Source organism: Motacilla alba, chromosome 1 (genome assembly GCF_015832195.1).
Source record: "Motacilla alba alba isolate MOTALB_02 chromosome 1, Motacilla_alba_V1.0_pri, whole genome shotgun sequence".
In the NCBI taxonomy this organism is placed as follows: domain Eukaryota; kingdom Metazoa; phylum Chordata; class Aves; order Passeriformes; family Motacillidae; genus Motacilla; species Motacilla alba.
The window spans coordinates 68,823,714-68,967,892 of record NC_052016.1 but is presented as its reverse complement, the minus strand read 5'-3'; the positions used below and the strand labels follow the sequence as shown (position 1 = coordinate 68,967,892).

The 144,179-nt window shown below is 37.4% G+C and overlaps 1 protein-coding gene across 2 annotated transcripts; it reads right to left on the bottom strand.

Moving 5' to 3' along the window:
* Positions 1-38,571: 38,571 nt before the first annotated feature.
* On the bottom strand, positions 38,572-132,386 carry TDRD3 (tudor domain containing 3). Of its 2 annotated transcripts, none has more exons than XM_038129775.1 (14): positions 132,163-132,386; positions 90,812-90,896; positions 86,999-87,064; positions 83,570-83,730; positions 81,359-81,500; positions 76,128-76,199; positions 75,494-75,643; positions 74,663-74,803; positions 73,582-73,738; positions 72,837-72,962; positions 64,885-65,723; positions 62,811-62,936; positions 43,596-43,732; positions 38,572-40,147 (listed from the first exon to the last, which is right to left on the bottom strand). In XM_038129775.1, the coding sequence occupies exons 1-13, from the start codon at positions 132,201-132,203 to the stop codon at positions 43,613-43,615; spliced, it is 2,226 nt and encodes a 741-aa protein (XP_037985703.1). In that variant the 5' UTR covers positions 132,204-132,386; the 3' UTR covers positions 38,572-40,147; positions 43,596-43,612. The 2 variants fall into 2 exon arrangements, with proteins under 2 accessions (XP_037985703.1, XP_037985778.1); XM_038129850.1 differs by having other exon boundaries at positions 86,999-87,060; positions 132,163-132,208.
* Between the last annotated feature and the right edge of the window lie 11,793 nt (positions 132,387-144,179).

Sequence of the window (144,179 nt, the reverse complement as noted above, 5' to 3'; positions counted from 1 at the left end):
CACCATTGCTAGAACAAATTTGATTCTATTGTGTAACACAGGCCACAGATATCAAATCCTTCTTTGAATCCAATAACTGTGGATGAGCCAGTGCATATCAAAAGGTTTTAGCAAAAAGAGAATTAAAAAAGAAATGGGGCCAAAATACTAAACTTTCCCAAGCTGCTGAGAAATTATAGTTCTTAGAGACATAGATGACAATATATCTCAACAAAGTAGTCTAGAACATTAGAGAGAGAGCCAAACTGGGGAGTTGTAAAGATAATTCAGTCTAATATGTTTAATCAGACAGAAAGCAATAAAGTACACTAACTATGAGAGACCTAGATATTTCATTTTAAATTATAAACCTAAATTGGAAATGTTGGTTTCCTTACAAAGGAAACCAGAATACCCAAAGCATTTTTCTGCTTTAAATAATGTATGAAGAGGGAAAAAATTATTTTAACTTCTTTAAAAAAAACAAGCAGAATTTTTGTTGGAACTTTAAATTTACATTTTTGTTTCAAAAAAAAAAAGCCTTGAGAGACATAAAACATTCTTTGGCTAAAGCAATACATATTAATTAAACAATTCATTTTGGCGTTATTCAGAAATTATTGATATAACATATTTAACTAAGACAAAATATGAACACCTGTTCATCAAAGCATTAAGAGACTTAGAAGCTGATATTATGACAACATTTTTACTTTTAATCAAGATTCATTTCAATGAAAGCCTGATATCACAAGTAGTTCTTATGCTACTTCTTAGACTACTACTCTTAGTAGTCCCATCTGCTCCAATAGGAATACTCACAAAGAACAAAAACAAGCAGATATGTAAGTCTCTCTGCACAATTAGATTTTAATACATGTGGGAAAAATAATTTAACTATTAGCCTCTGGGTGAGAAGAACCTGAAATGCACTGATCCCAAAAGAGCCCCTGAATCCTTGAATTGGGGATAAATTAGATTAGTATGTAATATGACAAGGAAACAAAAGGAAAAAAAGGCAATGCAATTCTGATTGAGGCATCACATCACAGAAATAAGGAGAAAATAATCCTCTCTGGTTTAGTCAGATAAGAAAAATAGTAGCTATAATTAGAAAAAAAAAGCCATATAATTATGCTATCGATAATGAAAACATTGAATGATTATTAGAAAAAATATCCTGATAAGGGCAAATATTACGCTGTGGCATAATAGTTTAGAGGAGAGAATAAAAAAGCAGAGCTGTGCATAGGATTTTAAATGCCACCAGACATAATGTTGGGTAAACTACCCCCAGGACAAACCTTCATAGAAAGCAAGGTACATAGCTTCCTTTTAGTGTTTCCATCACTTGTCATTCCATGAGCTTCCCAGTTGTGTGACTAGCACCAGAGACTCTGTGCCAGATTTGGATGCAGTGGCTCACCCAAGATGTAGACAACACTTTGTGTGAGTGTATTCCCTCTCTGCGGGCCAGACACCAAACACATCTTATGGCTGAGTCTAACTGTGCTGAATTATGTCATAGCTAAATAACTATAATTACTTGCATTAACCATAATTTAATGTAATTACCTAAATGATCACAGTAAGCTTGTGTCTCAAATTAGCAACTTTTTCCCCCATTCAAAGACAGATGTCCTTTGCAGCAACTGTCAGTGATTTGGATTTGTTTTGGTTTTGTTTTTTTCCTATTTGTTACAACGTGTCTTTCTTGACAATTTAATCCAGTAACAGTCACCTGCCCCTCAGAGAACTTACTTCATTCAAGAGTTTTGAATCCAGCTGAGAACTAAACAAATATGGAATTACAGCTCCTGCAAGACTGTTATAGATCAGAAGACTCAGTTTTGCACACTTTCTATTACAAAAATGTGGGATTTAGCTTTTTATTACTTCAACAAATAGAACACTTCCAGCTAAAATTCTATGAGCTCTGATTTCAATTTGAATGTTTAAAACCATGAAGCACTCTATAAGCACTGATAAAGCTTTAAGAGAGTTTCTAAGACCAAATAGACTTTACATTTTCCATCCACATGGAAACCTTGACCCTTTCCACTTAGAAGCTGCTGAACGGATGCTTTATGGAATTACCTGGGTGAGAAAAAAAAAACAATAAGACCAAAGAATCTGGTCCAGAGGAGATCCTAATCCTCTAGTATCAAAGGCAACCAGTTTACCCTCAACGCAGAAAAGTGTAATGGTCTAGGAAACCATCTGATTTGTCTGCAAAAATAAGAAAACTAGAAAAGGCAGTGGAGGAAAAAGAATTAGACCACTGCCAAAAATTTTAAAAAGAAAAATCTTCTGAGCCTGGTAGAAACTGAGAGATTAATGAAAAGATCACAACTTCTTAGTTAATAATTTTATGGGCAGGAAGGTATTAGGCAAGAAAGCTGTGACTAGACAAATGCAAGGCTGAAGGAAGAGGAAACACACCTCTCAGCAGAGGTGGTTAAGTACACAGACTGTGAAGCCCAGAGCACGGTCTCATATTTGCCAGCCTAACCAGCTTTCAGCAAGTGGTGGGCTGTGTTGGCCCAGAGCCTGTCACATTTATAGGAATCATTATAAAAATTTCTGCTCTTTGAGGAGGTAGGAGCCAGTGTGCTGCAGGAATGAGAAAGTGGGAAACTGTTTTAGACTTCATGTGCAAGGTAATTAGTCCTACAAAGGGAGATTTCATTTGGAAAGTATGTTGCCTTCAGACCTGTGCTTGTGCAAAAGGGAAAAGGCCTATTCCTCTGGGTGCCCCAAAGAATCAACAGAAAGGAAAAACCAAGGCATGCAACAATGGCATTCTGCAGGGGACCAATGTGAGGCATTTGAGAGGGTTGGGCACAGCAGTGCTGAAAGGAGAGCAGGATCAGGAGCTCCAGGCCATACTAAGGCTGTTCTCCTTTGGCTCTGCACAATCTAGCAAAGCTTTCTTTTACACCATACTTCTCCTGGTTCATATATTTTTTTTTGCTTAGTAAACTAGATCAGTTTGTTGGAACACCCAGAGAGCACCACACAGACAGTAGACACAGTGAGTAGAAGCATTGCAGATAAGATTTAGAAGAGCTTTAAAATTATACAAGTTCATACTACCTGCAGTGAATTTCTATAGCACCACACTAAATAAAAAGACACAGCTAATAGAATCCTCTGCATTGTGAACACAGCAAGTTTCTTTCACCTTTCTACAAGAGCCAGACTAATCTGCCTACTAAGCTGGGAAGAGGCTTGATCCAGCAGTCCTTGGATAAGATGCCTTCTCTCTGTGCCCAGTAATGTTGGAGTCTAGGGGAAGGTAGAGGAAGAGAAGTACAACTGCACTTCAAAAGGAAAGCAATTTAACTTCTTTTTCATTTCCTGGGAACATGAACTGCCTCTAGTCCCAGGAAACATGTAAACTAGATCCTGTAGTTTAGCATGCAGCCTCTCATACCACCCCCAAACCCTCCCAAAAATGAACCTATGCTAGTAATTTCCCCAGCTGCAGTAATAATTTTTAATAGCAAAGTGATCACTGCTATAATATCAAACATAAAGAAGCAGAAGTGTTGCTTTTTCTACTGTTTTTTTTAAAAGGCAGCTTAAAGTGAGTCCCCCTATTCTTTATGCTTTATGACTTGCAATTCTTCTGCTTGTCAGCTGTTTTCAAAGTCTGCTTATTCTATGAAAATAGCTTGTGAGGCAGTCTTAAGTAAAGTCTCTAAGGATTACAGAGAAATGTTAGTGGATATATGAACAAACCACCATCTACAAGCAGGAGGTTTAAACTTGTTTGGCAGTAATAGATCCTAGCACATAAGCTCTTTCTTTTCTTAATTAAAAAGGGGTTTTGCTAGCTCAGAGCAGAGTTCTCTCTTAGAAGCTGCCAAACCCCACAGCCTGATAGCTGCAAGCTTGCTGCACTCTATGTGCCCATCTCCAGCCAGCAGCGAGGTTCAGCAGTCATTCCCAGTAACCATAAAAGTGTCTTGAGCAGGGAACAGATAGAGATATATCCGTGCTCTCACACACCACGCAGAGCAGCACAGGCACGGAACACACAGCACTCACACAAACAGGCAGCCTGCACCCTGTTCCTCTCTCCAGCTGATCAAGGTTGAAGGCTGCAAGTAGAACACCACAGGTGACCATAGATGCAGTTAAAAACATGCACATCTGTTATATGTGCATGGGCAATACTGATCCCTCCTGTTGCTGGCCTAGAAACTCAATCCATCCTGTAGCTGGTCCCTGATCCTCTGGTTTACCCAGCTGTGGACACATAAACCTGAGAGCCCTTGGACGTTCATGGTTTCAGTCCAGCTGGTGGCACTAAGATCTCTTTTCCTACTCACTGGCTAGTCCAGGTTTAATTTCATTCATATTCACACACAGACACTCTTAGGATGGAGAGTTTATTCACACAGACAGTAAAAATAGGGCTTTCTAGGAGGATATGGCAAACAGTGAATTAAGCACAAGGTTCTGTCAGACAACTCCATTGATGAGTAAATTGAATAAACTCACTGAGGTCCTTTAAACTCTTCTTCTAGTTCCCCCCAATCCATGTGTAAACCTCACACATTGTAAAAATTCCCTTTAAATATCCATAATAAGTTTTACATAAAAACCAAAATGCTCTTCCACCTGCATTCCATGATGAGTCCTATTAGCCCTGTGGACAGTTGCACAAAATTATAAAGGACAATATTTCCTAATCCTTAAATAAATACCCTTGGTGCAAGTGACATATATTCAATTATTTTTTTTTAAAATTCTGAAGCCTAACATAATATAGTAACCAGTATTAGCAAGTTTAAAAAAGTTTTGATTTGTCTACACACATAATAAATTAATGTTACCAGTTCTTCTGAGATGGATGAGACAGTGGTTCCAATGCGTGTATTAAAATATCTAATGCAGAGGCAAACAATTTACCCACTGAGGGCTAAGTACAGATGCTTCACCCCACAACCATGAGGTTTAAATATTTGCATTAGCCACAGAAAAATTGGCAGAGAAACTGTCTGCAGTAGGTCGTAATCTTCCCACCTTTTTGTATAATTTGTCTTGAAAATCTGGAATAATCATTACACATTCTCTTATGAACATCATGTTAACTAAAATAAACTAAACTAAAAACTAAACTGAACTAAACAGTTTAGTAAAACTAAACTGAAGCAAATGAGTAATTGATTATTTTACCTGGAACTACTTCTTTACATCCAAATGGTGGAGTGGACAAGAACAGGATTTTCTCCCAGAAAGAGTATGCTTGCCTTCCCAAATAGAACTTAATTTGCCTTAAAACACAAGACTAGTCTGAACCTGTGGGCAGGAAATAAAGATTACTGCAGTCTGGTTTAACTGAATTCACTGCCTAGGAGTTCTGCTTTCCAATTGATTTCTCAGTAAAGCCTGCTGGATTTCGATGTAAGATTTTTACTTTAATCTTTGAGACTCTAAGTGATTACCTTCGTCATGATATGAAAGATAGCTGACAGCCACAACAAAGGGTAACAAAAGGTCTTTATCTGGATTCCCTTTGATATAATCAGGACTTTCTCTGGCAAACAGCCCTGGGTTTTGAACCCGTTCACCTTTAATCTCAGCACACAGATTTGTTTCTGTTTTCAGACATGTAGCAGAGCTCCTACTTTTCAGGCTATTTCTCTGGAGGAGATTGCAGTGATTAACTCTATAGCCCCTGTCCTTCTGTCTCCTTAACCCATGAGATTGAATGCATTAGACAGATAATAACCCAACTTCATGATGCAAAGCAACCAGGCAGAATGGGATTTCATAGCCACATCCTGCTAAACCATTCATGCTGGATACTCAAGAAAATGAGGCCATTTAGCTTTGAATGAAAAGTGGGAGATGCACCATGAGCAGAAATTACTAGTGCTCAATCTCTAGTTCTCTTTTTCTTTTTTTTTTTCTCTTCCTAAAAAATTACTTTTCTGAGCGTGTGTCATAATGCATAGTATTAAAGAGGAAAGAGAGATAAAGGTTCCTTATTCCATCATCTGAGCCCTCCTAGGAACCTATTCTTCAAGTACATCACATGAAATTCATCAAATATGCACTAGGCTCTTGATCCTGAATAGCCTACAATTCCTAAAGATCTTTCACAACCCACTATAGGTAGAAAATGCAGTAATAGAGAATAAGAGATTTTTTTACCTACTAAAATTCAGCATTAAGGAAAATGATTTCATAACAGAATTTTAAGAATAAATCAAAACAATTCACATACAGTCCTCAAATATAACTTACTAAATGCTGTATTGCTATTATGTACAGTAAATGTTAAAATATCTCTTTATTTTGATGTGAAAAAGTCGTCTCTTGAGCATTATCAAAGCAATGCCATTTCTCAGATAGTAAATAAATTCTCATTTTTGTTTTAATTTTTTACAGCTTCAATTTCAGCAGATTTAAATTTATCTCAGTAAAATATTTGGAAAATATTTTTTCAGCACAACTCTGACCATAATATGAAAGGGGAAAACACACATTTGTATATGTAAGAGTGTGTGTGCATGAATATATGTATATATACAGACACATAGAGAGATATTTCTAAAAGAGACAATTCTCTGTGTGTGTATCGATGTATACACACACGTATATGCACACTTACATATTTCTCTGTGTGTGTGGATGTGTGTGTGTATGCACACAATGTTCTCTGTGCTTCATATAATTTGTAATTTCATCTTCCCTTACTGAAAGAATCTATCAAGAATTCCACGAAGCTCAGTTATGAGCAAACTCCTCAAAGTTAAAAGTGAACCCTTAACTATTGAAACAATAAAACCCTAAGTGTTTCCCAGGAAAAAAAATGCTAAATCACTTTCATTGCCACAAAGGAAGTGTTAATATAGTGTAGTTTTCTATGAATTTGCAATATACCTGTACATTGCACTGCCATTTCCATAGACAGTTAACAAAATTTATCGGGAGCATTCTTTTTTTTCCTACTCTTTTCCAGATATTGTGGGTAGCCTATGACAACCATGGAGGAGCTGCATTCTTTGTTAGGCCACATATGATAGCTTCTGGCAATGTACATCACAGCCCTGTAACTCCAGAAAAAGAGGCATAAGGGAACACAGCTTTTATTTCAGCCCAGCAAATCTGCCAACATTTCATTCTACAGACATCTTAATCAGAGAAAATCATAGAGTTCCTTCCTAGCACCCTCAGTCACTATTTTTTATTCTTTTCCAATTCTTAAGACATCTTGTTCACATAAGTTCAGAAAAGCCTTTAGAGACCTTCGATACTCCCAGAATTACAGCTTGAGAATCATTGCTTCCAGCCGTGGTTCTTTCCTTGGCACTCTGCTCACATAATGCTCTGCAGTGCACAGTGTCATTTGGAGGGTAGAGCACAAAATCGAGTGACAAAAAGCATTAGAAGGAAAAAGAAGAGACGTGATTTGAGGTGGGAGGTTGAAGTAAGAGGAACAGACAGATAGATTAGAAGAGCCCTGATGTTTTTTCCTACACATCAGCAAGCCTTCAACAGCAGGAGAGGAAATATTGTCTGTTCAGATGGACTATTGCCTAATAGCTAAGGCAATTTGTGGGAGATGCAAATATGATTCCCATCAAACTGAATAAGGATTTTCAGGTTAACTGTGAAGGCTCTCACATCATTAAAAGCTCCAGATTCTGTTCTGCAACATTTTGAAAAAGGAAACATAAACAGAAAGTTAAGTGCCTGGAATCTACTCCTCTTTGGCAAGTGGCAGGCACCATCATAAAAACCAAGAATAAGATGCTTCAGGGCATTTTTGAAATTTAGGCACTGGCCAAAAAGCCACACTCTCATATCACACAGAAGATGAGTGGATTACAAGCTTGCACTTCAATGCTGAAATTTCACTCCATCTTTAGCATAAAGAATTGAGGTTTTTCATTGCTTCTCAACCTTTGGGACTCTCCCAACACAAGCAAATCACGATATTCATCAGAACTCTTCAATAAAATGCACAGCTTCAAGACAGGGCACCAGTATAGAGAAAAGCTAACCATAGTGTCAACGAGTTTAAGTGGTAATAAGGTTGTTACCTTTCAGAGGTATCAAAAATAACTCAGCAACCACTGAAACTGCCTTTAGTTTCTACACAGCTCTGCAATACATCACATGGCAACCCACCTGCTCTGTGGCAGCTGACTGGTGTCTTGCCCTTCTGCTGCCATGACAGTGCTAGCATTAAAATGTAATCAATACAATTCTGTGTGTGATCCTGACCTAGCTTCAGAAAGGCATATAATTGGATTATCTATTGAATTGTAACCTCACAACAACTGCAGATGGGGCTTTTTTGTATCTTACTCGGTCAAGGACAGGTGAAGTATGAGAGCATGTTATTGAAAACAGGAAATTCTGTTAATAAATCTACATTTAATATATTTCAGTATGACCTGAATCTCCTCAAGTCTGGAATCTTAATCTTTCCAATTTACTAGCACAGTAACTTTGAGAACATGAATAAAGGAAAGAATTAATGGAGATAATCCAGTCTAGGAATAGTCTTTTTTTCCTTCTCTCCCATCCCCATCTCCAGGGATCTGAGGTTTTCCCTGTGCACATCACACAAAGGACTGAAGAGCTCATTAATTATCAGATAACAAAATGCAGTCACTTAGCCTGTGGCATACAAACAAAAATTAGGAATTATGTTAGCACTATAGGCTTCAAACTGGCTTCTGTGGCTATGTTGCAGCAGTAGCACAAAGCACCAGAAGCATTTACCTGAAGTTTACCCTACTAGCTTGTCAGTCAAATTATCTCTGAATTATTCCCGGATCTTTGGCTGGGTACAGTGCCTAAAGTGGGGCCCATGACTAAAACCTTGTATCTTTATTCCGCATTGCTATCCTTATTTAGGGCTGGGGCAAAACAGAGATCTACTTTCTTTTGAAGGGCAATAGGAACATCCATGCTAGTCCATAGGGACACTGATCTTAATAGTCATGATAATTATATGGGATTTGGCTTCTCCTGAATGCTTTAATTAACACATTTCCAACTAGGAGAAAGGCAATAGACATGGAACTACTGCAAATATTCAAAAAGAAAAGCCACAATCAAAGCACTGTTCTTCCAATCTCAAGCAGCTGAGACCAAAAAAAAAATAAATTCAGAGACCTTGGTCTAGAGAGAAAAAATTAGAAAAGTAAGGAGTAGCTTTTCATAGACCAGAAGTTGGCAGCTAAATACAAAACAACTTCCGTCTTTTCTGCATCTTTGTTTCCTTCTGTAAAGCTTCTTAGGGGTGTTGGTTGCCCAACAGGTTGTACAGGTGTATTTGGTCTGGCTGAGATGGAGTTCATTTTCCCCACAGCAGCCCTCCCTCACAGCACTGTGCTCTGCACTGGTAGCTGGAAAGGTGCTGATAACACACCACTGTTTTGGCTGCTGCTGAGTAGGGCTGGCACAGCATCAGTGCTGCCTGCACAACATTGCATCCTCACCATGAGGTTAAGGGTGGGCAAGATCTTGGGAGGGGATGCATGGCAGCTGAGCCCAACTGAATAAAGGATATTTCATAAAATATGGTGTCTGCTCAGCTATAAAAGCTAAGAGAAAAGAGGAGGATGAAGCAGGGGGCATTCATCATTTGTTATTCATTTGTGATGATATTTATGATATTTGCCCTCTGGAGTAACCATTACACAGGCCAAAGTCCTGCTTCCTGGGAAGTGGCCAGATATCACCTGCTGATGGGAAGTAGAGAATAAAATCTTTTGGGCATTTTGTTTGCCCGTATGGGCATGACATTTGCTTTCGCTTTGGTAAACTGCCTTATCCTAACCCACAATGTTTGTTTCAATCGTATTTTCTGCTCCTCTCCTACTGAGGAGAGGAATGGCAGAATGACTTGGGGGGTGTCTGGCGTTCAGTCAAGGTCAACCCACCACAACAGAGAAGCTCAGATACCTGTTTGGGGACTAAGACTGTCTTTGAGTTTTACCACAGACATCTCATCCAGCATCTTTTCATTTCATATAAGACATGGAGTTGAAGAGAAGAGAAAAGGGATTGTGTTTTTCTTTAAGCTTCACACTGTAACTCGTTAGCATATGGCTAGGCATTCTCACAGCCCCCCATGCTGACAAGCCCCAATATTCCAGCACATCACAGAGATCTAGTTGTTTAGGTTTGATTTAACTCCTACTTTATCCCACAGCCAGCTTGGTTTTTCTATATTTACTCTTTTTTAGAGGAAACAACAGTTTCCATCCCAATGTACATTTTATTGCTGGGTTATGGCAGGAGCCTGTCAATGAATTACTATAGCTTTTGGAATATGCCAGGAAGTATTGCTGTGAAATAGCCATGCAGGCAATTGGACAAGAAATGCAACAAAAGAGTGGAATTCCAGGATGACAATCAAATCCACTCTGTTATTATGTTGTTTATACCAAAGCCCATGGCTCTGCTATTGTTAAGGGTCTTGTCAGCTTTGCCATTATATGTTCTTATTTTCAAGGATTTATTTGTCACAGTGACTCACTCCAGGCAAAGTGAAAACATTAGGAGACTAAAATTTGGCCAAAGGCAAAGAGCATTGTTTACAGCTGATAGAGTCACAGTTGGACCAACTGTGTCAAAAAATAAATGGAGATGTAACCATGTCTTCCTATTAAATGAAACTCTGATAAGATTTTTTTTTTTTTACAGTATCGGAATCTATTAAGAGCTAAAATGTTGGTGAACAAGACAAAATCTAGTCAGAGAAACATGATCAATCATCCGTCAGAGTAATTTTAATTCATTCCCAGTTCAGAATTATAGGGTAGGAGCAAGAGTACTTTGACATCTGCATCCACATGGTCAGATTCTGCCTGCACACATAGGCTGAATTCAGTACACTTTGAACTAATTTAAGTATCTATTTCTATGTCCTCTGAAGAAGCAACAACCTTCTTAGTTAAAATTGACAGTCCTAAGATGTAAATGGAGATCCAAATACCCACAAGCTTTGGATAGGGTCACACTTCAGTTCCCATATCACAGCTCATATGAATGAAACCAGAAGGACTCATGAAGCAACTCCATAAATAAGAGGTATGATTCAAGCATTCCCTCTAGGTAGATCTTAAAATAATAATTCTCTACTATTTTTAATTAACAAACTATGGTTAAACACAGATGTATGTTTTGCTTAATTTTTAATAATCTTTGAAGAAAAATTTCAAAGAAAACTCATATTTTCACTTTTGCAGAGAAACTCTTCAAGTAGTCTCATCATCTGCTTCATAACTAAAAAAATGCAGAAATGTTTCTTGACATAATCAACATTTGAATCAAGTTTATTCAAAAATAAAAAAGGATAAACTTAGACATAAAGAACAAAGAGCTTTATAAAATAATGCACATTTCTGAATACCTTCTTAATTTCAAAGAAATATATGTAAGCTTAAAAGTCACAGATAATTGGATTTAAATAGCTTACCAGGATTTCTTTACTTATGTATATACAAGGTACTCTTGCCAGCAGGGAAAAGAATATAACATAGGGCTGGGGGCAAGGAATGTTCTGTTTACAGCTGTGTGTTCACTGCCTGTGTGATCCCAAAGAAGATGTCCTACTGTCTCTCTAAAGAATGGTATCATGGGTTGTTCAAAGACAACAGGTAAAAAAATTAAGCCTTTTAGAGAAAACAAAAGATGATGCAAGGATAGCTTCTAACACTGAAAGACTTATTCCCCACTTTGCTCTGTAAATTAAGTGACACCATCAACTCTTGGGGGGATACACAGAATAGTTTAAGCTCTGAAAAGTACATGTCTTTAGTCAGCAAGCACATTAAGAAGCATTCACCTGAATATTTTGACTACAGAACATTCCTACACTACTCACAAAGACAAGCCATCCCAAAACTTTGATAGAGAGTGATAAATGCTCCTGGACAAGGGCAGCAGTATTCAAGCACCAGAGTTATCCTGTTAGATCTGAAACCTGTGCAGTTATTTACAGCATCCTTTCCCCACACCTCCAAGTTCTAAACCTTAAATCTCTGGTTACTGCAAACACTGGGAGGTCTCATGTATGATGCTAATAACTTTGGCAGAACAGCAGGAGACACTATAATTGCCTGAGCAAAATTCCTTCATTTTATGTGTCTACATCACTGAAGAATTTGCCATTATTTTTAAATATTTGCTGGTGTATCTTTTGAAATATATTTATAGACCTAACAGTTTGTGCAGCTTAGAAACTGTAAACTGCACAGTCTATTCATTATTGTTTTGTATGTTACACTTTAGTGACACCACAATGTCTCTAATGGAAAAGAATCCTGGTACATTTATTGCAATGTGAATTTTAACAGAGCTCCCAGACAACACAGGTACTCTTCTCCAGCTGCAGAGTCAACATGAGCCGTTGCATTTCTAGTGGACTACTAGGATAAAATAGAAATTGCAAAGCATATAGGATATAGAAACAGAAAAAAGTGCTCCAACATCCTTGTATGATACTCATCATTGTGCTAAAATTGCCTTCTATTTAATACACAATCTTAATATCTCCATGCTCAGAGTAATTAGGAATGGTTCTCTAGGCTGCTCTCTCTTTAAGTGAAAAACATTAAACATTTTGATAACTTTACTGTGCGTATTTTCCTTCATCAGGACAAATTGGAAGTAAATAATATCAGTAGAGCATTAAGAAGGATGAAGAAAAATTCATTTAAATGAACTCACACAATATCCCTTGGTTAAGAACTTGGCTGAATAGGGAAATTTCACCAATAATAATTTTTCTCATGGCTGAACAATTCTTTGTACAAGTGGAGATTTTTTAAATTATGATTTGAAGCCACTCTCAAGTAATACACAAATACCTTAAAAAGGGTAATTCTTTCTAAATCCCAGAATAAGCCCCAACATTTGTAGTGGTCTGGGGAAAGGAAAAGGCTACACAAAGTTGCTTTATGGAGTAAGAAGCAAGATGCAGCAGCAAGATGGCTTAGAAGAAATTGTCACTGTGATTAAAAAGATGCCTTTGAAAGTTGATTTCTGAATACCTACAGGCCTATTTCTGAATACCTACAGTTCATGGTAGTGAACTTCTACAGGATAGAATCATGACTTAGAGTCAACAGCCCCAGAAGTCCTTGTCCATCATCTAACAGTCAGTAAGACAGGCTCAGGTGATCTCTAAAAGACCAAAGATGACTTAAGGACTTTCTTGAAGTGAATATTTGCATCCAACTTAAAATTTGAGACTTTTGAAACACTGTGCAACTGATGCAGAAAAAAGACAATCATGAATCCAAAAGTAACTGGGCACATTAGCTAAATTTCAAGGTAAGCTAGTATAAAGCCCAGTCTGAAAATAATGTATTTGTAAAGAAATTAAATTGCCAGTAATTAACACTTTTAAGAGCAGCTGTAACAATAATCACTAAAGTTCACTTATAATTACTGATTTTTTCCCAACACATCCTGCCTCATCTAACTAATTTCAGACAAAATGGAGAACTGTAGAAAGCTATTGCATTGCTACACACAAAACAGATCACTAACTCACCTTCACACACTTTTCTGTGAGATCACTGAAGCTTTCTAGTTAGAGCATCTTTCTAAAGCACTTGACCCCTCAAGACTCGACAACTACCAGAAATCTCAACAAAAAATTAAAAACTGTTCACAAATTAAATTTAACAATGATTTTATTTTAACTTTAAATGAAATTAAAGCAAGACGCCTGAGAAAGAGCAAAGCAGTCAACTTCAAGTGTAGCTGTGTAGCCGTTTTCCCTTTAGAGTACTTCCAAGTAGTTGGATTGTACTGAAGACTTCTATTGAAAACTGAAGTACAATAAAGGGAACAATTCCAGGATAACTGCCATTCTAAAGTTGTAATCAGTTAAGAAGCAGTGAAGATATTTAGCCAGCCTCACTGAGGAATCAACACAAAATTCAAAATACGAGTAATACTAAATTCTGAGGTGATTTAGCACATCAGTTTCTTGATAGCAATAGTGAGGGTAGTGATTAAAAATACCCACAGAGTGCAGAAGTGAGTCTTGAATGCACACAAACCCATCTCTAAACCCATTTCTTCTGCTGCAGGGGAGCAGCTCTGCAATGCACTGCACTGCAGAGAAGAGACAGCCCTAGAACTGAGATAGCCATTAAAGAGGAGGATAACTGCAAGTGCAGGAGAGCCCTCCAGTGGGACACAGTTATCATAGCCATTTCTGTTTCTCCATTGCCGCTGGCTCAAACTTTGAGGAAAGTGCATTGATATTTGCCATTCAGATCACAGAATCACAGAATGGGCTGAGTTGGAAGGGACCCACAAAGATCATCGAGTCCAGCTCCCTACCCTGCTCAGCACTATCCCCAAGTGTCACACCACATGCCTGAGAGCATTGTCCAAATGCTTCTTGTCTCTGTCAAGGCTTGGTGCTGTGACCAATCCATGGGGAGCCTGTTCTGGTGCCCAAACACCATCTCAATGAAGAACCTTTTACTAATATCCAACATAAACCTCCCCTGACACAACTTCAGGCCACCAGTCCCTTGGGTCCAGAGACTGGGTCACTCTTCTCACAGAGCAGAGATCAGTGCCTGCCACTCCTCTTCCCCTCACGAGGAGGCTGCTGACTGTGATGTCTCCTCTCAGTCTCCTCTTCTCCAGGCTGGAGGAGCTCAAGCTCAAGTCCAAGTCCTTGGTCTGCCATGGGTTAAGCCTACCACTGTGTGATCTGCTGCAGAGTGAGGCCAGAACACCTGCTCTGTGCTGAAGGACAGAGAAGCAGCTGCATAGGAAAGTTTTTAAAAATAAATTCACTCAGAGTAGATGAAGACGGGCTGCATACGTGTGTAACTACGTAAATACTACAGGAGTTTCAAAGCACAGCCAGCCAGCTCTCCTCTGGTTCATTTCTGAGCCCTCACCTCATTTCTTAATAACCACTGCTGCATTTCTCAGGAAAGGCCATTAACTGTAATGAGTCAGAGCAGCATCAGAGAAAATAGAACTTTTTTGTTAGAAGTGCATGTGGATTAATGCCAACATTGATCAGCATTGATCAAAGCATGGATCAGCTCTTATCCTTCTTGTGTCAGGGCACTTAATGAAGCCTAAATTGAGATCCTAAGCCACAAGAGAGATCTCCAGCAACAAGGGAAGCCTCCACAAGAAATACCAAGGGACCGTTTCAGTCAGCTGGCATTACCAGGTGAATTTACAGTGTCCATAGCCCAAGGGAGGAGCACTCCTAAGAGGATACTTTATCTCAGAGCAAATTTCATACTTCAGACTGCTCAATCTGTTCCCACTCAATTTCATTTTGCCTCATGCCGACTTTGGGAAGGAGGGTTTGTGTCTAAGTATCCAAGGACCAGCTAGGTCAAAGAAACAGGACATGAGATGGTTTGCTTTTCAGGTGTTTGGAGGCATGCAGTTTTCCTAAGATTTTCTCCTATAATTCCACAGATTTCAGTTTGATCTCCAGGTTCTTTAGTCACTCCAGAATATAAACCTTTCCACTAGCATACATCACAAAACTTTTAGTGCTCAGCCCTCATGCAGACATCCTCCTGATTTCAACATAAAGTACAAGTATATTCAAGTGTCAACAGAAGAAAACCTCTGTTGTAGTTTAAATTGCATGGTTTACAAAGGAGAAAAACTTCTTAAATTATTCCTTAATGCTATATTTCTAAAATGCAAAAACTATGAAGAAACTAGGCCTGCCTCATTTTGCAATTTTTTGTAAAGCACTGAAAATGTTGTTAAATTCTAAGAGCAAAGAGGCAGAACACTGGTGTTTCAAAAAGAAGGCAAAGACTAATTACTAGAAAGTCAGAGGAAAAATATGTTTTTGTTCTGCACTTTCATTATTTTCCATTAAGCAAGAACTAAAACTGATTGTACTTAAATATTTCATTAAGGCTTGAATTTTCAAAGGTTGAAACAAGCTGTTCGGTGCGTAAACGTTCACAATTGAGGAAAAATAAAATAGTGTGATCACTTTATTTACAGAGAAAGAATAAAGAAGCTTTTCTTTCACTGATGTCAATAAAACTAACTTGTGAAAAATGAATGGTTACATCAGCATTGTATCAATTTATTAATATTAAACTAGAATACATTAAAAATCATATTTCTACAATTATCTGTTTTAAACTAAACCAAACACCAAGGAAATTTTAAAAAATCAATTTATAGAGGAAAAAAAGCCTTACTTCACTGTATAACATGAAGTTTCTATTTCTTATAATATTCTTACCACATGCCCACAACATTCCTGCCTATAGGTTTAGTTTACAGAGTAATTAATAGCTCTTATTGGATGGCTATAGTGCATAGCTTCTCGCTTTAATAGAAGAATACTTTAATATAGAAAGTAAACACTTCTAATAAAATATTATATTCTAATAGAAGATTATTTAAAACAGAAATTAAGGTAAATAAATGCATTTTCTAAAAAGGAGATCCCACTGAATAGTTAATTCTTACATTAATCTCACAATAAAAACTGTCGGATTCATTTTACAGAGTAACATCTCTGCTTGAGCAGGAAGGGAACTAAGCCCTGTTCTGCTATCAGACCCAGCAGGAAATGAGCATGTACACACACACAGACTCTGTGTCCCTGGGGCAAAACCCACCATTGAACTGAGGCTAAAAATTAAAAACATTTACCTGCATTACACTACTGAACACACCTGTCACGTGTATGGGACCAAGGAAGGGAGATGAGGCACAGAGGGGTTTGGGCCTTTAAGGACCATCCTGGAATTTCAACATCTTTCCTCCCAAAATTCAGCAGGACCTGGTGAAATCACGTTGTCACATGAATGATATTTTGGCTTTACCTGTTGTGGCGTGTGTACACAGAGCTGCCCTGCTCCTACAAAATGCAATTGCCAGAAGGAAGCAGCTCACCACACACTTGAGGTTCAGACTGCTCTGCTGCAGAGAACTACGCTCACTGAAACATTTCTCACACCAAGTAAAGAAACAGAGTACCAAGTCAGGTATGTATTTAAGTTTTACAAACTATATACATGAAAAAACATTACAGTATGAACTTACTTTTTAAAAAAAAATGTTTCTAGAAGCTAATTTAATTTAACCAAAAGTCACCATTTTTTGGCAAATAGAACAGTTTTGTCAGAATCCATGTAATTAAGACTTCAATTTGAGCAGTTTGCAGCATCATTTTTAAAATGTTTTCCAACAAAGACAAAAATAATTATGTTTGGTTTGTTGGTTTCTCCTTTATGAAAAAAAAATCCCCATCTTTATGTTTTAAACATAGCAAGGTATGCCACAAACCCCACAATGCCATGTTGAATAAGGAGAAGGCAGTCATCTGACAAAGCACAGCATTGCTTCATCATCAGGAAATCTGATCAGGACTCTTAGAAGGAGTTAACTCACTTGCAGACTGCACAGTTACAGCATATGTTCCTTTAATACTTCACTGCTTTATTAATATTAAGATGCAGTCCTGTTTGTAGGAGCATTTGGGAGATGCTGGTGCTTTCACTGGATGAACTGCTGGCTCTCACACAGTGCTCTGTGGTAGACCAGATTATTCCCAGGCTTGAATATGCCAAGTTTCCAACTTTTATTTGATATACACAGTAATACAACATATGCTACAGTGATTCTGATAACAATTTAATTCCAGATCAGGGTCAGGCAGAAGCAGGAGAAAGGCTGCAGGGAATCAAATTCTGAGAATGCATGAACCCATGATTAGGGTATAACTCATGTGGAAAAAGCTTGGATTTGATCTGTACTCTTATTTTATCTGTGACCTGCTCCAACCTCAACAGAATAATTTGGTCCAAAGGTTCACTTGGAGTCCTCTCATTTCAAAATCAGCAGCAAAGCCAGAAAGAAATGCATACCTGAGGGACTGTCGGTTGGTTAAAGTGCTTTTGCTATACCCACTTCAGTGGAGTGATAGTAATTTACACCAGCTGAGAATCTGCCCTGGTGTGTTTCATTTACTCTTGAAGTCATTTAAAAAACATACCAAGTTCACCTACTAATTTTCTACAAACTTTTGAGGTCACCCCTACCTACTTCCGAGCCAGATTCTCTCTGAATCAGAATGGGAATGGTACAATTTCTCTGCATGGAAAGGGATCAATTTCTCCTAATTTACAAAGATTTCAGTGAACAAAGTGATGATTCCATGTATTGTGATGTCTCATAAATAAATATAACAGCAGAATCAGTGCTGCTGCTGGCTATTCGACAGAAGGCTATCATCCCTACTAACAATATGTCAATATGCTTAATTAAGGATAAGAAAGCAGAAGAAAGATCAAGTTCGTGACAGGTTTTCATCACAAAGTTCACAAATGCATATTTGCATCCCAGAAGATAAAGAAATTAATCAAAAGGTAGCAAGCTGCATGCCAGGAAAAGCAACTGCAAGATAAACAGTGATATGACCACATTCATCAATTCAAAATCAGCTTACAAGTAAAAAAGTCATTCTAATAGTACATCCATGGTACATACAATAGTACATATTTTCCTATTGAAAGGCCAGAAGGCAAGAAGGAAAAGAGGATAACAAAAATTACAAACTCAGAAACTTACACAAGCCCAGTCTCAGTGAGACTGACAAATAGAATTCTCTCTATATTGTTAAAATATTTTTAAAGTAATTTGGAATTTTCAGGAAAAAAATAGAAAATTATTTTAGGTCTAGAGGCAATGACTGATTTAGTCAAATGAACCTCCCAAAAAGCTTTCTGTCAAAACAAAATACAATTTTGCATTTTGTATCACCTGTGAATGGCATTTTACATCTTAAATCACATTCCCCACAGAACGAACAACCATCCATGTATCAAAGGCAAGAAAAATCTCTCATAGTGACTGAAACTTCTTTAAACTGCAAAAGATTCAGGAGAGAGGTAAGAAAAGTCACACATGGCTCCATACCCTTCTGTAATTCTCCTGGATATGGATTAGCAGGACCTCCTGAATCAAGGTCAGTGTCTTCTAATGGAGTCAACAAGGCTATTTCACCTTCAGCAAATTCATCAGCAAATTCATCCCAAGACTATGCCCTCCTGAAGGCCAGGAACCCTCTTCTAGAGTCTAATCTAGTTTTACCCATGGAAAAATTAATATATGTGACTCACCTTTTACCATTCTTTTCTAACTCTCGATTCCCAGGTTCTACCCTGGATATATTTCTACTATGCAGTCAGACTTTCTCTTGCTGCCTGAACAAACAAGATTCTTTTAACTTGTTCCGAAAGAGTGATTCTCCATTCCCTGGTCACCTAGCACCACTTTCCTGCAAGTTTTTGGATTTTAAAAGAATTTGAACTCACAGAGTTTATATGAGAGTACATCTGCAGTAGAAAGGAATTGGCTGTGGTCTAAGGGATAAACTTAATGGTACCTGTGTGCTCTAGACTATAATTGTTGCTTATAAGGGCGAAATAACACTGGGTTAATAACTTGGCCTCCCCAGTCTCATTGCTTTCCCTTGTTTCCTCTCAAAATGCTTTATTATTAATTGGAAAGAGCATATCACAACAAAATTGGAATACAGAAACTTGTCTGTGCCAAGGAAAAAAACCCCTCTTCCTAACCTCAAGGACATTTTGCCATTAGTTAATGCCTCATATAAAACTAAAAATAAATGCGTGGACTCAGCTTACAAGATTTTCGCTCTACAGCTTCTCCCCACTGCCAAACCACAAAACCCAGACAAGGGCAAGAAAGCCTTGGGTGCCCTATTTCTTTTCCCCAAAGGTTATGGTTGCTTAAATATTAGGCTACGCTTCAAGAATTTACAGCATAGAGTGATCAACTCATTACTATTTTATTTCCGCCTAGCTTCATTTTCTAAAATTATTCCTTGTTTTAAATGGAAATGTATACCAATGCACATAATTTTATATTTTTTCAGACTGATCCCTGAACTTATAATTTCATTTCTGCAAACATGTATGTGAAATGGCCTCAACTGCTACAGTCAAAGTCTCCAGTCTCTTTTTTTTTGTCTTTTAGAAGATTGAACTAAACTTTGCAGAAAATGCCCAGAAGACATGAATCATCCCTGTTGCTAACCTGGGTTCCACTGCTAGATCAAAATTTGCCATGTGAAAAAGGCAATTTCAAAAGCAGTGTGAAACTGTGGCAAGGAGGCTTTACTGAATTCTTTTATATTTTCATAAGGTGAAGGGCTGAGATTTTCACTAGTCTCAGGCTGAATCTCCCCTGTGTATTCCTACAAATATGTGACAGAACAGCCTAGATTCATCCAGCTGAAAACAAAAATTACCATCCCTATCAGTTCCCTCCCCAGTGAGTTACAAAAAACAGATGTGGTAGGATAAAGACACTAATTGGCACATTATTGGCAATGACTAAGGAGATACAGACCACTTACATCAACTTTGACAACCTTACGATACTACAGGTTCTAGACTTAGAAAATGCTGCACTTTTTATCAGGTAAAGTAATTTGCTGACTGAAATAGGGGCAATACTGCCTGATAAGGTCAGTTCTTAGTCAGCACAGGCATCTTGATTACTTCTTGGTGAGTATCACACACTAATTTAACTTGAAAGGGACCTAAGGAGGTCATCTGGTCTGACCAAGCAAAAGGGGAATCTTTGCCAGTTCATAAAGTAGATCAGGGCCTTATCCAATTGAGTTCAGTGTTTTCAAACATCTTCCACATTTTCTTGAGGCAACATCTTCCAACATCTCATTGCCTACGGGCTTTTTTTTCCTAATGTCAATCAAGATTTTCCTTGATGCAGCTTGTGTCTATTGCTGCCCATCCCTTACCTGTGTACTACTTGAAGGACACTGGGTCTACCTTGACTATAGAAGGAAAAAATCCTTCTCCCATTGGAAAAAACATCCATTCATGCACAGAAAACAAATGAGGATAAAGCCAAACATCACTATTTCAACAGTTGTGTAATTCAGAATACTGAGAGATTCTCTTGCACAAAACTGAAAAAGACTGGTTCAAACCATGAAAAAAGCATGTGTTGGTGATTGCTAAATTAACATTAGTAAGATTGACCTTCTCAAGAACGGGAAAATTACCTGTTTAGATAGGATACCCTGTAAAAAGTGTTTTATAAATGGGTTTTCTGGTTTAGTCCTGCTACCTTGCTCTCTGTCAACTCCAAAATGATATTTCCATTGCATAAGAGGTGGAAAATAATGTAAAATATTTAAATGATTCATTAAACTTTATCATGCACATTACTGAGATAAAACCCATACTCTTCTTTCAGGCAAGCCTTAATGAATTGCTATTTTTTCCCCTGAAGCAACAGTGATTGGATATTGATTTAGAAAAGGTAAAGGGATGTGATTAAAAAACAAACTACATCAGAATGAAATTATTAACAATGTGAAATCTCATTGTATGATGAAATGTAATCATACTATAGACACTACACAGCATGGGAAGAAAAAAAATGCACAGTTCTTTCAGAGGAAGCAAAGCAAAGGTAGAAAAGTCACCACTCATTGTAGAACAGGCAAAATCCATCCCTGGAGTGAGCTACCTGAGATTTTTCTCAGTCTCCACATGGATTTTATTAAGCCTTCTATTTCATTTTTTCAAACTTCTCTTTGTTTTTCTCTTGCATAATGGATGCAGAAAAAACTCAATTACTTTTTTTTTTTCAAAACAAGCATTATTCTAAAGCTTCTGCCAACCAAGAGTGTAGAGATTCAGTGTGTTTCGTGTGGCTTGCATAAGCCCTCTGCATCCATTTACAGATGGTTGGTTAAGTGCACAAGGACTGTTAATTGGAAAATACCCTTAACTTATGGTGGCAATTTACTTTTAAGGAAATGCGTAAATTAAGCTGAAGTGACATATGGAAATCTGAAAGAATTTCATTTCATTTTCCTATCTGATTTCAGCTCACCTCTCTTTAATGTCCCTCAGGACACCTTGGTATTTCAGCAGACATGAGATTTTATGCCATGTTGTTCCCATCCCAAACATAACCCTCACCTTATAACAACATCCCAGAGGTAACTCTGCCTTACCAGCACACACTGAAAAACTTGTAAAATCCACCAATAAATCAATTCTTTCAGAACCTGGTATCCCTAAACTTAACCCAAATCCTGACTGTTAAACAATTACAATTGTTGTCCATCCCAGGTATAACAAGAGAGGTTGTATGCCCCCTATTCTGAGTAGATCAAACTTCCAGCCCACCATGGTCCCAATTGAGAGTGAGTTCCTCATTAGGATAAGTCCTTTCCTACTCTTCATGAAATAGGAAAAAAAAGAAGCGTACACATACATCTATATTCTGAAGAAGCTGGAAGTTGTGTGCACATCTAAACATACATACAAAGGTGAAGCCAACATTGCTGTGAAGAAAGAAGGTCTGGAGACTGAACTGAAACTCTTAAGTCCAAAGTCTCACACATTCTTTGCAGCCAGAGAAACCCATGTACATTTTCCTTCTCCCTGCTCCATTCCTGGACGTGTTCAAGGCCAGGCTGGATCAGGCTTTCAGCAACCTGGTCTAGTGGAAGGTCCCCACTCATGGCAGGGGGTTTGGATCTACAGGATCTTTAAGGTCCTTTCCACCCAAACCATTGTATGATTCTATACCTTCATGGTTATAACAACCTCATAATTCTAACTCTAGCCTTACACAGAAACTCTTGGGGCTTGGGATAGGAGAAACTGGACATCTGTTCTGGACTGGTAAGATATACACATCAGAGAGAATAGAGAATACCTGATTTTTGATAATAACAGTTTTAACCTTGATTCTTGCCAAGAAAACATGAAATTGTTTGTCTGAGAGCTTAGGTTTTTATAAGGCTGGAATGGAAGAAATCCATTTCCTAGTCAATCATCTACAGTACACAGAGCTAAAATGACTTACAGCACCAACAGGAGCAAGTAACTCTGTGACAGAACACTCTCTCCAGTCACAGTAATTGTACTCAAAGAACCAACTTACAAAATCAGGATATTCAGGTTATGGTCAGAGTTGTGACTAGGATTTGTGTTTGGAACAACAAGGGGAAAGCTAAACTTCTGACACATTGTTAATCTGGGCCAGGGAGCAGTCAAGGGTCTGTGTAATAGGAGAGGTGATCCAGCCAGTAGTCTACCTAGAATTAAATAAAAACGGAGTTAGGAATTGGACACCTGGGGAATACAAAAATGTTAGGTCCTCCAAGACCAACATGGCTAAGATGAAAGAAGGTGCTGGCAGAAACAAGGCTATGGTTACTATGTCCTCATCTTACATCCAGAGATTCAGCTGAATCAAGGCAAGGGATGGAGACCGAGTAGCTATCAGGGGTTATACTGAATTGTGCAGGCCTTGAAGCTGAAAGCCACTGCCAGGGAGAGTGGCTAGAAGACTCCTGAGATAAGAACAGCACAACAGACTGTAGTGTTAAGCTGTAGAATCAAGATTAAGTGTGTCCATAACCTTCAAGACATTTGGAGGTCTGTGGTAGTCCTTGGAAAATTTTGTAGGGTTCAGAATGAACTGGAGAAGAGTATTTCACTGGGCTGTTTCAAAGATAATTTAGGTAACTCCTAATTTTCTGCCTCCATATTCATAACCAATTTATATTAATTTGTTGTTGCATTCAGTTAATGATCCAATGACACAGGAATCACTATGTCCATGTTCAAATTATTGGTCAATTAAAATCAGCTTCTCACAAAAACCCTGCTGAACTCTTTAAATTAGATGGAGAGTCTGCGTGGCCCTTACTTGCAGCCTGGGAAGGTTATTTTGTTGAGCCAGAGAGCCCTGCACAAGAGAACAGCTCACTGGTCACTGCCAAGGGCTGCAGGCAGCAGCCCACAGCCAGCAGCACAGCTTCTGCTTTGCCTTCTCTGGTTGTCTTCATTCCATAGGTAACAATGACAGAAGATGGAAAGACCTGCCTGTAGAGACAGGCAAAGAGTAATGAATTGCCCTTCACTTTCAGATCAACAGCAAAGAGGAAAGAGAGCTCAGATTCAGTGACTGTGTATTTCTCCTAGCCCATAAGTCCTTAGGCATCATTCAGCTGAGTGGATCTTTCTTAAAAACAAACAAAACAAAACAAAACAAACCCACAAAAAGCAGTTCTTCATTTCTTCTAAATTCCAACACAAGAAATAAAAAATTTAGGGGTGAGTACCCACAAGCAAGAACAGCTTCATGGATAGTTCAAGGAGAATGAAGCCCTCTCTGAGAAATGGAATACCAAATAAAGACCAGAATAGCTGGAAGATAAACACAGTTTTTGCCCAAACATGAGAGGCTGAATATGAGACTGATTCCTTGTTAAAAACTCTTTTTTTTCTTTCCTAAATGGATGATTGAAATTTGTCAAATAAGTATTTAGACATCTATACTCTCAATCTATTGTCAATTAAGCCTTTTTATGTCATTCAGCAATTCCAGACATTTTCCTCAATATTTAAAGGATTTCTATGATTCTGTCTCAAATGTGTAAAAATTTCCCTTCCTAGAAGTGAAATGCCTTAGAGTCTGGAGACTTCTGGTGGTCTGTTTTGTAGGTACAGTTTCAGCTGAATTTCTACCACTACTGCTGCCATCCTTAGGCCCAGCATCCAACTGCAACAATCTCATTTCCAGATTCCCTTTGGGAACACCCAGAGGGATTTTCTAAGGTCAGTTGTTCTAAGGTCACTTGCATCTCTTTCAGAGAAAATTCACCTCTATCTTCAGATACAGGGTTCAGGAGCTCTCCTTAGTAACTCCTTAGTCACTCCTGCAGGGCTAAAATCCAAGACATAGTTACCTTGTACTTAATCACCTCCAGCTTTCACAAAGGCTTCTTATCTTAATTCAAACCAAACTAGAATAGTTATATAGTCTTAGGAATCTCATGCTTCTTATTAGTCAATGATGATCATCCCTAAATGGATAATCCACTTCAGGGCTAGTTACAGATATCACAGCAGGAAGATTTTAATTTATCCACTGCTGTGAACACTCTCCCATATATTGCAGTGTCCTTGCACCCACTTAAGGACTCCCTTTCCCAGGAGCTGTTGGGCAGAACAAGAACTGTTGCTATAATTGTAACATAGAACAAGAGCTGCTGCTATTCCTGTCATCACACACTCATTATTCATTACTCTGGCCACTTTGATTGCATTTTAGTCTGTATAAACCGGTTCTATTTCCTATTAACTACCAGAGTGAGAAAAGTTTCAAGTTTGGGGTTTTTATTTCCCCTCTCTAACAAAAGGCTGGGGTAGAGATGGGGGGGGGGGGGGGGGGGGGGGGACACGGGGAGAAGAAGAAGAAGAAGGGGGAAAAAGGGCATTTCTACCAAGTACATCTTCAAAGAAAATAACTCGCTTATCACAAGATCACAGAATTACAGAGTAGTTGAGGTTGAAAGGGACATCTCTCTTTAAATTGTAAAGGTATCATCTCCCAGTTCTGGAGGCCTTTTTGTTCACAGGAATTCCTGGGAATATTACTCGTATCTGATGAAATTCTTTGTACATTAATGTATTTTACTTTCTGTCAAATTAAACTCTGAATTTATTAATAATGTGATCTCTGTGTGTGTCACATTAGGAATTGGATCTTGACCTGCACATCTGCCACCCTAAACCCTACAGATACCAATTTTTATGGACCATCCAAACTAAGTTCCACAATCAGCATCCTTTTTTCATTGTCTCTGTGTACACGTGACCCTTAGACACCAAAGCCCTACAATAATTTGCTGCTGAAGCCACCAGCACAGGATGAATCCAGGTAGTTTCCAACTGGCATTGCTGCATGGAGGAAGCACAATGGTACATTTGGCAGCAGGGTGATCCAAATGAAACTGTACATCTTAATTTTCTGTTCTAACACAGAATTCTGTATACTGTGCTCCCCAGACTAACAAGCATTGCCATGTGCAGATTTATATACCTGCTGGTTGCCCTGCTCCCCAAAGAGTTGTGTTTCCAAAAAGAAAACAAATTATCTGCAAAGGCAGAACCCTGGTGAGAAAGAGAGGAGCTGGAGTTCAACTTCATCTCTTAAGCACTGAAGTCGCTACGGGTATTTTGAAGAGCAGAAAATGATACCTAAATCTGAAAAGAGTATGCTGCCAGAGGTACTAATTAAATGTCTGGAAACTCACAGCAACTTGGATAGTCACATTAATACAATCGACTTAGCAAATCTTCTCTCAGGATTACTTAATTCCATTTGCATGACTTGATTCTAACTCCAAAATTTATTAAATTATCTCCCTTCAAATGCAGACAAGAAAAGGCATATTAAACAAAAGGCAAGGTTTTCCCTGCAATATAAAAGAAAATTGGAACAGAGGAACAATTTTTATATGAAAACAAGAGAGACAATGGGAAAAGCAGTCCTTTGTAGTTGAATTTCACTCTATTTCATAAACCAGTAAAAACACAGATTAATAGATTCCTTGTGCAATAAAAATGGAAATAGGACAAATATATTTCATCCTTGCAATCCATTTAACCAGAAACTTCTGCAATGTTCTGCAAGAAGTACCTTCTAAGAACAGAAAGAGAAGGAATATAGAGAAAGGCAAAATTCTGTGTAACAGAAAACTTGCAAATTATCCAAATTATATCTGGTTCCTGAAACTAATAATACCAAAGCACAGTAAACACACTCACAGTAAGACTTACTGCTCTATTACTAGAAAAGAGAACAATCTTAAATACAGGATTGAAAAAGCAACTAGCAATTACATTTGATTAAACTTTCTTTAAATCACTTCAAAAATAGAATCAGTGTTCAAAAAAAAAAAAAAGGCAAGAAAAAAAATGTCCTATGAAAACATTGACCACTCAAACTGACACCCCAACATAGTATACACCTCAGCTGGAAAGACATTCTATTACTTGTATTTATTCATGTGCTGCCATTTTGTCCATTACTGCCCCCTGCTCCAGTCTTGCCTTTCACAGTAAGGTATGTCACTTTAGGAAGGTAAACCACTCAGCAAAGCCACTCAGCCTCCACTGCTTCCTCTGAGCTTTCAGAGGAAAAACAAGTCCAGTAACACAAACATGGAGAGTGCAAAGCAGGAAATACCCAGAAATCTCTTCTAAGAGCTGCCTTGTGGCCATCCACCAGGACCTTCTGCCCTGCAAGAGGAACAGGCAGGGAATGTGCAGCCTCCAAACACAACCCACTGTGGAGTTCCCATGGTAAGGGCTGTACCAACACCAGGAGTCCTAAACCACCATGCACTTACATGGTCCCTGGCTGGGCAGCCAATGCCAACCACATTGCCAGAGTTGCTTCCACCTGGCAATTCACAGAACTCTGTTTAGAGCTCAAGTTGAAGCACTTCTCTCAGTCAGTAACAACTTATGCTAAAACTTCCCTGTGAAAAGTCAAGGTCTTCTCCACAAAAGTGCACATCCTAAAACAAATAAGCTCTGTGTGGATGTTTTGAGGATTGTTTCTTTGTTGTCAGAATATCCAAAATGCTGGCTTGCACTATTAATTTTGTATCCCTGGGATAGGAGGCAGGGAGGAAGAAGGGATGGCCCTCGAGACAGCCTTGTAGTTATGCTCTGTAGACCAATGCTTCCAACTCACATTTCCAAAGAAACTGTTAAATTTGCTACCTAAATCCAGGTCTCTTAATCAACAACAATCTGCTTATTAATGATGGCAAAGGACACAAAATATCCTTGAAATATAAGCCAATTAAAAAAGGCAACTACTGTATTTTAACTGATGCAATGATGACAATGACTACTTTTAGATGAGCCATAAACCACAGAATAAACAAGGATTTGGGAGGAGCTTTCTAATACAGCAATAGACACAAACACACCAAGGCTACAGACTGAATCATGGGCACCTCTGGTTGAAACATAATGCAATGCAATTTTAGCCAGTATGGACAGAGGCATAATATATGGCATTTATTAAAATGGCAAATGTAACTGAAATTGGAAATAAATCCAATTGAATTTTTTCATGTTTTTGTACCTTTCATTTCAAAGAAGTTTTTTCCAGAAGTGAGATGCCTTTACAAAGCCATTACAGAAACAAATCATCTGAGGCAAAAAGGAAATTGCAGCTGCCAGACATATTCCTCTCCAACGCTGTAAGCAGCATCTGCTTGGAATTATCCCTAATGAACAAGCTGTATTCCTAAATTTCTGTACAATCTGAGAAACTTTGATTTAGACATTTTTCATTTAGAACTGAAGGAATTCAGCTTGAAAGATTGCCTGGATGTTTCTCAAAGTAATTACCAGAGAATAACAAAACTGTGAAGTGGTGCTGAAAATCCAAGTAATCAACATAAGCACTTTGAAGAACACACATCAGAGACAGCAGCTTAGATATTCTCAACACAAATACTACTGAAGAATTAGGATTGAATTTTTACTGACTTTAGAAAGTCCATTAATTCCCCTTCCCTCAAAGATGGAAATGTGAAGCACACTGTTGAGAAGTTTGAGGCAAAACCTATGTATTTTCCTGACTCTAATGCTTTCTGTCCAAATGAACATGACTACCCCTTTCTTCTACCCCTCAAAACATGGACTAGAATGAGGAACATTTTGTCAATTTTCCATGTATCTTGGGGGAAAAAGAAAGGAGTTTTGTAGGTTTAGATTAAGCACTTCCTAATTAAACATTTAAAAATAAATTTTCATACAGTGCTCCTCATATGGGCAGTTGCTTTGTAAGTCATAGATCAGAGGTAAAATATTTCTGGTTTTATAAGCTCATATAGTGAACCTATCAACATTCATAATCAGTGACACCTTTTTACTATGTTTTGAGCACAGCACAAACAGAAAGGTAACTTCAAATGTTTTATTAGAACATATATTTTAAGTAAAAAAAGCATGGAGAAGCCACAAAAGGACATTGCAGAAAATTGGTGTGGTTTCATTCTGGGTTTTTGGGGGCTGATTTGTTTCTTTGCTTGCTTTAGGAAAAAAATTATCTATCTTATCTGCTTATCTATCATGCACCATAGAAATGTGAGTTTTGCTCTAATCAAGATCAACATATAAATTCCATGAGCTTCCTGTCATTCAAGTTGACCTCTCTTAAGTTGAGGAGTACAAAAGCCATTCAGATCTCCTTCAGAATTTTTTACTACATAGATAAGAAAATTTCTAATCCATATTTCTGTATATCCTGGACAACCCCAAATTTCAACTATCTTTAACAGATATAAGTCTGAAATTTAAGGACATCAGCAGGAAGAGAAATCTCCAACCCTAGGAAGAAGAAAATTATCATATAAATCATAGTGAACATCAGAATTACCCAAACAGAATATCAGAGAAGCCACAATTCAAAACCAAAGGTATGAAAACAGAGCATAATCAGTGTTAAAACTGATGCTAGAACCCATGATCCCAAGTAAATGTTATTTCTGAAAGCAAAAGTTTTATTGTCATGTAAGAAGTGATGATTTCAACAAAGTATTTGCAGAGTTCATAAACCATTTTTGAGACATGTTTATTTGCAATTGTGACATTCTTTTTTGGTATGTTTTTTTCTATCACACCATATAGCCTAATACTAGGGCATTTTTCCTGCACTATGAAAAAAAAAGTCTTTAGGACTTCCAGGTATTCAAAAGGAATTGTCTGTGTTGCAGAGTAGCACAAAGCCTTGTCTTCCCACAGGGCACAGGCACCCACCACTGAGGACTGGGTATCTCCTAATGCTCCCTGAAGCTGGTGAGCCAGTCTGTTTCAAACATCACCCACCACACTCTCAAGAGCAGACCCAGGTGCTGATATGACAGAGGACACAAGACACATGTCACAAGGACAAAAATAAAAATCACTCTGCTTTGGTTGTGCTGGTACAGTCACAGTGTTTATACTACTGTAATCCGTTTCCATAAGGGAAAGGGAATGACTCTTGAAATTATGGTAAGACTTTGCAGCAGCAGGATTTCTACCAATATAACTACTCAGGAAGGAAAAGGTCATTAGGCAGAGAAGGTATTTCAATGTTGTCCAGGCTCATGTTTACCTGTGCTAATATATTCATAGGGAACTATGTTCTGGAAATAGCTCTTCTTTTGAAAGGTAAGCAACACTAGGCTCCAAGTTGTGCATTTCTCCAACACTATAAGTATTAAATGACAGCTCTTAGGTGAATGAACAATGATCTTAATCAAATGCGCCAAATGAACCGTAGCATTATAATTTGATCTTGTTCATTTCATATTACGTGGCATTAGATAAACTGGAAGTAATTTTTGAACTTGCCAAGCACAGCTGAGGTCTCTCCTTCATAATTCCTTCAATAAAACACATATAGATGTTGACTTTCAGACAGTATTTTGGGTTATTTCTCTTCACAGCATATCATAGCTCACAATAAATGAACACACAGTATAAACCTCCATGCAAAGTAAAGTTTTAAATATGATAACAACTTTCATATTTAGAACACTCAAATAAGGAGCTGGAGGAACTGGACTAAAAAAGGTTCAATAAATGTAGGCTCTTAAAAGTTTATTCTCACATAAATCCTCAGGTAATGCTTCAATTCTGCAGGCCACAGGCAAATAGAGAGTAAGAGATGCACTTAAAGTGATGTGGTAAACTAATAAAAAAAATATATATTCCAATCTTTGAGATTACCCTATGACCAGCACATTCTAATACAAGTTTTACGATAAACAGATATATATGTTACAGTGCCTGCTAGTAACTGTTGGCAATAAAACATACCCATCAGAGCAAATCCTGGAGGAAACAAGCATTTATTTTTCATTAAATGGGTACTTCAGGATATGCCTACTCTCATGATTTGTACAGTTTCAACTTTCTTTGGAGGCAGTTTGGAGCTTCCTTGTTCCTCAGGTCCCACTGCTGGGAATAGACAAATTAGCCCAGCTTCTCAGCTGCCAAGTCAAGGCTCATCAGACTTTGTTAAACTTGTGCCCAAGGCTGCCCCTGGTCCTGACACTGTCCAAGACACTCAATTCCATTCCACATTGGAAACAAAAGTAGCTATCTGAGAGATTTTATTCTGACAGCACTAGAGTACTTTGCTTCTGGCTCCTACCATATCACATTACATATCCCCAGCAGTGGATGTATTCCCTGCCCTACTTCAAACCATTCCAAAGAGTATATTTAGGATTTAAAAAGTTGCTTCATACTGACAACAACAACAACAGAATAAATAACCTCTTCTACCCTAGGCTCAGTTGCTACTGTCCAAGTTTGTGTATCAGGTGTGCTCACTCTTTCAAGGTGGAGTTTAACCACCTTTCAGGTGTGTTTAATCACACCTCATCAAGAAACCTCAGCAGATTGACACAGAACTCCAATATTTGCCAGCAGAGCACCGTTTTGTTCTGTTGAGTGACAGTCAGTAACCTGGCATACATGCAGTATGAGTCAAAATACTTTAGAAACATGTCAGAGCAAATTCACAGTAGCAGCCAGATCAGCCAGGCTTAGAGACTGAACAATGCAAGTAATTCTTTCCATTCACAATTACACTGTTATCTTTCCTTACTTTGAATAATTTTTAAAATAGCTGGGTTTGGATACTCCTAATATGTTACAAGAAGATGAGACATTTTAAGATAGGAAAAAAAGACTCACAGAACCTGTAATTAGAATAGAAAATAGCACATACTGTATGCTGTAGTAACAGGTAGTTCCTGCCACAGTCTTACTGCAGATCTGCCACACTGAGCAAAAGGTTATTACAGACTGAGCTCCAACTACTTGATTAGCTCTTGTTAGAACATCAGCCAAGCTTTGTCCTACCAATATTCCTTTGTGATCTCTGGTCACTGAGTGCCAATATGTTATGTGTCTGCAGAAGGACAACAAACCTACTGGCCTGGATGCCAATAACAACAGCAGTACCACAGGGGACTGCCCTGGAATCTGTCCCATTCAACATCTTTATCAGTGACGTGAAAGAGGCAGTGGAGTGGTTGCTGTCAAAGTTTGCTGGAGGCAACCAAACAGCAGGCAGGCTGAGAGAACAAAATAATATGCTCAAAGACAGGGCTACCATTTGGATGGACCTAGACAGGCTGGAGGAATGGGCTGACAGGAATCTCACTAAACAAAGGACAAATAAAAGGTGCAATACCTGGCAAGGAGGAACACCTTTCAATTGTACAGGCTGGGGGAGGATTCTGTGAAAAAAAGACCTGTGGATATCGGTAAACACTAAGTTGGACATGAGCCAGTGGTATCTCTGGCAGCAAGGGAGGCCAACAGTATTCTGAGCTGCTGTATCAAGAGGAGAACAGACAGTAAATAAAGGACACCATCCTCCTTTACTCAGGTCTCATTAGAGCCTATTAGAATATCACATACAATTTTGGGCTTGAAAATACAAAGAAGAAAACAATAACTTGGAAAGAGTTTAGTGGAGGGCTACTGCAGTGGTCAGAGGAGGGGCCTGTTCAGCCTGGAGAAGACAGCTGTTGGGGGACCTGCTTCCCATAGGGAGATTTATCAGGATAAAGCCAGGCTTTCCAGAGCAGAGCACAGCAGGGGGACAAAAGACAACCACCACACCCTGAAGTAAGACAGACTCATGTATGCAAAGGAAAGACTCTTTCCCCTGAGGACAGTGAGTCCAACATTGGAGAAGGTTGCACAGAAAGTTGTGCCTCCACATGCCTGAATGTTTCCGAGGCCTGACTGGATGAAGCGCTGAGCAATGAGCAGTGAGCCCTATTTGATCTTCTAGCTGGCATGGTTCTGAGTAGGAGGGTGGCCTAGACATGCACTTCCTGAGGTCCCAGCTAATCTGCTGTAACACCATAGAGTCTTTTTCCCTGCTCACTAGAAGAAGGGCACACAAGACTATAAGTTTAAAGAATTAATCAATTCAGTGAAGATATATACAAGTGAATAGAAATTACTGCATGCATTATAAGCATGAAGGACCATGTGAATCACAGAACCTGCCTTGACAGTGTGCTACCACACTGCAAATGGCTATTGAGCATGATTCACAGAATATTCTTCTTCCCACACCATCATTTAGCACAGTCCAGAAAAACACCTCAAGGGTCAGATAAGAGCTCTCATCATGTGAAGGTCAACAGTGACACAAGCACAAGTGTGTATAATTGAATATTTTTAGGCTGCAATTAGAAGATTTTTAGCCTTCTGGGGAATTAAATTCTGGAACAATCTAGTAATAGAAGTAATAGGGAATTAGAGCTAAGTGCTTTCAAGAGCTAAGGAACTTTATCAAAGGGATAAGTTAATCAGTGTCCAAAAAAAAATGAATTAGTAAAGACCTCATATGCAAAGGACTCAGGGGAGTGCTATTTGCTATGCTGAAAATATATCTGAATAAGAGTCTACATCCTATGTGATCAAAGTGAAAATTGCCTTAAAAATATGATCTTAAAATGCTAAGTAGCAGTGATAAGCAGCCTTTGATGAAAGGATCTGAGACAAAAATACATAGTAGTATTACTCCTGTCCAGTCCATCCCAAAGCAGAATATTTTCCCTGTGAAACAGTAGATTTTTTTCATGAAAAAAAAAAAACAACATACAAAATCTAAACTAAGTATCATTAGTATTCTGTACTACCTTAGGCCAAAGTTGTAGTTGTTATGTTACTTAGAGAAAAGTCAAAAAAATGCAGTGGTTAACAGCTTACAGACTGAAGAGTAGAAATGGCCCAAATTAACATTGTGGCCCAAACACTTCAGACACACATTTTCTTGAGAGATACATGGACTCCATGGGAACTTGTTGCCTAAACAGACCATAATTGCACATAACAAAGAAACAGTGTGATTCATCATTCACTAATGTTTTCTCCACTGCAGGTGGTAGAAAAATTACAGGAGGAGACGTCAAGGCTTTGGTCAGACGAGCACATAAATTCAGTTACACAGATTGGCTGGCCTTCAGCATAAGACCCACACTTTGTCCAAGACACTACATGGTCTGCCCTTACTAAAAGAGTGGTCTCCAATTGTATCAAGGGAACAATAATATATAGCTTCTGCTATCTCTTACCACCACTGAAAACAGAAAATAAATAATCTAGTGGCAGACTGGTTTTATTGGCCTACTAGAAAGCAACAGCATCTCACCTGCACTTCAGGTAAAGTGTTAAAGACCTTCTCAACACCTGCCTCAAAAGAATCACATTACTGCAAAACAGAGAAGTCAAAATGGTGGTGATACAGATGACAAATTCAAAGCATCTTAAACCTGAGGTTCTTTCTATAAATACTGTACAATCTGCCCATTAGTATCTGCATTTCAAGATGCTAAGTACTTTTCAGCCCATAGCAAACTCTATTTGGAAAAAATTGTTACCAGATCATCATTTAAAGTTATTTTTTCCACTTGTCTTGTCCTTGTTCCAGTGTGCCCAACTGCACTTTGCAACACATTAATGATGCATTAATGATACAACATTCACTTTTTTCAGCTATTTAACTACAGTGTCACAGATTCTTTCACATCTTCCAGGGTACAACTTCTCACATTAAGTTTTGAGGAACTCACACACCAATATCAGTATCTTAACTTCCCTATCAATATTCATCTGATACTCCCAATCATTGCCTGGCTTCTTGCAAAGAGCTGTGAGAAAGCTAAAGTGCCAGAGGCAATGAAAGCCAGGTTCCTCACAAGATACAGAGACTGAAATACAGGAATAAATTGTTTTCAAATACAATTATTCTATATAAGAATTGTTCAATCTTCATTATCTTGGAAAAAAATTGCCCAATTCCACATACACAGAGCATAAAGGTTCTTGGCTGATATGCGTGGCAAGTTTTCACATTTCACAACTCTTGCAATTTTCTGTTTCTTTCTAAAGATGTAATTGGCATCAGCTTCTTGTTTTAAACTCAGCCCATTTCATTGGTTTATGTACAACTGTAAGAATTTATTTTCTTTTTGAAAATGAGAGATCAAAGTTAATGCAACTAAGCAAAACGGAGCAGCACAACTAAATTCTATTGTCATTTCTGCAGCTGGAGTACACTGAAACTGACTTGTAGCTCCTTGTGATGAAAGTCAATATAGCATGTCTCATCTTTGCCATGTACAAAGTTAATTCAAAATTCAAGTTTTGATAAACATTTTAATGCAATAAATTGAAATGAAAACCACACTTAGTACCTGGCCATCAAGAATATCTATTATTGGGAGCATTTGATCATAACGCTGATACAGCAAAAGCAGTAAAAGCTCAGAGTAGATCACCTGTCTTATCCCATGAATTACACTGGGCTAAAATATTTTTTAGTTAGCACACTGAGGAAAAAAAAATTCAATTTTGAAGAAAGCTACTTTGTATTCAAATAGTGCATGGAACATGGGCTTTGTATATGCTGTTCTAGTCCCTCAGTGAACAAAACCCCACGGTTTCCTTCATGGCCTATCAAAATGATAAGCATTCCTTCTTTATTCTGCTTTTCATTTTTATTATTATTGTAAACAAGTTCCTTTGCAAAATAGCTACAGAAAAATATTCAGCACAAATACAGTTAGATTGAGACTTAAATCTGTGCATAGTCAATTTAGATTATAGCTGTTTTAGCAGAGGCACAGCCATTCATCAAATGACTAACAAAATATGCCTGGGATTATTTTGACTATAAAACAAATATAAAATATCGTTTATTTTCTTTAACCTTTTCAGTTTAGAAACACATGGTATAAATGCAAAGCATTCAAGATCCCATGACAAACTAAACTGTCTGAAAATTACATTAATATCTTCTGCACAAAACTTACCTATGCATTCATTTTATGATATAGTCAAGTTGCAAGAAAAATTGCAAGGCACTATGAAATGACTATAAATATTTTCCATAGAAGCAACTCCCAAATTTTTTTTTACACAATCTATACTTCCCTGTTGGTCTTATACACCTAATAATTTTCATTCCCACAGTTCCTGTTTACTTGAATACATGTAAGATTTTTTTTTCAATATATACTACATTTCGGTTTCACTCATAAAATCATAATTTCCAGGACATAATTATGTCCATCAACAGCCCATGTGCTTGCATGGAAACTGACTTTTTATGGCCTCTCAATCTTGTGGGAAAATTAGGTATTGATATAATTTTTTCAATCATTCCCAGAAAAAATTTGCAATTTAAAGCTAGAAAGGCCAACCTGAAGCAAGTTATATGAAGTAAATACTGAAAATAAGAGTAATTATGAGTCTTTACCATTGTTTTTAAGGATAGCACCACAAAGCTTTTCATGTGCATACCATGCTATGAGAAGGTCAGTGCCCACAAGTTTGGAGTACCTTCCATGGTTTAGCTGCTCTCTGAGGGTAAGTCACTCAAAAACATTCCATAAAGAAAAAAAACCAAGAGAATACACCAGTAGTTGTATAGCAAGCAGAAAGCTAAACTGAACTTAACTGTGCAATTGGTCATTCATTATTCAGGCTTACACTACTCTCAAGAAAGTTACAGCATTTTACTAGAGTTGGATCAAGTCATGTGATGAAAAGACAGCTGAAATAGAATTGTTCTTCAAGAACATATCTATAGAGAATCACTCCAAATGATATATTTCTGTGTCTGCATAAAAGCACTGGAGATTTTTCTGTGTGAAACTCCTTCCAACTATAATGCTAAAAAGGGACTGTACAGCCCACACTACCAGATTATTTCAGCTACCAACATTCATTAGATACTTTGGCTGTTAGGGAGTTTTCTTGCAAATATCCCCTCAGATTTACCTCAAACTAACTCTTCATGTATCTAATGCCAAGTACATCTAACGGATAAGATTTGTCTTTCCTGTGATATCAACATTTTGCATCCCAATGAAAATATGTGTTTTTAATACTGCCTTGGAAAGCCATATTCCCAATAAGTTTCATCTGCATAAAGCTCAAGCCAAGCGATTCTGTAGAGAAAACACCAGCAGTGTTTCTTGGAAAAGTGAACTTGACAAGCAATCCTCAAAATGCTTTGCACAGCTGTCGCCAAAGACTTAAAAAGAAAGTACCTGCTAGTGATGAAAAGCTATATTGAAATATACCTGTGAGTATGTATCAGAAGATGTTAGACCAAGAAAGAATTTTAAATGCAAACATGACAATTTCAATCAGATTTTAATACAAAATTCTGAAAACCTGTAAGATAAAACCACATCATTTCCACTTTTTGTTTCAAAATTATTTTATATTTCAAGAATATAAAGGAGAAAAAAATATCCTAGTCAATGATATTATTACTAACTTGGCATATAACTTTTAGAATAATTTAAACAAGAAATTCTGATTTTTTTTTTTCATTTGGTAAAGATGTTATACACCTTTATATGTTATATATGTTTATATGTTTATATGTTATACACGTCGAAGGCAAGAAGAAACATCTCATTTGAATTGCACTCCTAATTTCAACACAGAAATTCTCAAAAGCCCTATCTATAATCCTAGCAAAGCAAAGCCATGAACCAGGGACCTACTGGTTCATAGGTCAAAAAGCACAAGTGGGCTCTTTTCCACCTTACAAAGGGCAAACTTCCTCTGCGGCAGGTTTGTCTTAGCAACAGCTAGCCAAGAACACTCCAATACAGAGCCACAAATCAAGCTAGTAAATAAATAGTGTGCATGACCAGGATCTAGTTCCCCTTATCACCTTTTTCCCTTTAACCACACAGATGTGGCCACACCAAGTTCAGGAGCTTCCTTTTGCAGTTGCTTTTGATGAAGTGGAAGTTGACTTTCACATCAGTTTGAAGACCAATCTAGACACGGTAATTTCTTCTGAACACAAAAGCTAAATAAATTAATGTTGTTCTTGTGCATGCAAACTTTACTACAGTATGACTGGCAAATTATTGTATTTTTTGTTTTGTTGGACTATGGAAATCAAGAACATAATTTATATACCTACCTAGTTTATTGTCATGTTGTTTCCAGATACAGAAATCAATAAGCATGAATATATGAATTCTTGCTTTTCAAAACAGGTTGATGCAATAAATTTTTAACTATACAAACAACAGTTCTTCAGATCCTGAAAGGCAGAACTTTCAGCATATATTATTTAAATTTAAGCCAAAGCAGAAAATAATCATAAAATATAGAAAGACTACATTACTTTTCAAGAAGACTCTGCAGCTGTTTGCTTACTCTGGCTTCTTAGATTCACAGCCCCAGTACAAAGATCAGGAAATAGTCTTTACTGTTTCACAAAGAAAAACAACATTTTTAAGAATATTTCATTTGCCTACAGCTGCACATACATGTCATAATCTCAAAATGCCATGCCACTAGAGAGAAATGCTGCTTTGTATTTGGAGAGTCTTAAAATTTCATAACTAGGCATTATTTTTTAAAGTTCTCTAAATCAGGCTGTAGTTTTCTTTATTTTATCTTTTAGTTCACAGCAAGAATGAAAGCTCAAAAGAACATAAAAGTTATTTTAATTTCAGTTGCTTTAGTGCACTGACTGTAGGGTTTGTTTAATGTACATCCTATTGGCAAAGGAAAGTCAAAACTGGTTTTTAAAACAATGCTATGGCTGCATTTCTCAGCGAAGCTGAATAGCTGCTGTCAGTGGTCTTAGCAATAATTCTGGAAGTAAAGTATCCAACATGCAATGTATTAGATCTACAGTTTATTTATTTGCTGGTACAATTTAGCAGAACTGCCTCAGATGTTTCGTACTATTTGGAAAGTGGTTTCTAATGTAAATCTAACAAACTTCATAAAACTGGTTGTGCATTAGTTGATAGTGAGGAACTTTAACATTGTACAGCTCATGTTTAAAACTTCCAAAATTCTTTAGGATGATTAGTAAGGTTCATCGCAATTATGAAGAAGCTCCTTAGGATCCATTAAGACAGCAAAACATTTGGTTGCTTACTATTCTGCAAAAATTTATGTGATTGGTAAGATTTGAGTGCATTCAGACAATAATCCACATTTGGTACTGCAGATACATTCAATTACATCCTCAATATAAAACTTCTTATCTTCCAAATAAACAAAGTTCTAGTCAAACACTTTTGTATGAGCACTCGGAGAGAAATTCAGCAGAATTAACTGTACAATTTATACCATCAATACATCTCTCAGGAATAATTCTATCTTTACAAAACTACCTCAAAACACATGTGCTATTTCAGTCTTAAATGATCAGCATAAAGCTTAGAAGGGATTTCCAGGCTACCTAGATTTTGAGAGCTTCTCAGCTAAAGAAATAGTGAAATTTCAACTGTTTGTCATTATCACATAAGATTCAAAGATACAACTTCGAATGAAAAGTAGTTTGACATAAGATTCTTTCAAACATCAATGACAATTGAAAAAATTCTAGTAATATGAAGCAATGAAAGCATAGTTTAAAATGACAAGAAAGTTAGTACCTACTATCCAACAGCTCACACGTGTGCATTTATACACATATTTATGCTTAAAATACCAATGTGCATCTTTCACTATTTTTTGTTTAAATTTTCTGTACCTTTTAGAAATGTCCCTATTTCTTTAATATAAATATCCCTATAAAGAAAATATTTACCTCAAATTATTTAGAAAATTACTATTGAAACTGATTATTTTCTTTCTTTCTCCCATTTGACCCTCTGGTCACAGATCATGAAAAACACAATAAGCAAATCTATAATTTGTCTTTCAGCAACTTTGGAAAATAAACGCAAAAAACATAGTCAAAAGCCTATTGAGAATTTTACTGTACAATTAGCTGAAATTTTTTAACATGTTTCACTAATACTAATCAAAAATCTAAATTAAATGCCCAACCCTGTCAGCTTTTGAGAAAATATGTTTTAATTTTACTTTACTAGAAGCAATATTAGAAGTAAAATCAGTTCAAAATTAAGAAAAAATCATTATACATAATTATGTTAACTAACAATGGAGGCTCAGTAAAAAGAATACAAGGCAAAGAATAGAATAGTGCACTGTGGTTTTATTGATGATAGCAATGACAATTTGCCTCTTTCATATGTAAAAAGTATTCAGCTTCATTTAACTAAGAACTTTAAAAAAGTCTTTTGTGGTGTCAGGTCCAAATTCCTTCTGCTCACATGAGCTTTCTTGTTCCATCCTGCTGCTTGGAAAACCCCAGAATTTCTTCTAGAAGAAGTGCTCAGCAAGCTGGGAGCTGCCAGTGAATTCCCCCCGACTCCAAGAAGGTTTCTAAATGAAAAAAACTAAAATACAACAGATAAGGACAAAAAGTATTGGCACTCAAGAAACTACAAGTACCCCCCATCCCTGGGATCTGTGCAACACAGGCTTCACTTCATTTTCTTCCTCCAAAAGAGTGAATATCTGCTTTTCAGTACTTACAGAGACACAATTCTTTAAAAGAATAAATCAGAAGGCTGCACTTCAATGCAATAAATATGATCAGTCTAATAAAAAGAACACTTTCTGTTTAAGACTTCTTTCTCACAAAACCACAATTTCTCCATTGTTAAGGACTTCAATATAGATTTTATAGCAAAGGTGGCAAGGTGTTGATTAGCTTTGTCATAGAGTAAAAGAAGATCTAAAAAGCATATAACAACCAAGCACTTACAGTACACACTCATAGATTCTTTCAATCTCCTCCAAAAGGTCTGACCCTTCAAAACACTCATTTCTGATTATTTGCTCTGCTTCAATTTCAGACTATTGAGACATTCTACATAGAAAATGGAACCTCAGGATGTTTTTTTATTATTGTTAGATTCTAATTCTTGTATCTTGACTCTCTAGGAAGAGTATCTTTTTTACAGACCTGTTAAACCTAATATTTGACTCATACCCACATCAAATTACCTCTGACTGACTTAAAATGCTGCCTTAGTGCTCTCCACCTCACACTGCTGGATATTAATAAATGATAATGTCTAGGTCAACTGCAACCACAGTGAGGTACTGACTATCCCATACTTCTACTTTATCTATCTGTCTTCATAAAAATCACCAGGTCAAGACTTCCTGCAGATCTGCAGTGTTTGTGCCGCTCCATCTTTTTTATAAGTCCCCTTTTCAAATACTGAAATACAGCAATAAGATCCCTTTAGACACTTCTCTTCCCTAGACTGAACAGCTCCATTGATCCAAATTCCACTTTTAAAAAACAACTCAGAATTTTAAAATCTTGAACCTTCTTCCACTTAATACCCCTTGCAGTACAGACAAAGATTTTGAACTGATTATTTAGTAATACTAATTCCAGATGTGCATGCCCAAATTCAACACCTGAATGAGTGTACTGAACACTCATCCAGAAAGCAGTACAGCCTCATCTCTGCATTGCTGCACCACTGCATTATTAAGTCCTCCTTGTCAAGTAGATCTAAAAGGTCTTGGGTATGAATTGATACTTTGAGTGTACAGACCTCATGCTTCATCTTTGATACAACCCTACCATACCCAATACAAATATAGCCAGCAAACTCCAGTTTTAGTATTGTTTAAGTTGCCTTTGAGAACAAGATATGTTGGAATTTTAAATATTACAAACTACAACATTAAATTCTATGGAATTTTCCAATTTATAACATAAAATAATCATCACCAATGGTTTTCCATCTCTTTAGGAAAAAGGCATTAAGTTACTCAACATAATAGAGCGATACTCCCTTTCAGTAAGTAAAGGTGTCACTAATAAAAGATCTGTTGAAGAGGTAAAGCATCCTGCAGTGGAAAGTTGTGCTAAAATTATGTCTCACCCTTAAAACTTCCCCAATAAATCTTATTTTCATTTAACAGGTTATTAAAAACTTGAAATAAGAACAGTATGCCATGCTCTCAAAAGACCTAAGAAATGAAAAGGAGGCAGAATCCAAATAAAAATCCACATATAGGATAAATATTAAATATTACTTAAATATTTAAATATTTAAATATTTAAATATTTTGTTTAATCTCTAGTTAAATATTAAATATTTAATATTCCTGAACTTTTACATGTCAAGACATTAAAGCTACATTGTTGTACAAGTCCAGGTAAGCTGAAAACAATTTAGAAAAGGACTGTGTTAGATTTTCTGCCTCCATTGAAAACCAGTGAAGAATTGATTACACCAACCACTTATTTTTGGGAAAGCCCAATAGAAAGAAAAAGCTGTGAAGGCTTATTTTCTGTGCCAGGTAAGTTTTGATACCACATCTGCTGTCTATTTAAATCAGAACCCCATTATAATCTTTAAAATAAAGTATAGGAACACCTGCAAGGAAAAAAAATAATCTGTGCCTTAGAAAGGTTGTTCCTTATCTGCCAACAAGTAACTTGTTCTTGAGATACAGGAGTTACTACCACTCTCCCTGATGCCTCATAGCTGACCAAAGCTAAGTAGAGTTTTCCAGATTTATGCTGTAAAATTAGAGAAATACCAAAAATATTGCCTAAGAAACAAAAAAAATCCCTGGCTTTGACTGCTGTGTACACTTCGCATCTCTCATTCAACTGATCACCCTGACACTGCTCAGGGCCAATTGTGCTGGCTAAAACTCCACTCAGTGCATATTCCAGAATAATTTCTGCATTAACTGTCTCAGGACATATTTACTAATAATGATTTATACAAGTACTTAAAATAGAAATTCAAGTTATACTAGCAAAAATAGAACAATTATCACCTCTCTTACATTGCCAGTACTGCCATAAATGAAAAATACATTTTAACGTACACTCTAAAAAGTAGAATCATACGTTGCATGTTAGAAATACCAAAAGGTACAGAGATCAGCTGCATGTGCTTAGCCAACAAAATGTGGAAGACTAGTGTAATGAAAAGAACAGAAAAAAGATTGGTAAAAACAAACTGGCTAGTAAAAAAAAATAGATTAAAGATAAAGACACACTATGGGTGTACATCAAATATTATGTGACTTATCAAAGCTTTCTTTAGTCAGGATAGACTTTTGACCGTCTTTTGTCAATTAGGGATTTAGAAGATCAACCAGTGAAATTAAAGCAGCACAGCTTATGAGATTTGTTCAGTGAAATTACTGTAACTGTTCAATCTGGCTGACCTTTTTAAATGTATTAATGTATGTAGCAGGTGTCTTTTCTAAGGAAGATATATAATCCTTTAATTTCTGGTAATTAATAAAGTATAGGTGCAAGTATATCCACAAGATTCAGAGTATCATAAATATTCTTTGTCTGTGCACCTCCTTATTTAATGGTGAACTCACAGATTTTATATTTCTCTTTCTCATGCAAACAAAACAACAGAAAGGATGTTTATTCACATAAATGGCTTATAAAAAGTAGCATATGGGACCTTGGACAGAGCTAGACAGTCCTGAGTTCAGCAGGGACTGCAGCTGCTTGTTTCAAATAAGCTTGCTTCAAAATATATGTGAATCAGAGAATCTTGCTGCTGCTCTCAGGTGAAAAAGCATCAGGAAAAAGCTTGCTGAGATGATATGAGTCTTGACATAAAGCAAAAGCCAAAAGCTATTTGTTGAAGTGTTTTTATTGCTTTCCCTCTTCCCACAGATATATTAAGTCCTCCTAAGACACAAAATTCAGGGAAACAGAGATATCCAACTTCTATCATAAATATACCAATATCCCTAAGAAAAATATAGAACAATCTAGATTTGTTTATCTTGAAATCTAAACCAATATACAAAGCACTGGTACCTTATATTTACCTTTCTTTTCTTATTAATCAGTTTCTAGCTCGGGGGGGTTGATAAAATTGTTGAGTGGGTCGTGTGGACCGCCGTGGCTGACCATCACCTCCTCTGCGGAATTCTAGAGTTTGCTCATACGTTTCTTCCTCCTCCTCCTGTGGGTAAATAGCATTGTTTTAAACAAAAGAGGTGGAAAATGCATTATACATGAGTTGGTATTTGCACACATACATACACACACCACATACAGCCATATACATGGAAGGGTGAATCCATGCACACAGCAACTGCTGCTTCTGTGCTGATGACCACTTACTAAAAAAAAAGTGAGGGATGGGAGTGGGCTTTCCAAACCTAGGAAAGTTAACAACATCAAGCTGACAAATCTCAAAACTCAATCTCCAGGGCAACAGAAGTTATTAAATATTTGCAGGGAAGCAAAAAAACCATATTTATTAAATAAAAATTATTTTCCAAGAGTCATACAGGCAACAAACTCAAGAAGCAAAATAACCTCAATAACCTGCCAGATCAAGAGAAATATCAACTTGCAGGAGTTCACAAATGTGTGTGGAATGAAATAAAAGAATTAGGAAATAGAATTACATGGAATGGCATCTGGAAATATGCATGCTTAATACACACATCTGAAACACTAGATAAAAATCTATGATGCAGTAATAATGAAAAAAGCCTACAAGTAGAGTGAACAATTTAGAGATGCATTTTCTATGTGCAGCAATAATAAATATATGTTCTGAATAATGAGAGGGGAGGTAAATGTCTTTGCAATATTCAGTTACTCCTAGGCATCTTCATACCAGAAAGATATTCACAAGGTATTCAGAGGTGAAAAAATAATAAATTTTAAAATAATCAAGATACTGGAGAATGACTTACAAAGATTAAAATAACTATGTATTTATTTTGGTCAAGAAATATCAAATGGAAAAACATTCATCTAGTGGAGTATCTGAATATGGTACACATTGAAGAGAGAGAAAAAAATTTAAGAGTGTACGAGTTTATATCAAAGAAAAAAATATAGGCTGAAAAAATAAAAAAGCTCCCAAAAATGAGTATGATTGTCAAATTCTGTCTCAGAAAAACAGGTTTGATTTCAATTCTTTAATATCTTTATACTGTAGCAGACACCAGGTCTAGTGGGAGCTTGCTGGAAGAAATTAGCTTTTGGGAAAAAGTACTGGATATGTAACTCTCAATCCTTTTTATTCACAACATAGGAACATAAAGCAACACAAAGCAAGAGCATTGAATGATTCATTAGAAGTTTATCAACAATTCCAGCACCCAGGAACTGTCAGACTGCAGCATGCACATAACAGATTAAGCAAGTCAAAGCAGTGAAATATTTCACTTTAAGCAACAGAAAGGAAAACCTACAGCTTTACTTTCTTTCTGTTGTGAAAAGTGAGATCTTACTCAAGAAACTTCTCTTTCTGAATTAGAATGAATTTGAATAAACATGTATTTTTAAAGTAACAGCTACAAACAACCACATTCCTCATGGTAAGGTCTCCTATTTAGAGGAGACCACATCTGTGGTCACAGCTATATTTCCAGATTAAGCATTACTACAGAGAGCCTGAAACAACTGTGGAATAAAAAAGATTTTCAGCACTAAATACAGCATAACTGATTTATATCTCTTAGTTTCACTGTAACTGAAGGCCAAGAAACAGAGTTCTGCCATAAAACCTTTTGCAGTGCACTTCTTTTACCACCTGTAGTACTATAAATTCCCTCATATAAAGAGGTTCAGAGACAATGATTATCCAAAAACAACCAAAAAAACAATTAGATGTCTAACACAAAAGTGCGCACCGTTTGCAATACTGCTAGCCCCAGTTCAAACACTCAGCTTAGTATATGAGATCATCTCCCATCACTGACAATGCAAGCTGCACTAGCAGCAAATATTAAAAAATTAGGCTAAATGCCTGAAGTGATCTAAATACATTTCAGTATACCTTTTCAGAGTATACCTTTCAGTGTACTCTGAGAAACATGAATAGCTGAAAATAGCATAGAATTTAAATAGCTCACCATCTCAACTGTAACAGCCAACCTCTTTCTGAAGGTAAGCACATCAGGTAAATTTCTACAGCAGCAAATCTTCATCAAATCTCAAAATTAATGTTGTTGATCCTTTGAACTCAGCAAAGCCAAATTAAAACCAGTATTTGTCTTATCCACTTCTATTTTGGTGTAATTGTCTTTACACAGTGAATGAAAAGCTTCACATGCATGCATTCCAAATTAAGAAATTATACTGCAATAGGCAAGAGTGAAATGCGAAATCACATTTACTGTCTTGAGGCTCTAAATAATGTGGATGTGAGCAGTGCAGCAAACTCTAATAAAAAACGCGTAACAGAACACCTTTCAAGTGTTCCCTGATTCCTTTCTATGCACAGTGGCTCCACACAGTTACTGACTGTCCTGTTGAATTCTGCCATCTTCTTGTCAGATGACACATTGTCATTTCTTGGATCTTACCTATTCACATTTGATCCTAAATGGATGCAATGTTCTCCAAAATAACAATTTGCCAAGTCATATTTTATTCAAAATTTCTTACTTTACAAGTAACTGAATTTCTTTTCTGTCATAATTTCTTAATCATTGACCCTCAATTCACTACTGCTGATCTTTCATAATTTATTGCCATTTTATTTCCACAGAATTAAAGAGCAGGTAAAGGTTAGAAGGGATCACTGGGGGTCAACTGGTCCAGCCTCCTGTTCAGGCAGGGTCATCCCAGAGCACACGGCACAGGATTGTGTCCAGACAGTTCTTGAATAGCTCCAGTGAGGGAGAGTCCACAACCTCTCTGGACAATCTGTTCCTGTGTGCAGTCACCTGCACAATAATGAAGTTTTTCCTCATATTTAGGTGGACCTTCCTGTGTATCAGTTTCTGCCCACTGCCTCTTGTTCTATTGGCACAAAGAAGAGCCTGGCTCCCTCCTCTGGACACCCTCCCTACATTGTCAAGATTTCACTCTCAGTCTTGCTCAAGCAAAACAGGCACAGCCTATTTATTTTTATTTCTGTTTTAAGGAAATTTCTTACTACCTTAAAGAAACAATGAATTCCATTTTATGGACTTTTATCCCACTTTATTTTAAAATTTCTCCACCCTACTAAAAACTGCCATTTTCTGGAACAGCATGCACTTTTTGTAGGCAAAACTATGTGTATCTTATGTTCACTTCCTTGTTTTTTCTGTTCTTCAACAAAAAAATTTTATCTGTATATACGTCTTCCATTATAACTGCAGTTAGGTCACACATCTTACTATCAACTCTACTTTTCCAATCTTTCTCACTGCTTGCTTTCAATTTGTCAGTTGCTTGTGACTTATTCTAAATTATTCTTATTCACACAAGACCTATATTACATTTTATAAAGCAAAGGTGACCACAAATCTCTCTTAGAGCATCTTCATTCCCCTTCTATTATCAGTAGAGGCTTTATGTCAGTACACTGCTCTAAAAAACATGTATTTTATTATCTCCACATTTCAGCTTATTTTTCATTATTTATATAAAATTCCAGGATCCAGACTTACATAATGCCCGCCTCAGACTATGAACACTGAGATTGAATGATAGCACTAAGCACAACTGCTCAAGACAGGCGAAACTGGCAGACCCACAGGAAAAATCAAGGAAAGGTTCACAATACAAACAATGAAATGCACAAAGAATTATTTCTGCACTAACACTTAGAATGAAGAGAGAGAGGATGGAACATGCCAGCATTCTTTAGGTATTTAAAAAAAGAGGACAAACAGGAAAGGATAAGTAATTTGAAATTCATCTTCCATTCAAAGTTTTGCTGTAAAAATCTGCTGTTACTTTTCATGGGCTTTTTCCATCTCATAAGAAGAGCAACAACTAAAGAAGGGTAAAATGGGAATATATGCACAGCTAGTGCTTATAGTTTGGACCCATATACTCTGAGAAGAGTTGAAGAGAAGCTGAAGAGCTTGTACCATCACCATATTTGACCAGCTGAGCTTAGTGAATCAGCAAGTAACTTCCGTCCAGACAAGTGACTACCAGCCTGCTTTTACACAGAAAAGTCAATGGATTTCATAGTTGCAGAATACAGTTATAAATCCAGCATTTAACATACTTCACCAACCAATTTATTCTTCAAATGAACAATATTAGAGCAAATTTATACTTCATCAAAAGCTTTCTCTCTGAGTTTCAACTGCAAGACTTCTTTCATTGAATTCAAAAGAACTGTTTACAGATTTATTTTTAAAACACAATCATTTGATGTGAATATTTCATACATATATAACTTCTGAGAATGAACAGACGGATTACAGTAAAGAACCAGACAGAACTTATGCATTGACACAAAAGCTGTGCTGAATGCTGTGCTCACATATAATTAGGAAGCAGTTGCAAGTCACGGCTGATCAGCTCCTGCACTTTTGCCACTTACAAAGTAGTTACCTCTGTCTATTACTGCTTACAGATAGAAAATTCTGCTCCATTCACTGAGGCCTTCTGCTGAAGCTTTTCAATTATAGCTCTCTGTGGGCTATTAAGGGATGAACACCCAAGCCTGTGCAGGGAGGCATGAAGAAGCAGCATGTGGAAGCAGCGTGGGGCCAGGGACTGAGGGACAAAGAGGAGACAGAAGGCAAAGAAAGCAGAAGGTATTTTCCATTTAGGTAGTGTCAAACCTCTGTTGCAGTTAAGCTGTAGTTTTAACTTCACCCACACACTGAATGCATGGGGAACTTGCTGGTTCAGTACAAAGAGAGTGTTGGCTTCCTTGCAAAATGACTTTTTCTTTCATGTGCATTTCAAATTCCATTTTCTGATCCAGATTTAATGCCTCTTTGCACTGCCCACTCTTCAGGCAACAGCTGTCTCCTGCTGTTAAAACACCAAGTGATCTCTTTTTTCTTGGTTAAATTCCTTTCTCAGATTTTGCTTCTTTTGCCAAATCATCCAGTGTTGAGCTACTTGAATACTTGTTTTGGTTTTTGCATTTTCTACTTACCAGTGCTTGGATCAATCAAAAACAGACTGCAAGATTATCCAGATGAATCAAAAAAAGAAAGCAGAGAAAATTCATACTATGGCCTCATTGAAAAATTCACAAGTATTCTAGAAATAGCTAAATGTCATTAATTTTTACTTATTTTATATGCAATATATTATATATCCTATATTTGCAAGGAAAAAATAATTTGCTGAAGTGTTCACAGTATTCTCTGGAACTTCTACTTTATCTGAATACTTAAATGGATTCTTTGAATTCCATAATAACTAAGAATAAAGCAGGATTTTGGGGGGGGGGGCAGGTTTGTTATACAACTTTAGAGTAGCTTTAGGCAATAATTTCAAAAATTACTATCAAATGAGGTGTAAAAATTTTAAGTAAAAAAGGAAGTATGACTAATGTAGATTTTCAAGGGTCTTAACCAAGTACTGACTTTTTTTGAAGTGTCTATTACAGAATAATTCAACATATTTGTTCTTCATCAATTTTCTTTGCAAGATAGGCTTCTTACCTAAAATATCAGTTCCTTTCACAGAGTAATCTCCCAGAGTAATTTTGTAAGCCTGCAGATGCTCACTTTTTTTTCCCACAATGCACAACACATCTATATTAGACTGAGCCTATGGGCATTCAAATTCCTGAGTTAAATTATGATGAGAAGAGCAAGTGGGGTTCGAGATCTGCATACAACTGACCCCTCCCTGACATCCGATCATTAATATAAACTCTTGGCCCTATTACTGCCTTATCTTCTGTGTGTAAAGAACAGGCAGGATAAGCAATTGTAAAGGATCTAAAGAGTATACAAGTTCTTCTCCTACTTGAACCTCATGACCCAATAAGCACCTCACTGCATATAGGACTTTGCAAGCCTTAGGTAATTAGTAAAGATACACAAGTATAATCGCATATATGCTGCATGTACAGTCCTCCATAGGTAATTCTGGTCTGACTTTTGTGTCTCAGCCATCAATAGCTTTGTTGAAGTTTTTAGCCCTAGCTTCACTTCAGTAAAATTATGTATTAGGTAAAACAGTAGTGGCAGAAATGGAAATGTCAAATGTATCATGGCAACAATTAAGGAAATTAAATTGTCCTCAAATGCATAAAATTGAGCTGCTGTGTGGTACTGTGTGATTTACTAAAAACACCCTGTTATTCTGAACTGCAACTACACAATTACTGTTTGTTGCCATTCCATATGCAGCCAGAATAATCCCTACCCATTTACAAAATGTTTTATTCTACTATACTAGTGATGTCTTTCTCCTTCACTGCTTCTCAAATTCTATGAAATTTTGATGTACCACACAAATAAGCTCTGTACAAAGCCTTTTATCCAAGGGAGAAAACCAGTTAATATTTCCCTAATGCAAGAGCAGTCAATTTCAACAGCTACTGACCTTACAACAAACTTGCTGTAATGGCATTTGAAAAATAAATAGAAAACCAATAAAACATATACCTATTGTTACCCTTATTTACAGTTAGAAAAAGGAAATTATCCTTATGAGGATATGTCTGTTTCTTCACTGAACACAGAAGGGCCACAAGCAAATATGCTCCTAACTATGGTATGTAAAACTAAGTGGCATGGAACTATCCCATAATAACTGTTGCTTTCCTGTGTTCCCAATAATAACTTCAAGATGACCCTTCCCTTCTCTTTAGCATCTGAAATAAATAAATTATAATAAATATTTTCTGTTGACTTTCATTAACCAAACCTCAGAAAATTTTGTATTTTCTTGGCCAGTTTTTGTAAAATTCTATAAATACTATAAGTACTATAAATCCTAGAAATACTATAAATATTATATATATTCTATATATTCTATAAGTACTCTCAGAACCAGCAATTTTTCAACTAATGCCTTATTACACATCAATTAAAGATACTAGATTTATAATAACATGATTTGGTAATCCTGAAACATTTAATATACACTTAATTTTAATTAGAATTATCTCATGTTTCCTCTGTTGAAAATATAAAGAACCTGAGTTTCAAAACCAGCTAATTTTTAAATGATTCTGCTAAAACCATACACATCCTGAGTTTCAAGTGAAGCAATAAACATTCGAAAGAAATCAGCAGAAAATTAGTAGATTTTTTTGAAAAAAAATCAAGAAATGGAAAATAAATGGATGGGCATGGAAAAGAATTACATACTTAATCTGAGACAACTAAAAGCAACACTAAAGTCAACTTGGAATCAGACATTTCTTTGTACTTCATTGTTTCAACTGTGGAAACAAAGCACTTATTCGTGTTCTAAATAGACAATTTTTTGAATGCATTTCCATAAAACTACGATAATGTAAGCCTGGGGCATGATTATCCCATAGACATATTGTTGCCCTATTGGTTCCCCTTAAGGGTATTGCACAGTTTATTCATACTTGCAGTCATTCCCTCTGGCACACATGGAAATAAACACGCAACTCTTACTGTGCAGTTTCTGTGGAAACGGACAAACTTTCCTGCAAATTTGTCACTGTGTTCTCAATACAGGAAAAAGCAATGGATCTTAAAAAATCCTTACAAGTACATATTTAAGCCATTCAGACCATATCCCTTTCACCAGTGAAAAGCTTCTTCACTGAGCAATATCAATATCAAACTATAAATATTTAATGGTTTACTTTCAATTTCTAAAAGAAAAGTTGATACACTAAAGTGAGACATTCTATACATATTAACACAGAACCAATGGACACATCAAGTTTTCTCCATTCATCCAGAAAAAAGCCACAAACTGGAAGTGTTTTTGCCAGGCTGATAATACAGACAGTGCTAAACTATAGCAAAAAAGAATACTTGCATAGACGGGGAGAAAAAATCAGCACTGATTTTCTCTGCAAAAAGTGCACTTGTGAGAAAAAACATACAGTCCATAGAAGGGTGGAAGGGAGGGGGAGTACTGCTGAACCTGTTTTAGCATGTAAACAGAAAGTCCTGCCAACATAAATTTCAGAAAGAAAGCACTCAGTGATGCCATGAGAAATTATCTAATGCTTTCCTGTTAGGACACAAAATCACTATCAAAATTTTAACAGGGAATAAGAGAGTTTTTGTCACATTTCACATGAAAAAGAAGGCCATGTGCACAACCTCACCCATGACAGAATTTGACATACAAATCCCCCAAGTCCACACAGAGACAGAGGTATATATTTAGTAAACAAACACCTATGTGAACTGATTTGTGAATGACTGACTGCAAACAAAAAAATTAAAAAGTTAAACATGGCAAAATTTATTTCCATAAATATATAGAAAAATTCAAAAGAAATATATATAAAACAACACCTAATTAAAAACTAAAACAAAACTGCATTAAGTAGTGCAGGGACGCAGCAATTTAAAAGAATCTTGAAACAGAATCTGCCCATGAGACAACACAGAACAGACCCATAAAAAAGAGAGTATCTTAACTTGAAAGTCAGGACCTCTACATTTCTTATACCTTGTACGATTTATATTTTAAAATAAAATTTGCTGAATTTCACCTCTGTTTTAGCTAATAACCATGACTTTAAAAGAACAGACTATATAATCCTGCAAGTTCTACAACAGGTTCAAAAGACGATGATGGGCAAAATATGCTTAAAAACATTAGGAACTTTTCATACTGCTACAGGACAGAACAGTTGGTGGCTGGTCACAAATGGTGCTCGCCAGGGCTCAGTACTGGGACCAGTTCTGCTTTATATATTTATCAGTGATCTGGACGAGGGGATCAAGTGCACCCTCAGCCAGCCTGCAGGTGACCCCAAGTTGAGTGGGAGTGTTGATCCGCTGGAGGGTAGGAGGACTCTACAAAGGATCTGGATGGGCTGGATCAATGGCCTGAGGGAAATTTGAAGAGGTTCAACAAGTCCAAGAGCCAGGTCCTGCACCCCGGTCACAACAGCCCCAGGCAGCTCCACAGGCTGGAGGCAGAGTGGCTGGAAAGCTGCTCAGTGGGCAAGGCCCTGGGGGTGCTGGCTGATAATGGATGACAGGATCCAACTGAGCCCAGGGGGAAAACAGGACCAATGGCATCCTGGCCTGTGTGAGCGATAGTGAGGCCAGCAGGACCACCACAGCGATTGTCCCCCGTTACTGGGCACTGGTGGGGCCACACCTTGAGTGCTTTGTCCAGTTCTGGCCCCTGCATTCCAAGAAAGACATTGAGGTGCTGGAGCATGTGCAGAGAAGGGCAACAGGGCTGGTGAAAGGCTTGGAGCACAAGTCCTGTGAGGAGCAGCCTAAGCAGCTGGGGTTAGGCTGTCTTAGGCTGGAAAAAATAAGGCTGAGGGGAGACCTTATCACTCTCCACAGTTACTTTGAAGGAGGTTGTAGCAAGGTGGGGGTCACACTCCTCTCCCAAGTAACAAAACAAGAGGAAATCACCTCAAGTTGTGCTAAGGGAGGTTTAGGTGGGATATACGGAAAAATATCTTCACAAGATGGTGGTGGTCAGGCCTTGGAGCAGGCTGTCCAGGGAACTGGCTGAGTCACCATCTCTAGAAGTGTTTAGAAGACTTGTAGATGTGGAATTTAGGGATATGGTTTAGTGACGGACTTGACAGTGCTAGACTAATGATTTTACTTGATGATCTTCAACGCCTTTTCCAACCTAAGCAATTCTATTATCCTAAAACTGTAAAATCTTTAATAATTTTTACATCTACACAATAAGTTAGGAACAAAGTAAAAAAAAACCAAAAAAACCAAAAAAAACTTTCCATGTGTAAAAGTAAAACTACTGCATAATAACCCCATAGCACCAATTTACTCACATGCACAAGTATTTCCCTTCCCAATTTGATATGGAAGGAAGTCCATTTCCAGGTTGAGTGATGAACTTTTACTAAGTAGCTCTCTCCTTCAACTGGCCTGAACTTGTGGAAGATTCAGCTCTCCCAGTGGGGACTCAGGTTCACTCCTCTCCCCAGACACTGATGAAACTCTGTGACTTATGATGTGATTTCCATCAGCTGGGCCTCAAAATGCCCAGCTGTGAGGATTGCTGATATAACCTAACCTGTGTCTGACATCATCAAAAAGAGGCTGATTATCCGTACAGGGAAAAGAATTGAGACTGGAATAGGCCAGGAAGGAATGCAAGCAAGAAAAGAAACCCCACAAGCTTGCATCCACTATCTTTTAAAATTTTGCTGTCAGTTGTAGAACATTCAAGAACATTCTTCAGCAGTGTCCTATGTTGAAACAGGACACAGGGGGAGCTCTGTCAAGAAAGGAACAAAGAGTATGGCAATAACTAAACACCACTGGTTTCATTTGCTCCTATAGGCCTTGTGACCCACAGTGGATGTCCGATATGAGAATGTATAGTCTAGAGGAGGAACAAAAATGGCCACATCAGAAAAGAGATGAAGGAATAAATTCAAATAGGAAATTATTACATAACTGTGCAAGCATTTTCTGCAAAAGATTTTATCAACTTGAGCCTGCATGAAATAAGCTCTCAAGATTTTCACTAAGAAGTCAGAAGCAACACTTCCAATTAGGTACCAAAGGAAGAAAAAACAAACAAAACACCAAAACCAAAAAAGTCCCACAAAAAGAAAAGACCAATTATAAATAGGCTTCATAAGCATAGGAGAATCTGAACTGAGCAATGAGATAGTCTCTGATATCTGCCTGTATAACTAAATGTTCTAAGTTGGAAAGTTAGAAGGTCCTATCATGTTTGATGTTCAATATGTGTGACATACACATTAAATACACAAAACGTGGATAAAAAAATCCCTCTGTATAGTCATCATATATTTATTGCTTTTTTATTAACCAACTCACTCTCATTAGAGAAACATGTGTTCCCCTGTGGCAAAGATCTCTTCAACACTAAAAAATAGAGCCCACAAAAACATACAACTCAACTCCCCCAACCTCCCTCCTCCCCTCATCCCCTCAAAAAAACAGCCTAAAAGAGTAATTTTCTATGTTCTAGCATTAATGAAGAAAACCAAATCACCTGGCTGAAAAAACTGCCTTCACGGTAAACTTCTTTTTTTAGTTCTTATATTATTAAATACATGTTTTTCTAGATATTATTACTGATAACACCTTCAGGTTATCAAACAAGAAAGAAAAACGCTTAAGCATTCTAGATATTAACCATCCCTGTATAAGGAAACTTCAGTACATTAAGTAACATATCTATTGAACATGTGCTGTATATATACGTATGAGTAAGATCTGGAATCGCACACACATACCCCACATACTCCACAGATTATACTCATCATCACTTCTATTCTGCAATACCAAACCAACAGTATCATGTCTCCCTTCCTTAGAAAGCAACCAGTCAGGAATACTACACCAATTCCTCTCATTTCCTCTTTAATTAAAATCTTCTGAATTAATCTATGAAATGTGGACAAACTCAGAACATGGGAAAGTGAAGAAGACAGGGAAATCAGGAAAGAGTGATCACATGAACAGTCCACATATTTTTACACAACTAACTTCTTTCACTCAACATATTCAATCTCAACACAGGCAATACAGAGCAATCCAAGCAAAATCTTTCAGAATTCTCAAAATGAGATTCTGAAGAACTTTAATCCTACTAGAGCAGGATCAAAACCAATACTTTAACCAGGTAAAGCTATGCTATCTCAAAACAAAATTGCAACTCAGATAAAAGAAGATATTTAGTGAGGAACAGTGTCAAAATAACCCAAGGAAGGAGCCCATATGCGGTCTCCAAATAATGAACTGTCATTATATGCAATTACAATTAATAACAAGAGGAGAAGTAGAACAACAGTGTACTGTTCCAAGAATCCTCCTTTAACTGTCACAACTATTTTCAATAATTGTAAATCCCAAGAAGAATATGTCCTTAATCTGAATTGTAGAGCTGGTAATAATTAATAACAATATTTCCTAGTCTGATGAATATGAAATGCTCAAGGTGAAGACTCAAATATATTTTACAATGCCTAATGATAACAACCATGAAATTGAAAGCCCCTGGTTTATGCCCACTTGGTAAAAATTACCTCCTCGATTGAAATTTGCTGCCTTTTAGTTCATTAAAAAGTAAAATGCTGTTCTTTAACCACCTTTCAATGTCAGTTACCATGTTTCACCTAAGGGCTAGTAACTTTCAGAGGAATAAATTGTGAACATCTATCTCTATTCCAACATGCATACAAGTTAAAGTCTGAAAAACTATGTAGCTTCTCAGAGGATAAGGTGCTAAAGAAAAACATTTACTAGCAGTTGATCAGGGTAAGTGGTTTACAAAAAGTTTGTCTCAAAATAATTCCCCTTAAAGGAAGGCTGGGGAAATAAAAAATTACATAAAGAATTATCCTGAGAGAACCTGATGGTTAACTGTAGGGGCATGTATGATGGTGTACTGTAAAAGATGCAATGGAATTTAAGGCAGTATTTCCAGTGAGTACAAAAAGTCTCAGGTAAGAAAAAAAAAGTTCAAGGTAGACTATGAAAAGCAATTTTTCAGCCTAGGAGGACAGGAAAAATCACAATATTTTGACAAGATAAAAAGTAAGGCACATCCCAACAAAATTACTGCCTACACCTCAAGTGCTTTCTTAAAGCCAAAAGACAGCCTTTTGTGGAAACTCAAGTCACACTAGTAATGTTTTAGATTGATTTCAACAAATGTCCAGCATCACTCAGGAAGCTGAGTAGTCCAAAACACTCATCCTTAATTTAATTAATTGAGTCGCTGAATTATTTTGAACTGTAAAATTATTCTAGAGATTTTCCTAACAGTACAGAAGCCAAAGGATTAAAGACATCAAAGTCTTGTCTGATGCAATACTCAGGGATATTTTTCTACAGGAATCTTAGAACTAATTAAGTAGACTATACCATTCTCTTTTACCAGCCTTGGTTTTTGTGTAGTCAATGAGGACAGAAGCTATATAAGAGATCCAACCAGGACACATTTATCTACTGCACCTACTTAATTATTCAGTGGGAAAGATTTCCTGCTTTACATACAACACAAAAAGACCACAGTGTGATGCCAAGGGCATGCAGGCCTAAGAGCCATAAAGAAACAGCACCCAATCCTTCAAGCAGTTATTAGCCTGTCATAAAGACATTTGAGTGGGTTTAACACCTCCATGAAACAAGTAGGCAAAAGTCTTCTCCAGCTTAAAGAAGCAGCTGTAAACCTTTACCATTTAGTGGTTTTCAGCACTGTTCTTTACACTGCTGGGGGGAGGTTCAAACACCTTCAGAAAACTAAGAGGAGTTTACCTCTTCACTTACCTGAAATGGAAAGCTATGATGGAGCCCTGAATTACAGTTCAAGTAATTCAACAGACACAGAAGCTCTTAAACCTCTGTGACAAGACACAATGTTATCAAACTTGAACTCTGAACTGTCTGCCAGCAAGAATTAACTGCAATCCAAGATCCTGTTATTTTCCTTCCTCAGCTCATACCTTATTGGAGGAATGAGGTGAGAAAACCTGCAAAGTGGATTTTCAGTCTCCACAGAACAAAAGAAACTCTAGAAAAACCAGGAATATGTATAATATTTATGCCTTAATAATATTTTTTGCATTCTTTTATCTTTATGCAGAAATGCAGTGCAAGATACTGCAGGAAGAGGAAACTAAGCTAAACTATAGGCTTCACTTCATAATTGGAATTCTTAAGGAATTAGAAAAATTGTAAGCACAGAATCTGTAAGAATTCCAGCTTGTTTAGAGAACAAGCAGTTAAGGCCATAACATATATAAGTAAAATTACATACATACATAGGGAACACTACGATCTTTATTTCCTTTATACAGCAGTAGAAAACAAAAAAGGTAATTGTAGTGTAAATAGGGTGGAAAAAAGACTATGACACTACTAAGGAAATAGAGAATGGAAAACAAAGCAAAGACTTACTTGGCTTTGGGGAAAAATGTCACAAGAGAAACAGACTGTACATTTTCATAATTTATTAAGGGAAAAATATCCTACAAAATAGAGAATAAAATTAAGACTTAGAGTTTAAAGTATTATCTTGACTTTATTTTTTTTTCCACAGAACAAATTATTAAATGATTCAGGAAGGTCCTTTCAATGCTTTTCAGTTGTTAGTATAATTTTACATCATTTACAAGAAAAAACAAGCAGTTCTTACTTCTACAATAGCATTTCAGTGACTTTTTTTTATTTGGATTAAAATACTTTAAGTGACCCCTGCTACATTGAGGGAACTAGTGGAATACAGTATTGTAGTGTTACATACAGGACACTTATAAGAACTCTAGAATAGTGGAACCCAAAAGCAGTTTTATTGTTAAAAATATCTATGAATTACATACCTAGGACATATTTTTCAGGCACTAAGAATAGCAATTAGCAGTTCTAAAGTTCTTAAATTTATTTATATTAGTATTGTATGTGATTATTGAAAAAAAATCCCCACTACGTTTTTGGTTTACCTAATGTAAAACTCAGCTTTATCTTCTACTTCTAGCCATCAGAAAGATAAATAGCTGCATGTAAGGTGTAAGACAGATTGAAAACTTACAAGAACTCTGAGCAAACTGGATAATGGACAGTACACAATCAATTTTACTTTTTTCATTAAGGTGGTAAGCACAATGTATTCTGAGAATATGAGGCAGAATTGATCTACAGTTAAAAAGAGAAAACAAAACAAAGCAAAAAACCTACCAAAAAACCCAAACAAACCAAAAATCACTTATAAAGGTTGCCAAAAGCAGACCAGAAGCTGAGGTGCTTAAGTAATATGTAATGTCATCAAAATAAGGTCACTGTGGTACTTTGGCTGTTCTTTCAAGTGACTATCCAAGCAACATTTTGCTTTTCTTTTTTTTCTTCCTCCCAGTGGTATACTTTCATCCATTTGTATTTGTTGAACAAAAAATTAAATTCAACATGAATACTAAATAAACAGTACTGAAACAAACAATAAAGAATTATCATTTCTAAGACATAGGCTAAATTTATGCCTTGATAGAGTTCACTAAATCTCCTCTCATTATCAGCAACTCTTTCAAAAAGGAGTCTGAATTAGAACTCACATGTAGTGTATTTCTACAAGTTTTCAGTACAGACAGCTAAGACCAAGAATTGCGTAATCACAGAATATGCTGAATGGAAGGGACTGACAATGATTATCGAGTCCAACTCCTGGCCCTGCACAGGACATCCCAAGAATCACACCATGTGTATGAGTGCATTGTGCAAATGCTTCTGAACTCTGTCAGACTTGCTGCTGTGACCACTTCCCTGGGGGGGACCTGTTCTAGTGTTCTCTGGGTGTAAAACCTTTTCCTGATATCCTCCCCTGAATCATGCCATTTCACGCCACTTCCTTGGGTCCTGGTCATAAGAGTGAAGGGATAGGTACCTTCTCCTCATAAAGATGTTGAAGAGCCCAGCGAGGTCTGCCCTCAGTCTCATCCAGGCTAAACAAACCAAATTACCTCAGCTGCTCCCCACAAGGCTTCTCCTCAATGCCCTTCCCATGCTTGCTGCCCTCCTCTGGATGCTCTCGAAAAGCTAAATGTCTTTCCCACATTGTGGTGTCCAAAACTGCACACAGCACTCAAGGTGAGGCCACACCAGCGCAGAGCAGAGTGGGACAATCCCCTCCTTTGAGTGGCTGATGATGCTAATCTGATGATCTGATGGCCCCCAGGACAGGGTTGGCCCTCCTGGCTGCCAGGGCACAGTGATGGCTCAACTTGCCACTGACAGGACCCACAGTTCCCTTTCTGCGGCACTGCTTCCAGCCTCTCATTACTCAGTGTACACACACAATCAGGGTTGCCCCACCGAAGGTGGAAAATCCAGCACTTGTCCTTGTTAAACCTCATACATTTGGTGACTGCCCAGCCCTCTGATTTGTCTGGGTCTCTCTGAAGAGCATCTCTGCCCTCAAGGGAGTTGATAGCTACTCCCAATTTGGTGTTACTGGCAAACTTATTCCTCTGAGACCTATGTCTAAGTCGTTAATGAAGATGATGAAGGGCACAGGGGCTGAGTAGGAAGCCTACAAAACCCCACTAGTGATCGGTCACCAAAACTCTGATGTCACCCTGTTTACTACAACCCTTCGCACCTGACCTGAGAGCCAGCTGCTCACCCACCACATAATGTGTTAAACATAATGTGTTTATCAAGCTGCAGGCTGGACATTTTGTCGAGGAGCATACTGTGAGAGACAGCATCAAAAGCTTTACTGAAATCCAAAAAATTACATCAACTGGCTTTCCTAGGTTAGCTAGGTGGGTTAGCCTGTCATGGAATGAAATCAGGTTTGACAAGCGGGACTTTCCCCACCCAAAGCTGTGTTGGCTGTGACTGATGAGCGCATTGTCCTCCAGGTGTTTTCCAATACCTCCCAGAATAATCTTTTCCATTATTTTACCAGGTACTGAAGTAAGACTGAAAGGTCTAGTTTTCAGGGTCCTCCTTGACCTCCTTGAAGACTAGGATAGCACTGGCCAGCTTCCAGTCAGCTGGGACCTCTCCAGATTACCAAGACCACTCAAAAATCATTGCGAGAGGTTTTGAGATTACATCAGCCAGTTCTTTGAGGATTCTTCGATGAATCCCATCAGGCTCCATAGATTTGTACAGATCCAGCAGGACAACAGATCCCACTCAATTCCAGAGTAAACTGGGAGCTGATGATTCCTGCAGTCATGGTTCTCCAGTTCAGGGCACTGAGACTCCCTTAGTCCATCACCCATGTTGAAGATGGAGGCAAAGAATGCCTTAAACACCTCTGCCTTGCTCCTGTCCCTGTTTGTGAGGAGACCATTCTAATCCTGTGATGGGCTGATGTTATTTTTGCATTGCCTATTTCCATTAATATATTTGAAAAAAACCCTCTTTTTTATCGCTCCCCACATTTCTGGCAGCTTCAACTCTAACTGAGTTTCAGCTGCATAAATTTTCTCCCTACAGTGGCAAGCAGCATCTCTGTATTCCTCCCATGCCACTTGACCCTGCTTCCACTGGGCATACACCTTCCTTTTTTGCTATATTTCCAAGAGAAGATGGCTGTTCAGACAAGCCAGCCTTCTGCCTCGCCTGCTTGACTTCTGACTTTTGGGAATTGCCTGCTCCAGTGCCCTTAGGAAGTGATGTTTAAAAAGTGACCAGCACTGATGGACCCAAGCACCTGCAAAAGGGACTTTACTTAGCATAATTCCAGTAATACATGCTCCTTGGGGCCAACAGCATTGATCAGTGAAAGAAAAGTAATTATTAAAGTCAGTTTAAAATCTATTTTGTTCTCTTGTAAAGAGGAAATACACCCAAGTTTACTTGAATCTTAAGTCAAAGAACTAAGCAGCATTATAACTTTATTTTGCATTCGTGCATGCTATCTAGATTTATATATAATAAGAACACTGAGACAAAGAAAAATGGCCAACAGTGTTCAGCTTAAAAGACAAACCTGAGTATCAATAGGTGATTAAGAACTGCAAATGCATAACGAGGATTATGCTTAGCGCCCAAAAACAAAGAAGTGAAGAGGTAGGTCATAATCAACTTTCTTCTGCAAATATCCTATAGCTGCAAGGACCTTCTACAGCAAAAGAGTAATTTGTCAGAAAACAACTCATTAAAATGATGTTTACTGTGAAGATGTTGATTGGCATTTATCTTGTGTAAATGTAATGATCTGGAATTTCATTGTTTGAATTTATGTAATCCAACTAGGCTACCTTTAGAGAAAAAATAACCTCAGTGTCTCGATCAGGATGCAGCATGATGTCAGGACTACGGTACTTATGTCAGAATTGCCTCTCCATACATTGTCCCACCCTTGTGGCAGCTTTAACAAACTAACTCTGAAATAAAGTAAGACAACCTGGGGGAGCAAAAATGTGGTCCATTTCATTCCATTTCATCCTGACTGACATGACACAATCCAACATGGGAGGAGAGGGATGAGGAAGAACACATGGTCAGACATAGGCAGAAGAGGCAGGGAAAATGACCACCTCGTTACTAGAATCAAGGAGGAAATGGAACCTCGCTACCAGGATCAACTCAGTCTTAATACTAGGCCAAATGCTTAGACTGTGAGAGCTAACATTCGATGGGTTAAAGTAAAATAAAAGCTACTCCTCAAAACTGTAATCAAATGAAGAAAAGTCTGATTATTAACCCAGAAAAAGGGTTAAAATAATACAATCATACAGTAAGTAACTAGCATTTTACAGGTCAGCTAGTAGGAAAAAAAGAAGGCAGTATAAAGGGTAAATTTTCATACAAACAGCAATGCATCAGCTGGGAGGAGTTTCAGGTATCTTTTTAAGTACCAAAAGGCCATTTCAGAGACATCTGAGAGCTACAGGCAACAATACATGCTAAAAGACCACTGGGAAACAGGAGCTGACTGTTCAGCCTCTGCAGCAGTAGTAACATGGTCCTATGACCCAAAAGTAAGAATTTAAAACAAGCAGAGTCAACTCATCATTAAGGAATCAATATGCAGATGTATATTTTTTGTCCAGCCTTTTATAGTAAGAGTAAACAGCAAAGAATTGTGCATTCCTGATTTTTTTTAATTGAAATGTATCTCTGCTTCCATGATATTCACTAATAAAGCCTTTTTAAAATTTCCAACTTCCATAAGGCTAATAAATTCTAAACTTCATAAAACAGATTTTGATGCATACATGACCACTACAATATTTGGCAAAGAAGAAATCATTGAAACAAGAATAAAATCATGATACAAAATAAAGGGATACAGATGTGTATTTTTACTCATACATACACATGTAGTGAAAAGCTTCAGAACATATGTTTTAAATGACTGTTACCTAACCCTTACAGAACAACATACAATGTACATGAAATAAAACAAAAAATTGGGTTGAATAGAATAAGTAAAAACTTTTAAGAGAGAAAACATGCATAAAACTGTTTGGTTGACAGATCAATTATTCATTTTCAAACAATACAATTGAAATTTATTATACAGGAAGGATACCACATCGTAATACATGTCTTTCAAGTTTCATATAGACAAGTAAAATCAGAGATTTTGTGCGTGTACTTTGCAACTATTTTTCTACACATGTAGATAGCATTCTTTGCATGACTAGGCATTAATTAGTTAAGAGTTACATATTTTGTACAGACTATGTAGTTTATATTTTTTTAATACAATTTGTTATCACATACCCACGTGTCTGCATGAACAGGCCTGATGTTGCTGAGAAGCACCTCTTCATAATTTCCATAATCACTGAATTTAACAACTGCAGTTGTCCCAGAAGAATGGAGAGCTTCAATTTCCGCCCGGTAGAACTTAAAAGAGAAATTTTCAACGGTCACAAAATACAACCAGAAATACCACAAATTCTTAAAAACTTCCTTTTCATAAATGTCTCTGTGTAAGTGTATACATACTGAGTCTTAGTCAGCATTACATTTTGTTTTAAATTTGTACCAGATATGAAACCAGATATCTTAAAATTCCACATGGCAGACTCCAAGGACACGGCAGACTGTATTTAGAGTACTCATTGAGAAGACGCATGGCTTATTTAAGTAGACTAAGCATTTAAAAGACCTGTTTTCATCTCCCTGAAAGCACAACAAATTCATCACTAACACAAATGCTGCTGTATACAGAGAAATGCTATTGTAAGACGTTTACTTAAAATATACATCTGTAAGTGCTTATTAGCCATATACTGATATGGCTTGTATGTGCGTACTTGTATACCTATGTTATCACACAATAAAACATTATGAAAATATGATGAAAATATGGTAAAACTGCCTCTTCATAAAGTCCTTTTTCTAAACACAAAACTTGGGGGTTTTTTTACATTTATGCAAATATAGCTCTCTTGAAGGTATTAAATCAATTTTACCTGACTGAACACAAAAAAATCACCACCCTCTGACATGGTTAAGCTCAGTACTGTATTTTATCATCACATTTCAGAATTGTCTTAGAAGTGATTAGCAGCATTTACTTAAACTACCAAGAAACCAACTACTGCTCAAAACACACCTCCTAATCTGCTGAATACATAACAGTCTGGGATTATGTAATATGTACTTATCTTGCAAGGTCTGTACTTTCAAAAATTTCAAGATCTCCCTTCAGAGTAATGCAAGTACTCTGAAAATAGGAAAAAATTCAGTAATATGCCATTATACTTCACACTAATCCATCCACTCAAGCTACATATTCCTATTTAAGGGAGTCAACTGACTGTATGTTGCCACTACCAAAAATCCTGCATGGTTTATCATTGGTTTTAGACATACCAGCAAAAAAGAGAAAAATAAAGTTATGCTGCTGTGCTAATGCAGATTGGAAAAAAAAAAAAAAAAAAGGAAAACACAATAAATATAATAACGTAAACTTCACCAAAAAAATTTAAAAAGCAGAAAAAGGTGTGAATAAAATGTACTTAAAGAACAACAATATTTAAGGTAGTTCTCTGAATATCAGAAAGGGGCAAAACCCAAAAAACTACCCATGAAGAGTGGCAGACACCTCTTGAACAGGTGATGACAAATCAAAGAAAACAGTCTGAAACTTTCTTAGCAAAGGAGAAGAAAGCAAAATGTCCTCCTGCAAGAGAAATCTCATTAATAGAGAAAAGGGCTGAAAATAAAGTATTTAAACTTTTAAAAATCAGTAATACAAATCTATCATGCAGCATAATTAATTTGTCCACAAATTCTTTAGCTGATAGCATACAAGTGCTAATCAAAATTAAGCCTTTTGCTGTTTCTGTTCTGTAATGACTGAAAGAAAACTGGCAGGTTTTTTACAGCCCCATTCCTGCAGACCTTATTCTTCCTTTGTGCTGCTAAAGGTTGTGTGCTGACTTGTTCCAGAAAAAGGTATTACACATCTACCATTATATTCTAGATAGCACAGCATCCTGCTTTTGTTCCTCAGCAAAGAATATGGGCACCTAGATCCACATTCATCCCTTCAAATTTTTGGCACTTAAGTCAAATGCTTCAGTAAGGAGCTTAAGACATCCTAAATTCCACGTACATGACAGAAACAAGGACTTGATTTAGGGACTTAAAAATTTTGTGCAGTGAATGCAAGTGACATATGTAATAAATGTAAAAAACAGAGCACGGATCTAGGCAAGAAGCACAGTACACACCTATGAACAAAGGCCATGTCTCTGTGGTAGTGTGCTAAATATCTCCCCCATATGCGTAAGAGAACATTAGAGGTACAATTTGAGATAGTTCTCATTTGGCAAAGGCATACCTTGTTGTCTTCCCAATAAAGAGCAAAGCATTCATCCCCTGGTCTCCAACTTTTTCCATACTCCATGTGACTTGATGGTTCCAGTATTTTCTCTGGTTTGATGGGCCCAGTTCTCTTTTTGGGACCGGTGTTGTAATACAACATTTTGTCATCAAAAGATGGGATGACAGTGGGTCCTGATGATTTGATAGGTCCTACTCGTCTTCCTTTCTGATGATGTTCAGTATCTCCATTTGGTACAGCACTAAAATTATCAGTCCTACTTGGATTTTGGTAATCATTATTAATACCAAAATGTTGCTCACGTTTTACCATAAAGGCTTCACTACTTATTGTTCGTGCCTTCCTATCACAAAAATTTTCGGAATTGTGTGTTTGGTTTTCCCTTTTCCCACGTTTCTGGTTATTGTTGTCTGTCACATCTTGAGCAGCAGAATTTTCCTTGAATTCTGAGAAAGACACTCCTTTTCCTGCTCGGTTTTGTATGTTGTTATCCCTTTTTTTGAAAGTAATATCACTCTGGTGAGTGGTTATGGGATAACCCAAATCCTTTGACCTATCATTTCTAGGATAATGTCTGTCACTTTTATTTTTTTCATCTGTCCAGTGTTCTAAAGAGCTGTGCCTTTCAGGACCTCTGTTTCTTGGTAACCCACCACCTTCCAAAGCCTGCCTTGAATTCTGAAAATCCTTTTGAAAGCGAGGGGGTTTCTCATTCCTTGGTTGTCTCATGTCATTGCGAGAAACATGTCTTGAATGATTCTCTTTGATGCCATTCTGTTCTGTATTCATAACTTTGTGCTGTACTTGATGTGTTGGCTGAAATTGCAATTTTGGTTCTACAAAGAAAAAAATTATTTCGATTAAAATATTTAACACAAATACATTTTAGAAAATACAGTTTCAGACTCTGATAAAGCCACAGTATTCTTCAGAAATATATGCACGTTTGTGATATGGAAATGGAATGGTACACAGAGAATTTACCAGACACATTTGAAGTGCAATTCCTAGTTATTAGAAAATATACACTACTCTGGGTTGTACTGAGAACCAAACCACCTATGAGCAAGGGAAAAGCCAGGCATAAATTTCCAGATTACTCGTTCCTCCCTATGGACATCAACAACCCACTTGAGTAAGAGCCCTTTACACAGAAAAATAGAATTCCAAGATGGAGAAAGGAGGAGAAAGGAAAATGAGGAGGAAAGGGGAATACTTCTAATCTGAATTGAAACTTTCTGTAAAAATATCTTGTTAACAGTTATTCAGGATAAAGGAGAAAAGGCAAGAATCAGAAGTGATAAAATGAACAGGGCTGGCAAAATGTAGATAACAAGAACAGTAGCAGAGCCCGGGACTCTGGAGACTCTGATCAGTGAGCCAAAACAGGACCTTCTCAAGCGTCACCTTTAGGAGCTTCAACTAGAACACTTAACTGATGAGAATAAAGACAAGATTATCATGAATACAAGTAAAGAGAGGAAACATGCTATGGCCTGCTGGAGAGGAAGGGAGCTGTGGATATCTGTGGAACTTTTTATGGAATTACGAGCTTTTCAGGCAAACATGAAATTTTTAATGAGTTGTTTAGGTGAAGAGCAAAAGGAGGGGAGAAAGGAAGATGAACCCAGGGGAAAATAATGAAATGAGATTAAACAGGAGAGCTGCAAGTAAGTAGATTCCTGGTCATTACAGTTTTGCATATGATCACTGTAACCTGTCTCATCTCCTTATTAAATTCTTTCTAAATTCTCTGTTGTGTATGTGAGGGGACATGTTTTTAAACTGGCAAAGTTAGAAGTACCTCTTTATTTCTTCTTTACAAATGAGACATGAAAATACTGTTTTCTTCACTTTATATCTGTAACTTTTGACTCAATAGCTTCATTACACTTTTTCTCTTCTGTATAGTACCAATCTTACAGACTTCCTACCATCTAGAAAGATTTAACTTCCAAATTAATTAATTAACGTGTTTGTTCACAACATTCTCAATTTATACTTCTCTTCTGGTAGTAAAATGCTCAGGTTTCCACACTTCCTATGCCCAACCTAAGCTCTTTGTTCTATTCCTAATGTTAATTACACACAAAATGACTGAACAGCTCGATGACCCCTGAATGTTTACTCCCTTGTACACACCATTACAGAAAAATGCATATAAAACTCTAACCTAATTCACTATAAATCATCTTATTTAATATTCTGTAATATTAAATTAATTAAAGTCACTGTTTCAACAGAAAAATAACAGGAATGGGTTCATGACTAGATTGGGCATGGTAATACTTTCCTAGGTGGCAGGACATTAGGTTTGACTTAAACTCAAAATGTTTCCTCTTAAGGGCTGTCCTTTGCCCTTTTTCTAAATGAATAAACATTTCCTGAGATGAGATGGGTAGTGACAGTACTTAGTACATACAAGGTACAAGGACTCTATACAACAAATGCATGCAAAGCAGTTACAGTTTAGTTAAAGCCTCGAGGAAAAAAACCAAAACATAGACATATTCTTCTATAATTCAAGAAAGTTTACTGAAACTTCTATTCAATTTCATGGCATGTAATGAGTAATTTTACCTACTGTCTACACAACATAATGTGATCATAACATAAAAGCAACAAGCTGATTTGAAAGTGTGTTGTATCCTTTTATTACAGGGTTTGTTTGGGTTTTTTAATAGCAGTAGAATGTTAAAATAATACTACATGTTAGACAGCAGGTAAAGTGACTAGAGAATTTTAAAACAGTAAACACAGTTATTTTTTTCTAAGTCTCTTTACTGTGACATACAAAGGCTGACATGAAACACCTGAGATTTTTTAGTCTAAGCCTAAGGTATGCAAAATCCCAAAAACTTATGTTTTTTACAGAGGTGCAGTTCTTTTGCTAAAAGCTTCCCTGGAGACTGCATCATACACAGCAGCCTTAAATGAGCAGGACACATTACCTGATTGATTGACATGCAAGCACAAGTCACTTGCAAATGGAAACTGCCAAGTAACAGTAAATGTTACTTTGTCAACAGTAGTCAACAAAAAAAAGCCAGGAGACGAGAATAGCACTAGCTCTTCATGTATTTGTGCCGTCTGGTCTGGTCACCAAAAAAATGAAGGGATTCTACAGTTTCTTTATGAGAAATAGGGATCAAAAAAAATCTTCAAGGGATCCCATTAAAAAGTTGTCTACCACAACTGCTTCTACTTCCTGCCCCAACTCCAACAAACCATTAGCAACTGTTCCCAGAAAAGTAATGCCTCCTACAGGGCTATAACAAATATTAATTTGGCATTTAACAAGAAGATGTAGCAAGCTACTCTCAAACAGTGGGATAGGTAAACCCAGTTGTCATTGTTGCAACCAGAAGTTTTGGGAACAAAAATACGTTTAAAAATTAACGATAAGGTTCTTGTCATCTACAGACCTTGTCATCTTGTCATAGGAAGTTTTGAGATGACAAGCACCGTTTGTCAGATTGGAACCCTCACTCACTCACTTTGGCCTTTGTATGTGATGATGCAAGAGGACCCTACAGGACCAGTCACATTCCCCTGATTACAAGGAACCAGCAGGACCTGCTGCACATGGAAACCCCAGCCAACACAATTTATGAAGTACTGCCCAATGCACAATGGAATTTAAAGAATACGGTTTCCTGTGGTCCTCTCCTGTGGATTTTATCATGTTTAATAACATGGTTAAATTTGATGAGCGTGGTCCTCCCACACTGGTGGCAATGTTTTGGGTTTCTCCTCTCACACTGAATAATACTTTGATGTAACTGTATGGAGGTATATCTTTGAGACAGCCACCTCCAGGGCATGTTCTATCTTGTACTGGTCAAAAGATTTAAAAATTAGAAGATAATTAGTGATACATTTGCACACACTTTGTGTAACGAAGTAAAATTCCCATTAGCCAATAGCTTTGTCAAGTTAAATAAATATCAATGTAATTCTTTCTAAAATGTAGCAACACTGAGGAACAGGGACCTGAGTGCATATTTCTGTTGAAACAAATCAAATACAAGCTGAGAAGAGTTATAATAAATAAGTGAAGAAAAAAATCCAAAACATTCTGCATTGTATTCACTACAAACTTTACTGGATTAAAGGACTCAAAAAAAGATTTTTTTATTGTTCCTTAAAATGTATGAAGTTTACTATATTTGTCTCTTTTACATTTAAAGACAAAATAAAAGTACAAGCCTTGTAACATATGTCATCAATACTAACATACCAATACAACAAATAGAAGTGATTTTCTTGATAGTCACAATTAGGTCTAACTAAAGTTCCATTTTTAGAAAAAAGGCTGAATAAGAAATATGACTATTACTCAATTTGGATGTCTTTTCAATAACATTCCATGCTTGTTGAAAATATGGCTACTGCATGGCAGATTTAAAATGCTACCAATTTCTTTTAACTCCAAAAAGTCAGACTCTTTTTTTTCCCCTCCAAGCACCCTCACTCCCAGATATTTAAATAAATTGTGTGACCACAAAAGGAAACAAATATTTTTAATTACATTGTATTGCATTACCAATTTATTTCAAACCTTTAATTTATTTGGGACTAGATAAAGAGTAATGTTCATTATTCATTAATACTATAGACAGAGCTCTTGGTATCATCTTATTCTTTCTAATAATCCTTGTGTTTACTTATTTAAGCTGGCAAAGACAGACGAGTTGTTCCTCATAACAAAAGAAAACAATAAGAAAATTAAAGGAAAAAATCTTTTGTGTTCAGTAGCAGAAATTAACCAAGTGCAAGCATAGGCAGCTAATTGAAAGCAATTTTGTCTGCTATTTGTGTTATCTCTTGCAGTCAGGAGGTTTCTCTTGCCAATATTCAAACTACTTAATTTCAACACAGAAATACTTTCGTAGGCACCACCAACTATCCACTTTAATAAATAAATAAATAAACAAATAAACATGCAGTTTAAAGATAAGGATATGTTTGTTTTAATTCTTTGCATTTCATTCAAATAAAGTATGTTTAAAGCATGCTGTGCTTTACAATTAAAGAGCTAGAAGATCATGGAGTCAGGTATAATACTTTTGATAGCTGTAATTACTTAAAACAATATTTCCATAATGGAGAAGAGGAGATAAAACATAAAAAATATCACAAGATATCACTTATGGGGCAAAACACTACCATGCTTTCTTGTAACTAATAAGTACTACTTAAAAAAACAAAAAAAACCAAAAAACCCAGCAAACAAGAAGAAACTTAATGTGCTGTCTTAACTTTCAAAAGAAATATAAGTACCTCCTAAAAATACAAAGAAATTTCAACTCATAAATGTTATTCTGCTTGGTCTAAATGCAAATACAAAAAAGTACCAAATCAAAGGAAAAAAATTCTACAACCATTCTGCAGTTCCTGTTCAGCAATAGAATCACCCAGCCAGAAGTGAATTTAGACATTCTTCACACTACTAAGGTTTCAGGCGGAATTAGAAACAGTAGATAAGAAAAACAAGGAGGTATGCACAAAGCAAATCAATCTTCTGCGTACTTGAAAATAGAAACAATTCTTTTTTTCAGACACTTTCTCTCCCCAGATCACATAAGATTTTGAAGAAAATTTGGGGTAGTACGGGATTAAAAAAATATTTAGCTCAGTTCAGCAAAACTGCCTTTTGTTTTTTGGATTTTACATCAACTCCCAGTCATTTAGAAGGAATTATACTCTGCCTGAAGTATATAGGACTTTAATGCTTGCAATAATGATAAATATGGCCATTCCAGGTAATTAGCTGCTCCTGCTGATACACTTACATGTAACAGTAAGGACTTGCTCATTTATTCAAAACCACTGTCCCTATACAAACCCCTTTCTTTCTCAATACCTAAAAACCAATACGAGACTTTAGAGACCATACAGGACAGTAAGGTGCCAGAAATACTGCAGAACAATCTATCTTCTTTTATATGTAGTATAACAGCGTGTTTGGTGAATACAAATGCAGAAAAAACCTGCCAGCCTGGGCACTCCTTCATGTATTACTGTGCAGGAAAATCAATGAAGAGACATTCTTGACTTTGTAACATTACATATTTGAGTTGCTTTGATCAGTTTCTCCAATGTGCCTTTCAATTCTGACCAATACTTTTCTAATTCTAACTGAAACTATGTTTCTCTACTGCTCATAGAAGACAGGATCAAATTAAATTTAGGAGGTACTAGTTACACATACATCCTGTTTTCTGCAGACATTTGGATGCAGACTTCATGACTTAACAGTTCACGGTGCTAAATATGGTCAGTGCAGATAGATCACTCAGCAAACACTTTTAAAACTCCTGTCATCTCAGTTTGAATGCAACTTAAGACAACTAATAATTAGGAATTCAACTGAAATTATTTTCAAAGCAGAGGCAATAAAATGGCAGAAAATTAACATTAAAATATATGATTTTAAGGATTTGTTTGAATTCATCAGACTGCAGAGTTTTTCTCAAATTTGGCAAGGAAAAATCACTTTTGAAAGTAAAAAATACATATGCCTATGTATTTCTTGAAATATTCATTTAATAGACTCTGCAAGCAAAACTAAAACCTGGCATACAAACAGAGATGCTATCCTATGGGCTATACACACTCAGGAAAATAAAAGCTAAGAACATGAAACTAAGCAACCACTTCAAAGCCTTACGAAGTACAACATCTATGTTTTTCAGGAAAAAAGGCAGAAAGATTGAAAAGAGCTTCACAAAATAATCAGAACACTTTCTGAACTCTTCAAAAATGCTAACAACCTACGTTTGGTTTTTTTTTTCAGGAAACTATGGCTCAGGAATAGCACACTGGATTACATATTGATTACCCAGATAAAGTGAGAAAAACCAACATAGTGATAAAAAACATAAAAGCAAAAACCTTGTGTGTCATGCTGGAAAATATGCCAGAACCTTTGGTAACTGAAGGAGTAAAAAAACCTTTAAAAAGTTCTAACAGAATTATGTTTTTCTTTTTATGACATTTATGGAATCTTTTTATTTTCAATTAAGAGTACAAAAACTCATAAAAGTGATCTGTATTTATCTTTAAAACACAATATTGAAGACTATAAACTGAAGTAAATGTAATAAATATATCTGGTTTTTTACTCACATAACACTATGCTTTATTGTCTACATACATGCACTAAATCCAAAGGATCATATAAGTACCCCTAAGCAATCAGTAGTATCATTTTAGAAAAGCAATTCACTCATTTCAGGAGTCTTGATAAACTACTATTACCTACTTACTACAAAAACCCTGACAAAAATAAATTTATAAAACCCACAGGGATTATTTCTTTTATTTTCCTTTAAATGTCTTTCAGACAAACATAAAAGCCTTCTGTAATATCTCAATATAAGCACAAAATGTATCCAAAGGAAAATCAATGTTTGCAATGTAAGCCAAAAACACTACCACTGTTTTCATTTCTGCTCATCGTAAAAAATCCATCTTTGGTAAGTAAAATGAGTTGTCAAGAAATATCTCAAATATCATTCCCTATATCTGCTTTCTGAAAATGTGGTTGTATTTGTTACCTGACCAGTTTATAAAATTGCATCACCTAATGCAGAATGCTGGTGTATTTAAGTTATTTTCTTTGAATATTTCAATTTTTGATAAATACAGCAAAGACTTATGATAGCATAAATAAAGATTCATGATTCAGAGAGAATCCAGTTAGATTAACCAATTTTGGTTAATGTCATCTTATTTCAAATTACTGACACTCAGAAATCTAACCACCGCTGAGCAATTTATTTGACCTTTCTTGAGAGGAATAATTCTCCAAGCACTCTGTTTTTTTTAATGACTGATTGTGGAGGAAGTTCTAGGAATCAACTTTTGGATGACAGAGTTAGGGAAAATAATTCTACCTACACTATCCAACATTTGCTCCAGATACAACAATTTCAGTAACTCACCCTCTACTGTTAGAGTACCCATTTTGGATTCCAAGAAATCAAACAGTGTGCTTGGTGCAGATGGTCTGGCATTTCCTAGCTCTTCTTCATCTTCAGGTCTTATTCGGCCTCGGCCCTTCCCCTTACCTGTAAGCATTAAAGGCTTTTTGTGAATGGGCAACAAAAAATTTAAAAGCACACACATGCTTTCATTTGATTTACAAAATGTTTATATCTTCTGTCTTAAAAAAATTCTGTAACAGAAAGGCAGTGATAGGACAAGGGAGAACAATTTTAAACTACAGGAGAGATTTAGATTGGATGTGATGAAAAAATTCTTTACTATGAGGGTGATGAGGCACTGGAACAGGTTGTCCAGAGAAGCAGGGGATGCTCTGTCCTTGGAAGTGTTCAAGGCCAGGTTGAGCAGCCTGGTCTAGTGGGTGGCGTCTGTCTGGGAGGTGTGTGTGGGGGAGGTGGAACAAGATGATCTTTACTGTCCCTTCCAACCCATGCTCCTCTGTGATTCTAGGATACACATTTCCCATTTAAGCCTAATTAAACATCTGACTTCCAATTCAACAATTTTGACAAGAATATTATACACAGAAGCCTTTCTGAGGGATTTGCTTTAAGGTTTGCAATGCATTCTAACCTGCAGGAAAAAAACATGCAAATATGCCCTTCTATAACTACATTAGTAATCCACCATACACAAATTCTTTGGCTTGTAAACAGTTTTAAAGCATCTCTTTGCAATCTTTACCTCTAGGTGGTGGTCCCTGAATGGGTTTCTGTTTATTGTTGTTCAGAAGAAAATTTAATGCTGCCTCTAGGCTGTTACTGTTATCCATAAGTGCCTGTCTTGCTGCTTCTTTGCTAAAACCCATCTCTGTTATGTGTTTTAGAGCCTTTTCATCAACCTGAAATGAAAGGTACACACAAAAGTAATAAATACAACACTCTACAAACACACCAGATTTTTCATTAATTTTTCTTTTATTTTTAACTGAAACAATATTTCTTGTTTATTTCAATATTTTAGTTTTATATAAAATCTTTGCATATAAGCTCTAAAAAACCAGGTAATCAAGGGATTTTTTTTAGTAGTATGATTTTTAATTCATTAGTTTCCAGTTCTACTACTACAGGCCTTCAAGCACAAATTCTCCTAGTCTATATGAAAACTAAAAGAAATATCTCAATATGGGTATCAAAACTAGCCATCTGTTACAGTTTGAACCACTTCACAACTTTTGCAGACAATGCTAAACCCACTTACTTCTTAAAATATGGATAAAACATAATTGGCTAGAGGTTTTACAGAAAAAAGCAAAAAATGCAAACAATTTACTTGTGCAGAAATGCAGGCTCCATTATTCCAAACTGTATAGAGCATAATGACAAAAAGTCAAAACAGGAATCACATAGCATTAAGTATAGAAAATAACATTGCACCTTCACCAAAATCATACCAGTAACCCGTTTACTTCAACAGCCGCCATCAAAAACATTCTTAACTGGAACCCCATGAATATAACCTACAGGTTCAAAAATAGCCATATCAAGACCCCACAAAAAACCCACAAAATCCCAAGCCTAATGGAATCTAAACTCTGAGATACATACTTAAATTTTACTGAATAAGTGTTTAGCCCAGAATCACAGTGAAACTCATAACTATCTCAGTAAGGTACAAGAGCACCATAAGCATTCTAAGCAGACCTCAAAATTAATTGAAAGGAAAGTCATCATTCCTCAAGGTATTTTGATCTTTTTCTTGTTATATTTGGGGCTTTGTTTTTAATCTTACACATTCAACACTCCATTAAAGTCTTCCATCTTACCAGTTCTCGGTAAACACCTTCATTCTTCCCCTCTGGTTTTGCTATCTTCTCTTTTTGGAACAGTTCCCTGTTTCGATTCCCTCCAGCGCTCACACTGAGATTGCTTCTGTTACTACCACCACCTCCTCCAAATGTCTTGGTCTTTAGATAAGCACAAAATAACATTTCAGCAAATAGAAATAATGAAAATATTTAGCTAGTAGAAAAAGTAGAAACTTTTGTTGCACTGGGTTTTTGTTGGTTTTTTTTTTAATTATGCTCTGGGTCAACAAATAAAGCACTAATTTACACACACAGAGAAAAAGATGAATTTATTAATCAGGAGTTTTTTCCCCTGTGCCCAAAGGAGGTTGTAAAAAGGGTATATAATTCTAGCTGTTACAACTTACTAAGCACTTTGAGAAATAAACTAAAAAGAAGACCAAAGGAGAACATAAAAACCTGACACATTAGAACTAAATTTCCTAGCTATTTTTTCAGACTGAGTTCAGTGAATCTTGGGGGTTTTGAGAATTAAAAAGAACAGATGAAAATTGATACCCTGTATTTATTACTTGAATCTTATTAGCAAAATTGTACACCCCTCATTTTTTAGTAGTGGTAGCAAAATCATATCTACAATAAAACATTATGATACATTTATTAGCTTAATTAAAATAAGAACATAGCCATCAATTCAAAAGGACTCTAAGCCTGTTCATCTTTTTAAAGACACAGGAGTAGAATCATACGCAGGCAAATATCAGAAAGCATTTGTCATTTAGGAGATAAATACTTGACAAAAAAAGATCAATCAAAGTAAGTAAAAAGCTGCAACACATGCATTCTAACCTCTTTGCTCTTCGCTACTTCTGCAATAGCAGCTGTTCTCTGCTTTTCAAATTCATCATTGTCCGCAACAGGTTTTACAGTATTTGTCATTTGCAGAGTCTTTCTGCGATCAAGATCTCTGCTATCCACTTGCACATAAGATGCACATTTCTGAAAATGCAAAAGAAATGTTTAATTACTCTTCTACCTGCTCTCATTTGAAAAAAGACTCACCCAAGTTTTATTCCATTAGAGTAGCAGACCCTCAGATAAAGAATATGACCATTAGCTAGACATCATGATGCAATCACGACGATTCTTGGAAATTTGCTGATCCTTGCCTAATTCTTTGGCATTTCAGAAAGGACTGCATAAATGCCTACATGATCTCACCAGCAAAATCAAAGGCTCCACACAATAAATAAAATTAACTTTGAAATTGGGAGGAAAAATGTTACTGGAAGCTGGCACAACATAGAGACAGGATTAACACAGTTTTGGGTTGTTTTATTTTTAACAGGCACATTTTTTATATCCAAGTTATCAAGATCTAAGGTGTTTTGACAGCCTTTACCTAACTGGAACAAGGTACATAGATATCATAATACAGGTACTTTTATACTTTTAAGAAGTGACAAAGAGAAGTACACTATACCTGCCCAAAAGGTACAAAAGGAGGAGGGCCACCTTCTGTTCCAATGTTACTCCTATTGTGTTTTGCCAAACTCTGTAAAAGAAAATTAATAATTAATAAATTGCAAACAGAAAACGGATTATATGATGTGTCCATTTCAGAAAGAACATGAAACTTTCAAGACGGGTATTTTCAGCAGAAAAGAAATTCATATTTTTAAATCTTGGGTCACCTAATTTAAGAAGAGGGCTGGAGGAAAGGCAGAGGAACAAAGAAAATTATGGAATTTTGCATAATTACTAAGGCATATAGAGCACATGTAGAAAATTCAGTTATATACCAAAATCTACACTAATTGAACAAAGCAGAACACAAATAGGCAGCAGATGTTTTTTCATACAATGTCCAATGAAATTGCAGCCAGTAGAGATTGTAAAGGCACACAGCACCTTTAAAAAGGGATTGGACCAACTCAGCCTAGAGAAGGGGGACCTTATCAATCTGCACAATGGAGACAGGCTCTTTTCAGTGGTGCCCAGTAAGATGACAGAGACGGTGGGTAGAAACTAAAACATAGGAGATACCCTCCATCACAAAACACTTTTTTGACTGTGTGAGTGACTGAGACAAGGAGGCTTGGGAGTCTCCCCATCCTTAGAGGTATTCAAAAGCTGCCAGGACACTGCCCTGAACAATTGGCTGTAGGTTGGCCTTGACTGAGCCAGATGACCTCCTTCCTCAACCATTCTGTGAAATTCATGATCCCATGCATAAGCAAACATAGAAAGGATTAATCAGAATTGTATCCCCTAATATAATACAGCAATTCTGTATGCCAAGGTTTTATAAGTGCTCAGACTGTGATCTCGCCCTAAAAACAATCTCCTTTATGCCACTGCTGGAAACAAAATGCTGTGCTACTAAGAAAAAAAAAGAACAGGTCCTCAATGCTGTTAAAATGCACCAAAATTGCATTTCCTATAATGTATCTTTTTTATCAGCTTCATTTCTTACTGTCCTTTTCGTCCAACGGACATTCATGCATGACTACATATTTTCTGTGCTGTCAGAGACAGCCTTAATTACTTAAGGCTATATATGACATTTACCTATATATTTATTACCCTGATGTAGAATTGATTTAAATCCATCATGTGAGAAATGGAGTATAAACACAAATAAGCTTTAGGCCACTATGTTATCAGATAATTTCTTAAACTAAGTAATAGATTAATTTAGCTAATACATACCCAAATTAAAGCTTTTGGTCCACTCCTTTCAAGTTAACTACTTTTATTCAGGAGCCAAAGACTGTTTTCTAAATCATTTATAGTTATTAATTCCTTTCAAGGTTGAAGAAAAAGAATCCTTTTTCTCATACCTTAGAGCAAAAACCACTGATAAAGTATTCAATAAATTATTCCAAAAAGCACTTAGAAGTGCAGAAATCATAAAATTTTTGTGCTTTTGTTTCAACCAGTTCACTTAAAATGCTGCCTTAGAAATATGAGCCAACCAAGGGCTGATCACTGCAGCATGCTCACACCTCCCTGTACCTATTACTGAAGCAGCACGCACAACAAAGATTTCATGGCCAAGCCACTTCACTTCGCCAGAGCAGGCACTCCAGGTGCAATAAACCCTGCACTTATTCTGGCGTTTCTATTTGTTTGCTTGTTTGTTTGTACCTAGAGAAATGCAGGCAATTTTGGAATGAATTCCCTTACTGAATCAAATTATAATTAAAAGAAATAATTATAGGCCAGACAAGAACTCAAGCATCAGATTAATTCCTCATGTCCTATAATCAGGAAGAGCAAGCTGAATTTACACTTTTTTTCTTTTTTTCCCCAAATCAGAATCAAGAAATCACATAGAAGAAAAAGACTGTTCCAGTCTACTGCTCAAATGTGCAATTGGGCAAATGGCAAAAAATTCCTTATAAACTGATGGCCGATTTACCAACATTTACCTACATTAATTTTGAATCATAACAATTTATTGCATAAAACTTTTATCCACAATGAAGGAATTCTAATGATCTGAAACCTTCTTCTCAAGGAGCACTCTCTGCTGAGAACCGAGAACAGCTGCTTTAGAAACCAAGTTTTACATGGCACTGAATAAAAAGCAAACTGGCAACACACACAATCTTCTTTAACTTACAATTAAATTTCCTCATAACCCAGCAGTAACTATCATTTACAATAAACTTTGTTATTAATGCATTTAGTGTATTTCTTTCACCTTTTTTGCTCTATTTGCATCATGACACTAAAAATCGTATTTCCTAAAGAATCTCTTAAGAAACTAAGGCTTACAATATGAGATTGCTAGATATTATGTGCTATTGAACCTTTGCCTTTCCTTATACATGTATTTTGAAGTATACCTAAAACTACTTCCTTTACCCATGAGGTAATCTCAGTAATTAGCCTCACCTTCAATGAAAGAGAAACATCTTGAAGTACACTAAACAGCTTTACTGTTAGCTGATTTGTAAACCTAAGTGATAAAAATTTAAGAACCTACCAAATAGTCTCACCAATCATCTCAGTAGATTTGCTTCAGACTTCACTTACATATTGTCTGGTGTTTTGTTTAATAGCAATACAAAATACTCTTCCCTCAAAAGAAGTGTACCAGCAATATCATACCGATACTGATCCTTCATGTTTGGAACATCAATCAGCATCAGAACATGAGGAACACCACAAAGCAATAATTATTTGGAACTGTATTTTTTCTTAAAAATGTCCATGACACTTCACCTTACACTTCCAGATAGTCTAGAAAAGCAAATCTCACAGTAACAGTCTCATTTACACTCCTCCCTTATTTATTTACTGTCGCTTAAATAGGGACACTTAAAATGACCTGAAATTTCCAGGCAAGAATTTACCTTATGATAAAATTGAATCTACAAAGAAGAGTACATTTATTCCTCATGCACTGTGATAATACTGCATTCATTCCACATATGCTACATTGTATTATGAGACTTTTATTACTAAAACTTGATTCCTCCTGAAAGCAACCTCAAACACTGCTCTGAATGGAACAAAACAGTAATACAACTGAACAAGTAGAAGCTGACAAGTAGGTACAAGGGCAATACCTTAAGACAGAATAGACAACTTTTATTCTAAAGTTTCCTGGTATTTGGCTTAATAACACTGAATTTATGCTAAGTATAAAACTCCCTTATTTCATCACCTACAGAGGAAGCCAAATTAACACATCTTAGACTTCCTAGTCTAAGAAAATGTAAAACTGCCATCAAAAATAAAAAACTAGCTTCAAAACAAGTAATTTGAAATAGTTATACAAATAAAAATTTTATGTCTTTTAATGCAAACACAATTCAGTATTTTATTTAAATTTCCATGATGAGATTAGACAAGGAGTGGCAATGTCCTTATCATCTCTCAGATATTTTAGCAATTATGCTTGTCAGCTGTACTCTTCTACAAACCCTTCTAAACAGGATAAAAGCATTGAGTCCATAGGAAAACTGCTACCATGTAGCATCTGGCTTCTACAGATTTGTTTGAGCCCTATCTGTCTAGCTGTCAGTCTGGATATAGAACTGGAACTACAATTTCCAGTGGTCATGGTTCGCCTGTCCAAACTGATTCCCTGTCACCCACAGCTTTTCTGACATGGCCACGTTCATGTGCTGGTCAACAAGAAAAAGAAAATACTCTGGCAAACTCCAAAAGTTTGAGAACCAGAGCACTGAGGGGACAGCAGCAGGCAATAGTTAACTTTCTGTATCTTACCAGAGGAAATTGGTGACAGCTATCACTCTGTTACACATATTGCAGACAGCCAAGAGAGCTGGCTAACAAGTGCTGAAACTTGTAGTCAGCAGCACACCTTTGGTTATTAAATGCTTTGCTTTTTTAATTTATGTAAATAGAGTCTGTTCCAAGTTATTTCTTGATACCAATTTCAAAAACAAATTATTAAGTATAAAGCAAAATTTATTTGTTAAAGTCCAGGTAGAAGAAATATGAAAACAGACTGTCCAAAATATCACCAAGAAAGCAAACCAGCTCTATTCTTGTCTTGTGAATTGCACAGCATTCTTAAGAAAGTGTTAGCTCTTAAAAAAAGTGTTCTTTCTTCTGCCCCATCTACCTTCTTTAACTGAAGACAGAACTCACAAGACTTAATACTAAGTAAGAATAAAAATCATAAAATGTAATGGTTCTGCCAGAACGTTTTTAATATTGAAAATTTCATTTAAAATGAATGCTTTTGTGTTTTAAAAAATCCAGTATTTTCAGCTATAAAGGCTGAAGGATGACAAACAGAATCTACTAGAATGTATAACTCTAAAATTCAAATTAATTTCAGCCCAGTTTTCCAGAATCTATTAAGTTCAACCAAACACCAAATAAGGCTAGCTCGAACAAAAATTACTGAGCCCAACTTAGCAGGAACAACAATAAAATGAGTACTTCATACAAAACTAACCATCATGTTCATAAGCAGCTACTCTGTTTCAGAGATGTGGATGCAAAAATACAGAGATGTGCATGGTTGTAGCAGCAATAGTTGAGCTTGCAAAAATTTGGGACTAATGGTAGTAGGGTCACAACACCTGCCCTAGGAACTTCCACCTATTTGTGAGAAAATGCATGAAAAAATATTCCTGCATCCACTTTTGTTCTACTGGGACAGAAACCAAAGTAAAGGAACTTACGCATATTTATGCCTGGTTGGAAGAATTTTAAATCTCCAATTTTAAATCTCAAATTTGACTATGTAACCACAATTTACCTAAAGTACTGGTAAAATTTGGAGTACAGGGCTCATTCCAAAGGTTACCAACTTCAATGCTTTCTGTACATTTATTCTATTATTTTCGCCTCAAAAAGACAGAGTCTGCAGACAGTAACTGTAAAAGGCAGAACTCCACAGTATTTTGGTACCAAACACACTGTTTGAGAAAGCAACGACACATGATTATTTGCCAACATAAATTTAAAATATTTGATTAATGTTTTCAATCCCTGCAGAAAGGAATCTGTTCCCATGCAACGATCACTTGTAATTTTTTAATTTGCAACATTATAAATAAGACCTACTTGCATACATTTGGCTGCAGCCCTAAAACTCTTTTTACAGTACAGTTCTAAAAGCTTGTCGAAAATACCAAAGTTTACAGTCAACAGAATAAGCCTGACATTTTTGAATGTAATATGCAACTTGTAAGACAAGCATTTCCAGTGGTGTTACCTCACCCTTTGTAATTCCCACTTTTCTATAAGATGCTCCACTTCACCTCCAAGAACTGCTGTGTTACTGTCATCCAACAGCAAGAATCCATTTCTCACTTCAACAATTCCTGAAAGCCTAATTTTTGTTCCAGGTGGAGTATTCAGGCTAGAGGCAGAAACAAAGTCAAAAAATTCAAATAGATTTATTAATATTTTGTCACAAAGAAACATATAAAAAACTACTCTTATTATGATTCCAACATTTTCATATGCCATAATAAAAAAAAATTAGCATCAAAAACCACAGTTCTTTTCAATAGCTTTATTGAAACACTTCCCACCCATTATACAAAAAATGCCATACTGCAAATTAGATTCTAACAGAGGTGAATACTGGCAAATTGCTTGTTTGGTTAATATCTAATTTCACAATACCAAACTAAGGTTATGATTTGTTTCAATTATCAGATGATATTCTTAAACAACTGATTTGAGGCAGGTTTCTTGTATTTACAGTTAAGAGTGGACTTCCAAATAGTTAATCATCTCATTTTTTTTAGACATTTTAACTTAGTAGACACATAGAGTGGTTAGAAAGGAACATTTCTACATATTGTTAAGAGCTAGGAGTATACTAAAATAAATATAAAAACCATGCATCTCATAGTGTTTCTTCTATCACTACTCTATAATTCAAAAACATATGAATACTGTCATCAGCTCCCACATGGAGCCACCTTATCTTCTTCTCACGTGAATCTACCCTAGGAAAAGCAACAGCAGAAGCATAAAAGAATTGTGTACTTCCAACATGTAATTGAAAGATATGACAAGCAGTGCAATCTGCAAACTGCTTCTTCTTGTGAGAAACAGGACACAGCCAGTTCAAACCTTTCAACTGAGAGACAACAATCTCTTTAAAATATGCTAGAGCTACTGTTGCTATCACAGGCCCATACCACACAGTGAGAAAAATTCATAATGGAGTCAGCCAATTACAGTACCATAACCGTAGCAATGTTAATGGATTTTTGAATTGTTCTGATAAAGGTAAAAAAATTAGATCAAAAAATAGACATGAAATAAAAACAGGGAAAAAAATAAAATTAGGCAAGGGAAAAGGGGTAAATGGAAACTATAGTAATGAAAAACCTATAATATAAAAGAAAATTGTGATTTTTGTTTAAGTAACACTATGTACTGAAACAGGATATTATTGAAGATTAATAGTCTATCATCAGACCCGAAAAAATTACACATAACACAAATTAAATCTTTAAATGTTATGTAAAAAGAAGCATTCACAACATTACTAGAGTGATGAATTCTCTAACATTTTTGAGATTTTATCAAAAAGCTTTTAAATTACGTCTTGTACTGGGTATTCATCTTCAAACATTTTGTGATCTAGATACACAGGAGTTTGTTTGCCTTCCTTTATTGCTCTCTTTATATTTGCATTGGAATATGATATTCTAAGTTCTGCTGGCTCAAGCTAAAATTAAAATATCATTAAATGTTCTGACAGCATCACTCTAAACTGCAAGCTGGCTCCTGTTCAGAAGGAACAGTTTATCACTTAAAGATGGCATTCAAAAATTGAGTATATATCTGTATCCAACTGCTGCAGCTAGCAGAGAAAGACAGGTTAGAAAAAAACCCCTTCTTCTAAGTTACCTGAACTAGAAGAGTGCAGAGCACACCATGACTCTGCAGACTAAACACCAGAGATTGTTTTTAGCACCTCCATAACCAAACACACAAACCATCGCCATGTTCAGCAGTAATCACCTCTCTCACCCTTTACTTTTAACTGAAGAAATATCCAAGTTAAAGACCTGCCCATGGTTAAGCAGCATTAGCTGCACTGAGTTAGGAGTGTCAAGCCTGTGGTATTCCTGCTACAAAGGTAAGGCAAAAGATCTGCTACTACTGAAAATTGGGAATTTGACCCAAGTTTACACACACCACCAAAATGCTGTGTGCTGTGAAACTACAACACAGTAGATGGCTGCAAAAATCAACTTTCTTCCATTATGTAGTTCAGCATAAACAGAATTGTAAATTACATTCATATGTACCTTTGCATGCTGAATTTAAATTTCTCCTTTATATACAAACCCAAAAAGGAAGCCTCTTTTGCAGAACAATATTTTCATAAATTACTAAGGACACTTCCATTATTTCAAGGACATTTAAGTAGCAAAGGAAAACAAGGAAAAGTAAGCTGTTCACCTTATTTTTGACATGCTACTGTATTCTATAGCTGTGCAGCTTGTGTGTCCATCAGTCATCTGTAAACGTAACATTCTGGGAGCAGCCTGAGATTCTTCATTATCCTTTGGTGCAGCAACATTGCGAATTTTCTGTATTTGCAGGACACATGGCCCTTCCAGCTAGATAAGTCAAAGAGAAAAGACAAAACTGCTAGCACTGTTAAGCAAACACACTGCAATATCTAGACATACCAAGAGATGCCCCCAGGCAAAGTGTAATTTGATCAGGCAGTCATGTTGAATTTCTATCACTCATGTACTCTGTGTTCTAAAACATGATAAAAATGGGTTTTACAGAGAAACAGTTGTGATGCTTCACACATCTCTTGAGATACCGATTATAAAATAAAAGTGAATGAAAACAGTGTAGGAGGCAAACAAAAACACAGATACTGTCACTTCGAACATAGCATGGAATCCAGATAAGATTTCACTGAAGGGTGTCACTGACAAAGTCTTCTAAAGAACAAAAAAAACCAGCTTAGAAGACTCTCTGTTTGGATCAAGAGGAAATTTCAAGTGCAACTGCTTTGTAAATGCCAGCTAGAAACACAGCTTCCTTGAACAATGGTCCAATCAAAACATAAACTGAAGGGACATCACTTGTCTACTGGTTACGTAAAAATGGATATCCTACTAGACACACCACAATCTATGTTACAAACATTAAAAAATTATAACTGAAACGAACCAAACAAAAACAAACAAACAAACAACAACAAAAAAACCACAAACCTCCCACTGCAAACAAAAAACACCAAAATAAAGCAAAATAAATCCACCTGAAAAACCCAAGTCCAAACCAATAATCTCAACCATTTATCACATTTCAACTATAGCTGTCATTCTAATTTCTCTGAAAAAAAAATTGTCTGTGGCTGCTCAACTGATCTCTAGCTGCTAAATGACAGCAAAAATATGAAAAAGTGCACAGTTCCATCAGCTTCTGACCTTGAAGAAACAGAATAGGTAGCCAGAAGAACACAAAATGAGAGCAGATAACCAGTAGGTAAGTATATATAAAAAGAAGATAAATTAATAAATGAGAGACCAGGAGCACAGTAGCTTTACTATGATGGCAGTAGAAGATCTGATGCAGCAAATACTCTCACTGAAAGATGTTTTTTTAAATGCAAATCAGTTTTAAACGGAACTACAAATCCTATCATAATTTTGCAAAAAAAAATTTTAAAGGCTGTAGGAAACAAAAATCCTCAATCAAAAAAAAACAATGAAACAGAAATGGGGAAGCATATGAGTAACCTTTAACAGGAATTAAATTGCTGGCACCCTATGTTTTCAAATGCTTACCATCAATTTGCCAGTACTCAGAAAGGAACTCTGAGATCACAACTTTAATCCTTTCTGAATGCTTCTTCTGCAGTTAATGTTTCCATTGTAATGACACAAGTTCTCAACAGAAAACCAATAACACCTTAAATGTGACAGCTATTAAATTATATGTTGTAACTTTATAGTTGTCTTTGCACTTCAATTCCTTCAAAAATACTTAACATATTTCTATGGTATGCAGTCATCTAGACAGAAATGGAAGGATTCAGTTTTTCCAAATCCTATGCAAATGTGCCATCTTGTGGTTAATGCTGGTAATATTGATTTTTTTTCTAACCCATACAAAACAGATATTAAATGAATGAGTGAAATAGCTCTGTGTATTAATGACTGAAGTTGAAGATAACCATCTACAGCGGTCAAATACCCATGTTTCATACTAGGACTCTCCCAGCTTTTATGCAACTCTTTGTCTATTATACAATGGGCATAAAAAGTTATTTTTTAAATAATTAAAGTTATTTTCTATGCAAGACAGAAATACAACATAGGTTCTCAAGATATAAATAAATAATACTGATATTAGTCTTGGGTGAGAGGAAGAATAGTAGCACATAATTTCTATTTTTAACTGAAACATTTCTGAACAACAAATTACTCCCTTCTATGGAGAGATAATACTAAGAAGTTGTTCCTCTCCCATAAAGCAAATATTATTTTTTTGTAAACACATAGCTCTATAACATGATGTATTTGCAGACACTGAAAGCTAAACAGCAGCACTGATTAAGGAGTCTGATTCACCTTATTTTTCTCAAAAAAAGGAAATTACAGTTAAGAAAGCAAGGATTCAGCATACTATCTAATAGCTTGAGGTAAAAATTATAAATAGGAGTCCTTCTCAAGCAGATTTTTTTCTGTGTAATTCTTCCCAAAACCTGAAGGATTATCATCCTCCAGAAAATGGTTTAAAAGTGTCTGGTTTAGGGTTTTTTAAGAATAATTTTCTAAAGATCTATGAATATAGATGAAGTTAAAACTCTTCCCACAAAGCTAGTTTGCTAAGCAATATGCTGCATGCATTGACTGCTGCCTAGCTAATATCTATGATCCTGCAATGGACTCTTCCTCAAGTGTGCTTTGCATAAATGGCAATAATGTTTGTGCTTTTTTCTTGTAGAAGTCTGTGCTTGCAGCAGTGACCACTCCATTTAGACAACAAAATAAACAAATTCTCTTAAGAGCTAAGAGCTTAAACAAAGCTCTTAGCAGCCTCTCTCATCAATCAATCTGGCTTTCTTAAAACAAACCCACCTTAACTTACCACTATCTGAATTTCCACAGTAAAGAAATATGTTTCCCCAGAACTTTCACATCAGTGATAGACTGTCAATATTTGAAGGGATAAAGTATTGAAGTGAGAATCACTGCAAGGTTTAAAATAAAATTCCTTCATTTACCCACTCTCTGAATCACATGTAAGGAACAAAACAAGAAGGGTATACAGAAGGGGACAAATTCCATTTTTACCTAAATACACAATATGCATTAAAATCTAGCACACCCAAGCTTCAAGTATAATACTCATCTCTAGCACAAAGTGTTACCCCATCTAACATGTTTTATCCACGTGACTTGTGGGACACAGAACCATAGGAAAATTACATGAAGTGCATAGCTATAGCCATGGATGTCAGTAGCAAGTAACCCACCATTAAAATGTATCACTGTGTATCAGAATCAAACACCTACTTTGATTTATTTCTGACCTGCTTTGTTGCCCTCTCAGGATAATGAGGGGAAAAAATGAAATTCTGATACAATGTCAAGACCAAACAAGTTAAATGACTTTCCAGCAACAAGTGAAGTTGCCAGGATTGTTCAGATTTGTATTTAATCATTTTAAAGTTGTGAAATAAAACCCAGAAAGTCCTCTTTTATGGAGCTTATGTTCATATTTTTACACAATAATAGATTCAAACATTGGGGGGTGTTGTATATGAAGTAATGACAAAACCAGACTAAGGTGCCACAGAAGGCTGTCATAACAGAGAAATCACAGAATACAGAAAAGTGAAGTAAAAACATTGTCTACCTTTTCCACCTTTCCACCATTGATGTCACTGGGGAGGAATTTCTTGCCAATCGTTCTTAAATCTGTCTGAAATGATTATAGAAGACAAGACAATATTAATTTAAAATCGGCACTTAAAAAATAAACAAAAAAACCCCATAACATAGGAATAAGAATAGCATTTTTTCCATTACAACTATTTATTCAACAGAAATCCAGTTTGTGTGATAAAAAAATTCAACAACTCAAGAATTTATAAAAGAAATCCTTTTGCTTTTTAAATTATATTCTTGTTTTAATTACATTTTCAATGTTGATTAAAATGCTTTTAAATAAACAAAACCAAACAGCTATGCAATGTTTAATGGTTAAACATAACTATGAGGTTTCATAGAGGTAAAACATCCATCTTTGCTATCCATCTGGCACTTAGAGAAAAGTATTTTTAGTTCCTGTCTTTTGACATGCACAAATCCTTACTTATTATGATCATAAACAACTCTTTCAAAAAAAATGTGCAAAATGTAATTACTACAAGAACTTGAATAATATTTTGCCATTAATATATGTCAATGGCCTACTGTTCTGGCACCCTGATCTAAAACCGAGCAGGACTGTGTTCTAGTATCTGAAATATTGTAAACAATTGATTTATTCTGGTTTTCAGTGAGAAACACTGGTAAATTACAAATTAGAAAACAATCATAAGAACGCACTTTTAGCATATTTTCTGAGTATGTAGAAGGAACAAATGCCCAATTCTCCCTCTGTTACACAAGATAGCCAGGTAATGATAAGGAAGCACATTCAGTTTTTCAGTCTGAGAAAATCTGAGTTTTTCACAACTGGGGAAACTCATCTGTCAATTGTGTGTGTCTGAATAGCACACAGGCTCCTATAAATGGTTCCTGTGTGCTCCATATCCGTACCATAGAATCATTCTAGGATGGTTTGGGTTGAAAGGGACCTTAAAGAACATCTAATTCCAACTCCCCTCCTATGGGTAGGGTACACTTTCCACTAAGACAAATATTGCTCAGAGTCCATTCAACACAGCTTTAAACACTTCCAGGGATGGGGCATCCATGACTTCTCCGAGCAATCTATTCTAGTGCCTCACCACCCACACAGTAAAGAATTTCCTCCTAATATGCAGCCTAAACCTACTCTCAGATTGAAGCCATTCCCCCTTGTTCTTTCACTACACGTCCTTGTAAAAAGTCTCTCTCCCTCCATCTCTCTCATAAGTTTCCTTCAGGCACAGGAAAGCCACAATTAGGTCACCCCTAAACCTTTTATTTTCCAGGCTGAACCATCCCAAGCCTTTACTCACAGGAGAGCTGGTCCATCTCTCTGATCATCTTGGTGTCCCTCGTCTGGACTTGCTATAACAGGTCCATGTCCTTCCTGCATGGAGGACCCCAGAGCTTGGTACAGCACTGCAGGTGGGGTCTCACCAGAGCAGAGTAGAGGAGCAGAATCCCCTCCCTGGCCCTGCTGGCCACACTGCTTTGGATGCAGCCCAGGACACGTTTGGCTTTCTGTTTTGGGCTGTGAGTGCACATGGCTGGGTCACATCCAGTCTCTCATCCAGCAGCATCCCCAAGTCCTTCTCAGCAGGGCTGCTCTCCATCTGTGCATCCCCATCCTGTGCTGATACTGGTGATTGCCCCAACCCAGGTGCAGCACCTTGCACTTAGTCCTGTTAAACTTCAGGAGATTCCCATGCACCCACTTCTCAAGATTGTCCAGGTCCCTCTGAACGGCATCCTATCCATCAGTTGTGTCAACTTCACCAGTCAGCTTGATGTCATCCGAAAATTTGCTGAGAGTATATTTGGACCCTTCATCTGTGTCATAAATGAAGATATTTAGTGACACTGGTCCCAGTACAGATCCCTGAGGGACACGACTTGTCACTGATATCCATTGGGACTCTGAGCCATTGACCACAACCCTCTGGATGGGACTATCCAACTACTTTATTATGCCTCTAACAGTCTATTCATTAAATCTATCTTTCTCCAGTTTAGAGAGAAGGATGTTCTCAGGGACTGTGTCAAAGGCTTTACAGAAGGCCAGATAAATGATCTGTAGCCCTTCCCTTGTCCACTGATGCAGTCACCCAATCACAGAAGGCTATTGGGCTGCTCAGGCAGAACTTGCCCTTCCTGAACTCTCCAGCTTCACATCAGAGTAGTGGGAAGGGTAGACAACTTTTACAAATACTTCTTAAGTTCTTAGACAAAATAAAAACATTTGAAGGACTGAAGATACATTTATGTCTACTTCATATTTATTTAAGCAATTCACACACACACACTCAAAAAAAGTAAAAAAGGTCAGCTGATTTTTGGATTTCTTCTGCCTGAAAGGTGCCTCTAGCAGTCAAGGAAGAATTTGTAAGAAGTGGAACATAAATTCACTGTTATCCTGCCATTAAAGTCACACTGCTACCCTCTACTTACTCAACAGACAAGTTGATCTTCTGGGCACAAAAAAAAACTGACTTAATGATTGAAAGTGATAAGCCATTAATTCTGGCTTTGGAGTACTTGTGCAACATTTCTGGTTTATTTTTATTACCTATCAAACAAATTTGAAATACCAACACAGTCACAAATGATCATGCCAATACTCATTCCAGCATATGATTACATGCAGGGTAATACCCAGCAACTCACAAATACTTTATTTGGGTTTTGTATAAAGCAGCAATGCATTCTCAAACATATGGACATGCTGCTCTGGTCCAGGAATCACATGCTTGCCTTCTGCATGTTTTGTATTACATTCTTTGCATCTTTGCATTATAATTTTGCTTTAATTCTTTTCATATTCCTTACATGAACTGGTGCCTGCATACACGAGTGACGGAACACATGCTTTAAAGAATAAGTGAAAGGGGCAGGGGGGACCCCTAAAACCACCTAATGGTTAAATCTTGAGGGTGGACAAAATAATCCCCAACAACTCTCACATAATTTCATTATTTTATTATTTCTAATTTCATCAAGGAAGACTATTTTTCTCTTAAGCACTCGACTACATTGTTTTTCCCCTTGAAACTAAATACAGTTATTGCAAAGTTTATATTAAACCAAATAAAGTGCAGTTTATATCAAACCATTTAAAGTATCTGGGTATGGATTTGATAAAATATGTTAAAATGAAACAGCAAATACATGAACTAAGAAAGGCAGCAACTTATTAATGTTTACCAACAATGTATATACTAGAATTCTGAAAAACAGGGATTCATATGCACACTTTTCTCATAGGCTAAAAAATATTATGGCATATTGCTTTGAAGATGTTGCTCTACCTTGTACATTCCTTGTTAATTTTTTGCCAAAATTATGACTATTAATCCAGATTTCTACAGTAAAGAAAAAAAACCCAGCTTTTAGTTACATAAATATGTAGACAACACCGGATATGTAGTCTGAATGTGCTTTAAGGAGTATCATGTCCAGAAGTAAAAGTAAGGGTGTTTTATTCATCCCAAGAAACTTACACTAAAATTTCATACTCATGTTATTACGTAGCACTTCTGGTTGCATTACTGCTTGTAGTTTGACTTTAGTTTTACATTTCATAAACAAAAACAATATTTTCTTACTGCTAAATCTGTTCATTTTTTCTCCTACACATTTTGCAGTTTGGAATAAATGTTCTTTCCAAAAAAACCTCACAATTCATACAGGCAAGGAGAGAGGTAAGTACTCTGACAATAGAACACTTAATTAGACACACAAACCTATACTTGAACCATTACATCTATCATTTTTAGCATGATTTCTCAGAAAAAACATTTTCATCACCATAACTTACATTAAGGGCAACTAGGATAATATCATTTGTATTAACTTTTTCAGATGAACTTAAGCAAGCTTCAATTCCTTCATCTGAAAGACACCTGTTAAAGAAAAAAAAAAAAAAGCATATCACATGATGTATCAATGAGACAAACATTTATTCTGTCTATGACATTGTCTTTAGTTCCTATCTTTTGTACTGGTGAAGCATAGATGCAAAAATACATGAAAAATTACTTATTGTGAGCAGGTTCCTTACACTGATGGTGGCAGCACAGGATGAGTATCTTTCTACAAAAATTCTGTAAGTATACAATAAGTCTTGAACACTAAGTTTTGAATTGATTACCTGAATCCATTTTAAAGGGCTGACCTATTCGAACCTTCAAAAAAAAAAACTATAAAAAAGGTAATTTTCACTTAAATGATCAGAAATTGTGACATTTGTTGTTCACTTTGCCTACTCTAACCCATCTGCAGTTCCAGTTTTCAATTTTATGTAGCTGGCAACCTGCCTTCTTCTGTATAGCTCTTCATTTTGTTCAAATACATCACAGCAACCATTACATAACTGATAGACACCCAGTCTGAAACACAGCTCCTCCTCAACATTTATATAACTACTCACCAAGAAATCACCTTTTCCCAAATAATAAAAGAATTATTTAAGAAACAAAGAGTAAAATACACTAAAAACCACTAAAGTAAGTATTCCTGGGTGCTTCAAGAAATACTTCATTTTGAAGAAAATAACATGCACAGTGTAACATACAAACAAGGCAAAATACTTGAAGGGAAGTACACTTGACAGACCTTTTTGATTCCAGCCCTGGTGACTTTACCATGGCCCTTTCCAGTCCTGCCAGTGTTCCTAGACTAATTACTGCTCCCAGCTGTGCTCTATCCCAGACACTTGATGGGATTTATCTGTTCATGTCCGACAATGGAATCTAGCAAATCCCGAGTCTCTAGCCCACCATCACGAAAAAGAAGAAAAGCCAATAATTAAACAATTCAGATGGCAAAAAAAAAGCATACATATACATGGAAGTATAAGAAGAAACAATCCTATTTTTTTAATAAAAGACAAATGCTTGACAAGAATAAGGTAGCAAGACGTATTGCCTTGCATGGGAATATAGGATTTCCCAGCTGAGTAATTCTAAGCTTCAGTACTATGATATGGGAAGATTTGTGCAACTCCTGAGCATTAGCAGCTCTCATTAGCTGGAGTCAGAAGGTAAAGCAGAACAGCATTCCCACTCTGTGCCAGGGGAAACAGATACATCCAGACTATCTTGCTCTCGAGGCTTCAACTGTGGCTTAATTACATCAACAGACTTCCTAGAAAGAGCAGTATCAAACTCTACAAGTTTGCCTTCTGCCATCTTCAGCATAAAACTGAACATAAGTTGAACAGCAGGGGCTGAGGGAGTACAAAATCCATAAACTGAGTTTTAGACTGTTGGCTAAGTAATGGAAGGATTTTTCTTTTACTGCTCCAAATGCAAATGAAGTTATTCTTCATTCTACTAAAGCTAGAGGGACTGCAATTCTCTTACAGAGTTATTTAAGCTGAGTACTTCAACATAAACGCTACCATTTTCCAGCAAGAAAAAACATTTTTAAAGAACGAGTAAGCAAGAATCTGACCTACAATTAAACTTTCTCTATATAGGACAAGATTAATTCTTCTGTTACAAAATTCACTGTTGAATCATGTTTTACTTTTGCACCTCAAAGCGAAGAAGACTTAATCAGAGCTGTCAAAATAGCACTCTGGTTTAGGCAAAATTTTCAGTTTATAACTTTTTATGTATAAATTTACATATAAATTTTCAGTTTAGTTTGTCTCATTATTTAGGAAAGCTTTTGCGACAGAAGGATAAAGAAAACCTCATGGGAGAAGACCACTAATTTTTGACTTGTGCTAATTTAAGCAACAGCACTTAGCAAAAACATTGCCTATCTGACCAAAATCTCTGCCAACCTCACAGAGACACCAATCATAAAATACTACTGAGGACATCTGTTAGGTTGATTTAAGCAAACATCAAAGCTTTTTAGCAAAAACCTAACTGACTTGGTTATTTTAAGAGTTCTCAAAAAAACAAAATCTGTGAACGTCAGTGTAGGGGGGATATGTCATAGTTTGGGGTTGGTTGGTTTGGTTATTATAGATGCTTATTATATGAAAGTATAAATTAGGTAAATGCAAAAGATCAGGATCAAAATTACTTTCAAGAAAAAAAGAGCTTTCCAGTAATGTGTTAAGTGCTGCTTCTGTGCAACAGGATGCAAAACTACAGATTTAGTTAAAAATGGTCAGAAATTGGCCAGAAAGTAAATTGCAACCAGGAGACACTGTACACCAGATTCAGCCAAAGCACAGATCTCTCCTGCTGTAACAGAAGCTTTAAATTAAAAAAAACCCCAGTGTATATCAAGTCAGTCTTTAACATTTTGCCATAATAACATTCTTATACAGACTACTTCATATAGCAATGAGTACGCCAAACATGTTTATGTTTTCTTAACAAATTTAAAGAAACTTATTTTAAATAAACTATTTTATTTTCTCCTGTTTGTACAGTCTCCTATAAGAACTACCTAAGTTTTAGCTTTGAGTATTTCCTGCAACAGGCCCACAAATTATTAAAGAAAATAAAAATAAGTATTTTTATAAAATTTATTTTAAAATAAATTCATTTATACAGAAAAAAAATACATCTACCTTACTCAAGTATGAAAAGGGAGTTAAAATAGATAAAGCTACCTTTTCAGATGGCATAATCCTTTCCCCGACAACATAAGGGTTATTAAGTCTGAGCTTTTTCCAGACTCTGAAGGAATCAGATTCCCTTTTTTTATCTGTTCTTAATGGAGGCATGTGATATGCTGAAGGTAGGACCTTTACAGCATAGGGCCACTCAATTCTTGTTCTCTGTATTAGATCAAGAAAGGGGAAAAAAAAACCACCCTGAACAAAACCAAAACCAGTAAAAACCTGCTCTGGAGTCAAAGAGAGAACAGCCCTGCAGCTCAATGCCTCTATTATATTCACTCAAGTGCCTCATATCATCTGCATTACCTGTTCTGCCCATTTTGCAAAATACCATGACCTTAGGAAACAAAAGGTGACATATAGTGTGATCCTATTACATTAATCCAACAGACTTCCTACTGCCGAGTGGTTGGAAGCAATCCCAAACCATGCATGAACCAGATCACCTGCTGGAAGTGCCCATAAGTCCCCCAGTTCCCAAAATCTACCTGGCTGTTGCTGTATAAGCACCTCCTTTCCTAGCCATCTCCCCCAACCTTCCTTTATAAATCAAGGAGACACTGAGAATAACCTGGACAGAAATGCTGCTGCCACAATCAACAAACTTCTCTTTTTTCCTTCTGTAAACAAACATTTCAGAATTAGGCACTTCTTCTTAATGTGAAGCAGCAAATAAATGAAAGGTAAAATAAATAGGTGAGAAGTATAGGAAGCAGCAGCCAAGCTCCACAAGGCTCTCCAAGAAGTCCAAAGCAAGCCAGTGGCTGACCACTGACATCTTACATTGACATCAAGAAAACCCCACAACACCCACCCCGCAACATAACCTCCCACTATGAGCACTGGTAACCAGACTAAGACACACCAAAAGTACCTTTAGTACTACACTTCTTTCTTACACATTTCATGTAACAATCTTAGAAGTTACATATTGAACTTATGAAAACAACTACATTGATTTCAAGGGGATTTTATAAAGTAATGCTGCAGGAGTCACACAGGGATTCTGTGGCCTTGGAACATTAATACAAATTAGAAGAAAAAAAAAAATCACAGTTTTCAACCAAATGGGTATAAAGCTTCCACAAATGGTTGAGATAGTTATTTGTGAAGCAGTCTCAAGAGAAAGGAGATCAGAAGAGAAATGAAAATAAATGTTTCTACTGCAATTCTTTTGCATTATGCTTGCTGAAACCTGAGGGATATCTCACCTATTCCTCCCCCCACTCCAGCTTCATTCATCTGAGACATGAAGCAGTACAATCCTCTTAGCAAGAGCTTTTGTCGAAAAAACATCTCCTAGAAAGTACCTGCATTCCCACCTTCAAATGAGACATTAAAACAAAGCCATTAGTAATGAATCAGCATTTTCTACATGAATCATTCACATATAAATAAAAATCTGCAATTTTTCTGTCAAAATGTTCTCAACAAGCTTCTATGGAAAACAGATTTCAGTTCCTTTATAATACACAAAAAAATATTACATCAGTGACAGGCAGAGCTGTTTTCCCACTGCTCCTTCATATCAAGTATAACATCAATTTAATAACTCACTTTTGTACATTATAGATGTGCATTCTCCTCTTCAGTATTTCCCACTGCTATGGGATAAAACCATAGTACCAATCTTGCCTATGTTTCTACTTATCTCACTTTATGTTCTGCTTTAGTTAATAAAGAACAAATTACACCTGATGTGGCCTGAATAGACAGATTTCTGTGCTGCTACTCTATTACCTATGTCTGAAACACTGAAGAAATTGGCAGTATCAAAGCAAGATGCATTTTCTGTCTATACTGCTGGATCAAACATTTCATCTGCAGACAAACACGCACGTGTATGCACACACACACACACACAGGAAGGTTTTAAATGAGAGCCTTATTCTGTAATCAAATTCACCAGGTAAACAACTCTTCTAATAATATTTATTTGTCATGAGCAGCTTTCTTGAAAAGCATCTTTTCTCTCTCTTTGTAATTAACAGTTCATGCACAAATACAAATCTTTAATCTTCCATCCTTTTTCTATCACATAATTTTTCAATAAATCCTCTGTAATTTTCTTCTACCATCTCTAGAATTAACATCTTATTAAGTAGAAGCTTTCTTTAAGGGAAGAAGCAAATAAGGAAAATTAATATAAATAAATATGTTCTAAACAATTCATCCATTTTAGATTCCCAACTCTTCCAGAATCACAGTGGTATTATCAAACACAAACTGCACTACCACTCCTAATTCAGTGCCAGCCACACAAATCAACATTTGGGTTTTATAGCAAATTTTATACAGCTATTTTCATTGTGTTTATGCAAAAATCAGAACGTTTCTTACGTATCTTTGCTACAGAAGCAGATTTATACAAACATGCCAAAAAACGGTAATGTTTTCAAAGGAAAAAAAAATCACAGAAAGCTTTCACATTTTTCTTACTTGATAACACCTCAATAGGAAAGAGAACACTCAAAGCAATTAAGCAAAGAGCATCTTAAAAGACTGAAGCAGTACAAGACCACCACTGGATGTCAGTGTTGTTCCATAACAGAAAAACTGCACACCAGCTATTTCAGAAACTTGGGCGTTCTCTTAATAGGGCTTCAAAATGTTTTGCTGAATTTCAGTTGTGTAAAGGAATTACATAAAATGTTAGACATTTCACTAAGGGGCCATCCACTACAGCTGTTTAAAAAAGAAAAACAAACCACATTTTAAGACACTACCCAAATACAAAAATCAGTTCGCCAATAAAGTTTTTCCTTTAACCTGTGTAACCATTACTGGGAAGCAACTGACACTGTTCTTCCCTTCAGCTTCTTAGAGTTTTTAGTTTAAAGAACTAAACGGGCAAAATTAGAGTCAATTGTTCCTTTATCAACAAGGCAAACATCTGCAAGGAACGACAAACCTAGATTCAAGTGGCATTCGTGGCAATTTTACTATCAATATTCTCACACCAAGAAATGCCGTTTTGTTTTGCAATTGCATTGAAAGATTTATTTCCTACATCTTGTTCTTGTCTCATACATTTGGTGTATCTTCCTCTGTGCTTTGCACATACACCTATGATTATTGCTATAAACTGTATTTTTGTTTTCCTCTGACTTTTTCAATTTGTTAATAACACTCTGAACTCTGACCTGAGCACTCACAGCTTTGCAGTTTTAAGGAGCTTTATCTCATGTCTGAGCTTAGTACTTCACCCAGGTTTTTCATGATAGTATCAAATCAAGCATGACCCAGGTGATGTTTTCATGTAGCCTCAGGTTTTGACAGTGAACCATCCATAGCCATTCTTCCTAGTACAGTCGAACTACTTTGATAATTGCCTTACAGGAACTTAATCTAAACTGTTTCTCTATTTCACTCCTTAAAGATGCAAACCTGAAATTTTAAAATAACAGAATGGATTGTATTGTATCACTATTAAAAATCCACTAAGTTTTAAGTGCACTTATGCTAACAAAAGCCAATTTGAATCATCCAAAAAGCACACTGAGAAATACAGAATTCTGGTTACAACTCGGTAAGCATGTAGGTGAAGAGGCACCAAAGTATTTAAGCCTATCTTTAAAATATTACTGACATTTCTAAAACTGGTGCACAGCCACTACATCATCTCGGCTCCCCAGGCAGTTAAACTTGCATCTCAGCTACCTAATTTTTCACTCCTGGGAATACACCACTTCCTTAAGTGCAGTCTCCAACCCAAGCCAAGCTGAAACCCCAGAAAGGAACTCATAAAATATACATTCACAAGCTCATGTTCTCAGATGTTTAGCTGACAAAACTTAAGGCCTCAACTTCTCTCAGATGTCTATGACATTTGACTTTCAATAAAAAACATGAACTAAGAAAGTCAATGTATTTTTAGAACAAATAAAAAGGCTGGTGTTTTTTGCATTACATAATAAAAGCAGAATGACTGTCATTACTGCCTCCACCTTTTTTTTTAATGTGAGAAAGCAAATCCAAGTTAATTTGCACTAAAATCTATTTTGACAGTAAAATCCTGACCTAAAGAAAGCACAGTAAATGCTCAGTGCCAAAGAAAAGGAGAAAAACCAAAATGAAAACATAACAAAAAAGTGCAGTACTTAAACAACACCAATGCATTATCTTCTTCCTGGCTTACACTTATCCGACACTTTCAGTAGGAATGGGATAAAGACCAATAACTTAGAAGCACTACAGTTCTAAACATATGCAATATCAAGCACTACAAATATTATTTCACTGCATAAGCAACAGTAGTCCAGCACTGACAGTGAGGCCCAACGCAAGCACTCACTGTGCTTCTCCTTCAGGATCCTCCAGCTCCTCAGCCAGCCTACCCCATCTTGATGTGGAGCCACTTCCTTGCCCTCCTACCAACACTAGAGAGGCAAAGAGCCCAGACGGAACTGCTCTCCCTGACATGGAGCTTTTTCCATCTCTCCTACAGTAACACTGGAGAGCTGCCTTATCCCTGCGTCAGTAAGTCCTGAGACAGGATTTGGTGGTAAGGAGGTTTCTGCTTGGTGTCAGAGGAAGAGAGCATCCTAGCAAGGGCTTCCAAGTCATATTTCTATTATGATTTTTCAATCACCTTTATCAAATCAGCCTCTTAACCATTTCCAAAGGACAAGGACTGTTCTCATACAAAAGCTGGAATAAACAGTGATAGTTTCAGAATTAATCTTTAATATGTCTGACATGCAAGAACTGTAAGTCTATTATTGGGTTAGCCTGACAGTCAGTCACTCTCACACCTCTCTAAATCCACCCCACACACCACCCTTCTCTTTTTAATTACTAGAACTTGTATTATTTTGGGGTTCCCCCCACAGCCTCTCTGAAATTACTCTGTTCCAAACATGAAGTATCAAAAAGCAAGTTTTAAGCATACTCTGCATCAAGTTTTGCACACAGAACAGGAATTTTAAGACATTTTAACAGCTGCATTAGTGAAGTCTTTACAGTCGCACCTCCCATAGTGTGATGTGTGCTCTTTTTAAGTCTATTTTCTTCTATAAAATTCCTACTGCTGGGAATACTTACAGTATGAGACTGGCAGCACATCTTTAACAAGTATTTCACAATAAAAACAAAAAAGGAAAGTTTGGTTCTTGAAAAAAACACAAAGCTTGTTTACCTTTACAACCACATTACACTAACATCACCATTAAAAACTTCACACTCTCCACTCGTTCTTTCACAAACGCAGTATACTTACATTCACCACGCACTTTTACTAAGCTATGTACACAAAACTGAAAACCAGAATACCTTCCTTTATAATTCCAGTTCCCAACAGAAGAATTCAAACTAATCACTTGCAAAGCCCTGACACAGAGTCAGAGATCCTAGAAACCAGAGAATGTCTCGCAACACAGGTCTACAAGAAACCTGTTTCAGGACACCTACAGTTCTTCTACAAGCAGACAACTGGGAAAGGGAGAAATGCATGTGGAAAAGCCTGTCTTGAACTGACAAGAAACTACTAAGCAGGGCACTCTCTGAAAGGGCTGCACAGACAGTAAGTTTACTTCCTTATGCTTTCAAAAAGCTCAAATTAGATGGACTTCACTGAGTAATGTAATGTTTATCTCTTCATTGGCACTGCTAAACAGCGTGAGAAATCATTGAAGGTCAGGAAAAAAAGCTAAAAATTGAGATCTCAAATCTACATGTGATAGGTTTTTAAAAACTGTACTGCTGCAATTTTAGGTCTCGTTTGTGACACAGTTTTTAATTGCACTAGCAGCACTGTGAGTATATGCAAAGGGAACTACTACGTAAGTAAAGAGCCACTAAATTTTCCACCTTAAAACAACTGCAAAACCTACTGATAAATACTTTGACAGGTAATTTACATTCAAAATGTATCTGACAAACTATAAATTTTTCATATTAAAGACAGCAAAATCCAAAGCACTAGTTAGGAAGTAAGGAATGAAGGAGATTGAAAGGAAGAAAGCAAACAGACCTTCCCCCAAATAGAAGATGAAATCACCAGCTGCTTAGCATCAGTCTAGAAGGAACTTTTGCCCATCTCACTCATTACTTTATTTCCACTTCTTGAGCCCTGCATTAACACAGCAGACATAGAGCATAACTTTCTCTGCTGGAAGTAACCAACCAAGTTCCATAATGCAGCCATAATCATCAATCACATCGGAATGCAGGCACAGGAGTTACTTATTTCACCACTGTGTATGTAAGACGAGGACTGCCTGAGTCAAACTGAGATCCCTATTCTGCTTCAGTGGCTACACACTCTTTTATGGTGAAGATCAAAAAGGCATATAGCTGTCACTTCACCATATAGTTACATACAGAATCTTTGAGTGAATGAGTTGGTTAAACAAGTTCAAAAAACCATCAAAAGCCCAGGACAAATCAGAACATTTGATAATAATAAAAAATATATATTTAAACAGTAAGGAATTATTATTTCATGATGAAATAAACATGTTTTCAGGTTTTTGTGACTTCCCAGAGAACTTTATTCAAAGGCCATTATTACTGATAGTTCAGACAAAGCAGTAAAGAGGTATTGGATTTTATACTTAAAACCAAAATACTAAAGGATGTTTTTCAAAGGAAAAAGGGAGATTAATTATATCAACCAAACAAAAAAGTAGTCAGAAGAAAGACTGAACAAAATATTCCAGAGGATTCATTTGATAAAAGTTAATAATAAAGACTTTTCAAAGCAGATAGAAAAATCCTGACAGGTGACAAGGATGACAAATGAATGAGTGCCAAAAGGATTGATGAAAAACAGTTATACTAGGTAAGTTGGTTTTCTTTGGGTTTTGGGTTGTTTTGGGTTTTTGTTTTTTAATTGGTCTTTCTAAACTAAATCTCTAAAGAGATCTGGAAGTTCTCCAAACTTAAGTTCTCGTTCAAATACATATCTAAGTTTTTCAAATTGATATTACAATATAAAAGGCCTTAGAATACAAACAGCAGTGACTGCAAACCTCACCGGGATCAGCAAGTGTTTACCCAATAGCTCTACAGCAGGCAAAACCCGGAACTGCTGACATGTTTAAAATGAACACCTCTACCAGAAGAATGGAAAACAATAGAACATCAGACATGTTGATCACACGAAATCCAAGGATTTACATAGACACACATGAGCAAACTCATATAAGCTCTAACAAAGACTAGAATTTGTAGCCTCGTGAGAACCTTTTGGGCTTTAGGGAGAAGACAATATTTCTGGCAGACAGAAGATGTCCCACCCTCAGCTATTACACTTCTCTAAAAGATGAAGTGGAAGAGTGGAGAGCAGAAGGATGCAAGGAGGAGAGGGTAGAAAGACTTGCTGAAATAGCTTTGGCAAGACCCTTCACCAAAGGTTCTTAAAGAAAATTAATTAAGGCACAAGAAGGGAGAAGAATCCTTTCTCACATACTAAAACATGGGAAAGGAAGGGTATGAACACAATGGTCTCTCTTCTACAGGATAGTTATCACTGGATATACTCCTCTGGTTTGCATAGAATATCACAAATTTTAAGGCAATGGACTGGATAGCAAGGTGGTAATTGGTGATGATTATACAGTTCTAAACGACACAAAAATCTATAGCTTACTGCTCTCTGTGACCATAGGATAAGCTGTCAGGTGAATTTCAACATTAATAAACACAAAGCACTGCACCATGAGAAGAAAAAAAAAAGCTCACACAATGTGTACAATGCTGAGCTCTAATTTAGTTATTATTAATGAAAAAATATGTAGTCATTCTGGACAGTAAGTCTTGGCTCAGTAGCAGTCCAAATTACAAAGAATACTAGGATCTGTTTTGAAAATAATACAAGGCACAATGTTATTTTATTTGCTTTGTTTTATAATTACTAAGTAACAGTGTTGCTGCATGTAACTTTCTATTATAAAATTTCAAGTTGTTTAATTTTTAACACAGACTTCCACCACAGGTCACACTGTGCAGCACAGGTTCTCCTGACTAGTTGCAGAACCTCCATCCACAGACGTCTTCCAAGATATATCTAAGTAAAGCTACAGCTGATCTAATCTAGAGTCCTTCTTGGAGAAGAAGCTTTAATTAGGAAAACTTTTGGAACTATCTTAGAATATATCAACTCAATGCAATTTGCAACCCTTGAACACATTACACATTAACATAATACTTTTTAAGATGCAAAAACATAAGCTTAGTTTTAAAAATCCTTAAGTTATTTAACTTAATCCTTAAGTTGCCCTTGGTTAACACACTTTATTCTTACTTCCATGCTGGCTTTACATACTTACACTTATTTTTATTTCCACTGGTTTAAAATCCACCGGAATTCTGGGACAATTTCATGGATTATGTTGTTGGCCCTTCAGGTCAGTGGGGTTTTTTTGTATGTTTTTTCATATCTTAGCTCAATACCTGTTCAGCATCTATAAATAGAACTGGCGATCCTTTAACAAATAACCTAATTAATATATACATTATACATTTAATTACAAGAGAAATGTAAAGTCTGTTGCTAATACTGGTAAAGAGAGACAAAGACACCAAATCCCAGTTCAGAAGACATTTAACACTTTGTGTGGTAGGCTTTCCATCCTTCTGAGAGCATGAAGTGTTGCTGTTTGCACTGCTGCTTCAGCATAGGTTCAATGCATATGCTTTCAAATGCTACAATTCTCTTCTAGTGTAATGTGCCAGCTCACTAACCTTTTTAAGACATACAGCAAACAGCTGATACCTGTGTGGCCTCTGTGTAACCAAGCTGATTATACGAGAGATTAGAGTCCTCAGCTTCTTATAGAAAGCCAGACAAGAATTAACAAAGACCAGCTCTCAGCATACACGACAGAAACAATGAAGTGGTGATTTACTGTACAGCAAACTTAGCATGTATTTTGATCAACAAATGAATGAATTGGGAAGCCATGGAGAATCAGTAATCCCTCCAATACTATACCAGATGTGTAAGAAACTATCACATAGATAAATGTAGGAAATTGAGTCTTTCTGTTACTAATACTGATTTGTTCTCTTCTCCCCCAAGAGTCCCAATTACAAGTTCTAAGTCTTATAAAAATGACTTTTAATAATCTGAATGCAATTTTGCAATTGATATTTGGAGATTTCAAATGGCTAGATCTTTTAAGGTGACTTTGCTCAGTCCCTGGCAGGGACACAGCAATTCATTGCAGTCTACCAGCACCATCAGTCATCCCAAGTTAAGTTCCCACTACCACTTAATTAACCAGATGATAGAAGTCTACAGTTGGATGACACACAGCACCCCAAACATCACCATCTCTGACATCTCTAATTAGATGTCAGCACTGAAAAACTTGACCCAATACAAGTCTGTCATCCACAGAAACCATTCTCTTACTGAAGGCACAAGATATGGCAAAATTAGAATTAGGATGCAGAGAAAGATGAGGCTATCGAGTAATCAAGCATTGCCAGCAGTAGCCTGATGACATCAAAATTACCAAAACACTCTCTTGATTGGGCACAAAACCATACAATTAAGTCATTATCTTACTGTCAGATTGTGGGTTGCATCTTCATTAGCACAGGTTTGTCAATCCATAGTTCCAGAACCACCTTGGTTATTTCATTTTTAAATGAATTTAGTAGTGTTTCTTTTTTCCTCCTGTACTCAAGCTAATGGTACTGCCTTCTAAATTCATGTAATTTATAACGATGTTTTTCCAGCTTATAAAATGAATGTAAATACAGCAATTATAGTGTTTATCCTAAATTATTATTACAAGGTACAAAGTGAGGCTGTGATGCTTCTGGCATTCCACTGCATAGGAAAGCCAAGTCTACCATAAGACAACAATTAGTTCTCTGCCACATTTAAAAATTTGACACATAAAAGCATGGCAAGAAAAACTAAATTCCATTAACCAAATCAAAATTCAAACAAAGGAAAAACAGCTCCAACATAAACACATTCATGAGTTAACCCCTGTGTTTTTCATTTTTATTTCTTTCCTTTTTCTGTCTTCCTCTTCCCCATGGGTTTACATAGTTCTTATTCTTAAACTGCAATACTGCAGGAAAAAAAAATAAGCTGATCTTATATAATAATATGCAAGAAGGCATGTAAGATACCAGGGCTTTATGACCAAGATATGACCTGACAGCTTACAAGTGGGTAGTTCAAAATATTCTCAGAGAAAAGATCCACCACATAAATACATTTCCCTGAAAGTACACCATTCTCCACATCACTGGAGTATTATTACACTCTTAGATACAGAATTTGTGTTCTAGCCTTTAAGCCATACAGCAATTGATCTACTCAATGCTATTTTTATTTTCAGGATTGGATACACATTAATCATACAAGCAAAATAAAGATATCCAAAGGTACTTTGTAGAAGATGATGCAGAATTAGGTGCAGAAATCAGGTGCACATTCCTGGGCCACACCTCAAGCATTACTGCCCTTAAAGTATTACAGACATCTATGAGAAGAGATAGTTTTTAAATATCTTGAATTTCCTAGACTTCTCTTTTTCAGCTAAACTACCCATATCTTTTAGCCTTTCCCTAGAAGGTCATGTTGTTTTCTACTTCTCTACTTAGACTTCTTTTTCTCCCCTTCTCCCCACTCACACAGCTTTCACACAGTGCTGTACCCAAACTGGACACCAACTCCAGCTAATGCCTTACAGCACTGCCCAAGCTGAAAGAACCTTTTAATGTATCTTACAAACACCATAACTAACAATCAGGACAGCTGCTTTTTATACTCCACTCAACAGCATGATACTGCATCATACTTTCTATGTATATAACAAAATACAAAAAAAGAACCCTCTAAATATTTTCCTGCAGAACTGCTTCTCATGAACCCTTATGATATGCAGGTGACTACTCCTACCTACACCCACAAAAAAAAATCTGCATTAAGCCTCCTGAAATACATTTGTTTCTCTTCTGTTCCAGACCCTTTTCAAAGTTAATTTTAAATTCTAAAGACTTGCTGCTGAAGTGTTTGCAACCCTTCAGGTTAGACATTGTCTCATACTGTAAGTAATCCCCCATCTCACAAGCAACTGTGTCTGCTGTATATAAACTACATTTTCTCTTAAGTACCTAAAAAAACCCACCCAAAACTTCATTAAATGAACAAGACAGCATTGTTTTTTTCCTTGTCAAAACTTGTCTTTCCTTACTTCTTAAATTTCTTTCTGCAGTTGCTTGTCATCCTATTATGTTTGGCTATAAAAACACTGAAAATTATTAAACTGTTTACAGAACACCATGTTAGCCTGAGTGTTTCAAGATTCTCATTTTTATAGGAAAAAAAAACTAAAGGAGCAGTAACAATAACTGAAGCCCACTAATCTTTTCTCACCATGTTCTTCTGCTGCCACATTTACAGAAGTGTGAAGTGTGAATCATTCAATTTTACATAAAGTAAAAAGCAGACATTTTGGAGGTAATCTTGTTACCCAACTACAGACATATAATTTTAACTTAATCCTGGATGGAGATAATGCAGATGAATAGATCAAAGACACACAATCAGAAAGGAAGAGTACTTCATAGGCTAAGACCTCTGCCTTAACCTGCTCCCTCTGAATTGTCTTCTGGAAAGAAAAGCATATTTCTCACCCCTAATGAATGTAAGTTTACAGAAAGGAAAAAACCAAAATCACAACACAAAATATTCACCAAGCTTTGCCTCAAAAGATTTGTCCTACTGTTCAAGATTTTGGAGAACATTGGTCATTTAAACTTTCCCTCTGTGCTAATTGCTAAGGGCTGGAGCTTTACTCTGTGTTAAGTGTTGGCATTCAAGTATGGCATCTCAAATTTCACCGATGTCAGCTTACAGTGCCAGTGTTTAGAGTCCTCTCCTCTGGGACATGACATCCCAGATCACAGGTCACGACATCTTTCACTTAGGTGTTGCCACTCATGTCACATGCCAGATGAAAGTGAACAGACAGGAACCGTAACTTGTTCCTGCACATGACACTATTTCGGCAGCAGACACCTTACTGATACTTCCATATTCAATGACTCAATCATGCGGAATCTTAAGGTGAAAAAAGGATTTACTTTCTACAAGGGTAGTTTCTCACAGACATCGCCTCACAGTGGGGAAGCCTCTCAGCATCAACTGCTAGAGGACTTAATTGCATAGTTTGCATGCAAGCTATCGAATACAGACAGAGTTTTCCTATAAATAGACCAGATTTATTCCCCAGAGACAGCACGTGTTGATTTGAGATGGGTTACAAAGGTTAACCTACACATGATTTGGCATCACAACTTGGATGCAGTCTGTTCTTGTTGTGGGATGGCAGCCAAGTAGCTGCTGGCAGCATCTTACAGCAAAATTTTTGCTATGACTAATTCAGGTGACTGTACCAGCACAATAGAGAAGAATGAATATATCTTTCCCAGGGAAAAAAAAAAGGAAACTGTCTATCTGTAGTAGTGAAATTCAGGGCAAAGATTATCTGGAACCTCTCAGTGGCAGTCACAATCCTTTCTATAGAGACATGGTATGCTTTTGCCATCAAAAGAGCAGCTTGCAGGTAGTTCAAGCAGCTACAACCACCTTTAGCTGCCAAAGGTAAATCCACTCCTTTCCTTCATTGAACAAAGCAATATATTTCTGCAATAAAAATACTTTAGCTTGTACAAACACTAAGCTTGTTAGGCAATTCAGCACCATTTCTCCAATCCTAGACCCTGCAAACTTCCAGGAGGTGCCTGCTTTTAACTGGAAGTACAGGGGCTTCACAAACTTCTTAAATACATTTGTCAAGCTTTTTAATCAAGATTTAGGAAATATGCTGGTTCTAACTTGCCCTATTGCAACCCATGAAGAAAAATGCTCACTTGTTAGCCCAAGCTGTGTTAGAGCAAAGGTCTGTTTCAATTCTCATCCTACTAAAACAGCAAGGGTATAAACTAAATGCCAATTCATTTTCAGCATACTTTAACAGCTTTGCAATGCTGGAGATATGCAGCTGTATACTAATATTCATCTCCTTCTGCTAAGTAGAAAATAACATCATGCTATGGCAAAGCAGAGTATCCCAAATTTTACCCACAGATTTCTCAATCCATAAAGCCAAGACACACTAAGCATAGAAGTAGTCACATCTGAGAGGCTCAACATATTGAGAAAAACTTCCTAGACAAAACTAATCTAGTATATCAGAAAAGGAATTCAAACAATAAATAAGCAAAACTCTCAGATACCAAGAAAAACCTTTTTCATAAATCAAGTAGTACACCTTAAAAATCTCAGTCATGATATTCAAGGAAAGAGTGTCCCTGCTTCCACCTCTTCCTACGTGATGCTGAATTCCCTTTCCCGACAACTCTCACTCCTCCACCCAACAGATCTTAAGTTTAAAAAGTTTAGCTGCTGATCAAGCATAACTGCATCTGTGTTGATGTGCATCTACCTTAGAGAGCTGTTTCTGTCACACATTCTCACTCCTCTCTCTGGAGTGAGAATGCTCAGTCAGAGAGCATTTGCCCTGTCACAGTAATTTTCCCCCCTACTTAACTCGGATGAACGCTGGTGCTGCCACTGTCACCGATGGGCGCGGCCATGGCCAGCAGTGGGTGTGCCCTGGAGCCGGCTGACATTGGCTCGTGGGGGAAGCTTCGGGCAGCTTCTCACAGAAGCCACCCCTGTAGCCCTCTGCTATCAAAACCTTGCCAGATAAACCCAATAAGCAAGCTGTCATGCTTTAAGACTAAACACAAAGGAATGCTAACATGCTTTTTACAAATGAAAAGAACCTATGTTTGTAAAAAATGTTTTCTTTGTATAAATAGCTGTCGCTTTCTACTTTAAAAAGAAATTTATTTACCAGTTCATCGTAATCAACAAGTCGTGCAAAAAATTGCAGTTCAGACTGAAGATTTTAGCTTCCTCAGGGAACTGGAGTATTCAGAAATTACAGAAACATGCCAAAATTTAACATACTCCAGGAACAAGGACCTTGAAATCTTCATGTGCTCAAATTAAAGAGCGGTCTGTGGAGGTACAGACAGCACCAGGAGGACAGCACCAGCTTGAAGCAGGCCAGGTTGCCTTGTGACACCTGGCAGCCCTCAGCCTCACCCAGCACCAGGCACCTGCCTGTCAGGTAGCACGGCTGAGCCCTCGCGCCGGCAGGACCTGGCACTTGGCTCACATGGGCACGCTGCCCACTCCATTCACAATGGAAAAGCAAAGCCTCTGCCACAGCTGCCATCCATAAAAGAGCGATAACAACATCTCTGCCTCACAAAAGTACTGCAGGGAAAATTGAATTTGAGGTGGGAAGCGTTCAGAGACAAAAAGTGGCTATTTTTATGAGCAAATTTGGAGTCTTTTTAATCAACAACTAAACATTTGAAGCAACATAGTTATTATACCTTGCATTCAAAAATACTGCAAAGATCACATACACAAAACCACAGTCCTTAGTCTGTTACCTTCCTCCACATCCTCCAAGGAAATGCCACACAGAAAAGCACATTTATTTTACATACAGTGATCTATTGCATTTGATGCTATAATTAAAAACATAATTAAAAAGCAAAACCAATTAATATTGTCCACTATAGTAAAAAAAAAAAAATAAATCACTGGACTGTATCATATATCCATATTAACTAAGGCTAACCAACCTAGAAAACAAATACTACTATAAAAATGGCTCAGATGAAAAGAAACATTTTATGAACTACCACTGCCTCTCTAAACTGAGCCTCCAGAACCAAAGATGAAGCAAATAACAGGAACTCATCCCAAACTCCAGAGCTTCTAATGCACAAAGAGAGGCCTTACACTCCAAATAAAAATTTGTGGAATCGTTTCAGTTGGAAAAGACTTTTAAGTCACCGAGTCCAACTACTAAAACATGTCCCTGAGTACCACATCTACGTATCTTTTAAAAACCTTCAGGGATGGAGACTCAACCTCTTTCCTGGGCAGTCTACTCCAAGTCTTAATCACCCTTTCTGTGAAGAAATTTCTTCCTAATATCCTAAACCTCTCCTGGGAAGAAACTGAGGTTTTTCCTCTTGTCCTACAACTCGTTACTTGGGAGAAGAGACTGAACTCCACCTTGCTACAACCTCCTTTCAGGTCTCCCCTAAGCCTCCTCTCCAGGCTGAACAACCCCAGCTCTCTCAGCCACTCTTAAAGACTTTTACCCCAGATCCTTCACAAGAGTTATTCTTCCTCTTTGGACACCTCCAGCATCTATACATAAATACGTAAATATAAAAAAAAATACATGTAGAGAAGAATAAAACCTACGCAGTTAAAAACAGGAAAAAGCAATCTGCAACTAACCAGTGCCATCTGAACAGTTCTGATGAGATTCAGTGACCCTCGCTGCAGAGGGTAGGCTGGATATTTGAATCGGAATGAGTCACTGCCCCATTTGCAATCACCACAGCAATTTATCTTTCTTATCTTGGACACCTAGCTTAGAAAGAGATGAATGGCCTTCTGGAGGCAATTATTTCTGTAAATTTAATGGAGATATAAGAGTAACCAGCTCAACACAGGCATCTAAATTTTAGGCAATTAAATTTGGACAGAGAATTAAACTTGTGTCTACTGTTGGACCATAACTCCAAGACTACACATTCCTGACAACAGGCATCAAGACAAGAGCACAAGTGCTACATTTTGAAATGCACAGGCTAATATTTACCTACTGTTTGAATGCAACTGCAAGAAGAGCTTTCAGTATTGTCAGAAAAGATAAAGCTTCTGCAAAATAGGCAGAATCATAACATTAGGGAAAACAAAATGCTGTCCTTATAAGCAGCAATTAAAAATACGTATAGACACATTCAAACTCTTCTGAGGATCCTAAGAAATTTCCTAGTTTCCTGAATGTCAAAGAGAAAGTTCTTAGGAGCAACAAAACTTGTGCTTCCTCCTCTTTCCTCTAATAGGAATACAGAAACAGCTACTACAGTCAGCCTTGTAGAGGACTTGCCCAAGAAGTTAACACATTGTTATACCATCTGTCACCAATGTCCGAACTTCTTGGCTCAGGAATATGACACAAATTGATCTGGATGATTTCAGGGAAACGGCTGCTTCCAACACTGAAATACTTTTATACCTAGAGCACCAATGGCTGCCACAGATTCCAGAAATATGCAGAAGGGAGAAAGTGTACATCAGGATGACTGAATGATGTCCTTCTGGGAGTCACCATCTCCAAGCACATGCAGCACCACAACAGCCAACACCACAGCTATAGCCATAAACTGCTTGCACAGTCCAATGTCCATTGACACCAAAAAGTAAATGATTACCTCAACATTAAAAGAAACCCCTGACAAGTAAATAATGCATGTAACTGTAAAATTCTGAAAGTCTGCAATTTTAGGTGTCTGCTTTTAAAAAAATTGCTTTAAATTTCTTCATTTAACAGATACCCTCATAAACTTCTATTTTGTGTGACTCAAACTTGCAACAAATGGTATGCAGAGAGTTCACAGTTGCAATAATGCAAAATCTTACAATTTTTTTCATCCTATGTGCACCACAAAAATTCTTCCATTTTGCACTGCCTCTAGCAGTTTCTGAAGTTGATTTTATAACTATAGTTTCACATGTAGATAGGAAATTCAGGAAGAGGATAATAAAGCTCTCAATAATTTATCAAATAGGTTAGACTGAAAAACTTCATGTTGTTTTCAAAGCCTATGTATTACTACACAAAAATTACATTAAAGACACATACAATACCAGAAGAGAGAGAAAATACAAACATTAAATGTCAGACAGGCTTCATAAACAGTATTTTTATGTGTACTTACATCACTTCAGGCATAGGCAATACCATAATATGCTGTAACTTTTATCTTCAGTCACTACTATTTGCAGTCCACACTAAATACAATATTATGCCACCCTTAGAACTTTTTTCTTTTGCCTTGCCTTTTTTTTTCTTTATTTTTGCTACTTTTTTTTTTTTTTTTTTTTTTTTTTTTTTTTGTAAGGATATTGTGGTCACAGGGTCCAAGTGAACAATATGAAATAATTAAACATGCCATCAAGGGCTTCCATAAGGTGAGATGACCTTACCTTTCATAAAATGGAATTAAGCACAGTTAGATTTTAGTTATAAGTATCAAAAATACAAGCTTTAACTTTGAATGCCCTGCTTGAAACACCTACAGTTATTTTGGCCTGAGTAGTTATCATTCTGATAAGAATATAGAGATGTGCACTGAATGTGCAACCCACGCTTCTGAAAATCCTGACTCCAGCCTTCTCCATTGCTCTGCTTTAATTCCTAGTCAGAATTTCCACCCTTTCACTTCTTAACCTTCCCTATCTGACGGAAAACAGTCTTTTCTCAGACACTGTCTGAAAATGAGGACAGCGTCAGTGAACTGTTACAGAGATACTCAGTAACATGTACTGGGAGGCAGACAAAGAGCACTGTGTGCTCATGTGAAGTGCCTTGGCATCTGGTTTACCATTTTTCTCTTCTGGCAACACCAAACTGGGCACTGCAGTCCACACACCTGAGGGACAAGATGCCATCTAGAGGGACAAGATCAAGAAAATAGCCTATGGAACCTCGTAAAGTTCAACAAAGCCTAGTGCATGGTCCTGCACCTGGGTTGGAGCAACCCCCAGTATCAATATAGGCTGGGGGATGAAGGGGTTGAGAGCAGCCCTGCTGAGAAGGACTTGGGGGTGCTGCTGGATGAAAAGCTGGACATAAGTTGGCAACACATATTCCAAGCCCAGAAAGCCAATGGTATCCCAGGCTGCATCAAATGAAGCAGGACCAGCAGGTTGAAGGAGGTGATTGTGTCCTTCTGCTCTGCTGAGACCCCACCTGGAGTGCTACATCCAGCTATGGGGTCCCAAGCACTGGAAGGATGTGGACCTGCTGGAGCAATTCCAGAGGAGGGACACAAAAATTATCAGAGGGATGAAACCTCACCTGAGGAAAGGCTGAGAGAGCTGGGGTTGTTCAGAATGGAGAAGAGAAGGTAACCTTACTGCAGTCTTTCAATACGTGAAAGGGCTTATAAAAAGGATGGGGACAAGCTTTTAAGCAGGCCCTATTGTGACAGGACAAAGGGTAATGGTTTAAAACTAAAAGAAGGTGGGATTACAATTAAATATAAGGAAGCAATTTTTTTGCAGTGAGGGTGAGGAAACACTAGAATAGGTTGCTCAGAGAGGTTGGTAGATGCCCCATCCCTGAAACATTCAAGGTCACGAATGAGGCTCTGAGCAAACTGATCTAGTTGAAGATGTCCCTGCCCATGGCAGGGGGGCTGGACTAGATGTCCTTTACACAACCATTATGACCCAAACTATACAATTATTTTATTAATGGCATGAAGTCGGCTATGCGTGCTACAAAATTTGTTCATGACCTTAAAGCCTCAGAAATATTTATCATACACCAGAGCTCAAATTCACACTGAACACAGGAAAACACTTTTAATATAATTCACAAAGAGAGTCAACAAAAGGCACTCCACTCCCCCCTCTCTATATTCCACTGACAAACTGTGAATGCCTATCTAAACAACTCAGTAAGGGCTTCTGTCTTGCTGTACACTCAGCCTATGCTTACCCTTTATGGTCAACTATTTATTTTGTCTTTACTGATTTAAGGATCTAGACATTGTCTGCTCAAAAATAAAATTTTAAAAAATGCTTCTCATGAGACCATTTTCACATCCCTCTCCACAAACATAATTTGCTCCCTTTTCTTTGATATTACTCATAACTCTTTGAAAGCTCAAGTCACTGCCTACACTTCGGCAAGACTATTACTCTGCTTACTAGTGAGAAGTTAAGAGAAATTAATGGTTTGACAACAAAAAATTTGGCTTTCATGCAGACTGGTCAAATAGCCATGAGTCACAGTGCTGATCTCAAAGTTGCTTTGCCCATACAAATTTGATCAGACTACTCCCTCTTTACTCACAGACTTCTTCCTCAACCAGGCACCACCTGGCTGTTCACCAGTCTTTGCTATACCTTTGCCTATCTGCATATACACCTGTATCTCCTCTGAAGTTTTGTTAATGGGTGATGTAATTCCTGATCTTTGTGCTAACAACTGCAATCACAAAATTTACTGTGAAGAGTCCCACACACAAAACTGCCCAATACACATATCCAAGTATTCTTGACATGAAATAAATTCATGCATTCTGCTCCTAATTCTGAAAATTTTAGTGGATCTGAATTAACTCCAGCTCCATCTTCTACAGGCAAATGGCAATATATCATCAAAACTTACATAACTAACTACAAGTGTATTCATAGCTCCACCTATTTTATCAGTAAGTAAAATGGGATAATTTGTGAGCAAGCCTTGGGATATAGAGTGGTGTTCTACAGGCACTAAGGCTTGAGATGTTTACCTCCAGCCATTAGCAGCATTTACACACTCCAACTTTCCCAAAAACATCTCTTTAAATTCCTCATACAACTGAAAACTGCAAACTTTGGTACACAGAAATGCAAAGGACACTGATAAAAAATAGTGACAGAGGAGAAATAATGGTGAAGAACAAAGATAGAAGAAAACAACAAATGAGATAAACTTGTCTCTGCTTTTTTTTAACATTACTTCAACTAAAGCAATTCATTTTTCTGCACTGTGATGTCTTTTTAGCAGAGTTCACATCTGCAGATATGCAGAAAAAATGGATTAACATGAGGCATGTGTTTATGTCATGAACAGGTAACTAGTATGACAGCCATTTGGTCAGATAACTAGCTGCTTTTTTAAAATGCTTTTCCTTTTTCTCTTTTTGCTTTAGGGTTATTTGACTGGATCTAATATGTTAGCAAATGTGAAAACATTCTAATAGGAGACTCATGCTCTTGTTATCTGTTCAGCGTACTGCTGATTAACTGAAAGTTCTAATTACCGCAATTCTGCCATCCTTCATTAATACACACCCACTCCTGCTCAACTGCTTCACGTTCTGTTTTCCTTACAAGTTTTACAGATAGTTAAATTCCAGTCTATTTCCATCTGAAGTATTAAGAGCTAAAAACCTTAGAACACACCTGCTCTTGATCTCTGACAGCTGAGGGAGGTGTTAGACAGCAAAAGTCTGTTAGACAGCATCAGGATAAATAGCGAAGTTAAATTCACAACTGCTGCATTCTGATTTCTAGGGAGAACAGAATACAGCTGCTTGGACTTAGGACTAGTTATGGTGCCTCATCATGAGACTTAGGAAGAAGTAAAAATTTAAAAATAATGCTCAGGATCATGATCTTCCTTATTTTGAATAAATCAAGATAAGTTCAGCTGAATCTATGAAAACAGTCCCCTTCAAAAATTAATCTCTCCTGTTCTGCAGGATAATTATCTGCCAATAACCATATGTGTTCTATAAAATAAATCATAAGAGAAAATCATCCCTCTCAGCCATTTTTATTTTGGACAAATTCTGATAAAATCCTTCCTGCACCTGCTGAAATTTTATCTACCTCAATATTTCAAGAAATGGTCACTTTCAACCTGTTTTGAATGAAGAGCTTAGCTTCTGCTTCTGAAAGCATGAAGGGATTAAAAAACATTTTACCACAGCTGCACATTGTCCTAGCAAAGAATAACTGCAGTGGATAATTCTAACACCAAATATCACTCTGCACAAAAATTAGAATTCATCTTAGAGCACTGCATAAACATAGCATCTATCTCCCCACAATTTCAGGTCTAGGTATCTGACCCTTTGTCACTTCCTTCTGTTGAACTTGCTCTATATGCTAAAATACACACAAAGGGGAAAAAAAAACCCAATTAAAAAAAAAACACACAGACTGACTCACTAAGTCTAAGGGGTAATTTGCCTGAGATCCTGAGGCAACTCTGAAGAAAGTTTGATTATATATAAATTGGGGAATGGCATCAAAGAGGAATGACTATTCACAACAGTGTGTATTACAGATTCACAAAGCACAGGAGGCAGAATACATGTCTCAAATCCCCAGGGCCTAAGCTGGTATCCATTTCACCTAGACTGAAACACTCCAGCTGCTAAACTAACGAGCATAAGGCAGAGACAGGCACTTTTGCCAAATTTCTCTCCCCTTCTTTTGTATTCAGTATTTGGAAGAAGCAAACACTTTGAAGATTAAATAGATAAACTGTTTCACATGAAGTCTAGTTTATTCATTTTTGTTTTAGTGAGCAGATCCAAAAGTTTTTAAAATGCAGTTCAATTAGTCCTAGAAAAACAATGATTATACATTATGCAGTTTGTCCAGCAGCCATGTCACACAGATGAATTCTAATCACACAAGCCAATTTTAGCCAAATTTGACAAAGAAACAGAGGTCTCAAAGACACCTAAGTTTCCCCTAAGTTTCCCAGAAATCAGCTGCCTGGTAGGAGCAAGACATACAAATTAGCAGTTGCATTGTGGAAAAAGGAAACAGAACTTGGCTGTCATCCATCTCCAGCAGGAGCAATCAACTGGTCAATTGAAGCACTCGCCTAGTTCCAAACCAGCCATAACACAGGCTGGTGCTTGCCAAATGCAGAGGGACGTGAGAGGAAGCCAAATATGTTCTGGGGTAGGACATGCCACATGAAGGAAATGAAGGCATGATCATACACAGGTGCTGGGGAGTAGCAAGGGCAGTGCAGCAGCCCCATCACAGGAGTCAAAGGGGAAAGTCTGTAATAATTAGTTTATTATTAGGAGCTTGAAGACAACCACACTTTCAGATTTCCACAGCTCTGAAAAGCTTATTTTCAACTTGGTTTTCATTTTATCAATGGAGCCAATTAATCATAGGATGCTATGACTCAAAACTGGACTATTTACTGCCTTTAATACAAGAGTTTCAAAGTTATGCTCTAATATTCTGATTAAAAAATAATGAAATCAAGTCTGTGCCACAACATTTAGGAAGCAATATTAAGCTGAAAAGTGAAATATACATAGTGAAATATACATCTTCATCTTGTAGAAAAATGGGAGCAGGCAGGCAAGCAAGAACCAGCAGAGATAAGATATCTCAAGCAATAGCCGCCTCCCAGCTGAGAAGTAGGAACTGGTGACACCCTCCATCTGTCAAATAGTAAAACAGGTATATCATCTTCATAGAGAGATGGCATGATAATGCTAAACTTTTTCATTCTGCATAGGAACATACCCACATCCAGTCACCAATTCTCACAGAACTGTGCAAGCCAAGTCCTACCTCTCACAACTGCAAATGACTGTTATCACTCTTACACCCAACTCTTCTACCCAAAATCACAAGTACATGACAGGCTAAAAGGCACCATGCAAAGGCCACACACTTGCAGTTTTGAAACTTTCCTGTCATTTACCATGCACTATATTTAGCTTAATAGGCTGGAATTGACTTTCTTTGAGGGCTAGGAAGTTGAATAATACCACAACTGCATCACATCACATTTTCTCAGTCATGTGATACTCTTCTCTATAATGACAGAGACTGAATATATATCTCCCTTCATCTTCTTCTTTCTCATTTTCCTCATCTGCTTTTCTTAAGCTCTCCCTCCTGCCTGCCCTTCTCTACTCGACAGTAACAAAGCAGATCAAAAATACAGAACACCTTTCTTTTGAAGACTAACTAGAAAGACCAGGTTTCTTCACCATGAAAAAGACCAAAGAGGGTATTAACATATCCATACAGTTGAAAGTGACATTAAGGAGATAAAAAGGGATTGGCTACTCACCATCCCTAAATTAGCAGGTGGGAAATTGAGCAAACTTGGGAAAAGGGTGCTTCATATAGCATATGAAGGTGTTATTCACTATTCTGTGGCTGCTAAAATTTACCACAGGTTCAAGAAAGCACTGCACAGATCCATGCAAAGTAGTTCATCAAAAGTTTAATAGAAAGAAACATCCAGCTGAAGAAATCACTGAAAAAAAACCCCAGTAGTTAAAAGCTCAGGAAACATTCTGAGATATCATCTATGCACATTTGTCACACTCTCAGGCTGCTCTAAAAACGTAAGTTATTGCACTTGATTAGAGACAGTTCTGGGACAGAAACTTTGATCGACACAGTAAGGACAGCTGAAGATCATCTCCCAAAGAGCTAAAAAAGGACAGATGTGCATGAACAGAATGATGTAAGCTTCTTGGACCTGTAGCAAAGTAAACTCAAAATACTACTTCCACTTGAAATGAAGAGCTCTCTTGTGCTGGTGTCCACACACTCCACTTCAGAAATTATTAGAGAATTAGAGAAATCAGAAGTTTAGGTAGCCAGACCAAAAAAAAGTCATTCTAGTAATGGTTATTATAGAGTACAGACTTTCCATGTAATACATGTCCTATAATGAAGAAGTACATTACATTTTTTTTCCCCTACACATCAGCATAGCTTGTGTTGGCATAAGCATGTCAAAAATTTATTAATATGACCACATTAAAGTTTAAAATAGATGCACAACTTTTCATCCAAAAAAAGTAACAGATTTTTTTTTGGGGGTGGGAGGATAGCATAGAGGATGAAATGCTAGTAAAAATTGAACAATGCAAGATGTACCACCATAGCAATTCCTTGTCCAAAAGGAACATCACAGAGCTCAACAATAAGAGCCAAGGCATACTCCTCCTTCCAGCCACTGAGACTAGGAAGTAGCTGAACAGAAAGCAGCTCTGTGGGTTCACGGTGTAGAACAATTTGAACACAAACCAGTGTCCCCATACAGTGGTAAAGTCTAAGGACACACCGGGCTGTAATAGCAAGACTGTAGTCAGCAAATCAAAAAATGTCATTATTTCTCTCCCCATAGCACAAAGCCATGTCTAATGTATTGTGTACAGTTTCAGAGGTCCCCATTATGAGAGAACATCCTTAAACTGAAGACAGGTCACTGTGGTGTTTTGGAGGCTGCAGCCCATGTTCATAGGAGGAGACACTGAGAGCACCATTGTTCACCCCAAAGAAGAGCAGACCCAAGAAGGAAGTTGTTGCCCGGCCCACCATCTGAACATGGCTTAAGGAGACAAAGCCAATTCTGAGTGCTGTGAAGTGAAACAACAAAGTGCAAGAAACATGGGCTGAAACCTGGGAAATCTCAAATGGACATAGAGAGAAAAATTTTCCCAAAGAGTGGCTAAGCACTAGAGCAGGCCACCTTGGAGATATTTAGAGCTCAACTGAACAAGACCTTGAGCAAGGTGACCTAGCTTAAGTTAGCCCTGCTCTGAGCAAGGGCTGGGACTAGGATTGCCTCTGCAGAATCTGGCCAAGTAAACTTTTTTTTTAATTATATATTGAGCAAAAAAAGCAAAACCTGGCATCTTTATATTAATTAATTCCCAAAAATACTTTCTACACTTTTTCCCAGCAAGAATACTGAAAAGCTGGCTTATTGAGACTGGTATATGTAACATAATATTCTTACACAAATAACAAAAGGCTCAATCTTTAGTAGACCAAGTATAAATTTGATCATTTTTAATCACCTTATTTAGCTTATCAACTGTACTCATGAAGAAGGCTATTAATATTTCTCAATTCAAGCTGTATATTACCACACAAAAGTAGCACTGAACCATAAAACTACAAAATGAAACTTGGAAACATTATTAATTGCTATTTTGTTATTAAAGCGTGTCTTCCATACCAGTGTCAAAGACTGGGACTACTTCTGCTTCAAAACACTTCATATTCATTTCAGAAATAATAAAAGCTCAATATGCCTAGTGTTTGCTGACTCAAAAAGCAAGATGCTAAGAAAATACCTTCAGTTTTATTTGAAACATTTAAAACAGAATTTTATGACCAACACAAAGATACCAAGAATAGCTGCCATAGTGGGTACTGCTCTTAGAGAATCAATTCAAGTGCTCCAACTAAAAAAACCAGCTTTTCAAGACACCTAAGGCACATCCCTCCCTCCTACATATCAAAACTGGCACAAACAAAAAAAGAAGTTACAATCTGCTTAGAAGAAAAGGATGAAAGATGAGGATCACTACTGAAACACTGAAGTACATTAAAACTGAAATGCCAGGCAGAAAGTAATTTCTTTTACAGCTGCAGTCATCAATGCTTAAAACACACACATCCCTATTACCATTACTGCATAATTTTAACTCAGCACAGAAAATTATGGATACAGAGCAGTATTTTCAACCCTGCAAAAGTGTCCTGTTTACTTTTATTCTACTTTGTGTTAAAATGACCATTTCTACACACCTTTAAAACTAGATTTATAGCATATTTACAAAATATGACTCAAAAGTAAGCAGCATGAAGGCATGCACTCTTGCAATGTAAAAGAAGACACACAAAGACTTGTTTACAATTAATCTGAAAAGCTCTACAGCAACAGAGATTAATGTATTACTAAAAATTAATGTATTAATGAGATTAATGTATTCCTAAAAAAAATGCTACTGCACCTATGTGGTATACCAAAGTTTATATCCAAGTTGCAGTTCATCAGTGTTGTGTTTTAATCCAGCAGGTAGATAAACACCACACTCACCAAAAAACCAAACACTCACTCCCTGTCCATGTTTGGGGTGAAATTGCAAAATTTAGAGGTGACCACTGCACCAGGCTGTACCATCCCACACACCCTACTACCACCCATAGCTACCCAAAAACAGGGGCAAATGTCTGTGTCATATTCTTAAATAGTTGTTTCAACCTGAACGACCTGAAACACATTCAGGGGACACAGCAATAGGAACATGCTGGTTTGAATGTGCCGAGGATGCTAAAAGTTCTTCCAGAGCTACTGCAATTAGCCTGAAGGAGAGGAGGAAGATGGAGGAGTGTTCTCCCCTGCAGCCAAAACTGCCTGAGGAGGAAAGGGGCACACTGCAATTATTCCTGGTTCCCGTAGATGGCTCCCGAAGCTCGGAGATGGCGACAGTGCGAGCACAAGCACCACAGCAGTCTCACAACCACAATCTTACCGGGAGCCAGCGCTACAAAATTCAACACAATGAAAACCTCAACCCAGCCCCCAGAGGGGATCAACAGCACAGTATTGTTACTTATATAGCCGCTTATACATATATACACTTAGACATTTAAAACAAGTATTGTCAATATACAACACAGCTCTACACACACAAATCAATACTGTAAACCAAGGCTAGATGAAGATGAAATATTAGAAAGAATATTTTACTGCGATGAGGCACAGGAAGAGATTGTGCAGAGAAGCTGTGGATGCTACACCCTTGCAAGGGTTCAAGGCAAGGCTGGACGTGGTTCTGAGCAATCCAATCTAGAGTCCAGTGGAATGTGTCCCTGCCCGTTGTAAGGGGGTTAGACGGAAGCAGGTAATCATTAAGGTCCCTTCCAACCCAAACCATTCTACAACTCTACAATAACAACAGATTTGTTCCAACATTCTCCAGTCAGATCTTCCACTGTTTCAAACCCTTATGTCCCATACTGGGGGCCAAAAAAGGATTGTTGTGATTTAACCAGCAGGTAGCTAAACACAACACAGCCACTTCCTTCATCCACAGTGGAATGGGAAAAAGAGCTGGAGAAAAGAAACCTAAAATTTGTGGGTTGAAATAAAGATAGATTAATTGGACACAAAAGGAAGAAAAATAATAAAAATATATTCATAATTAATGAATATATACATAAGCGAAGCACAATTCAGTTGCTCACCACTTACAGGCCAAGGCCCAGCCAGTTCCCAGGCAGCAGACCCTTATCAGCTTTCCACCTAATACATACATTGACCATCATGCCATATGGTATGGAATATCCCTTGGGACAACTGGGGTCAGCTGTCCTGGCTGAGTCCCATCCCAACGCCTTGTAGGGTTGGAGTGAGAAGCTGAAAAGTCCCTGACAATATTAACACTGCTTGGCAACAACTAAAACATCAGCATGTTATGAACAGAATTCTCATCCTAAATCCAAGTACAGGTCTGTAAAAAATGTGACGGTGATCATCCAAACTACTGCAAAACCAAGTCAAGCATCCGTAAGTGCAGTCTGAACATGCCATCAGGAGCATACTTTTCCTAACTGTATTCTTTCATTAAAAATGAACTGTATTCTTTTATTACCATGTTTATCGTTATGCCCACAGAGTCATAATAGAGAAAACATTTTTTCAAATTTAGTAAAAATTTAAAGACCACTTTGCACAAGAGAAAACATGCATTGCCCTTCACTACTACTGCTATATATAAAGTGTAAAGAAATCTGCCTCAGTAAGATACCAAATTATATTCCTTTTCATACTGTTTTACCTAAATGTTCTTTGAAGTAACAGGTAAAAATCAGGTGCTGAAGTAGCTCAGTATTAAGATTTATTTTCATATTCTTTGGTTTAATTAATACTTTCAGTTTAGTATTTTGGCATTGCAAGGTCAAGAAGAGAAAGAATTTAAATTAAGGGCTCTAGCATTCGAGATTCATCTAACCTCCCAGCCAGACGATGTGTAACCAGAGAACAACATACATTCTTTATTCTCCTGCTTTTTTGAATGTTCCTCTAATTCAAGCTCTCACTTCCTTTTCTTCCCAAGTCAATCACAGAAACACTTCATCTGACAGAAAATTACTTTCTGTTCTGTCTTGGGGGGAGGGGAGGGACAGACAGTTATTACTGTATCAAAAGATTAAAATCATGTTATTATTATAAGAATCAAACAACATCAACACACAGTAATTATTCTGAACAGAGAAAAAATACTGCAAGACACTTAAGAGTAGAATTATGCAGTTACAAAGCACTAAGTTCATCTCTAGTACAATAGCATGAGGAAAATATGACCACAGCTTAAGTATAATAGCAATTACTCTTCTCGACCAAATTAAGCTTTTTCCATTTCGTCATGTTATGATCATATGGTGGCATGGTTTAGTTAGCAATTAAAACATAAATTAAAAAAAACAGAACAGAGACTAATGCAGTGTTCAGAAAGACATTCTCTTTCCTTCTCTTCCCCATTCCCAAACCCAGAGAAAATTACACACTGGTAAACCATCGGTAGCATTCTCCAAGGAAATCTTTTCCATCTCAAAAGCACAACTAGAGAATCTTTTTCCCTAAGTGTCCAAAATCATAAATGAGCATCAAGTGCAAATTTCTGCAATAGTTATTTGATCAAGGCTGAAAACTTAGTGGATTTACAAAACTTAACCTCAAACATAAGAACACCTTCAAGTTCTTGTTTCTTCATTTGCTCATTCCATAGCAATTCTCTCTATTATAGACAATTCTTCGAAACTGAATTCTGAAACATATGCCAGAAAATTTTCAGACCAAACTCAGAGTGAGAGATTTCTTTGGCTATTAACAAAGAGATGACAACAAACTGTTAGTACTATTTAATGACACAAAAATTGATTGAAAGAATTTTATGCTACATATTCAAGAATGGTTTAACTATTAAACAAACCCAAACCTGTTTATCTTAAAATATTAAGTATAAGCAATGATGCATCCACTTCCTTCACTTACTCTGATTTTCATAGTTACAAACAAATCTGATGTTATTTCTCATCAAAAATTGTAGATAGTACTCAAGTGAAAAGTTGCAGAGGTATTTGGCAAGTTTTTGCCAAAAGGCAGAATTCCAGGCTGTTTCTTATGCTAGCTGAACTGTAATTCTCTAATCTATCAAAACTGACCTGTGTATTACACACATGGCTGTGTATTGTACCTTACATCTGAATTTAAAAACACAACTTTAAATAAGAATCATGACTGTGTTCATTATACATTCTGTTTTCAATGAAAAGCAGCTTAATGCATCATATTTTTACATAAGGATCCTCTCCGCATTCCTTAGCAGCTCATTACTTCAACACAAAGTGTGCCTCATTCAGAAATCACTACTCTGCACAGTCAGAACCAGACCCTTGAAAATCACCCACCTTCTCTTCAGCTCCTTCACTGATATTTTATCCCCTCCCACTCTTCTCCAAATAACAGTTAAATCAAAAACTTCACACTCACTAGCACTTTCAACTGTATAACAGAAAGTGTGCTAAGAGGAAAAATGTAACATTCATTAGCATTACAATTCTAAAAAGTTGTTTAAAAGTTCACCTCTGCTTTTTATTTAAAACTGTCTTGGACACCGTATCACAGTTATAAAAGTTTAAAAAAAAATAAGTATGTACTTGGAAACTCTGAGTAAACTTAACTGCCCTGATGCCTTTTAAAGTCTTCTGCACTCCCACTGTACAATGAACCTAACAGAAATTACAGCTACATCAACCAAAAGAAGTGGAAATGTGCTTCCATAATAAATGGTAATTTCCATTTCTATGGTTCTAACAAGATGCTCCACCTGTTGAAAGATGTATTCAGTACACTGTCATCAATATCAGAGCTAAGTGATTTCATATCCTCATTAAAAAGAAGAATAACATTATTAATGCCTTTCATAAGGGTACTGGATAATGCACACTTCTAGTCTGTGATTTAATGCTGTATCCCAATTTACATCTGTAAGTATTTAAACACGAAGATCACACATTGTATTTTACAACAGTAGAAGAATATATAACACAGTGAAACTTCAGCAGACTGAAAAAAACAAGTGAACACGAGTCTCTAACAACTACTTAATAGAAGAGATTTAGTGATAACACAGGCATACTGTTATCTAGCAGTAATAGCTGCAATGCAAAAATGTCAAACTTTTCCAGGTAACACACAGAGATATGCCCAAGATAACCTCACTAACTCCAAACTTTGATAAGATAAGCTTCCAGCGAGCAGCACTGCTGTAAAACAGCAGATGCTAAAAACAGCCCCTGCAGTCAGAAACTGCTGGACAAGAGCTCTTGCAAGCTTTCTGCTCCTTGAGAAGATTTGCTACTCCAGGATTCATATCAGGCCAACAGCCCACAGTAATTTGACATACAAAAGTCACAACACTGTGGAGGGTTTACTTTGCTCAGGTAACAAAATTCTTAAAATTCTTTTTTCTTTTCTTCTCAGATAGATACAAGCTGTGAACACTTTCTCACTCACATTTTCTCAAGAAAATGCTGGCAGCCACCCTAAAGTGCTAAGTCGAACACAAATACACTAAGGCTGGGGCCGTGCCAAAGACACAGCTGCCACGCCACAGAGAGTATCTTGAAGCTGTCTTAACACACATGGCTTCTTCTCCTCTGGCTTTCTTCAACAGCTTTTTTTTGGATATGACACAGCACTAGAAGCTCGAGCTGCTCCTGGAGCACTACGAGACAAACAAGAAGAAAGAAGAAGCCAGTCTTGACCACTGCCCCTAGACAGCACTCTCTCACAAAGAAGCGAGTTCAGCAGTCTGTTTCCCAGTAAGTCTTCACTTGCTGTCAGTTAATGCCATCACTGTCATTTCCAAAACCTAGGCTACATTTCCCAAAGTCAAGGGTTCAAAATGATGCCAACAGAAGAGCACCCGTCATGCTTCAATTACTTACCAGTGGTACAAAGATTATTTAAACCACTTTCTTTTTCCTTAAATGTGCAAAGAAGCTCAAAGGTTGTACATCAGTCCTAGAGCTGTCCAGTCCTCCTAAAATCTGACACCTCATGACTATGCATTACATTAAGTACATAAAAAGTGATTAGAAACATGCATATACTATTCATCCCCTGGAGAGCCTTTCCTCATTCCTGTCAGCTCTATTGGAATGACTCTTTCTGGAATTAAATATGCTCCTTTTGCTCCAAAGAAGTAGAAAATGTACTATTCCTGAAAGTATGAACAATATGCATAATTTGGAGAATCAGTCTTAAATTTATTTTAATCCTATTGCTATGACATTCACAGAAAAAAAATAACTGATGTATAGGATATTTAGTATCCAATGTTTCCAAGTGTAATTCTCTCTAACTAAAACTTCAGGACAGCTTTTTACTCCTATGTAGTCCTACATGTATTATTTACATAAAGCTGTTTTTTAACCAGCAGTAACACACAAAATATACACATAGAAAATCCTAATGAATATCACTCTGTTATCATATGAACAACAGTACCTTACTCCAAAATCACCAGCTACCCTCCCACCAGGTTGCTGCTCAAGTACTCACTGTCTGGGGAGTGTGAACACACACAAATGGAAGAGATTTTAAAAAATCTGTCTCAAGAGTCTTATAACATGATTTCAGAATGCAAAGACTTTGCAAAGGTCTTTCTCCTGAGACCCAGTTCATCTATATGCAACATCTACTCCAAATGCCTCAAATTTCTACATTCTAGATGACACTGACTTTCTGATTAATAATTTAAATTACCAGGAAATGTAAGTTTAAAAGAGCCTACTTTTGGTCAAATGGTAAGATACTGACCTTCAGAAAACTCTAGACATCTTAAACTCATTGCTGCTTTTATTAATTCACCCTTCCATTGGGAAGTTCATTTGAGTTTGCTGGAAAAGGCAAATAATAATCAAGCATGCTGCTAATTCTATCCTTTCCTCAAATCCCTACCAAAATCCCATTAACACTGCCCTGAGAAACAAAATTTCTTTGAGGGAAAAGGTAAATCAAGCCAGAACAATAAATCTCAATTGTGTAACAAGCTCCACCCCATCACCTTGCTTGTGTGATGATATAAACTAGTTTAACAACAGAAACATTTATAGAAAGTCTTATGAAACTCAGCGGACAGAAGATAATGTGCAGTGTTTAATATGAGCTCTTTGAAGAACACCAACACAAAAAGAGGTAGAAAGAAGGAAAATACAATGTCACTGAGTCAAACCCATGAACTTGTCCTTGTTACTTGTCCTAACAAAGTATTTGCATCCATAAAGAAGGCTAAGCCTAAGAATTACAATGCTAAATAAGTAACTTCTGAAACAAGACTCAATACATTCAAAATTCCAAGAATTCTGAAAAGGAGACTAGCTATGGGAAACCTACACATTTCCGGGAACACATTGATTGGAAACAATCAATGTGAGACACACTATACCAAGAAAAGTCAGGACACTAAAAAGGCGGGCGTTAAAAAGAGAACTGCAGCAATTTAAAGGTCTTTAGATGTGTTGCAAGTAGAGTAAGCTTTTTTCTTTCCTCCTTTTTTTTTTTTTTTCACAGTAGCAACAACTTCATTCTAAGTTGCAACAATTCTATAAATCAGGGACATCTTAAATTAGTGCTTTAGCTTCCTAGCAGAGAAACCAGCAGGTGAAGTCTGTGTTGCCCAAGACAGTGCATAAATCGATTCAAGATCTCACATAAAAAGATGCGGGGAGAGTCTCTCCCAGCAACTGATGAAAACCAGAAGGGTGAGCTGCAGCAAGGCAGTGGAAATCACAGCTGAGATGGAGTACATAGGGGACTGTCACACTTGCTTTGCCTTTTCACTCTGTTTTCAACAGTTCAGTTCATTTCTTTCCAAATCCTCACTCCCTCTTCCCTCATCTCCAATGAAGAGGAGAAAATCCTTTTCTTCAGAACTATGGTGTGAGGACACTTACCTAACAATATAAAAATAAGAAGATAAATGGTGCTTTAACTTTATGCAATCTAGGGCTGTCTAACGCGGTTCCATTTTTGTCAAGGGTGGCCAGAGACAGATGATCCAGGTAAAGAACGCAAACCCCAGCAAATATCTACACCTAAAGTGTCCACAGTAATTCCTGGCTATCAGCCATTTTAGAGCTGGTAGCCCAACTTCACTGTAGAATTCAGTATTCGGTGCAACTATCCCTACCTGGCTTTGCCTAATTACAATTTTAACTCACTCACACTTTTTCTGCTCCACAATATCATGTGGCAAATAAGTTCCACAATTTAATTACACACTGCTTGACAACCTACTCTAATTTTCATCAGGTAGCAAGTTTAATTCACCATGTGGTCTAATTCTTGTCCTAAGAAAATCAAACTACTCTTGATTTCTACTCATTTCTTTATGATCTATGGATTTTATAGATCTCTATCTTCTCTTCCCCTATTGTTCCGTTTCTCAGCACAGAGTATTTTCCAGCAGAATCTTCCACACCTCTCATCCACTTTTTCAGTATCTATTAAACCCTTGCTGTGCTGAAATGATTACATTAATGCACACTGTTAATGATTTCGACACACCACTGATGAACATAATGACCTAACAATGATTTAATTCTTTGTGAACAATTCCCAACAGCTGTCTGACCGCTGCCCTCCTCATGTATGTATATATGTAACAGGAGGAAATTTAGAGCTTATCGCTGTGTAGACAGGTTTGCATTATATTCCCCTGTATGAGCATCATTTGGCATTCACCAGAATTGAACTACACTTACATGTGAAAGAACTGGACAATGGCTTTGGAAGAGTTTAGTACAAGTACCCTATAAGTTCAGATTTTACCAATCCCCAAAGATCAACAAACTGCTACAGTGCCACAGTACTGGCACTCCTTAAGAATATTTTTCAATATAATGAACCCCTTAATCCTAGCAGAAACCTACTGCTAACATTGTTCCAACACGAAGCAATCATTTATCCACCTCACTTCTCATCTTTTAACCAACCATACTAACCCACAGGAAAACCACTTGTCTTCAGCAAATAAGCTTTGGTTGAGGTCCTCAGTCAAAAATTCCACCCACTTTTAAACCAATCTGCTACTGAGTTCAGTAAGTGCTTTCCGATTCCAGCGTTGCAGCATTCAGTGAGCAATAACTGTGTAGGATTTGGTGAGTAAGAGATCTTCTTTATTTTATGTCCTGTCTGCAGATTATACAAACCTCATCAAGTTCACCCCCTTCAGTTTTCTTTTCTGCAAACTGCAGTGTTCCAAACGTTAGTGCCCTACCTCCTTCCATTTCCTTATTTTACCCATCCTTTTTTTCACCTTTTAATTATTGTCCTAAATTTATTTCCTGTAGTTGTAACAATTCCAGCTAGTAACCGTTATTCTTCAAACACCTGGCATCTTTTTAAAAAGAAGGAAAAAAATAGCATCTGAATTAATTTCTAGGGGTTGCTTCCCTTAACAGAATACAAAATGCTGGACCTTTTGCACTCCTTCAGAGTGAAAATGACATGAAGAATTCAGATTTTAACTACCCATTACTGGTGACCCAGCAGGAATGAAAACTGATCAGATCAGCCAGTAAGGGATACACCTGAACAAATAAAAAATGCAATGATGTAGCATTTTATTTTGTACTGGCATCTTGAGATTGTATGGTACCAACCAAACTTCACAAGATTTTGCATATCACAAAAGAAGTCTCAAGAATCTCAAAACAGATGCATCTCTCCTGTGAAACACAAGATGTGTGTTATGCTTGTGTCTAAGGAAAATCTTGTCTCCTGCCTCAGCTTGCTCAATATGCAGGAACCAATTTCAGCTGTGATTTCCAGAAACGTTTTATTGGAATAGCAAAAAAATATGAGGGAAAAGCAGATCTTCTTGCAGAATTCTGGAACTGACTACTTTGCCAAATGCCTGCTGGGCTCTTAGAAAGAGGTGCTAGATTCATTCCTTTGACAACTTCCTTGTGTTTCCAGGCATACACCTACTTTTGGTTTAGAGCTTGGATCATATCAGATGATTAGTCCTACAAGGGGACACATGTGAACAAACCAATCTTAAACCCAGAGTCAGCCAGTATGCAGCACACCATTCACTTGCTAAAATACCAAAAACTCAATTTAAAAGTCTGTTGTACACCAACTTGATATTTTTCACTTACAAAGACTAAACAACCACAATTACATTAATGTAAAGATTTTCTCAGGGACTGTTAAGCAGTATCCTTTTGTTTCCAAACAACTCGTACAATTCCATTTTCTCTTCATCACTGGGAGTAACTTTTCATAGTCACACTTTGTTTACATAATCTTCAAAATACATTATGTTTTACAAGACAGTATTTTTGCCATAGAGTCACTAATTTCTATGGCATCACACAGTGCAATAAAAAATCTCCACTAGTTGCCAAAGAACTCGCAAGTACATTTAGCTGTATTAAAAAAAATCTTTACTTATCCAGTTTGCACCTCTTGCTTTCCTACAGAGATCAATCACCAGACCCGAGATCTGTGAACCACAGGCTAAACCTGCTGTAGGCCATGGCATATTTTTCATTTTTGACAATAGGTTGGCATTTCTATGTAATAAACTCCCAAGTTCTGCAAAGATCTAGGAACACTGTAGAGGCCTTGGCTTGTCATATTCTCTTGTGAAATGCCAACCAGGAAATTTAAAAAACATACAAACAAACCAAAAAATACACCACAAAAAATTCTGTTACAAGCCAGTAAGAAGTGCTTTACGACTTATTATTTACATAAGAGGATGTATTCAGCAGTTCTTCTGGACTTCACTTTTAGTAATAAAGCTGGATTCACTAATTCATGCTCCATTAAGGCCGATATTTTAATAAGAACACTGGAAAACTGGTTCTGAAATCTATTAATGTAATTATAACAATACAAAAGGGTAATTCTGCCACTTGGCCTTCCTCATGTTTGATAATTAAATAAAAAGTTAATACAGAACTTCTGTTCCAAGACAAAATATCTTTTTCACTGACACGTAATACAAACACCTTATCTCTTCCCTAGCTGGAGCCAATATCTCATTCCAAGGACCAGTGCAGTGTGTAACTAAAAGAACTGGCACTAGAAAAATTCAGACTTCCAATGAGAGCTGCAGGGATCTGTCTTCAGAAAAACTACAATTCTGCACACAAACTACAGGGGCCTTTTACTCATTTTCATAAAACACCACCATCACCAAAAAAAAGGAAAAAAAAGAGTCTCCCAGCTTTACCTACCACTGTTATGTTTACTAGGTAGGGCTGCTTTACCTTTCAGAAGCTGACAAAAATGTAATTTATATACTGAAGGCAAACATTACAAATTCAGAGACAGTTTTATAACAGATTACTCTGGCAATACCTGGATGGGGGAGGGGAATAGATATATAATTACAGTTCGGTATTAACTACACTTTATTACTGTTCTACTTGAAAAATAACTTTATTTTTAATTCAGAATCATAAAAGATAAACACTAGTTGCGGAAACTGACATAAACAAGTGTCTACATTAACTCTAACCTTTTAAGGTTTAAGAAACTTACTGTAAAACCCAATCAGTGCAGGCAGCATTTTACAAGCTAGCAGATTTTAAGCTAAGCAAGGACAACCTTTTCTTTTACTTGATGTGCCATGCCGTGCTTCTGCAGTTTAAGTGGGGACAGATTTTAACACATAAACTCAGTTTTGCTTTTGTACTAGAAAACTTATCATTCTGACATCAGGTGACAGCAACAGTAACCACCAGTTTGGTACAAAACATTATTTAATCACCAGTGTAGTCTGACACATAATACTGCATTAAATACCACTGAAGGCTCACTCACAGAGTGACCTCACTCTTAGAGTTAAATAACTCTAAGATCTAATAATATGAGAAAAATCATAAGTAAGAGCAACAGCAAAGCAGTTAGAAGCATGGATGTTCAGGTTACTACTCTTTTTTAAAGTGCACGAACACAGCTAAACAAGACTTCCAAATCATTATTTCTTTTTCCACTCCATGTCACATTAATCAAAAGTATATGTATTAATTCCTCTCTCCTTTATACTACCCTTCCCAATGCAACTAGGTCAAGGCATAATTCCAGTGGACCTGATAATGAGCCCATTACTTGCCCTTTCAACTTTCAGCCTCTGGCTCCCACCCTACAGAACTGCAAGAATAACAACTGTTGACAGCCATTCAAGAGTCTACACCCCCAAGGAAGGCAGCAAAGGCTGCAGAGGGACAGATTGTTTCAGAGGCACCTCATATTTGTACTGCCAAAAACCTGAAAGCCATTTACCAATGGCACTCATTCAGCTGAAAAGGCAGTAAAAGAACAAGAGCTGAAAGCTGTGAAAAAATTTTCAATAGGCAATAGAAAGCAAGAAAAGCAAACTTAGAAAATAAAACTACTTTTATGGAAAACTTTTGCATTTTTTGAGAGGTCTAAGTACAGAAGAGGAGAGGGGCAAGTTTCAAGTCAGATCCAAAATTCCCATTAAAAAAGCTAATGTTATAAAAAGTAGCAGAAATAGTTATGATTATTTCAGTTCAGCAACAGCCTGGAGCCACAGGATTGTGTACTCCAGAACCACTTTGAACAGCATTTCTGGATCTTGATACACTTATCCAAGTAGCACACCAAAGGACACCTAATTACTCTGTTTGGTTACTATTGTCACAAAGTAGCAAAAGCTGGCCCAACAAACACAGCATCACCAGGGGGTTAAAGTAGGTGATTATCCCACTGTATCCAGCACTGGCTGGCCTTACCTGGACTACTGTGCACACAATTGGAAAACTATGTGAAGATCCTTAAATATGGAGGAGTGCAACAAAGCTGACAGCATGAGGAGCAGCTGAAGACCTTGGCTTGTCTCCACTGGAGAATAGGAGGCTGAGGGACAAACCTCACTGCTCTCTTTCTACAGCCTCCTGAGCGGGGGAAGTGGACAGGGAGGTGCTGATCTTTTGTGCCTGGATACAGTGACAGGGTGAATAGGGATGGTTCAAAGCTGTGTCAGGAAGGGTTCAAACGGGACATAAGGAAGCATTTCTTTACTGAGGGCACAGTCAAACACGGGAAGAGGTTTCCTATGGCAGTGGTCAATGTCCCAAGCCAGTCAAATGTTTAAGAGGCATTTGGCCAGTGCCCTTAACAACATACCAAGATGTGGTCAGCCCTGAAATCATCAAGCGACTTGACTAGAAGATTGTCATAGGTCCCTTCTAAGTAAATTATCCTATTCTGTTCTAAACCACAGGATATTCACTTTAACCTTTTCCATCTTAGACATACATGAAACCACAATCCAGGACAACCACTAATGTAAACAGTAAAACAGAAATATCCTCAACACACCATTGGAAATAACTTTGTGTATGTTGCTTTGTGCTTTAGCAGGTAGGACTAAACTTTAGGTTTGGTGAAAGACTTTCCAAGTAGTTATGGAAAAAAGTCAGCATTGACTAATAAATGAATCACTTCAACAAAACAATCAAACAAACAAACGAAAAAGCCCCAAACCAAAACAAAAACTTCCTACAATGCAACCTCGCCTCTAGGCTAGCAAATAAGCGTTTCCAGCAGGTATTTAAAAAGCACAACTCGTTGAAACACGTTGTTCCAAAATGGATATTGTGTGCCCAAGAACTGGGACTCCACAAAAAACACAAGTACCCGAGCTCAAGCCTCATGTGTGCTTCATTCACCCTACCTTAACTCCACTTTTCCATCTTGCCTCCCTTACTGAAGGGGCGCACAATTAACAGCCCCAGCACTACGGGCAGGCGCCAGGCCTCCGGGCGAGGCCGGTCCCGGGGCAGGCGAGGAGGCCGCCGCCGATCCCGAGGGAGCTCGGGGGTGGCCCCGGGACAGGGGCACCGGCCCCCTCCGCAGGGCCGGCGGGACAGGCCGGGAGCTCCGCAGCAGGGCGAGCCAGCGCCAGGCCCCGAGCGCAGCGGGGGCGGCACAGCCCCCTGCCCGGCACCGACGGGCTCCGAGCGGAGCTGGGGCGGGGACGCCCCCCCGCACCGCACGCCTCAAACACGGGGCACTGCCCACCCCGCCCCGCCGCTCGGAGTCACCCCCGGAGGCGGAGGCGGCGGCGCGGCCGAGCTCGGCCCCACTTACCAGCCCGACTCGGAGAGCGCCGCCCGCGCCCGGTCGGCCATGGCGCCTCCTCCGCCGCTCGCCCGCAGCACTCGGGGCCGACGGGCGCTGCGGAGACCCCCGGCACTCGCTCGGAGGGGGAGGAGGGACGCGGGGCCCGCTCGTTCCCCCGCCCCGCGGGCCTCTCCGGGCGCTCGGGCCGGCCAGGGGGAGGGAGGGAAGGGGGGAGGGAGGGAGCGGAGGGAAGGAAGGGGCGGAGGCGGCGCAGGCAGAGACGAACAAAGCCGGCGACCGGCGGCTCCTGGAAGCTGCTGCCGCCATGGCGGGGAAGGGAAGGCGTGAGGGCAGCGCCGCGGGGAGCGCCGACGCCGCTCCTGCGGCTCGGGCCTGTGCAGTGCCGGGAAAGGGTTTGTTAAAACGCGTTTCGTCTATGAATAGTATTATTGACAGCAGCGTTGTTCTGGAAAAGGCTCTCCTCCGTGCCCTCAAAACGCGTGTTGCGGGTGAGGAGGGATTTTTAGAAGGGTCTGGAGCGCACATCACGTGAAGAGCAGCTGCTGGAGCTGGGGATGTTTAGCCTGGAGAAGAGAAGGCTCAGGGGGGCTTCCAGCTCTTGACACTTTCCTGAAAGGAGCTCATGGCCAAGTGGGGGTCGGCCTCTTCTACCAAGTGTCCAAATGGTAGGATGAATGCCAATGGCCAGAAAACGACGGCCTCAAGTTTGTGCCACAGGAGGTTTAGATGGGATATCAGGATAAACTTTTTCGCAGAAAGAGTGAAGCGTTGGAACAGGCTGCCCAGGGGAGTGGTGGGACCACTGCCCCTACAAGCATTCAGAAAAGCTGTAATGTGGTCCTTAGGGGCATGGTTTAGTGCTAGACTTGGCAGTGCACATTAGTCATTCGGCTCATTGTTAATATCTTTCCCAACATTAATGATTCTTTGTGAGAAACCATTCCTGTGATTCTTTTATATTTGGCGGTTTGTTGTTTGGGGTTTTTTCTTTAATGATTTGCTCTAAAATGCTGGGCACTGACATTTTGGGACCTTTTATCTGCCTTTTTAAAGGGAATTTACTTTAACAGAATAGCACTATTTCATTATTGCTGTTCAAAGTGCCTAGTGCCCTCAGGTGCCCGTGACGGGCAAGGTGGGAGCAGTGTCCCCCTGTTTACTCTGTGTTTCCAGCATCCAGAGAAATGGCTGGAAGGTGAACATGAACAGATCAGGAGTAAAGAAAATGCTTATCAAGGCCTCAGTGCTCAGGGTTTCTGCCTGCAGGTGAGGTCAGCTGCTCTGCAGAAAACACTGACCATTTGCATTAGTACATCACATCCAGCTACTTCTGTAACCCATCAATGCCAAATGTTGTTTTATTTTCAGCACTGAGGTTTTGAAACTTGTCTACCTGCTGTTTGTCTATTAAAGGTGGACTTTTCTTCATGGGTTATTTTCATCATTAAGATGTTTCAGTTTTTGTGCAGCGTCTTCAAGTCAAAGGTTACATTTTGCTTTCATTTAGGGGTTTTTTTATTGGTTTTTTTGGCTTTTTTTTTTTTTTTTTTTGGTTTCGCTATTTGATCCACCTGAAAACCTCTCTTTGCTGTACTGAGTACAAATCACTCAGGATTTTTGCACACAACACTCTGTGCTGCTCATTCATGATATTTTCTTTTGTGTCTATGGGTTATGTACTCTAGAACAAAGATTTTGTCACAAGTAGGTATGGTGTCCTGGGTGGCTGCTGATTTTAAGAAGGCACGTATATCTTTAAGTTGATAATTATTAAAACCTTGACACAGATGAAGGAAACAAAACCTATATTATTAAAGTTCAGCTGAACAATGCACAATGCTGCACATATCATTGAAGCTTTCCTGGTCATGAGTCTTAGCATAAACCTAAAATAAAATTTTAAAAAGGCAGCTTAAAAAGGGAAGACTAACATGTGATTTCTGCCAGCAAAATCTCAAAATAATGAATATAGCTATAGGAAAGTGTTAATCCCTGTGGTGGTCATTAAATATCAACAAAAAATTAGCAGAGGGAGCATTATTAATTGGGAATATGGATTATCAGAGTTTGTGCGGTCCTGTGTCATGTCAAGGCTCCAGTGAACATGAGCTGCAAAAGGAATAATGTCAAGGAGAACTAACTAAGCCAAGAGCCTTGAATCAGACCTACTGTTTTCTGCACCAAAGAAACTCTTGAATTAGTGAGGAGGAACACCGTAAAGCAGTAGAGTCACACTGAAATGTTGGTGGCGAAGTCACACCTGTGTTGCAAGAGTAGCAGCCGCTGATATGGAAAAGCACTAGCAGATAAGTGTGGTTTCAGTTCAGAACTTATTATGCAAAAGAAATGGGAATAAAAACACCTTGCATTTGGAGTCTGACCTGTCTGTACATTAGATTATCAAGAAAAGGTTGTAAACACTGTAACTCAAAATGGGATGCCCATAGAACCAATTAGTAAGGGATGGAGTATGACCTAGGAGAAGATAATGAGAATTACAGACTTTATGCATTGCCTCGTGTTAGTTTAAGACATGGAAGGTTTTGCTTACTTAAATCTTCATTAAGATCACCAGGCAATTATACCAGCAGTTTATGCCAGCATAGGGCTAGCTGTTGCACCTCACGGCACTAAATGCCATCTATTATAAAGAAAATGTAGGTGCTGTTCTTCGTAAAGGTCTGCTGGCATCTGCTCTAAGAAATTCATTATATGCAAGCTGAGATGTGTGTGTGTGTATGTATTCGCATGTGCCTCCTTTTGTGCAGAAGTCCCCATTAGTGGGTGTTTGCTCACAGAGGGCACTGCCTGAGCTTTGTAGCTTGCAGCTGCTTTTGGCTGTGCTGCACCGAGGTGAGCAATTAGCTCCACTGTAAAACAGAAGGTGATACAATGCCTGCCAGGCAGTCAGAAACCTACAGATAAGACCCTCTGTACCAACTGTTTGTGATAAAACATTCTTAGAGCATATTCTCTATATTGATCACCTTTAGAGTAAATGATGTTGCTGAAGGTAACGAGCACCAGAGTACCACCAGAGGCTGTACAGGGACTGACCTAAACCCCTGCACTCCTGTCAGGGGCTCTGTGCCTTCGGAGCTTTCTCTGGAAAATGCTTGTTGCTCCAGGTGAATCAGAGCATCACTGTCCACAAAATTCACATGTACTTCTTCTGTCCAAGCTGCCTAAAATGCAGTTCTGTTTGCTGCCAATGTGCCCTGGGACAACTTAATCTATGCCAAAGAGGTTATTTCGCAATGTTCTGTAATTTTAAATACCTGAAAGGATTGGTCTACTCGAGCACCTCTGGTGAGACAGCTCTAACAGACAGAACTAGCACACAGCAAAGATAGCAAGAGCCAGTTTTTGAAGCAGCCCTGCAGGTTTCTTGATTCATTGGATTGATTCATCCTTACTCGCTTCATCTCCTGCCAGTTCCAGGCTCAATCCTCTTGGTTAGCAGTAAGCTCACTAAACTGGGGAGCTGAAACTTTTGACCACACTTTCCAGAAACAGGCAAGAGCAGAAATCTGTAACACTCCTCATGAGTTATGGCATCATTCAACCTAACCTGATGTGCTGAAAGCAACAACATTGGGATGAAGGCCCTGAACACCAGGTCTAATAGGAGGTCCCCACAGCAGCAGAAAGGTGTTAATTTTTATTTTGTCTTCTGTAGAATATGCTTTCTTCATTACATTAGCTGAGGGGAACAGGTCTGCTTACTGAGCACAAAAGCAGATGATCCTTATCCTGGATCTGCAGCCAAAAGTTACTGGGCACTGAATGTAAAGAGCCTTTCCTTCTGGTCACTGTATTTCTAGGAGTGTGCTAGAGTTTCAACAAAAATGGTTACCTCTCCATGTCCTGTGATGGACTGGGTCCTGAACTGATTTGACTGCAGTCAGAAGGATTAGCTTTCCTACATGTATTGTTGCATGTCAGCTAAAATATTGTGTATGTTTTATCTGAAGGATAGTACTCAGTACTCGGTCTTTCTTATATGGCAGCTGGAGAAGAGATGGACTTTTCTTTTTCACAGACTAAAGAGAAGAAGGAAAAGTTACAGAAGTAAAGATTTTCTTCATGGGGGAGAGGATGGAGAGGGGCTTAGAAAGGAACAGGATGGAGGAAAGAAACAGCAAGTTTGAACATATCCTTCATGGAAGTGGTAAAGGATTATGAAGTCTTGGACATAATACCATCACCTGTAGGCACAGACTGTAGTTAAGGTGGTGATGCAAGGAGAGATAATTTCCACTAAAGGTCAAGGCTAACATTTTGTCAGGCTGCTCAAATTGACTTTGCCACCTGACTATACTCTTCTGGAACCCTTCAGTTTGACCACATTCCCCACTTTTTCCTGCAAATCAGTAAGTGTATGTCAGGCATCCTAAAGGTATAGTTCACACTGGCATTATGTCAGTCAAAAAGACAGCATCACACTCGGCGAGGCACTGTGGCTGTCAGGATAGGGGCATTTATATATGGCACAATGTTGCTGTTGTTGGCTCTGTGCATAGCTGCCTATCAACATCTCAGCAGTTCAGACCTCAAAGTGCACATGAACCACTGCAATGATCACTAGGGTATGATGAATCAGTAAGTACTGCAGAATGTAATTCCATATAATTATGATGCTTTCAGGGCTCCTCGTGGGCCAGCAGAAGGGCTGGTGTTTGTCAGCCATTCTGGCAGAGCTCAGCCTATTGCCCCTCTGGACACTGACTTGGTAAATAGCCAGGGAGCAGAGGATCAAACAGCATATGGCTTTGCAGACTTTACTGGGCTGCAGTAAACATCCCAACCCTGAACAGCTGTGCCTTGTCTCTAACAAGATTACTTTTAAGAGACTGATACCTTCTGGACTGGATGAAAATCTGGAAATAAGCTTGTTGTTGTCAGGGTTTTGAATGCACCAAGAGGATCTGCAGCCTCTTCCCCGCTCCTTGGGGCTTGGTTGCCCATCCTTCATTGCAGTTCTGATATGGTGCAGCTGTAGCCTCTGATCAGGGTTCTGGGGTCAGAGCTGTGTGAGGAGGAGCTATGGGAAACCTGATGGGGGCCTCCTGCTCTTTACTTGGGAGCTGCATTGAAGCTCAAGCTTTCATCCTTGAGACTTGTCTTAGGTCTGCCTGTGCATGTCCATGTGCCTTGCTGATTCTGAACCAACTGGGTTGAACCGCAGGTTCAACCACTGGTTGATTTGTGACTTGATGTCACACCTGTTTCACCACTGCGGACCGCTGTAATGTAACTGCTGCCTCACCCTGATCCCCAGTATGGCAGCTGCTCAGGTACTGTGGGATTGTTCCCTTCTGCGTGGGATCATTGCCCTACCTGCCTTGCTATTGCCCTCAGCTCCTGGCTTCCTTCTCTTGTGGGACAGCCCATGCTTGCTGCTTCCTGAGAGCTCCTATCCCAGAGCCATGAATGTGGTGTTACACGGGGAAGTTGGTCGTCCACTGGCTGTCACCTGGTGTCTGAAATCAGTATGCATGATGCAACTGAACAAAGCTCAGTGACTGCTGGAGGCCAGCTGCTGGCCATACAGTCCCTATGTACAGGACAGTGCCCTCAAATAGGAAGAGAGCAGGTAGGGAATGTATGGTCCTCTCTGCAGGCTTCTGCTTTCCTCATGCTTCCCCAGCTTTCAAGTTGAAAGCTTGTCTCGGTAATATTAAGGTCAGTGCTTACGAGCACTACTGGGCAGAGCTGCTCATGAAGGGCTGGCTACATGCTGAGAAATTGTGACCTATGTGTGAGTAGACAAGTTAGGGACAGCACTTTTACTGTGGAGGCTAAAGGCCTTGTGGAGTAGGTGCCATGCAAGAGGACACCTCACACAGTGTCAGGGAGCTTTCAGTAGGATGTAAAGGACCTGCAGAGTGGGGATGGATGGAACATTGTGGGGTTGCCTGTCAAGCCACATGGACATCCCTGTTAAAACTAAGCCAAATTCTCTAGGGTAGGACAGCAACACCCCAAACACCACAGTAATGGAAGCTGTAGATGAGCCTGTTAGAGCCATACAGGCACAGACACCATCATCCTGTATTGTACACGAACAGGATATGTCCTTAACTAGAAACACAGATTAGATTGGAGAGCACAGCTGTGCAGCAAAGCAGTGACTACAGTGACCACCTATTACATGCACTACCTATTACCTACACACCATGTGTATGTGGCTGTGTAGGAATTCTGTATATTGTGTTTGCTATTAAAAGTCATAAAGGCTTTATTTTGTATATCCACAATACTAGAAAGCATCATCTCTGTTGAACAGTTTGGGGCATAAATTACCCAATAATCTTTGTCAGCACTTGACTTAATTGCAAGGTGAGAAAAAAAGACTGAATAAATAAGTGATGTTTTCTCATGGAAATCTAAAAAGATTATTTTTGGATTATAAAAGATTCACTCTGTGGTTTTCCTCAAGTGCTGGCGTATGTTTGTGCTTGAGGAAAAGCGAGTTATTGGAAATCTATGCCAGGCTCCAGATAAGCAGTTGACTTTCTATCCATGATTTAATACCCACTAAACAGGCAAGAATGCTTCTTTGTTATTTCCTGGCAGTGAAAATATACTGTGTTAGGCATCTTTCTTATTCAGATGTTGCAGCTTCTGCCTGCCACTGCTCTTCCCCTGTAGTCTGCAGGCCCAAAGCAGTACAGTTTGGAAAAATAACTAAATTTCTTAAGAACTTTCAAGGAGCAGCAAAATCAATGCTTCTAACAATCAAATGCAATAACTGAGCATGCTGTTTGCTGACCTTCACTTATGAGTGATTCAGTTCCTTTCTTTTCTAATTCTTATTTATGTATCTCTTCTGTACCTGTTGATTTCAGTTGCTCTGTCCTTTGTGCTCCTTCTTTCCTGCCTATTAGCAAAACACAACAAACCAAAAGAATGTGAATCATCTAATCTTCATGGTAGGTTTTTAATCTTCTTTCAAGAGAGAACTGGGCCCTTTCTGAGTAACTGCATTATTATGAAGGGAATTACAAAATTACAGAATCATCCTTAAAGCAACCTTACATATTTTAAGTTATTAAAAGCAACATTTTCTTTTTCCAACTATGTTTCAGCTAACTTTTTGATTAAATTTTGCTGTTCTCAAAGATGAAGGATGAAAAGAAACAGAAATGCTAGAGCCCTGAACAATTTCTCACTATTTGCAGGGATACACTTGGAACTTCCCTGGCTTGCATATTTATCCTAACTAGCTAAGACATTTCAAATGGAGTCTGTACAGAAACGGGACCATAAGAGTAAAGTGAAGAGCTTCAGGGACTAAAACAGATTCATAGCCCCACATCCTCAAGTGGGCTCCTGCTTGCCACAATTGTTTTAAAAGTTTTCATTCCTTTATTTCAATACAAAATCATAACTCCACTTTTTTTACCAGCCTACAAAAAATTGTGATTTAGTACAAAAGTGAATATGTGTTAATGCAGCAGCTGTCCTGTATTGAGTCCAACAGTTGCCAGTCTGGGGGACACAAATATACCCCAGAAAGCACAGTGCTGTTTGGCAGATTAGTGAACCACTGAAAACTGGCAATGACCATGAAAAATTGCCAAAAGGGGAAAAAATGGAGGAATGAGAGATTAGAAAAGAAAGTTGTGGAGAAGGACTATAAAAAAATTGAGAGAATGAAGAAAAATTTGCAACAACTGGGCCACAGCACAGAGCAACAATTTGGGCTACCTGTGTCAACTGGGCTTCAGACCAGTAAAATAAGATGCCATGAATGAAAATAATTTATCATTAAAATAATACATCAAGTAATTCTACTAGTAAGCAAACCAAAGTACACACAGCATAAAAATGTGTAGAGAGGTCACTAAAGACTCCCTTTTTCTTCTCCTGCAAAGGAGGCTTTTGGCTTGGAGAGTGAATACAGATTTTATGAGTTTATCTTTTTTCCTCATCTGGCCACAAAATCAGAAATAATCAGTAGTCTGTTCCACCCTCTATAAAATTCACTGAGGCATTCATTTAATTATGTTTACATATGCTTATGCTTGTGGGACTTCTATGTGAACCAGGCACCTGGCTGAAAAAAGGGAGATTGGAGAGAAGGGATGCTAAAGTTTTTATTTTGAGGTGGATCCCTTTTCTGGTCTGATTCACATTACAGTCCTGCACCTTGTTGACATGGGGGTAGAATTTAATTAAGCCAGCATTTTTGCTGGAGACAGTATATCATCAGATCATTGCCTCTCTGGAAAAAAAACAAACCCATTACTTGTGGAGCAGTGTAGCTGCAAATTAAAGGTGTTAGGAAAACACATAACTGAGGGGCATATGAAAGGCAAATGTGAGAGGGACAGGAAACGTGTATGGGAAAAGCATTTGGAAAACAGCCGAGGGGTAGGAAGAAGAGGTATAATGTATGCTAGCAACACTTTGACCAACTCTCTGCCCATCTTTATAGAACCTAATTAAAACTTTCAAATTTTGTTTGGTTTCTGTTATTTTCAGATTTTCTGTGATTACTGCTGTAAGTTGCCAGTTTACCTCAGCAGAGAACAAGGATAGGCTAGTACTTCCTGCTAAAACTGAAACAGTTGTTTTCCATCAAAGCTCAAAAAAGCAAAGCAGCAGAGGAGAATCAACCAGCAGTTATTTACCAGCAGTTTGTTATCTATTCCAGTGCTCACAACCATGTTCTCTTAGCCTGATAAACACAGTGGCCTGCTGTTAACAAATACTGCCTGAAGCAAAACACAAAACAATCTAAAAGAACCTTTTATTCCTATTTTACATATTTATTTCCAAACAGTTCCTAACAGCTCCAGTTAGTGCATTAAGGTGCCCAGTCCTTACTGGCTGCACAAATCAGTTCTTCACGGTGACGCCAGCAGTATTGCCATGGTTACATGATTAGAGTGGCTTAACCTGGCAGGTGGCTTAGCAAAATGCCGAGTGCCAAAGCAATCCTAGCACGCAACCTATACTTTTCCATCAAACAAATTAGTATATCACATGCTCTGTTGTCCATATCGTGGTAGGGTGGGTTGTTTCTTGTTTGCCATTTGTTTTTTTTTCCCCTGAATAACAATGCTGTTCTCAAAATTTTACCACTTTTCAGCTATAACATTGCAAACAAACAATTTTTTAAAAGAAACATCCTGTTTCCTCTACTCACAGTTTTGTAGATCCAACAATCACAGTAAAGATAACAACCAAGGAATAAATAAAGATTGCATAAGCCACAAAAATTCAATGTGAAGTTTATGTTTATAACTACATTTAGGGTTGGACTAAAAATCTGGAAATATCCCATGCCAGCTGAAGGCTGGCCAGCTATTACTTGTTTGAGGGCATTCTCTGGGAGATGCAAAGGTTCTTATTTTTTTTTTTTTTTTAACTGATGATTGCAAAGCTGAGATCCAGAAGCTTTGGAGATCTATTTGGCTGTAAACAGTTGCGGTTGACACTACCAGAACTGCTCCATCGAGGTATGAGAATATTTGCCTACCAAGTATCCAGACCAAGTAATTCACATACAAATTGCAAAATGACTTAAAGCAATGTGCCTTCTTGAGAGGAGAAAGTACCAGAAAAATAAAGAAAGTGAAAATGTAATGAACAGATCAAACTTTGACAAGCAAGGTACTGCTAGCATTTTCTTAGGTGGAAGCTACTAGACTTTGCAAATCTCAAACTAATGCAAAGCCTTAATAACTCAGTATTATTTTAGCTTTAAAGATATTATAATTGTTACATGCGTAACATGCCAAAACTCTTTTTTTTCCTTCTGTTGGGTGGTGTACAATGCTGAAAGAGCAGAGAGGGAGTTTTCATTCTTAATACTTTTCACACTGCTTGCCAAGATCCATTTTCTGAACTGAATATAGGACAGTGTAGTAGCTTATATAATACTTAAGGTATAAAAGCACCTTGGAGTGTGTAGAAGTTCTATGGCTGTTTCATAGATTCGTTCATACTATTGCCCAGTATATTTTCTGTCCAAAGGAACTCCAGAAAAACTGACGATGTTGTTTTTCACAGCTTGTTTGCCATCTCCCCTTTCTCATGCTGATTTCACTGCTGTGTTTATGAAGCTCCAGTCTTCTGGTCTTTATACTGTAGCATTCAAGTTTAGAGATTCTGAAGCCTTCCTTAGAAGTGACTCAAGTAATTTTTTGCATTTGGCGGAGAAAGCTGAAAAGCCTTCAATATTTAAATAGAAACATAAGTTTCAAGTGTAGTATAAAGGCTTCAGATCTCTTAACTTTATTCATCAATTAACATATCTGCAACAGCTGGGGTTTGATCCATATTTTCAGAGAACAGTAATGTTGCTGATACAGCATTTCTAGTTCAGTCACAGGAATACTGAAGTGGTTTTCAGAAGATAATTTAAAAAGCACTCAGTTGACAGGATGTTTCTTCAGGGAACCATTGATCGCATTTTCAAATTGCAACAGAGCCAGAGATTGTCTTCATTTTAATTTCAATATCAGGAATGCCTTAAGTGACGATCACAGCTAACCCATTTTAATGACAACCCTGAACATTTAGAAACTCTTATCTATTCAATGTACTTCTGTGCAGAGAAACAAGAACAGATGGATACTTCCTTAACACCTGCTGCTGTGGGAGTCTTTTGAAACACTTGCAAGTAAGAAATTATTACTGCTATAAAGTGTCTCAATTTTATTTGTTTAGAGGATTTCTACAGAACATGCATGGAATTTATTTCAGGTTTCTCAACTTAGTTGTTGCTTTGGAAAGCTGAGGAAGGATCACTTAATGAAGGAAAGCTTATTTCTATGCTTTATTTTTAAAAAAGGGTTTATGGAGATTTATGGCTATCTGTTGTGTAAGGAGGTAGTGCACATGGTACGGTACTCCAGCAGTGAAGGACCAGCTCCAGGAACAAAGAGCCCAGTGCTGCAAAGGAGGAGAAGTTCCATTGGAGAAGAGAGGGCTTTCTAGAGAAAACCATGTCAAATTGAAACCTAATGCTTTTCTGACTAGGAACTGAAAGATGAAGTGCAGAAGTTTTAGCTCATAATTGCCCTTTGAGCTTTCTATGGGTGATTTAAATGTTTCTCTGCTTCCACAAGTCTCCAATAATAGAGAGACAAATTATTTCCTAGATTTGGAACACTGTTCTCTTCTGAAGTTATGTGCATCGGTTTTGTTTGTTTTGTAGATTTTCATATGCAGTAGATTAACTTAGTGTGTAAGTTCAAAGGATCTGAAAGAGAAATGTTATTAAGGATTCTAATCCACCAAGATTATTTAATGGGTTTCATTTTCATTATGCTTAGTGGTCAGAAACTGCCCTAAAATAAATCTAGTGAATTGCAATAGGAGATACAACCCAAGTTGAAATACCAAAAGAAGACATCCATCTTTTGGAACAGATGTTGCAATAATGAATGCAGGTGATAAGAAATTTGTAAAATGGAGAGGATGGCAGTACCTAACACAGAAGGAAAGGATTTCTTCCAGTCTAGGAAGCCATTGGGGATTGACCTTGGAGCCCATCACTCTAATTCCATTTTATAGGTCCACAGACTTAAAACTTGAAATAACTATGCAGACAGTTTACTCTGAGCTATTGCATAATAGAGTCACAATACTTCACCTGGTGATTCTTGACCCATGATTTCTGACTGGACTATGGAATGTCTCTTAGAAAGACACACAGTTATAATTTAAAGGCTTCACATTGTGATAAATTCCTTAATTCCCAAGGTAAATTGTTTTGATAGTAAATTGCTATCATGCTAAAATGATGTACATTATATTAGCTTGAATTCTTCTTCCAGCTACAGAACGTTTTTATGTTGTCTTACTGATTCCACATTTCTCTGATCTGTCTCATCCCCCTGTACAAACAAATCAAATAACCCCTGACTTTCCTGTTGCCTAAACTTATTAAATGAAACTCATTAACTTCTTCTGGCTTTAAGGTATGGATTTCCAAATCTTACCAAATTGAAAAAGATTCTGAAGAAACTGAAAGTATTTGGTGTATATTTTTAAAGGCTAGACAG

Coding starts and splice junctions, on each gene's coding strand:
- TDRD3 (XM_038129775.1), bottom strand. CDS start 132,203: ATGGCCGACCGGGCGCGGGCGGCGCTCTCCGAGTCGGGCTG. Junction 83,731..86,998: donor ATGGTGGAAAGGTGGAAAAG/GTAGACAATGTT, acceptor TGACTTATCTAG/CTGGAAGGGCCATGTGTCCT. Junction 75,644..76,127: donor CTTTTGTACCTTTTGGGCAG/GTATAGTGTACT, acceptor TTGCATTTTCAG/AAATGTGCATCTTATGTGCA.